The sequence below is a fragment of the Furipterus horrens genome, unplaced genomic scaffold (genome assembly GCF_987537825.1).
Source record: "Furipterus horrens unplaced genomic scaffold, mFurHor1.1.pri manual_scaffold_4, whole genome shotgun sequence".
Classification (NCBI taxonomy): Eukaryota; Metazoa; Chordata; class Mammalia; order Chiroptera; family Furipteridae; genus Furipterus; species Furipterus horrens.
The window spans coordinates 56,745,184-56,856,201 of NW_028327174.1; the positions used below are offsets into that span (position 1 = coordinate 56,745,184).

The following is a 111,018-nucleotide window of genomic DNA, read 5'->3' on the forward strand; positions in this document are numbered from 1 at the left end:
TAAGCCTCCCTCCAGAGAGACAGAGCTTTGGATATGAATCTGACCTCCTTTACTTGCTGCAAGTAAATAAAACTACCTTGTAACAACCATGCGGCCCAAGCAGCAAACCTCTTGAATTTGGTTACAAATCTGGTGACTCAGATGGGACTTTCTCTTCATTTTTCAATTACACTCGACCCCAGTGATTAGACAACATTTAACCTACTAAGTGGTCATCCTGATAAATCTCATACCCATCTGATACCATTCATAGTTATTAGAATATTATGGACAATATTTCCTATGCTGTACTTTACATCCCCATGATGATTCTGTAACTACCAATTTGTACTTCTAAATCCGTCACCTTTTTCACCCATGCCCCCAAACACCCTCCCATGTGGCAACCATCCAAATATTCTCTGCATCTATCAGTCCGTTTTGGTTCTGCTTGCTTATTTACTTTGATTTTTAGATTCAATGGCTGACAGATATGTATTTATTGCCATTTTATTTTTCATATTTTTAATTTTTTTCTTCTCCTTAAAAAGATCCTTTAACATTTCATGTAATACTAGTTTGGTGGTAACGATCTCCTTTACCTTTTTCTTGTCTGGCAAGCTCTTTATCTGTCCTTCAATTCTAAATTATAGCTTTGCTGGCTAGAGTATTCTTGGTTATAGGTCCTTGCTTTTCATTAGTTTGAGAACTTCTTGTCAGTCCATTCTTGCCTGCAAAGTTTCTTTTAAGAAATCACTTGACAGTCTTATGGGAGCTACCCTGTAGGTAATTAACTGATCTTCTCTTGCTGCATTTAAGATTCTCTCTTTGTTTTTAACCTTTTGTGTTTTAATTATGGTGGGTCTTGGTATGTACCTTTTAGGATTTATCTTGTTTGGGACTCTCTGCACTTCCTGGATTTGTATGTCTATTTCCTTCACCAGGTTAGGAAAGTTTTCTATCGTTATTTTTTCAAATAGGTTTTCAATTTCTTGCTCTCTCTCTTCTCCTTCTGGCACCCCCATGATGTGAATGTTGGTATGCTTGAAGTTGTCCCAGGGGCTCCTTACACCATCTTCACATTTTGGGATTCTTTTTTCTTTTTGCTGTTCTGATTGGGTGTTTTTGCTTCATTTTGTCCCAAATCGCTGATTTAATTCTCAGCATTATCTACTCTACTGTTGATTCCCTGTAAATTATTCTTCATTTCAGTTAGTGTATTCATCATTTCTTCTCTTTTTCTTTTTTATATTTTAAAAAATTGATTTGAGAGAGAGAGGAACATCAATTTGTTGTTCCATTCACCTATGCATTTATTAGTTGATTTTTGTATGTGCCTTGACCAGGAATTGAACCCACAACCTTGACACATTGGGACAATGCTATAACCAACTGAGCAACCTAGCCAGGGCCAATGTAGCCTTCATTTTGTACTGGTTATTTTTATGGTTTCTATGTCTTTTCTCATGCTGTTGAAGTTTTCACTAAGTTCCTTGAACATCCTTATAACCATTGTTTTAAACTCTATCTGGTAGTTTCCTTGCCTCCATTTTATTTAGTTCTTTTCCTGGAGATTTTTTCTGTCCTTTCATTTGGGACCTGCTTCTTTGTCTTCACATTTTGGCTGCTTCCCTATGTTTATTTCTATGTGTTGTGCAGAGCTGCTACACCTCCCAGACTTGGTAGAGTGGTCTTGTGTAGTAGGTGTCATGTAGGGCCCAGTGGTGCAGCCTCCCCAGCCACCTGAGCTAGATGCTCCAGGTGTGCCCTTGTGTGGGCTGTGTGCACAGTCCTGTTGTAGTTGAACCTTGATTACTGTTGGCATTACTGGGAGGGACTGACTCCCAGGTCAGTCCTCTGTGAGGACCAGCTACAACTGCTGCGCAGGAGTTGACCCTACAGAGCAGGACTTGCTTCAGTGGAACTTCGGTGCTCACTGAGTCTACCCCTTGAGCCTGTCACTTGTGGAAGTGGTAGGGTTGTAATCTGGTGTGTTCTGAAGCTGTCCACAAGGTGCACTGGCTCTGGGGGCTCCTAGGAGATGTAAAGTCAGCCATCACCTATGCCCTGCCTGCGGCTACCCAACATGAGCTACAGAGTAATCTGTGGATGGCTGCTACTTGTGTTGGGTTTGGAGGTCACCAGAAGACGCCAAGCAGTGAACCAAGGCAAGCTGCCACTAGTGTCAGGCCTGGAGCCACTTAATAAGAGATAGGGGGTACACAGAAACCTGATGCTGCTTGTTTGAGAGATTTCAGGAGAGTCTGAAGCACAAAGCAAGTTGTATGGAAAAGCCACTGGAAACAGCTTGGATGGGCTTGCAAGTTGGGTGAGATGGGGTCTCAAAGAATCACCAGAGTGGGGTAGACAGTGTGAGCCAGGTTGATGGAAACTCAGATTTCACATCTGCCTGTTGGCTCTGTGTACATGTGTGTTGGGGGAGGTCTCAGAAAAGGAACAATGGCCTTTGCCAGAGCTTTTTTTCTGGCAGAAAGCTGCCCACTCCCCATCTCTCACCCTGATGCAAGAAAATTCAGTTCCTCCCCATATGTCCCTGGTGCCTTTCAAGCTGCTGTCCCAGTGTGGAGCTCAGAGGGAATAAATCTGAGTAAGTTTGTACCCAGGCCCTTTAAGAAGAATGCTTGGGACTCCAGAAACCCTCTGTCTTGATCAGCCACAACCCCTGCTGGTTTTTACAGTAAGAAGTTATAGGACTTGTTTTCTTGGCACTAGAACTCTGGGCTGTAAGGTTTCTCTCTCACATCAATGTTTCTCTCTCTCTCTCTCTCAAATTAATAAATATATTTTCAGGTAAGGATTAAAAACGTTTACGTGAAATGAAGGAAGTCAGATGCAAAATACTACATAGTTTATCATTCCACTTACACGAAATGCCAGGATAAAAAACATATAAAGAAAGAAAGCAAATCAGGGTGTACCTGACTAGAAATGCAAGTGGGGATCTACTGAAAATGGGCATGAGGGAACTTTTGGGTATAATGGAAATGATTTACAACTGAATTATTGTGATGGTTGCACAACTATAACTTAAATAAAGATCATAAAATGCTACAGATATTGTGATGAATTTCATGGTATATAAATTATATCTCAATGTTACTGCTAAAAAATTTTGCCTATTTAAAAGTGAAATAAAAGGAGAATTGCTAAGACTGAATCTTAAGCAAGTCTATAGTGTCTACAGAGTCACAACTCATAGAGAGATATAAGTGATTAGTATAAAAGTCAGGATAATGGTTATTTCTAGGGGAGAACAAGGGTTGACTCTAGAACACAGTACATGTGTAAACTTCTATGGAATGGCTGGTAAAGTTCTGTTTCTTTACTTGAATGATGTTTACAAGGACTTTCACTTTAGAATAATTCATGAAACATTTGTCTTATGGAGCTCTTAATGTGTATGTGTGTATAAATATTTTATTTCTTTATTTTTAGAGAGAGGGGAAGGGAGGAAGAAAGAGAGGGAGAGGAATACTGGTGCAAGAGATGCCAATCAGTTGTCTTTTGCACACCCCCAGCTGGGGACCTGGCCTGCAACCCAGGAATGTGCCCTGACTGGGAACCAAATTTGTGACCTTCTGGTTCACAGGCTAGCACTCAATCCATTGAGCCACACCGGACAGGGCTAAATTTATATTTTATTTCATAACAAATTAGAGGAAACTTTAAAGAGGCTGCTAAACACAAAATTGTTATGTAAAAACCAATCAAATTTCTATATATCATTAAAAGTTATAAAATGAAAAGTCTAAAAAAATGCTATTTACAATGGCATAAAAATGTAAAGAGCCTAGTAAATCTAACAAAATATTGCAAGATCTCTGGACAGAAAACAATAAAACTTTGTTTGTAGCCATTAACAACACCTACATAAAAGAAAAGAGACAGTATTCATTCCTTCTTTAATTTTTCAGTTAGACTTCCAGCCAAGATGGAGGCATAGGCAGACATACTTCATCTCTTTCCACAACCATAAGAAGAGTTATATCAACCTCAAAACTAAAAACAATCAGAACTACCAGAAAATTAAACTACATGGAAGTCCAACAAAGATATAAAGAAGTAATACTCATCCAGACAGCACCACAACATGGTGAAATGAGATGCCCTGCACTGATGAATACATAAGGCTCTGCCCCTTACAATGTAACAGGTGAAACAGCTCTACCTAAGACATAGAGGCAAACACAGGAGGCTATAAAATTGAGGAAACAGAGAATTATGGCCCAAAAGAGGGAGCAGATCAAAGTTCCAGTGGAAGAACTAAGTGATGAGGAGATAGCCAACCTAACAGATGAAGAGTTCAAAACATTGGTGATAACAATGCTCACAGACTTGACAGACGTGCTTGAGTATGGCAAATGCACAAGGGAAGAAGTAAAGGCTATGATAAGTGAAATGAAGGAAAATCCACACGAAACCAATGGGGAAGGGAAGGAAGCCAAGATTCAAATCAATGATTTGGAACATAAGGAAGAAATAAACATTTAACCAGTACAGAATGAAGAAACAAGAATTGAAAAAAATGAGGAGAGGATTAGGAACCTCTGGGACAACTTTAAATGTGCCAACATCTGAATCATAGGGGTGCCAGAAGGAGAACAGGGAGAGCAAGAAATTGAAAATTTATTTGAAATAATAATGAAGGAAAACTTCCCTAATTTGACAAAGGAAATGGACATACAAGTCCAGGAAGCACAGAGAGCCCCAAACAAGCTAGATCCAAAGAGGACCACACCAAGACACATCATAATTAAAATGCCAAAGGTTCAAGATAAAGAGAGAACCTTAAAAGCAGCAAGAGAAAAGAAGAGAGTTACCTACAATGGAGTACCTATAATACTATCAGCAGATTTCTCAAAGGAAACTTTGCAGGCAAGAAGGGACTGGGAAGAAGTATTCAAAGTGATGAAAAGCAAGGACCTACGACCAAGATTACTCTACCCAGCAAAGCTATCATATAGAATGGAAGGGCAGATTAAATACTTCCCAGACAAGGTAAAGCTAAAAGAGTTCATCATCACCAAGCTATTATTATATGAAATGTTAAAGGGACTTACTTAAGAAAAAGAAGAAGATCACAACTATGAACAATAAAATGGCAACAAACTTACAACTATCAACAACTGAATCTAAAAAATAAAAACAAAACAAACTAAATAAGCAACCAGAAAAGGAACAGGATCATAGGTAGGGGGATCAGTGGGAGGGTTATCAGCTGAGAGGAGGAAGAGGGAGAAATGGGGAAATGGTGCAGGGATTAAGAAGCATAATTGGTTGGTACAAAATAGGGAGATGTTAAGAATAGCATAGGTAATGGAGAAGCCAAAGAACTTACATGACCCATGGACATGAACTAAGGGGGTTGGGATTGCTGGAGGGAAGTGGTGTACTGGGTGGAGGCGGGCAAAGGGGAAAAATTGAGACAACTGTAATAGCATAATCAATAAAATATACTAAAAAAAACCTTTCACTTATTAAGACCAATTTATTTAATTTCCAAAGGTATAGTGTTTTATGAGGCTCTTGTTGTTATTGATTTATAACAATTGTGTTGATTAGAGAATTTGGCTTTCTGTAATGCTAATCATTTGCCCATGTGCATGGATTGGAAGAGTAAACGCTGAAAATACGTTTGTTCTCCTCAAATTGGTCTGAAGGTTAAAATGAAATCCCAGTCAAATCTTAAATTATTTTTGGTTGATTCTGACAAACTGATTCCTGGGAGAACTTACCTACCAGGCATCAAGACTTAAAGCGATAGTGATTAAAACAGTGTAATGTTGGTGCAGAGAAAGGTAAGTGGATTAATAGAACAGTATAAAGAACCCAGAAACAGACTCACACATATATGGATACTCGATATAATATGACAGAGGAGCACTGCAGATAGACTTTACAATAATTGGTACTGAAACAACTAAAAGTCCATACGGAACAAAAATTGAATTCTCTGCCTCATTACTGTATTCACAAAAATCAAATCCAGAAGTATTGTAAATCTAAAAGTTCAAGGCAAAACTCTGAATCTTTGGAAAGATAGTAAGAGGGAATCTTTTATGATTTCTAAATCAAACACATTACCTATAAAGAACAAGTTAAGTTTTTCTACATTAAAATTAAGAACTTTGACTCATCAGAAACTATAATAAAGAGAGTAAAAAGAAAAGCCTTACACTTGACAGATGTTTGCAAGGACAGGCATCCATAGTATATAATAAACTCCTATTAATCAAATTGAAAATATAGACAATCCAAAAGAAAGTTGGATAAAAGAGCCCTGGCTAGAGTGGCTCAGTGGATTGAACACCAGTCTGCAAAGAGAAGGGTTACCGATTTGATTCCCAGTCAGGACACATCCCTGGGTTTTGGACCAGGTCCCCAGTTGGAGGCATGCAAGAGGCAACCATACATTAATGTTTCTCTCCCTCTCTTTCTCTCTCCCTTCCCCTCTCTCTAAAAATAAATAAATGAAATCTTTCTTTTTAAAAAGAAAGTTGGACAGATCTTAATATGCATTTCATGAAATGAGAGAATACAAATAAACTATAAATTTTGAAAAGATGCTTAACCAATGAGTAAGGAGCAAATTGAAAATTAAAATTGAAATGAGGTATTATTACTCAGCAAACAGATCAGCACAAGTGAAAAATGGTTTTACTATACAAAGTGCTAGCAAGAGTGAGAAACAGTTGGAACTTTGATACACCGCTGATGGGAGTGTAAATTGGTGCCACAGTCTGGCACTACATAATAAAGTTGAAAATGTCTTTACCTATGACCCAGCAATTTCACTCATGTGTATATACCATAAGAAATTCTTGCAGAGATATGTACAATAATATTCACAGAAGCATAGTTCAAAAGAGCCAAAAACTTGACACAACCCAGTTCCTACCAGCAGTAGAATGTATGCAGGGGATGTGATCAAGAACAATATACATGGTAAACTGTAAGAAAAATAAAGGGGAGACTTCCGGCCAAGATGGAGGCCTAGACTGACACGCTCCGTCTCCCTCCACAACTAAGAAGGAATACAGCTGCCACAAAACCAGCAATAACCAGAAGTTCCAGAAAATAAATGGAAGTCCAACGTATGAAGTTGTAAAGAAGTGGTGCTCATCGGACAGGTAGGAGGGGCAAAGCTGGGGAGAAGAGGTCAAGTTGTGCTGTCCATGGCAGCAGTAGCGACAGCAGCAGGACAGCGGTAAGCACAGACACCCATATTTAAGGGGAGGCAAGAAGCGCCTGGGGAGCACCCCCAGCTGCAGACCAGACCCGTCAGCTTGTGATTCCAAAACTAGGGAAGGCAGACCTCCATTGCCTTGGACTGTGAGGCCCAGTGGGGGTGGGGATGGAGGAGGAGGCTCTCGGTCTCTCAGCAGAGAGTGAACGGCAGGAATCCATCTTGGACCCCCACCTCCGCAGAAAACCCTACAGCGTGGTGAGACGGGTCACCTGGTTGTGACGAGTGCACAGGGCTCCGCACTCTATAGCGTAGGAGGTGTGACAGCCCTGCCCAGGAAGCAAAGCTAAACACAAAACTGTTCAAGATGGCACAGATCATGATAGAGATCCCAGTGACGCAGCTGACCAGATAGCAAATATCTAATCTAACAAAGCAGCAGATAGGAAATCTTTCTGAGGCACAGTTCAGAGCTTTGGTTATACGAATGCTTACAGACCTAACAGCAAATCTTAAACAAGACAGGGAAGGAATGAAGGCTAGTCCTGCTGAAATGAACAAAAACACATATGAAACTAGTGGTGAGGGCAAGAAAACCAGGGATCAAATTAAGAAATCGGAACATAGGGAAGGAACAAACAGTCAACCAGTACAGAAACAGGGAATGAGAAGTGCGTAAAATGAGGAGAGGCTTAGAAACTTATTGGACAGCTATAAGCAGGCCAACATCCGAATCATAGGGTTGCCAGAAGGTGAAGAAGAAGAACTAGAAATAGAAAAATTATGTGAAAAAATAATGAAGCAGAACTTCCCTAACTTGGGGAAGCAAATAGACTTACAGGTCGAAAAAGCACAGAGAGTTAAAAAAAAACAAAAACAAAAACAAAAACTGGACCCAGGGAGAACCATACCAAGACACATTATAATCAAAATGCCAAAAATTAAGAATAAAGAGAGAATCTTAAAAACAGCAGGAGAGAAGAAGAGAATTACATACAAAGGGGTCCCAATAAGACTGTCAGCTGATTTCTCAAAAGAAACTCTGCAGGCAAGAAGGGACTGGCAAGAAATATTCAAAGTAGTGAAAAGCAAAAACCTACAACCACGATTACTCTATCCAGCAAAACTGTCATTCAGAACAGAAGGGCAGAGAAAGTGCTTCCAGGACAAAGTAAAACTGATGGAGTTCATTGGATCAAACCACTGTTATATGAAATGTTAAAGGGGCTTGTTTAGGAGAAGGAGGATCAAAACTATGAACATTAAGATGAAAACTGTATCACAACAACCAACAACAGAAGCTAGGGAACCGAAACAAAGACAAACTAAGTATGCAACGAGAATGTGAACAGAATTATAGGCATGGGGAACATTATGGGGGGAGGTCAGCAGGGAGGAGGAAGGGGGGAAAGGGAAGGAGATGGTACAGGAATTAAGGAGCATAGTAGGAGGGAGTGGAGTAGATAGGAAGATGTTAAGAACTATATGCACAACCAATGGTCATGGACTAAGGGAGGGGTACAACTGGAGGGAGGGATGTCACTGGGTGGTGGGGAATAAAGGGAAAAGAAATTGGGACAACTGTAACAGCATAATCAATAAAGCATATTAAAAAAAAGAAAAGGAGTAATTAAAACTCTAGACAGTAGTTACTTGGGGGCAGAAAAGGGGTGTAATAGGGAGAGTCCTTTAAGTACTTTAAAGCAATGCTTCTCAAACTTTTTGGTCCCTGGACTCCTTTATATTCTTAAAAACTGGGTACTCCAAAGTGCATTAGTTTCTGAGTCATATCTATTAATATTTACTGTATTAGAAATTGAAACTGAGAATTTTAAAATATATATATTTCTGTCACTTTAAATAATAATAGTAAAACCACACTTTTAACATTTTATTTTAACAAATAACTGTTTTCCAAAACAAAAAAATAATGGTGAGAATGATACCCGTAACCTGGCCAGTGCCCAGAGTTCGAGAGGAGCAAAGGGGGAGGGCTGCAGGGGCAGTGCCATGTTGCCTGGGTAATCAGGCTAATGCTAAATATGACAGATCCCCCCCACCCCTGGGCAAAATGCGGCAGGAGGAAGTCATTGTGTTGAACATGCACAAGGCTAGTGAGGGTAATTGACTAAGGGAAAAGCCCTCCTACTCACTTCCAGTCTGGTGAAGACCTGTGAGTCTAGCCTGGGAAAAGATGGGATATGTTGAGGGGACCGGGCCCTCCTGAAGCCTGTGGAAGTTTGAGCACCCAGCCTGGTCCACAGGGGTAGCTTCTGTAAAATGAGGGAAGGGAGAGGTGCTCTCTCTCAGATGGACTTTGCAGACACGTGGGCTGGTGTTTTGTGGGTCTGGTGGACCCTGGAAGTCACATGTGGGTCCCCAGGAAGGAGCCTAAAGCCGGACTGCAACAACAAGCCAAGATGCTTGAATGATCCTGCAGCAGCCACCCGCAGTTCCCAAAGGATGGTACTTTTTAAAAGATTTTCTTTATTTTTAGAGAGAGGGGAAGGGAGAGAGAAAGAGAGGGAAACACCAATCAGTTGCCTCTTGCACGCCCCAACTGGGGATCCAGCCTGAAACCCAGGCATGTGCCCTAAGAATCAAACTGGCAACCTTTTGTTCCACAGACGGGTGCTCAATCCACCTAGCCACAGCATCCAGGACAGGGTTGTATTTTTTAAGTGGGAGACGGAACCCTAGGCACAGCCTTGGACTAGTCTGGCACAGGGTGGCTGGGTTTTCCTCTGGGTTTTCTGGAGGGGATGGGCTTTGAGGCAGGAGCCTGCAATCCTCCCAGATGGTGCAATTTTTGAATAAAAGACCTCTTTCCTTTTCTCACCAAACCACTGCCTCTGGAATTTGCCTATATGGGTGGTGGCTGACAGTTAAACCCCACTTTTGTTCAGTAATAGATTTGGCTCTCAACATGGGGCCCTGTGGACCTTGGTAAGTCCGGGAAGGCTTGGGCTCAGGTCTCAGGTGCTTGTGGCAGGCCTCCAAGAGTGGGACTGTGGGGATTTCCTAGTCTCAGGGAATTCCCCTGCACTCCCCCTTCAAGGCACTGACCACCTGAACCACCCGGCTGGTGGAAGGAAAACGGTCTGAGAAAGGAGACAGATTCTAAGAGTGGGTGAGGATCACCTGAGTTTTAGGGGGCCACTGTTCAGGGACCACTATTTGTGGTACCGGTTGGCAGAGGATAAGACACTAAAACTTGCTTGTGAGCATTCGTTTGGAATAATGGAGTCAGGGATTCAAGTTTTGTTTATGTTCCCAATCTGCCCAGGCTCTCATTGTGGTTATAGATGTGGGTCTGTATGTCTGGGCCATCAGGGACTGTTCTGTTCTGGCTCCTGAAGGAAGCCTACTGGGTTGAATTTTAGCAGATTGGTTCATGTACAGCCATTATCCAGTGTCTAAGGGGGAATTATTTTTATTGTAATATTGTATGGCCCATATATATTTTAGACTGTGGGGATGGTTCCCTAAATTACTATACTATCACGCAATTATAATTGTTTTGCCGAGAGGTAGGCAAATGGAACAAAACCCCTTACGTTAAGGCACTTATCTTGTTGTATAATAAGGTTTCAGCAGAAACAGGAAACCACTTGATGATGCAGAGAGGGGAAGTGGCCTCAAATCCCCTCTCAGATAGTAGGACATAGGAAGAAAAGGGAAATGAGGAAATAAGTCTCCCTAATGCCCTGAACCCAGGGGTCACAAGATTAGTAGCAGGGAGACCTTCTCCATCACCACCCCCACTGCTAGATACCCTTCAAATAGGGCCCAGAGAGCCAACGGCCCACCCCTGTATGATGAAGGAGTGGTTTCCCCCTCAAAGGCCCCTCAGGGTACCCAGTTTGACCAGGGAGTATCCCTATTCAGAGCTGGACAATTCCCTTTGAGGCAATACCCTATCGGTGGAGTAAATAAGGAAGGCCATCCTCCTGGCTACTACTGGACCTATACTCAGCTTTCCACTTCAGAGTTATTGAATTGGAGGAATTCTAACCCTTCATATAGGAAAGATCCTTAGAAAATGACAGACCTATCATGTCCATTTTTGCCACTCATCATCCAAACTGGGCAGATGTACATGATCTCCTTAACATCCTGCTAATGGTGGATGAAAGGAGGCTAGTTATAAATTAGGCTAATGAAGACACTCAACACCACCACCCAGACAATCCCAATCTGACCACCAACCACCAGGGCAATTTCATTGACAGAGCCCAACTGGGACCCAAATAGTGGGGACCTAGCTCTCCTAGACCATTACAAAATGTGCATATTGGAAGGGCTTAAGAAAGGGGTGTCTAAGCAAAAGAGCCTGAATATGATATAGGCCCCTCAATAACAACAACAACAACAACAAAAAAATGAAGATCCTTCTGAATTTTTAGAAAAGATCAATCAGGCCTATCAAAAGCACACTATTGCTGGCCCACAAGCACCAGAAAATGTCTGGATGGTAAACATGACTTTTATTGGGCAAAGTGTCCCAAATGTCAGAAGGAAACTCCAGTGTTTAGACAGGGTATTAGCAACGAATTCCTCCCAGTTAGTGGACACAGCCTTTAAAGTTTACAATGCCTGGGAAGCAAGGAAGTTAAAACAGACCATAGTGTTCTTAGAAACAAAGTGGGGAAACCAGAAGGAGAGATGGAAGCTGAAAGGAAAAGGGAAAGGCCCATTAGACACCAAAGGAGGGCAATCAGAGAAGGAAATACCCAAAATTCAAAAGGAGAAATAAAGAAGATAAAAACCCTTGCCGGAAATGCTAAAAAGGAAAAAGGAGTCTGATGATGAATGAGGAGGCCCAGGGGCTCCCTTAGACATCTCCTGACCTATTCCTATTTCCCCACAGGAGCCCTGGGTACAATTGACAGTGGGGAACAAGCTAATTGGTTTCCTTGTAGATACAGGAGCTACATACTCAGTGCTAAATACAAAATTACCCAAGAAAAGTTCAGATGCAATAATGGTTACCGGAATGACCGCATAATTTCAGGTATTCCTTCAAACTCTAGAAGGTCAGCTTGAGGATTAAAAGCTTATGCATAGTTTTCTCTACATGCTAGAATACCCCATTTCATTGCTGGACTGAGATTTACTTTGTAAATTGCAAGCACAGCCCTGGCTGGTGTGGCTCAGTGGATTGAGTGCCCGTCTACAAACCAAAGGGTTGCCAGTTTGACTCCCAGTCACGGCACATGCATGGGTTGTGGGCCAGTTGGGGGTGTGTGAGAGGCTACTACACATTGATGTTTCTCTCCCTCTCTTTCTCCCTCCCTTCCCCTCTCTCTAAAGATAAATAAGTAAAATCTTCTTAAAAATTGCAAGCACAAATTACTTTTTCTCCTGAAAAGTAGCAATTATGTGTAGACTTCCTGCTGGAACCTGCTCTCCAGCTCCAGATGCTCCCGACTTGCCCAGAAGGTCCTGGAGGTGAACTTGTTCCTCTCGAGATCCATGAGCAGTTCAATCAAACCATACAAGCTGATAGAACCCCAGGTAAACCAGTTAACATCTAACTCATAAAAATTAACCTAAAAGAAGAGGCATGGATCCCATGGAAGAAAAACTATCCCCATAAAAATGAAGATTTGGAGGGGAGTCAGCCAATATTACAGAAATTCTTAAAATTGTGACTAATTCAGTCATGCCAGTCTCCCTATAACACTCCCATTTTGCCAGTCAAAAAGCCTCACTCTGATGAATATCGATTTGTACAGGATCTTAGAGCCATAAATGACATTGTTCAGGACACTTATTCTGCAGTGCCCAATCCTTATACTTTGCTGACTATGGTGTCTGGGGACAGCAAACAGTTTTCAGTCCTAGACTTGAAGGAAGCCTTTTTTCTGCAACCCAATAGATGAATAGGCTCAACTACTATTCACCTGTGAACAGCAGGACCCAAAAACTAAAGCCATGCTCCAATGCTGTTGGACCACGTTGCCACAAGGATGTAAGAACTCCCCGACTATATATGGGAAAGTATTAGCAAAAGACTTAAGAGATCATCAATTGTAAATCATGAGTCCTTTTACAATATGTAGATAACTTACTGATAGCTAGAAATACGTACAAGGACTGTTTGCTCAACACCATCACAGTCTTGAATCATTTAGCAAAAAGAGGATAAAAAGTATCGCCTCAAGAGGCCCAGATCTGCAAACAGGAGGTGGGGTACCTGGGATTCCAACTGAAACAGGGCACTAGGAGCTTGATGGAAGACAGAAAACAAGCCATTGCTACAATAAAAATCCCAAGGAACCAGAGGCATCTTTGTGGGTTCTTAGGGATTACAGGGTTCTGCTGAATTTGGATTCCAAGCTGTGGATTTATAGCAAAACTGCTGTATAATTCCTCAAAAGGATTAGACTCTGAACTTTTTGAATGGACAAGAGATTGTCAGGTAGCATTTTTTCATTAAATCATTTTTTATTGTTATTCTATTACAGTTGTCTCAATTTTCCCCCCTGAGGTCTCCTCCTCCCATTCCACCCCTCGCTCCCACAGTCAATCTCCACCTTGTCCATGTCCGTGGACATGTTCATATGTGTTCTTTGTCTAGTCCCTTCCCCTTCTTTCCACCATTATCCCCCTCCCTCCCTCCCCTCTGGTCACTTTCAGTCTGTTCCTTGCCTGTGGTTCTATTTTGTTTGTCAGTTTACTTTGTTCATTAGATTCCTCCTATAGGTGAGGTCATATGGTATCTGCCTCTCACCAACTGGCTTATTTCACTTAGTATAATATTCTCCAATTCCATCCATGTTGTCACAAAAGGTAGGAGTTCCTTCTTCCTTTCTGCTGTATAGTATTCCATTGTATAAACATACCACAGTTTTTTGATCCATTAATTTATTTATGAGCATTTAAGCTGTTTCCAACACTTGGCTATTGTAAATAGCACCACTATGAACATAGGGGTGCATAAGTTCGGTTGAATTGGTGATTCGGGATTCTTAGGGTATATTCCCGGCAATGGAATTGTGGGGTCAAAAGGCAGTTCCATTTTTAGTTTTTAAAGGAGATTCCATACTGTTTTCCACAGTGGCTGCACCAGTCTGCATTCTCACCCACAGTGCACTGAGGTCACCTTTTCTCCACAGCCTGCCAGCACTTGTTGTTTGTTGATTTTTTAAAAAGATTTTATTTACTGCCCTGGATGTTGTAGCTCAGAGGACTGAGTGCTTGTCTGCAAACCCAAAGGTCGCCAGTTTGAGTCCCAGTCAGGGCACATGCCTGGTCCCCAGCGGGGGCATGCAAGAGGCAACAGATCAATGTATCTCTCGTATTTTGGTTTTTCTCCCTCTCTTTATCCCTTCCTTCCCTTTTCTCTAAAAAAGTAAATAAATAAATATTTTTTTAAAAGATTTTATTTACTATTTAGAGGGAGGGGTAGGGAGGGAGAGAAACATCGATGTGAGAGAGAAACATCAATCAGTTGCCTCCAGTATGCTCCCTGACCAGGGATTGAACCTGAAACCTAGGTATGTGTCCTGACAAGGGGTCAAACCCACAACATTTTGGTGAATGGGACAATGCTCCAACCAACTGAGCCACCTGGACAGGGCCCACATAATGTTTCTGAGATTCATCCATGTCATAGCATGTATTAGTAGCTCTTTCATTTTTGGTGTTGAATAATATTCCATTGTATGGATATACTAATTTTGTTTATACATTCATCAGTTGATGGACACTTAAATTGTTTCCAGTTTTGAACTGTTGTGAGTAATGCTGCTATGAACATTCATTTTCAAGTCTTTGTATAGGCATATGTTTGCATTTCTACTGGCTAGATACCTAAGAAAAGAATTGATGGTTTGTATGGTAGGTTTATGTTTAATTTTTTTTAAAACCGTTCAAAGTGATTGTACCATTCTACATTCTCACCAGAAAGGTACGACAGTTCCTGTTTCCCTATTTGGTTGCCAACATTAGGTATTGTGTTTTTTTTTCACTGTAATCATTCTAGTGGGTATGTAGTCATAGCTCATTGTGGTTTGAATTTACATTTTCTTAATGACAAATGATGTTAAACATCACTTTATGTGCTTATTATTTTATTGTTTTTAGTGAAATATCTATTCAAATCTTTTGCCCATTTTTAAATTGAGTTATCTTATTGAGTTGGAAAGGTTTTTATAGGTTTTGTGTTACCAGTCAATATGCTCTCCCAGGCTTTCTTTTTATTTTCTTAATGGTGACTTTTGAAATACAAAAGTTTAAAAATTTTATATACTCTGCAACAGTGGAAAATTGTAATGGTGGGAAATTGTAACCCACCTCACTATTTTTGACATTGTTTCTGTAAGTACTGACTCTGACTAATATGTAGCCTGTAGATAAACAACATGTTTGTATAAGAATCCTAGGCACTAGTTTCAAAAGATACAGACTCTGACCTTCAAGCATACCATTTCCAGGAGGTTTGCTGACCAAGCATGGAGCCAGGATGATGTAAAGCCAGAATGACTAAACCAGGATGATGCACACTTGACCATCACTTGCCGTATTGGAATGGACTGTGCTCGTCTGCACATAGAGAACCTTTCAACGCCCTCCATTTATCTCTTTGTTCTGTTCCCCTCTTGCTCCTTAAAAAAATATCTGCCTCCACTGAGAGGTGGAGATGAGGTTTGAGACATGAGTGTCCCATTTTCCCAGGAGATGGGTTTTATGACTTGAGTCTCTTATCTTCCAGGTTGCTGGCATCTGAAAATAAACCATTCTTCTTTATATCAGCACCTGCCTCTTGAGTACTGCATTCAGTTACAGTCTAATGTGCTAATTTTTTTATTTTTAGTTGTCATGCTTTGGTGTCATATCTAAGAATTCTTTCTCTATCCCATGGCCATGAAAAATTTTTTTCCCTATGCCTTATCCTAGATGTTTTATAATGTTAGCTTTTACATTTAGGTCTGTGATCCACTTTGAGTTCATTTTTGAGTGTGGTAAAGGTCTAAATTAATCTTTTTGCTTAGGGATGTTCAGTTGTTCCAGTACCATTTGTTGATAAGACTATCCTTTCCCCCAGTGAATTGCTTTGTCACCGTTGTCAAAAATCAATGAACCATAAATGGAAGGATTTATTTCTGGACTTCAAAATCTGTTTCTTTGATCTATATGTCTAGCTTTACCTTAATACCATACTCTTGGATTATTGTGGCTTTATACTAAATTTTGAAATGAAATTGGGTACGGCTTCTGATTTTCTTCTTATTTTTCAAAATTATTTTGTCTACTATGGGTCCTTTGTATTTCCATATAAATTTTATAGTAAACTCATTAATTTTTACAAAAAACCCTGCCGGGATTTTAATATGGGTTGCACTTTATCTGTAGACCAATCTGGGGAGAACTCTCATCTTTAAAATATTTAGTGTTGCCCTGACTGGTGTGACTTAGTGAATTGGGCATTGTCCCACAAACCAAAAGGTGGGTTTGATTCCTGGTCAGGGCACATGACTGGGTTGCGGACAAAGTCCCCTGTTGGGGATGCGCAAGAGTTGACTAATTGATGTTTCTATTGCATATGGATGTTTCCCTCCCTCCCTTTCTTTCTCCCTTTTTTTTTCTTTTCTCTGAAAATAAATAAATAAAATTAAAAAGGAAGTAATTGGCTTTTTACAAAATTAGCCTTTAGAGGGAATAAGAACACAAGCCACAAACTGGGAGATAAATTTGCAAAAGACTTACCTGATAAAGGACCATTGTCTAAAATGTACAAAGAACTCTTAAAACTCTACAATAAGAAAACAAACAACCAATTAAAGCTGGGGAAAAGACCTGGACAGACCTCTCATCAAAGAAGACATAAAGATGGTAGATAAGCATATGAAAAGATGCTCCACATCATATGTCAGTTAGGGAATTGCAAATTAAAACAACAAAATTCCACTACATACCTTTTAGAATGACCCAAATCCAGAACACTAACAATACCAAGTGCCAGAAGGGATGTAGAACAACAGGAACTCTCATTCATTGCTCATGGGAAAGCAAAATGGAACAGCTGCTTTGAAAAACAGTTTGTCAGTCTCTTATGACACTAAGTACACTCGTACCTTACTGTCCAGCAATCATTAAAGTAAGTCACAAGGCAAATCCAGATTCAAAGGGTGGAGATGTAAATTCTGCCTCTTCATGGAACTACAAAATATTGTGGCCATATTTTTCAACGATACTATAAATTTGCTGTTGGAAAGATTTTTGATTATAGATTTAAATCCTTTAATGGCTGTAGGACTATTAAGGTTTTAAAAATGTATTAGAGGGGACCTAAAAAACCCCAGAATTATCTTCTGGAGGGCGGGCCCCTTGTAGTACAGGCTTTCCCCGCTAGGAGAGTGTTCTAGAAACTCATCTGTATCAGTGTACCAGCTGGTGTTGTTGTGAGAGGCTACATTTGGTTTCAGTGAGGTGTTTCTTTTTCTTAAGACTCTTTCAATGGCACTTGCCCATTTCATGATGATGGGTGATTTATGAGCGCACCTGCCCACATTGCACTGAGTGTTCAGCAGTTTTGACCAAAAACGGCATGACTCTCGTGCTCCACCTTCCCTATTCACCTGATCTTGAACCAAGAGACATTTTTTTTTCTTCCTTGTATGAAAAAAGGTCTCAAAGGGAAACATTTTGCCAATGGGGAAAAAGTGAAACAAAAAAAATGTTAGAAGCACTAAAAGGCATCAAAATTGACAAGTTCAAAAATGTTTTGAGCGGTGGAAAAAAGTCTCAATAGGTGTATTGCTTCAAATAGGGAGTACTTTGAAGGTGACCACAGTTTAAACATGTAAGAATAAATACACAATTTTTAATAAATAAATTCCGGTTTTGGGGGTCCCTCCTCGTATTCCTGAGTTGGTTTTTGTTGTTGTTGTTGTTCTTTTAAAGATTTTATTTGTTTATTTTTAGAGAGAGGAGAAGGGAGGGAGAAAGAGGGGGAGAGAAACATCGTCATATGAGATCGGTTGCCTCTTGCACACCCCCAACCAGGAACCTGTTCCACAACCCATGCATGTGCCCTTGACCAGGAATTGAACCAGCGACCTTTTGGTTTGCGGGATCATGCCCAACACACTGAGCCATACCAGTTAGGGCAGCTCACAATCCAAATAAGGTTCACATACTCCATTCGGTGTTATGGCTTTTTAAATTTAATCTATGGATAGTCCTGCCATCATTTTTTATTCTCTTGCAGTTTATTTGTTGAAAAAACTCAATGTTTGTCCCCTTGTTTTGCATATTTGCTTTTGCTGATTGCATCCCCAGGGTGTCTTTTAATGTGTTCCTCAGTTCCCTTGAAACAGGCTGAGCCTCTCCTGGATAAAATTGGAATTTCCTTTGGTTGCACCTGAAACCCTACACCCAATGAGTGGCCAGGTAGAGCAATGCCAGTAACCATAAAGTAGTGCCTTATCAGGCAGAGTTCCTGACCCTAAGGCATGCACACAGTTAAGGCCCAGAAGGACAGCTGTGTGACCTTATCCTTACTATAATAGTAAAAACACACACACCTGGCTGGAGATTTAACATGCTAATGAGACATGCCACTTGTGAAGAAGCATGTAGTCCCACCACACAAGTGCCAGTGAGTCCCTGCCTCTACTTTGACATCATACCTAGATGTTATCTTTCTTGCCTCAACTTCTTTAAAACTGTTCCCCAGTTTTTGTTTGGGAAACGCCAACCACATTTTCTCCCTTTGGATGCTGTTTCCCTCGTGTCTGTGAGATTTCTTTTTCTTCTTTCTAATTTTTTTGAGGACCTTTTTCATTGCTTTTAGAGAGAGAGGAAGTGGGGGGACATTGATGCAAAAGAGAAATGTTGATTGCCTCTTGTACGCACCCAGATCGGGGACCGGACCCACAACCTAGGTATGTGCCCTGACCTGAGACCTTTTGGTTTACAGGACGACAGTCCAGCCAACTGAGCCACACTGGCCAGGACAATCCCTTGGATCCCACAGATCTTTTTTTCACTTGTGAAATTTTATTTTATTATATTTTTAATTTTTTAAATATTTTATTGTATTTTTTCCTATGAGTTTTAATATAACAATATTCTCATTATCAATCAATTATAAATGTTTTCTAATTACATTATGATATCTAATTGTTTCACTAACAAATGACAAGAGAGAACATGGATGATCACACAGGATATTTACAAAGCCAAACCAGGTCTAAAAGTGATGTACATCACTTCATCCACAATTGGGCAAAACTCAGTTACATAGTACCATCTAACCACAGCAGAAAATAGGAAATGTAGTTTAGTTGTATGATCAGGAGGAAAATGAAATCAATTTGGTGAACACATGATGTGGCCTTAACCAGAGTCTACCATTTTAGTCACCAAATATTTTATTTTTACTCATACATGTATTACACACTCTAGTCCTTGCATCAAGTTGAAACCAAAATCTCAGAATAATTTGAAGTTCTCTTCCTCAGTTCTAGATGTGGCTCCTCTCTGCACCACTCCCCACACATAACCAATACATGGTAGAACAGGTACAGTATAGCTTCAGTAAACACACCCGCAGAAAAGAAAAGAATGGAAAACCATCTGCAGTCAATGGTTCTTAGTGATACTGGCATTGTACAGGGCAGGCATAGTGAAGTTTCCTGCTGTGCTGTGGAAAAGTTCTCTGAGTAGACTGTGGTTCTGCTATTTGAGTAGACATTGTTGTCTGTTTTCTCCATGACCCATTGATCCGCTTGAGCTGTGGGTGAGGACTTACTTATTCCCTATCCTCCATGATCACATCTCAAGTGGGCTTTGAAGACTGTGCCCTACTCGGGGCTGTTCAAGTTTTAGAGCCCACTTCCAATATAGGCTGGCAACAGTAGGTTTACACTTATTGATTAAATAATACAATAATAAAGAAAGAAAGAATTACATAAGAATAAACTGTATTTTACATACTCACAACTGTGAACCTCTTTTGCCCCACCCTGTATGTAGAAAATTGGAAATCATATGGTGATTTCACATTTTGACTATAAAAGACAGTTTTTTGTTTCTTTTCAATGCAATGCTTCAGAAACGTAGAGATTTTTGAGAGTGATGAAAGTGTTCAATGCTTTGATTATAATGATGATTTCATGGGGATATACATATGTTAAAATGCAGATGTTAAACATTAAATATGTGCAGTTTATTGTGAGTCAGTTATACCTACAAAAAATGTAAAAACATGTGCATACACACAACAAAAACTTGGCTTCTGGCCTATACACTTTGAGTCAGTTCCAGTTTTCTGCTCACAACCATATTCAGAGTTTTTTCCTAGTAATAATTCTTAAATCTGCTGTAGTTCTTTGCTTCCTCATTCCCATGCTGCTCTTTCTTAACTTAAAAGACAACACATTCTCCCCTGGTTGGGTAGCTCAGTTTATTGCAGTGTCCTCTGAAACACCAAGGTTGTGGGATCGATCCATGGTCAGGAGACATACAAGAAACAACCAATGAAGGCACAAATAAGGGGAATGTTGAGGCTACATATGCAAGATGGAACACTCTGAAGCAGTGTATAAAGTAAGCAAAGGATTTTAATGATTGCTTGGAGTTGGGCAGAGACTCTGAGCTGGTCTCTAACAAAGCTCCGACGTGGACTGTGGTTTAAAGACTGGGTTTATATACGGATTGTATCCCTTTGTTTCTTCTTTGGCGGGAAACAGCCTTAGGAAGTGGGGGTCAGGCAGGACTGCAGGAATGTCTTGGCAGTAACAGGAACAGAAATTGGCAAGGCTATAAGGTTATCTTTAGCTTGCAGCTGCAGCTTTTTAGATAGGTCAAATTCTTTGTAAACCAATTAATTTTGTAAAAAGGCTAGGCACTTTGTAAGACATAAATTTACAGGAGTTATAAACAAGTTACAAGCAAATGGAAGGAGATAGGGGCTAAGCTGGGGTCTTGTAGCTTGTAAATCACTGAGTGGCAGTAACATTCTTCTTTTAAGGCTTTTTAGCAGGCCTTTGCTACTTCTTACAAAGAACATCTGAAGCCCCTACATATTTACATGTTTAGCAGACTTCTGCAACTTTTTACAGGGAATATTTGGTGCCCCTACAGGAACAACAAATTGACGTTTCTCTCTCTTTCTCCTTTCCTCTCTCTAAAATCAATTAAAAATTTTTTTAATTGTTAAAAAAAAAAAGAGGACACCTTTTTAACGTTTTTGCTGCAAGGCTGGACATTAAGGAGCCCTTTCGGTCAAGGCTTTCTCACTTTTCCCTTTTCTTTCTCCCTCCCTTCCCCTCTCTCTAAAAATAAATAAATAAAATATTTTTAAAAATTCTGTGCACAAACCTGCACATGTATGTTTTACAGGAGCTTAACTTATAATTACAAAAATCTTTGAAGTAAACAAGATGTCCTTCAGTAGATGAATGGGAAAATAAACTGTGGTACATCCAGACAATGTAATATTATTGAGCCATAAAAAAAAGAGCTATCAAGCCATGAAAAGACATGAGGAACTGTAAATGCGTATTACTAAGTGAAAGAAGCCCAGTCTGAAAAGGCAACATAATGTGTGATTCCAACTATATGATATTGTGGAAGAGGCAAAACTATGAAAATAATTTTAAAAATTAGTGTTTTCCTGGATTTGGGGGGAGGAAGGGATGATCAGACAAGTCACTAAGAATATTTAGGGAAGTAAATCTGTTCTGTATGATACTATTAATAGTATATACATGTCATTATATATTTATTAGAATTTGTAGAATGTACAACACCGAGAGTGAACCCTAGTGTAAGCTATGGACTTTGGTTGATAATGATGTGTCACTGTAGGTTCATTGTTTATAATTAAAGTACCACTCTGGTGTGAAATGTTGATGGCAGAGGAGGCTGTGCATGTGTGAGAACAGGGGTTGTGTAGGGACTCTCTGTACTTCCTTTTTTTAAAAAAAGATTTTATTTATTTATTTTTAGAGAGAGAGGAAGGGAGGGAGAAAGAGAGGAAAGAAGCGTCTGTGTGTGGTTGCCTCCCATGTGCCCTAGCTGGGACCTGGCCCACAACCCAGGTATGTGACATGACTGGGAATTGAACCAGCAACCTTTTGGTTCATGGGCTAGCATTCAATCCACTGAGCCACACCAACCAGGGCAGGAACTCTCTGTGTTTTATGCTCAATTTTTCTGTGAACCTAAAACTGCTGTAAAAAAATAAAGTCTACTTGATAGAAAAAAAACGCAGTGTAGTTTTCAGAATACCAGCTTCAGCACCACAGCAGTATATAGAATCGTGGATTTGAAGCTGAATGACGTAGTTGTAACTATGCAGAAACCTTATTTTATTTAATCTGTTCTTTTATTTTTATTTTGTCTCCTTTGACTCAAACTGGCCTCATCCAGCACCCTGACTCACTCACCTCCCTCTTCTTTGCTTAAACATTAAGTCCTCAGGACAATGAGGATCTGATCAGCATTTAGTAGTCTTAGAAACAAGGTCCTAAGTCTACTGACTATTGAGACAGACTTTTCTTTTTCTGCTTTACCAAAAAAATTTTATTGAATTAAAAAAAAAATTTTTTTATTCATTTATTTTCAGAGAGAGGGGAAGGGAGGGATAAAGAGGGAGAGAAAAATTGATCGGTTGCCTCTTGCACAACCCCAACTGGTGACCTGGCCTGCCACCCAGGTATGTGCCCTGACCAGGAATCAAACAAACTGGTGACCTTTTGGTTCTCAAGTTGACACTCAATCCACTGAGCCATACCAGCCAGGGCAAGAGAAAGTTTTCAATCAAACTAAACATAATATCTTGGCCTCAGTTGCATGTTAGCTCTAGACCCAGGAAAGTGGAACAATCCCACAGAACAAATCCTCGTGAAATTGTAACTGAAAAAACAGAGGTTCAGCTGCCTGCTGTAACATAAGCTAAACTTCTGAGGCAGATGCTGGTGCAAAAGAAAAGAGGTTTTATTCAGGTGCCATGTAACCTGGGAGAATGGTGGACTCCTGTCTCAAAGACTATCTCCTTTTCCTGCTCAAGACCCTGTTCTTACAGAGATAGGGAGGGGAGGGTGCTTTTTTTTGTATCCAATTACCTTGTAAGCTTTTGGTGCACTCACAGCCCTATCCGTTCATCTTTCTAGCTTTGGTGCCCTCAGTATAAAAACCTGCCCCTGCTGCCATCTTGGCAAATGAAGAAAACTCCCTGCACTTTGTCTACAATAACAAAATTGGATAGAACAACTCCATGGCTGACACCAAGACCAAATGCAATGATCAAGTACTCCTTACCCTGGTGTCACGCTGTATTTGTCCTGAGAAATCGTCCACAGAACAGTCTAAGTTTTTACACCAGGTTTACTGAGGGAAGAGACAGAAAGCAGTCAGAAACAGAAGGGAAACTCCAAGTCCACTTTCAGGGCCTGTAGGGGTGTAGGGGGGTGGGGGCAAAGGAAGGGGGAAGCAGAAAGCGGGGCATGGGAAAGAAGGGGGGGGGCAGCTGTCTATTGCCCTGAAGAACCCATAGCAATGGCATCCTACTCATGTAGCTACAGGCACCGGCTCCAGTTTCCAGACATACATATAGGTTAGGATGAGTTTATAGATCAACACATTCAACAGGTTATTTACATCTCTCTACTTTTCCCCAGTCAATATGTCATGCTAGGTCCATCAACATTTCTTCTGGGAATGAGCAAAGTTCATTTTAATTTCTTATGGGGGAAGCTGGGATCTATGTTAGTTTGCATATGGCTTATTTGCATATGTCAAAAGGCCAGCGCAGGGGTCCAGCTGCCATCATGTTTTGACAATGAACAAATGGGAAGTGTAGGCCGAAGATGCCCAGAGGAACTGGGCTGGAGGGAGGAGCCTTTGTGCTTGGAGCTTGCACAGCCACAGTAGAAGCTGTGGTAGAAGCCTCACTCCCTCTCGTTGATTGTACCACCTGGACCACTATGTTCTGCCACCTACCACCAACCAATCAGTAGAGACCACCACTCTAATTCTATTAGTTACCATGATTAATAATTTTCTTCCCCGTCCCTTGGAAGCCATCGGGGAGCCAGGTCTTTGCGCATGAGCTACCTGTGACTCTGGGCTTGGCCTGTTTCCTTAATAAACCCATACTTTCTTGGCTGCAAATTTCTGTTTGTGACCTATGGGACTTTGGTGCATGCAGGCATATAGACCCCTTCAGTCTGGTAACATAGTTTGATAATCAGCACACTCTTCTTGCAAACAACACAAAGAAACTAGAAAAATTTAATTTTATTTATCAGCCTCCCAATGTATATATTACTGTTTTGGTGTGTGTTAATTCTATCTTAATAGTTAAATTTTAGAAGATATTAAATTAGTATTTCTTTTTACTGTCAATGATTATGTAGGATTTTTACCTATTCTCCACATCATTATTTGAAGGAAATATGTTTCTATAGCTGCTTTTAATTTTTATTGTGGCAAAATTTACATGCAGTAAAAAGCACAGACCTTATGTAGTGTAGGGCAATGAGTTTTGACAAATGCATATACCATATAACCCTACTCTGGATGCTTTTAAGATATGCTATTATTCCTTAATGTTATTCAGTTTCACTGTAATATGTCTATGTGTAGGCTTCTTGTCATCTATTCTGCTTGAATCTTGTTGGGCTTCTTGATTCTTCATTAGTTCTGGAAAGTGTTTGCTTCATGCTCTCTTAATTTTTCCAGAACTCCAATTAGTTAAATTTCTCACTTCACCCTCCATGTCTTATTTTATCTTTCATGTTCTTCTCTTTGTTGCTCAGTACTTAATTCTGGATAATCTCTTTTAATTTATTTCAAGTTTATTAATCCTATCTTCAATTAAATCTAAACTGCTCTTTGAGATTTTTTAAAAGATTTTATTTATTTATTTATTTATTTATTTTTAGAGAGGGGAAGGGAGGGAGAAAGAAAGGGAGAGAAATACTTATGGCAGAGAAATACTGATTGGTTGATTCTCACATGCTTCCTGAGTGGGAACCAAAACTCAGGCATGTGTCCAAACCTAGAATTGAACCAGTGATCTTTCACTTTGCTGGACAACACCCAACCAACTGAGCTACACTGGTCAGGGCTCTTTGGGTCTTTAAAAGAAAATTTAAGTGGAAATTTTCAAATACAATTGAGAGGAAAGCATAATGAATCTCAATGTACTCATAAACCTGTTTCATCTATTATAAAATATGGTCAATTTTGTTTCATCTATACCCATACTACTTCTCCCAGACTCCCACAGAATTATTTTAATGCAAATGCGAGATATCATACCACACCATTGGTAAATACATAAGTATGTATCTCAAAGATATAAGGGATAGTTTTTAACATAACAAGTAATAATACTATTATTACATCTAGAAACTTTAACATAACAATATTATTATATCTAGCAAAATGAACTATTAGATTTGTGCGAGGAAGAAAGGCGGAAGATTGTAAACCAGTTCAAAGCCTCTACTGAGGAGGTCCAAGCAGGCAGGCTGAGTCTGGAGTGACTGCCACCCCAAGCAGAAACAGAGCAGGGGGTGTTTAAGGGGTGGGAAGTTGGTGGGACTTCTGAAAGTCAAGATGGAGCTAGTGATAGGGAAGTAGTCTCTGAGAACAGGGAAGTTGCTAAAATGTTGTCAGAAAAAAATGATATTTTTGTTAAACAGGATAACTGCAGGGCATAGGCAGTTACTGGGAATAGCAGATTTATTGGGGGCTTGCTAAAATTTGATCTGAATTCCTGGAGCCCAGCTCTTATGCCTAAGATTCCTGCCTTTGTTTTATTGTTTCTGGGGAGTTGGGTCAAAGGTCCATTTTCTGAAAGTGATTTGAGCTGAAGTTAGGATGTAGAACTGACCCTATATTTCTTCTTGAGGTATCGGTTGATATGGAAGGGTATGGAGTAGGAGTATGTCACCGACAGCTTGATTTGTGGCAGCCTGCATTGTCCTGCAGATAAAATTTATTAAAAGGCATAGGAGCCCTAGCTGGTGTGGTTCAGTGGATAGAGTGCTGGCCTTCAAACTGAAAGGTCACAGGTTCAATTCCCAGTCAGGGTAAACACCTGGGTTGTGGGCCAGGTCTCCAACTGGGGGCATGCAGGAAGCAACTGATCTATGTATCTCTTACACATCAATGTTTCTCTCCCTCTCTTTCACCCTCCCTTCCCCTCTCTTTAAAAATAAATAAATAAAATCTTGAGACTTGTGGCCAAGATGGAGGCCTAGACTGACACAATCAATCTCCCTCCACAACTAAGAAGGAATATAACTACTGAAAAACCAGAAATAACCAGAAGTTCCAGTAAATAAATGGAAGTCCAACGTATGAGGTTATAAAGAAGTGGTGCTCATCTGGACAGGTAGGAGGGGTGAAGCCAAGGTAGAGATGTCAAGCTGTGCTGGCGGTGGCAGCAGCGGCAATGGCGGCAGGATGGCGGTAAGCTCAGACACCCATATTTAAGGGGAGGCAAGAAGAGTCTGGGAAGCAACCCCGGCTACAGACCAGACCCGTCAGCTTGTGATTCCAATGCCTCTGGGGAAGGCAGACCCCCATTGCCTTGGACTATGAGGCCTGGAGGGGGTGGGGATGGAGGAGGAGGCTCCCGGTCTCTCAGCAGAGAGTGAATGGCAGGAATCCATCTTGGACCCCCACCCCCACAGAAAACCCCACAGCGTGGTGAGATGGGTCACCCTGTTGTGACGAGTGCATGGGGCTCCGCCCTCTATAGCATAGGAGGTGTGGCAGCCCTGCCCAGGAAGCAAAGCTAAACACAAAACTGTCAGGATGGCACAGATCATGATAGAGGTCCTGGTGACGCAGCTGACCAGACAGCAAATATCTAATCTAATGAAGCAGCAGATAGGAAATCTTTCTGAGGCACAGTTCAGAGCTTTGGTTATACAAATGCTTACAGACCTAACAGCAAATCTTAAACAAGACGGGGAAGGAATGAAGGCTAGTCCTGCTGAAATGAACAAAAACACATATGAAACTAGTGGTGAGGGCAAGAAAACCAGGGATCAAATCAACAAATCGGAACATAGGGAAGGAACAAACAGTCAGCCAGTGCAGAAAGAGGAAACGAAAAGTGAGGAAAATGAGGAGAGGCTCAGAAACCTATGGGACAGCTATAAGCGGGCCAACAACCGAATCATAGGGTTGCCAGAAGGTGAAGAAGAAGAACTAGAAATAGAAAAATTATGTGAAAAAATAATGAAGCAGAACTTCCCTAACTTGGGGAAGCAAATAGACTTACAGGTCCAAGAAGCACAGAGAGTTCCAAAGAAACTGGACCCAGGGAGAATCACACCAAGACACATTATAATCAAAATGTCAAAAATTAAGGATAAAGAGAGAATCTTAAAAGCAGCAAGAGAGAAGAAGAGAATTACATACAAAGGTGTTCCAATAAGACTGTCAGCTGATTTCTCAAAAGAAACTCTGCAGGCAAGAAGGGACTGGCAAGAAATATTCAAAGTAATAAAAAGCAAAAACCTACAACCACGATTACTCTATCCAGCAAAACTGTCATTCAGAATAGAAGGGCAGAGAAAATGCTTCCAGGACAAAGTAAAACTGAAGGAGTTCATCAGATCCAAATCACTGTTATATGAAATGTTAAAGGGACTTGTTTTGGAGAAGGGGGATCAAAACTATGAACATTAAAATGAAAACTGTATCACAACAACCAACAACAGAAGCTAGGGAACCAAAACAAAGGCAAACTAAGTATGCAACGAGAGTGTGAACAGAATTATAGGCATGGGGAACATTATGGGGGGAGGTCAGGAGGGAGGGGGAAGAAGGGAAAGGGAGGGAGATGGTACAGGAATTAAGAAGCACAGTAGGAGGGAGTGGAGTAGATAGAAAGATGTTGAGAAGAACTATATGCACAACCAATCTGCATGGACTAAGAGGGGGAGAACAACTGGAGGGTGGGGTCACTGGGTGGAGGGGAACAAAGGGAAAAGAAATTGGGGCAACTGTAACAGCATAATTAATAAAGTACATATTTTTAAAAACTCAAAAAAATGAATAAATAAAATCTTTAAAAAAAGAAGACCTATGAGACAGGGACCTACTAAGAAAAAAAAGCAGATTATTTTTATTAGGGTTATAAAAGGTATTAATATGGCTCAGGGGGCGGGGATAAATAGTAGAAGTTCTCAAGCCAGGAGAGGTCACTGGCAGCATTTATTTCTGCACATTTTATGATGTCAGTGTTTTCTTTTAAAACTTTTAAATCTTCTACAACCTGCCCACTAGTGTTGACATGAAACAACACGTCTCATTTAACAGAGCACATGTTCCACCTGTCTCAGCAGCTGAGGAGAGGCAAGGCAATCTTTGTAAAAATACCAGCAGAGGGAGGTAGGCCTGGAAGTAGGCTGTCCTGCCCTAGAATTCACCCTACTCCTGCCCTGCTCTTTTCAGGGCAGGGGCTGGAGAAAAGCGGCTGAGGTTACAGGCTCAGGCCTTATGTGGTGGTTGAAAAGTGGCCTGAGTTTAGAAGTGTCACCTTTTCTTCCCTCTGCATTGGAGAGGCAGGCACCCAGCTGTTTCTGCAATCAGTAATGAGTTTGAGTAGTGAGTTCATTACCCTATTGTTCCCAGGACCTGGTAGCTCCTAGGTCTAGAAGTTACAGTGTTTCAAAGACTTATCTCTTTATTCTTTCTTTCCCTGCTTTCTTTCACTTCTTTAATTCTTTCTTTTTCTGCTCCCTCAGGATCCTTCACTTTCTTAATTCCTTTCTTTCTCCTTCCTTCCCTTCACTTTCTTCAATTTACACAGCCCAGCTCCGACTTACATGAACCCTCTGCAACTTACATAGTCCTTTGTGCAGAATAATATTCTGAATGAGGGAGATAAGTTTCCTTTAAAGTTAATCAGGCATCTGATTAATACTTTGCTTTTTAAACAGATATAGGAAAAAACTTTATGCAGTTGGCAAATATACACAGTGCTCAGAAGTGAGCTGTTTCATTATCTTGTAACTCACAGCCTCGGTTCCCATGCCCTCCCCCCGCCCGCCTGCAGCTGCTTGGAAGATTGCGGTATTTTGGTCTCAGAGATCCCCATGATAGTAGGGTGTGTCAAGCGGAAGCCGAATTTGGCCTTGGTCGGCCCCGTCAGGCTTGCAACTACAAGATAACTAAACTAGATTCAATAGTTTCTTTTTTCTTCCTTCTATGAAGCAACCCCCTCCTTCCCTAGGAGTCCAGAGTCAGAGCCACTCGCAGCACGGCTCCCTCCCTGGTTGCTAATTCCCTCAATAAACTTCTTTTTTCCTTCTTGCTGCGTCTTGATGGCTTTCTGAGCGACTCCATTCTTACAGTAACCTTGACAACTGCAAGTAGGCTGAAGAAGAAGGGGAGGGATCAGGTTTGGGCGATCTTCTGCTGCCCAAGTACCAGATGTTTCCTTTTGTGTATTGAGGGAAGGGTGAGAATTTTCCCTCTTCTTACCCTTGTTCCTAATTAACATGGGGGCAGAGAGGCCAAGCCCATTTGAAGCTGAAGTTGAGTGTAATGCTTGGGTCAGGCAGGTAACGAATGGCATCACCTCCTGCTAGGGGATAGTGATCAAAAGCATGGTATTAGAGGATTAGATGGCTGCTTGGCTAGAAAACAAACACAGCAATTTGTAAAGCAGATAGGAATTGGGGGGAGGGTAGAGATATAAGTGGGGCAGTCAGAGAAAGGGGAAAGACTTATGAGTGAGGCAATTTGAATGAAAAGGCCTAATTAGGAGAACAGGATCTGGAACAGCCAGGACTTTCCACTACAGGCTAAAATCTTGCTTCTGCTCTTGAGAACTAATCCTAAGTGGGGAATGTACTGCAGAGATGGGACAGTAGGGTTGCTTTTACAGCGTGGCTCTTGTGTGGACTTCTACTTGTGACTGGTGGGAAACCTGGCATTCTGTCCTGGCCCACGTCCCAGCTTATCCTCTCATGGGTGTCTTTCTTTGCAGCGAGCGCCCTAGTGGCTTTTGATTTTTGAACTGGTGCCCATGGGTTGCAGCAATTTCTTAAAAGAGAGAGAGCAAGACATTCAACTGACAAATGTAACATTGCCCCTTCTTATAGCTCCTGCAGGGGTTTTCAGATGCAGATTAAGTAGCTAGAAGCCACCTGGGGTGGAGAGATACTGAAATAATGGAGGGAAGAGAGTGGGGAGTGGTAGGTGTTTGAGACAGAGTGAGGAGAAAAATGCCATGCGATCTCTGAGGAGAGGGAAGGAGTATCTGGGCTTTAAGCTTGGCTAGAATATCTCATCCAGGTATTGGCATTGGACAGCGAGGGAGGACTAGAAATGAGTGGGCAAAAACATATTCCTCTAATGAACATGGAAGGAGGGCAGTAGTGGATGGTTGCGAGACTATGCCATCAACCCCAGCAGTCGAGACTGAGGAACTGGTAAGTGGCCCGGTGTATTCAGGGAGGGCAAAGTAAGTGGCCCTCATACCAATAAGGAAATAAATTGGCTTACCTGCTATTGACAGAATGACCCGAGTTTCCATCCTGTTGGTTATGGTGAGGCCATATGCGGTTCCTGGGCAACGTCAGTCTTTTGCCACTAATCTCAGAAGCAGTCTCCTGCTGCTAACCCCAGAAGGTCTGGAAGTTCAAAAGTAGGGGTCTGATCTGGGTGGATAACTGATATCCCCTTGCTTTGAGAGGCCTAGGGGCCAGTCAGACTTCCAATGGCCCTCTAGTTTGCACAGTGGCCACAGCCCTGGAGGGGCTCAGGGACTTGGGCACTGTTTAGCCCAGTGCCTAGGCTTCCCACGCTTAAAACAGATCCTTGGAGTTCTTCCTTTTTGCCTAGGGAATTCTCAGGTTTCTTTTAAAGCCGAAGTGAGTAGCTTACAAGCTTAGCTTCCTCCCTTTGTTTTTCCTGCTGGGCTCATGCCTCATTTCTGTTATGAAAGACTGTAAAGGCCAGGTAACTAATTCAGTTTGGCCCATTTGAGGTTCTGCCTCTAATTTTTGGAGTTTACAGAGCACGTCTGGGGTCGTTTAAGAAATAAAATGCAGTGCATGTTCTCCCGGCTGAGGGTGCGCCCAACTCTGCAGACTCGTGAATAAACACCTTGCTTTGCTGCTCAAAAAAAAAAAGAAAAAAAAGAAATAAAATGCATGTGTAGGAGTATGGATCCCTGGGGGGAATTGGGGTTTAAGTTGGTAAAGCGCTGCAGGGCTTCCTGCAATTTGGCTAAGAAGGCAGCTGGGTTTTCATCTGCTCCTTGTGAAATTTCTTTCAGTTTGTCATAGTTGACCGCCTTATGGACAGCTGCCTGGAGTCCCACAGTCAAGCAGATTATCATATGAATGCGGGCTAGTCGGCCAGGCTTTCCCTCCTGATAATCCCAATGAGGCTCTTCCTGGGGGGCTGCAGTAGCCCCGAGGAGACCATTATTAGGGTCTTGTCTGTTAAGAGTATCAGCATGAGCCTGGGCTGCCAACCAAACCCGTTCCTTCTCAGGAGTCAGACACGTAGAGAGGATGACATGAAGGTCGTGCCAGGAGAGGTCATAGGAGACAGTGAGATACTGGAATTCCTTAATGAAATGGTTTGGGTCAGTAGTATAGAAACTAAAGTTTTGTTCTACTTGGGAGAGGTCAGAGAGGGTCCCTGGGGCCCAGCAACCTGTCTAAGAGGGAGGACACCATGAGGCTGACAGGGGGACTGGTGCCAAGAGGACTTAGTTCTTCAGGGCAATGGAGGAGGTGAGGAATTGTCTTGTGATGTAGCTTGAAAGTAGGGGAGAGACTAATGGAATCAGAGTGGTTGGACTTGGGGAGAGCAAAGGAGGATTTAGTAAATGGAACAGGATTGAAAGAGGGAGGGGCACCTGCATAGGTCAAATAAGACTTGAATATAGGGAATGTCACTCCACTTGCCCAGGTGGTGACAATAGTTGTCAAGATCAGTTAATATAAGAGGGTTATGTGTCCCATTTTCAGGTCAAATGGGCCCACTGTCTAATTTATATTAAGGTCATGCAGTATTACAGAAGAATATTAATTTTTTTAGGTTTGAGGTCCATTTCAAGGCCTAAGTCCTTGAGGCTTTTCAGGAGACACTCCAAGGAGTGTTTCATGGGAGTTTGGATTCTCCCAGACCCACATTGACAAGGACAATAAATATAAGAAGTGTGAGGATTAAGACCTATCTCTTGGCTTGAGGGTCTCCCAGGGGCCATCCCACCCTGGGAGCTATCAGAGCCACTACATGGGGAGAGAAGCGTCCCCCGCTTTCTTCTTGCCCGCTGGGGTCCAGAACCCAGCTGCACCTCTCACCCAGCGCTGGGATTTCAAAGTGTTGTCCAGTGACAACAGAAAGAGAGAGAGAATGTAACAGAACCTCTGGGCTGCTCCGATTGAAACAGAACCCACGGGCTGCTTAGTTAGGGGCCCGACTGCCCGCCGCCAGAATTACAACTCTCAGTACTAGAGTTTAGTGAAAAGAAAAAAAGAACTGTTTATTCAGCAGTTAAATAGATTTAGATTATTTGAGGATTTCTGCTGTTGAGTCTTATGTTCTTTAAAACACCCACAAACACATAGTTCTGCCTCCCTCTACCAAACCAGGCCAGCGTTAGAAAAGTCGGAAACACCGTTTCCCCACTTCCTAGGCACAGTTCAGCTTTACCGGTAGCTGCCAATCACTCAAATCTGGTTGGGGAGGCCCTTTCTGTGCTGTGGTGCCCTCCAGCTCTCAGTGCAGGACCGCCTGGATTCTCAGCCTCCTTGTAAACTGCCTTCTTCCTGCAACCCACTTGGATCTCCTCTCCTTCTCAAAACTGCATGGTGAGAGCCTCTTAAAGCGGCCTGGAGAGCCTTCTCAAAACCGCATGGACAACTCAGCTTCTTTAATCTGCATGAAGAAGGCCCCTTCAGCAAGCTGCATGGAGGGATAGCGAGAGAGAGCGAGAGAGAGCGAGAGAGCGAGAGAGCGAGAGAGCGAGAGAGCGAGAGAGCGAGAGAGAGAGAGAGAGAGAGAGAGAGAGAGAGAGAGAGAGAGAGAGAGGGCATGAGCCAGAGAGAGCGAGAGAGAGCTAAAATGTCCACAGCTGCTTATATATCCCTGACTGCGTCCTCTGATGCAGTGGGTGTTGCAAGCAGTTCTGACCATTCACAGAACCCTACGCAGGCTCTATAGGCTCCTTCCATACCATCCCACAGTTCAAGACTCCTCCCATCTTCTTGAGCCTTGGAAGTATCAAAGCCATTTTGCATAACAAAGACACTAGCAACTAGTCCCAGGCATGCTCTGGCTCTCGCTCTCTCGCTCTCTCTCGCTCTCTCTTGCTCTCGCTATCCCTCCATGCAGCTTGCTGAAGGGGCCTTCTCCATGCAGATTAAAGAAGCTGAGTTGTCCATGCGGTTTTGAGAAGGCTCTCCAGGCCGCTTTAAGAGGCTCTCACCATGCAGTTTTGAGAAGGAGAGGAGATCCAAGTGGGTTGCAGGAAGAAGGCAGTTTACAAGGAGGCTGAGAATCCAGGCGGTCCTGCACTGAGAGCTGGAGGGCACCACAGCACAGAAAGGGCCTCCCCAATCAGATTTGAGTGATTGGCAGCTACTGGTAAAGCTGAACTGTGCCTAGGAGGTAGGGAAATGGTGTTTCCGACTTTTCTAAGGGTGGCCTGGCTTGGTAGGGGGAAGCAGAACTATGTGTTTGTGGGTGTTTTAAAGAACATAAGACTCAACAGCAGAAATCCTCAAATATCTAAATCTATTTAACTGTTAAATAAACAGTTCTTTTTCTTTTCACTAAACTCTAGTACTGAGAGTTGTAATTCTGGCGGCGGGCAGTCGGGCCCCTAACTAAGTAGCCTGTGGGTTCTGTTTCAATCGGAGCAGCTCAGAAGTTCTGTTACACTAGTAAACCATGGGAACAAAGGATAGAACACTGAATTAATGGATATAGTCCTACCCTCATGGATCTTACAGTTTGGTGGAGACCATAAATAAACCAGGTGGTGGTAAGTGCTATAGGTGCTCCACTGATGACATGTCAGTCCTAGTCCTCTCTGTCCCATTGTATAACAGTAATCCAATTTCCCTTTGGTAATACAACAAGGATATCTTAATATAATATAATATTTAGCCAATGTCAAAATTTCCCTATTGACTCATAAAATATTTTATTTTTCAATTACAGTTAACATTCAATATTATTTTATATCAGTTTCAGGTCTATAGCATAGAGGTTAGACAAAGATAATTTACAAAGTGATACCCCAATAATTCAAGTACCCATCTGACACTATATAGTTATTATAATATTATTGACTATATTCCCTGTGCTGAACTTTACATCCCATGACTATTTTGTAACTACCAATTTATGTTTCTTAATCACTTTACCATTTTTTATCTAGTCCCCCAATCCTCCCTCTATCAACCATCAGTCTGTTTTCTATATCTGTGACTGTTTTTATTTTGTTTGTTTATTTTATTTCGATTCCATGTGTAAGTGAAATCTTATGGTATTTGTCTTTGTCTGACTTATTTCACTCAGCTTAATACTTTCTAGGTAGGTCCATCCATGTTGTCGCAAATAGTAAGATTTCATTCTTTTTATGGTGAGTAATATTTCACTGTATAAATGTACCACAACTTTTTTATCCACTTGTTTATTTGTGGGCACATGGGTTGCTTCTATATCTTGGCTATTGAAATAACACTGCAATAAATATAGGGGTGCATATATCTCTTTAGATTGGTGTTTTGAGTTTTTTCATATATATATTCAGAAGTGGAATTTCTGGGTTCATAAAAGCCTTTTTGTAGATGGTTTTATTCAGAACCTATACATTGCATTTGGCTGATGTGTTTCTTAGATCTCTTTTAATCTTTAACAATTCTCATTTCCCCTTTTTTCTTGCAATGTATTTGTTGAAGAAATTGGGACATTAATCCTATTTTATTACTGATTACATCAGAATGTGATTCTGATGATGTCATTTAACATATTCTCCTATTTCTCATATTTCCTGTAAACTGGTAGTTATATTTAAAGTCCTGTACTTTTGGCAAGAATCCTTCACAGATAATGCTCTGTATTTCCTATGGTATCCCATTAAGAACATAATGTCTGGTTGTTCCTCTTTTTATGGTGTTAAGTTTTATCAGTGTATGTACATAGTGTCAGCTTAATTAATCTACAAGCATCTTAAGTAATGTTTCTGACAGTCATTGCTGGCTACTGCCTAGACCAGTTATTTCATTAGGATTGTAAAATGATGATAGTGTGTCATTCCTTCTGCACTTACTAATGGGATTCTTTTATGAAGGATAATTGCTTCTTAAACTATTTAGTTTATCCATTCGGTTTTTAATTTAAAACTTCATATTTTTATTATTCCAACCTCTATTTTAAATATGTTAGGTCATTTTTATAGTTTTCTGTTGTATTTTCAAATTTCTCTTATTTCTTTAAGTATAGTAAGCATAATTATTTTATAATGTGTCAGATAAATACAATATCTAAAGTCTTTGAAGCTCAGTTTCTGCTATTGTTTCTTCTGGTTCCCATAGGATCTTATCCTTTTTGTGTTTAGCCATTTTTATCATGACCTACTATCTTTCCTTGGAAAGTAATTTGTAGTTCTTCGGTGCTTATGATGAAGGTACTTTTTTCCAGAGTGAATTTGTGTTTGCTTTTGCCAAGTGCCTAGGGATTATACTCTCCTCCTTGGAACCACTTAAATCTAAATTTGCAGCTTGACTTTTATTTACCCATCCAAATGTTGTGAAACTGGACTGCAAATTTCTTTTAAAGTTTCCTTGTGGTCACAAATTTCCCAGTTCCATTTGGCACCAAGTCAAGTTGCCTTGTAGTTCCCTGGAGATGGAGAGCTGGGGGCAGCTTTACTACAGGGAGGATCTTCTCTCAGACTCACCACCTTGAGTGGGCCTTCTTCTGTCCCTTCCTTTGGAAAATAAAAACGAAAACAAACAAACAAACAAACAAAACCCCACAACAACAAAGCTTAATTCTGCAATTGTAAATGCCCTTCAAACAAAGGAGACTGCAGTGTTTCAAATACCTCTCTAGGTTTCTGACTTCATTTAGATTTAGGCCTGTTAATTCTTTGTCACCTTGTTAGCTATACCATGCTTTTAAGCTTTTCCAAAACAACTTTTACTTTCATTTGAATTTTGTCTTCTCTGCTACTCCTTAGCTTTCTACATACTTATCATTAATACAGCCCCAAACTCTCCTCTGGTTATACAAGTCTCTTCTCAATCGACTCAAATACCTTAGGTATTCTATCAATTTTATTTTCTTTTTTAAAGATTTTATTTATTTATTTTTAGAGAGAGGGGAAGGGGAGAGAAACATCAGTGTGTGGTTGCCACTCACGTGTCACCACCTGGGGACCTGGCCCACAGCCCAGGCATGTGCCCTGACCAGAAATCGAACCAGCGACCCTCTGGTTTACAAGCTGGTGCTCAATCCACTAAGCCACACCAGCCAAGGCTTCAATTTTATTTCTTGAGGAAATCACTCCCAAATCCTCTGAACTTCTCTGAGTTTGACAAATTGATCTATAATCCTGCCCTATAACTTGGAATCTCCCTTGATCATTGCTCTTGGGATCCTTTTGTGTGTGTGTGTGTGTGCTGGATCTTCTGTTTCTTGGATTCCACATCATTCTCTTTTTTACTTGTCTTTATTGATTTGTCTTGGTATAATAAATCCTTTCCTATCTTTCTGAAAAACAATGCCTGGAGTATCAATATCTGGAGACCTTACATATCTGAAATTGTCTTTATTCTGGACTTAAAATTAAATCAGTTTGGCCAAATATAGATTTTAGGTTAGAATTTCTTTTTTCTAAATTCTGAAGGCATTTCTTCACTATCTTCTACCTTACAGTGTTGATGTATTGATAAGTCTAATGCTGTTCTGATTTTTGACCTTTGTATGCAATTTGTGCTTTTTATCTCGGAACTTTTGGAATTGTTTCTGTGTTCAGTGTTCTTATAATCCATAATGATGTGTCTTGGCGTGGCCCTGATTTGTTTTGCCTGGTGCTTATTATGCTCTTTTAATTTAGATACTCAACTCTGGTTGGTGGACTGAATGAGCCAGCCTGTGAACCAAGAGGTCACTGGTTCGGTTCTTGGTCAGAGCATACACCTGAGTTGTGGGCAGGGTCCCCGGGTTGGGGGCACATGAGAGAGGCAACCAATCCATGTTTCTCTCCCTCTCTTTCTCATTCCTTTCTGCTCTCTCTAAGAATAAAATAAATTCTTTTTTTTAAGTGTGTTTTATTGATTATGTTATTACAGTAGTTCCAATTTTTTTCCCCTTTGCTCCCCTCTGCCCAGTACCCTCCTTCCTTCCAGCAATCGCATTTGCCTTAGTTCAAGCCCATGGGTCGTGCATATAAGTTCTTTGGCTTCACCTTTTCCTATATTATTCTTAACATCCCCCTATTTTGTACCAACCAATTTTGCTTCTTAGTCCCTGCAACATTTTCCTGTTCCTCCACCCCCCCCAGCTGATAACCCTCCAAATGATCCCCATACCTATGATTCTGTTCCTATTCTGGTTTGCTTAGTTGGATTTTGTTTTTATTTTTTAGATTCGGTTGTTGATAGTTGTGAGTTTGTTGTCATTTTAGTGTTCATAGTTTTGATCTTTTTCTTAAGTAAGTCCCTTTGACATTTCATATAATAACGGCTTGGTGATGATGAACTCCTTTAGCTTCACCTTGTCTGGGAAGCACTTCATCTGCCCTTCCATTCCAAATGATAGCTTTGCTGGAACGAGTAATCTTGGTTGTAAGTTGCTTTTCATCACATCGAATACTGCTTGCCAGTCCCTTCCTGCCTGCAAAGGTCCTCTGAGAAATCAGCTGATAGTCCTATAGGCACCCACTGTAGGCAAATCTCCGCCTCTCTCTTGCTGCCCCCCAGGACTCTGTCTTTATCTTTCACCTTTGGCATCTCAGTCATGATGTGTCCGGGTGTGGTCCCCTCTGGGTCCAGCTCGCTCGGGACCCTCCATGCTTCTGGACCTGTATGTCCATTTCCTTCAGAAAATTTGGGAAGTTTTCCTCATTTTTTTCAATTCTTGCTTCCTCAAGTGAAAGTTAAAAATGAATTATAATACATATGGAACATAAAGTGAAAATGAAAAAAAAATAGTGAGGACATTAAAAAGCTTATTGGAAAGACTGTATGATGGGTTGGCATGTAAACCAAGGGTTTAATTGTAGGATTCTTTCATCTGTTTCCTTAAGAGAACCTGATGACAGTATCTTTGGGATTTGGGGGTGGGGGGCAGACTGGGTGCTGTCAGATTTTCCAGAAAGGTTTTCCAAAGGTATAATCAAGCTCTTGTTTACCTTTATTAGGGAATCAAGTTACCAGGTTTGCTAAACCAGTTACCATTCGTGTACTTGCTTTTTGTCTTCGAAAATGTTGCTGCTATTGTCTTTCCCTCTTTCTTTTGATACAGCCTGGAGGATAATTTGTGCATTCGTTCCCCTTCCCCCAGTCTTTAACGGAAGCCCCCATTGTTTCTTTATAATGTTATCAGAGGACAACATATTATACATAGAATCGTGTAGAAAGGTTTTGACACAATTACCAGGTGATCTTAAAGTTGTATGCCTATGAAAAGAGAAATGCTTTTATGTAATAGCTTGTTTTGCAACAAGTATTAAGTATTTTTCAGAGGTATTGCGTGCACCCACCCATTGGGGTCAATCCCCCGCCTGGCGGGGGCCAGATACAATGCACGAAACGACTAAAAAGTAGTAAGAAGAGATGTGGGTGACAGCTGTGCGAGAACAGAATAAAACTGCTTCCAAGGGCCCAGGGCAAAGACCGCGCCTCTCAGGAACTGGGAAAGGATGGGAGGTAGTCTGATCTCGTCGGTGATTGGTTGGAGTCCAGGACCAATCACGCGTAGCGAGTGGTTTTGCTAATCGTTAAGATCTACCTCCCCGTGGGCTTTGGAGCCACGTTTACAAATGGGACCAGGATACTTGAGAGGGACAGAAAATCTAACCAATGAAACTGTGAGATGTTAATAGACGTGGTGAGGCCGCTGCCAGGTTTAGGGCGGAAGGAGTTCTGGATAAGAAGGGGAGCGAAAGATGGCCGCAGAACTGCTGCTGTTCAGGCTGTTGGGGCTTCTGTTTTTGGGGCTTCTGTTACCTGCAAGTCTGACTGGCGGTGTCGGGAGCCTGAACCTGGAGGAGCTGAGTGAGATGCGTTATGGGATCGAGATCCTTCCGTTGCCTGTCATGGGAGGGCAGGTGAGGAGGCGTAGAGCGGGCGAGGGTCCTGGGCAAGGGAAAGGAGAAAAGTAGAAGAAAGGCAGCTGTGGAATCTGCTGTGGGAGCCTAAGGAGAATCGGGATGAATAGGTAGGAGTTTTCCGAAGTCTCCCGAGGATCGCAGACTGAGTCCCATTCCCTTAGGGCCAAGGAATGGAAGGGCGGGGTTTTCCTCTGTCAGCTTTGGTCCTAGTTCCTGATCGAAACACCCTCAGACTTCGTCCCCGTGGAGAAGTGATAGTGCCCTCTCCACTCACGCGCCAAACACAGCTGAAGGACTTATGGCTCATTCTGTCTTGTCTGGGCTTTTCCCCAGGATTTGAAGAGGGATCTCATTGTTCTTCCTGACCCAGCCTCTCTTTGCCTCCCTGTCCTCTGACTCTCCCTCCCTTCTTTCCCAGAGCCAAGCTTCGGACGTGGTGATTGTCTCCTCTAAGTACAAGCAGCGCTATGAATGTCGCCTGCCAGCTGGAGCCATTCACTTCCAGCGTGAAAGGGAGGAGGAGACACCTGCTTACCAAGGGCCTGGGATCCCTGATTTGTTGAGCCCAATGAAAGATGCTCCTTGCCTGCTGAAGGTGAAGGGAACTGGGATGGGTGAAATGAGGGCTTGGTAACTAACTGTCTGTCTGAGAGCCAGGCTGTCAGTTAGTAAGGTGGGATGGGGAGGATCTGTCAGAGTTAAGAAGGCCATTGGAGGAGTAGACATGTGGTACAGACGGGAAAGAAGCAAAGAATCTTGCAACCACTGATGACACTTTGCTGAATGCAGAGGAGAGTTAGGATAGATTTCAGAGTAAGGGTTAAGCCAAGATTGAGGTGACTAAAGGTGGTCAGTATGGGGTAAGAGGGGCACTCCCCTAGAGATGCCTTCCTGGGAGATACACACTGCCCCTATCACTCTGCCCCAATATCCTATTTTGTTTTCAATATGGCACTTTTCATGATCTGAAGTCTTCTCATTAACTGAATCATCCATTTGTTTATTTTTGGTCTGAGTCCCAGTGCTAGAATAAGTCCATGAGATCAGAGAATTTATCTTGTTCATAGCTGTATCCCCAGTGACTAGAGTAGCACAAGAAGTGATGTAGTAGTTCATTTTATATTTTATGTTTCCCTGGTCTGAACACTTCAAGAATACCATGATTTCTTACCTTTATGGAGACCAAAAAAGAATTTAAAAATCTTTTAAAAGGGAGGCATAGAAAACTCACATGTGGAAAACAGACTTTAGCGGTATCTAAGTTAGAGTAAAACAGCCCTCTCCCCTCTCTGAGAATCAGGTGAATTGAGTGTGGAAGCAGAGGGAGATGAGAAGTAGATGAGAAGTTATGTGTCCTAGAGCCAGGAGAGATTCTGCTTCTAAGAAGAGACATCTTCACTCCATCTCCATGAATTTTCTTTTTTTCTTCTTATTGTCAGACCAAGGACTGGTGGACATATGAATTCTGTTATGGACGCTACATCCAGCAGTACCACATGGAAGGTGACTCACGCCTACATTTTTCCTAAGCCCTCAGCAACCTGTCATGGAAGGTGACCTGCCTCCCCAGTCCCCTTCTCTTCTAGTCCTCTTAGAAGGGAATAATTGTGATTCATTGTGGTTTCTTTTGCAGATTCAGAGATCAAAGGTGAAGTCCTCTATCTTGGCTACTACCAATCGGCCTTCGACTGGGATGATGAAACAGCCAAGGTGACAGGAGTGTGGGATTGGGAGAGAAAGGGTTGCTGACTGCAGACCAAGAGTCCTGACAGGAAGGGAGGGTCAGGATTAGCTGCATGTTTCTTGGGACCTGATGGCCTTTCTTCCCCCTTGCTCTCTTTCTTATGCCCCATCTCTCCTGCCTGTTGTCTGCCCTCCTTCCCCCCAGGCCTCCAAGCAGCATCGCCTGAAACGCTACCATAGCCAGACCTATGGCAATGGATCAAAGTGCGACCTCAATGGAAGGCCACGGGAGGCTGAAGTTCGGGTGAGTCTTGAAAGAGGGAAGTTGGTACTTCCTTGGTGACAATTCAGATCCTAATGGAAGAGGGCAAGGTTAAAGTCAAGTGGGTCTCTCTCAGACCCTAAATGCTAAGTTTAACCCTTTGAGTGCCAACATCGCTGTGAGCTATGCTGACAAATTTTCCCAAAAGTGCCAGTGTCGCTCCCAGCGACTCTTTTTTTGATGGCTATAAATGTAAGTAACAATGGAATAATTCGTATTTTATGTTTTGTTCTCTTTTTTTGTACCTCAGGTTATATACTGATATAATTTTTTCTCATGTTGATCCAAATTTCTAATTACGCATGGCACTCAAATGGTTAAGACTCGTATTTCCAGCTACCAGCTCTATGTAATTGCCTAGAGATTCAGAAACACTTCTAGTCAACATTTCTCAAATCCCCTCCAAATCCCAAGTGTCACTGTTGACTGTTCTTTCTCCTTCTCTGTCTTCCTTTCTTCATTTAACAACTCTTCAGTGAGGTTATGCTGGTGTAGGTAGTGGGCTCTGCTCTAGGGATACAGTGGTGGGCAAACATGCAGCCCCTGCCCTCAAGAAATGCATAGTTTAGAGAGGAAGACAGATGTTGACAAAAGAATCACAGAAATGAGCCTGATTACAAACAGAGTGATACGAGGGAAAGGAATTTAGTTCTCTCAGAGTAAATACCAAAGCCCATTCATTCTATTCCAGATTTCTCTCACAACTCTCCTCTTCTTCCTACGCTTGATACCTCCATCTCTCACCTGCCTTACTGCCAACAGCATCCTAACAAATGTTCTAGATCTAGTGGTCCTTAGTGAGTTCAGGCAGGCAGGCAGATGTGTCATGGGAAAAGTTCCGTAGGCGATTTTAATGTGTATTCATTAACACACCTGCGGAGAGCCACATGATACAAGAATTACGTTTCTGTAATACAGATTTGCACAAGCAATTGTGTGCTGATAAATGTTGAACAGCCAGATTACCAGGGTGTAGGGTAAAGGAGGTGAAGAGGGGAGCGCTGATTTATAATGCTTACCAGTATTCTTTGTTTAAATATTCCCACCATGGCTAAATTCATGCTATCACCATAATGCCAACTGTCTTGCAACATTCCTGAAAATTTCCCAGGGGGCTCTTATGAACTGCAGTGAGCTCAACCAAACACACCACTATAAACATGTGTCACTTCTCTGCCCAGGCTGGAAAACCTTCAATGATTCTGCTTTATTTAAAGGGTGAATTCCAAATAGTTCAACCAAGACCAACGTGGTAGCAGTAAAAGGGGTGGAACACAGTCGGGCTCTGAATGTATTTTGAAGGTAGAGCCAATAAGATTTGTTGATAGATTGGATGTGGGGTGCAGTCAAATATGACTCCAGGGTTTTTAGCTTAAGCAACTGGAAGAATGAAATTGTCACTTAGTAAAGTGGGAAGAAGCACATTTGGAGGAGAAAACTAGGTTGGTGGTGTGCATATGAAGGCCAAGATGCCTATTAGACATCCCAGTGATAATATCCAGTAGAACTCTGATATTCTGAAGTTCAGGGATGAGGCCTGGCCTGGAGATAAAAATACTCATTGTGTTTCTGTCCCACTGGCCTTTTTCTCTGTCCTTGAACCAGTGGATCTCATTATTCCCTCTGCTTAGAGCTATCTTCCCACACATATGTGAATGCCTGCCTTCATCGTCTCATTCAAATTACATACCACTGTGACACTTCCACAGGGAGACTGACATAGGCACATAGACACACGTGTGCGCACACACATGCTCACCCTTCTACCCCCATCCTGGTAAACACCTTCAGTGTTTTATACTCATCAAAGCATGTATCATTTCCTAAAATTATCTTCTTTGTTTGAGTTTAATCTCTCTCTCTGTCTATTAGTCCCACTAGAATAAGCTCCAGGGAGGCAGAGACAATGTCTGTCTTATGTTCTGATGTATCTTCGTGTGTGAATCAGTGTCTAGCACCGAGTAGGTGCCCAGAAATTATTCATTGAATGAAAGGAATGAATGATAAGCCAATTCAAATGTCACCTATTCTATGTGACCTTTCTTGACTAACACAGAAAGTTAGTTGTGTTCCTTCAGTGCTTCATATACATACATCCACATAGAAGTGTATCCATGTCTTAGTCTGTTTGGGCTGCTATAACAAAATACCACAGGCTGGGTGGCATAAAAACAACAGAAATTTATTTCTCACAGTTCTGGAAGCTGGAATTTGGAGATCAGGGTGCTAGCATGGTCAGGTGAGGGTCCTCTTCCAGCTCACAGACTTCTTGTATTCTCATGCGGTAGAAAGGGTTAGTGGGCTCTGGGGGGATTCTTATAAGAACACTAATGCCATTCATGAGGGCTCTGTTCTCATGATCTAATCACCTCCTCAAGGCCCCACCTCCTAATATCACTTCGGGCGTTAGGATTTCAACATAGGAAGTCCTAATGTTTGTGGAGGGACACAAACATTCAGACCATGGCGGCTCAGAAGCATCCACATATGTAATCCAGTGTAGCACTTCATGTATTCTCATTATTTCTTTATTTCTTTGTAACTTCAGTAGGCCAAGAACTGAGGGCAAAGACTGCATTTTTCTAATTTCTGTTGAACATAATGCCCCATGACAAGCACTATAATAGAAACTGGGAATAAAATGATGACTGAGAGACAAGTCCTGCTCTCTGGAGGTAGATATTAAATAAACAGCCATGACAAGCAGGATAAATACTCTGACAGGTGAAGTACATATCATAGGGGAACATAAAATGAAGGAACTAACTGAGTCTAGGTAAAGGAGAGGCCTCTGGAAGAAAATAACCTTGGGATTGATGATTGAAGGATGAGGAGACGAGAGGATGGCCTATCCCAGGACTTGAGAGCTATTCACAGCAACTGGAGAGCATTGTGGGAAGGGGGTATGTGGGGTTGTGGGAGGGGAGCAGGGCAGTTGTTTAGAGAAGAGAAGTCACAGGTCATGAAACTAGCTATGTTGAGGAGTTTGGACAATCTGAGAAATGGGCGGAGCCAATGAAGTATGTTAAGCATGATAATGACATACTCAGTTTTGGTTTTGAAGGCTCACTCTGGCTGGGGTACAGAAAATGGTTGGGAAACCAGTTAGGAGGTAGTTGTAGCAATCCAGGTGAGAAAACAAGGTGGCCTCAGGGTAAAGAAATGTGAATTTTTGGAGAGATTTGGGGCATGAAATTAACAGAGTAAAACTCCCAGGTTGCTGGCTTGAGTAATTGGTTAGATGGTGGTTCCTGTTACTGAGATGGATATAATGGGAAGAGGAGTATGTTTGGTGAAGGAAAATGATTTTGGTTTTGAACAGGATTGATGTTAGTGCCTGCAGGCATCCAAATAGAGACATCTGAGGAGGCTGTTGCATCTCTCATTTGGAACTCAGGAGAGTGATCTCTATTGAACTTGGAGGGCTGGGAGTCATCAACATACTGGTTATGACTGGAGTCATGGTATAGATGAACCCACCCACCCCCATAAAGAGACAGTATATAGTGAGGAAAGTGGGACATAACTTGGAGCTGTCATAGAAAGTGGGGGCAGAATAGGGCTCTGCCAAGAAGAGTGGGTCAGAAAGGAGACTGGTGACATGGAACCCAGAAAGAACATGTCTCAAGGAGAGACTGGTCCATGATGCTGGCTACATCTGAACTTTCAAGGAAAAGGAGAATTAAAAACTGCATGATCATGATCATGGGAGTTATTCTTTTATTGAAAGCAAAGCATGCACATAGAAAAAAAATATTTGGAAGGTAGGCATGAGAACCAAATGAAAATTGCTAAGTCCTCTACTCCTTATCATCCCTGACCAGTCCTTTTGTTGGACTTAGTAACATAGGTCATTGGTGGCTGTTGCTAGAGCGGTTCAGTGGGGTGGTGAAGATGAGGTGTTGACAAAAGGGGGAAAGTCTGGGTGCGAAGGAGAGGGAAAGGTGAGCCCTGGTGAGAGGAGCTGTGGGGAGGCTGCTACTTTGTTGTTTTGTGTTTTAAGATGGGGGTATGTTTTTATTTTTATTTTTTACAGAATAGTGGTTAGACATTTTATAACTTACAAAGTGATCCCCCTGATAAGTCTAGTACCCACCTGGCACCACACATAGTTATTGCAATATTATAGACTGTGTTCCCTATGCTATACTTTATATGCCTGGAACCATTTTGTAACTGCCAATTTGTACTTCTATTTTTTTTTTAGCAGAATTTTATGGTTTTATTAACATGAATACAATGTGCACACAATCTGTCTATTCATTTTCTTCTCTGTGCAGCCTGGCATTGGGATTGGTGACTCTGATGGCCAGCTGGGCCACTGTGTCCACAATGGCTTTGCGGCTCTTTGAGGAGATACTGTGAGCAGTCTCAGTACAGTGAGATTTGTTGCACATCAGCAGCACTTCAAGCTCCTTGACATTATGGACCAGGAACTTCCAAAAGCCACTGGGCAGCATATGCTTTGTTTTCTTGTTGCTCCCATAACCAATGTTAGGCATCAAGATCTGGCTCTTGAATCTTCTGTGCACCCTATTGTCATTGCCTCTGGGTTTCCATCAGTTATACTTAATTTTGACATATTGGTCTGACTGGTGCCAGATGAACTTCTTGGCCCTCTTTCTGCTAATCTTGTGTTTCACGAGGGGTCTGAGGGCAGCCATGGTGCTGAGGAGGAGATGGCTGCCACCCACCACTTTGTTCTTCTTAATCCTTTCACCTTTTTCCCCTATCCCTACAAACCCCTCCCATCTGGCCACCATTAGTTTGTTCCTCTGCATCTATGAATCTGTTTTTATTTTGTTTGTTTGTTTTAGATTCCACATATTAGTGGTATCTGTCTTTGTCTGACCTAGGTCACTTAGCACAATACCCTCTAGATCCATCCATGTGGTCGCCAATGGTAGGATTTCATTCTTTTTATGGCTGATTAATAGTCCATTGTATATATGTACCACATCTTCTTTATGCATTCATCTGTCCGTAAACACTTAGGTTTCTCCTGTATCTTGGCTATTGTAAATAACACTGCAATGAACATAGGAGTGTATGTATCTTTTTGAGTTAGTGTTTTTTATTTATTTGGATATATAACCAGAAATGGAGTTGCTGGGTCATCAGGTAGTTCTGTTTTTAGTTTTTGAGGAACCTCTATGCTGTTTTCCATAGTGGCTGTACCAATTTGCAGTCAAGATAGGAGCATGTCTAAATGCTGTTGGGTGCACCTAGTAGAAAGAAGGAGAGATTGAGGTACCGGAGAAAGAAGCAGAGAACGTGAGCAGGACTGGTATGCGGAACACAGGATAGTACTTACCCTGAGGAGGGGAGCTCTTGGGTTGTAACTAGAATGAAAGGTGGTATATTTGCTGGGGAGTCTGGAGGTTTTAGTGACACAAAGTTGGGGGCGTTCCTGCCTAGTTGCTTCTCCTTTTTAGTTCTCATATTCTGACAGACCACTTAAGTTCCTTGCTTGTGTGAGTGAGTAAATCCCTGACTCCAGGGCAGGCATGGTGAAGTTCTAGCTTCCTGATGCCTCAGTAGGAACAGTGTGCATAGGGTTTGGGAAAAGTACAGTTTTCCTGGGGTTTGGGAACATTGGTTAGTCTTCTGGAACTAAATAAATTTGGATCCCTATTTCAGTTCTTATGTTATGTAAAATTTCAGAGAGATCTAGGACTTCTTTTCCTTTTTAATTTTTCATTATTAAACATTTCAAACATAAAGAAAATGTCATAGAGACCCATAAATCCACTGCCAAGCTAAACAGATATTAACATTTCACCACATTTGCTTCAGATCTCTAGTTTTTTTAAATAAAGGAATAAAACACTAATGATAAAGTTAAAACCCAGCCTCTCATTTCTTCCCTCTCCCTCCACTCCAGGAACAACCACAACCATCTCCCTCCTTGCTTTGTACTTGTATTACTGTTACACATATCATAGACAATATGTATTGTTTTGTGTTTTAAATTTATACATCAGTGTTAGAAACTTGCTTTTTCACTAATCAGGGTTTTTGCCATTCTGTGGGATAACAGAGAAATAACAATTCAGTTATTGTAATAACTGCATTGTTTCATTGTCTATTTAACCTTTCCTCTATTGAGAAATAGCTGGCTTTCAAACTAATGCTCTCACACACAGCCTTGTCATGCAGGTTTTATTGTGAATGTTTTAAGAGTTTCCCTGGGGAAATGCTTAGAAGTAGAGTCACTGGGTTACAGGGAGTACATATTTTATTGGTGAATCTGGTGCACTGCCCATTTTTTTCATTGTCTTTTTTTTCCATATAGGCATTATTATTTTTTAAGTTACGGTGAAATGTACATAACATAAAAGTTACCATTTTAACAGTTTTTAAGTGTACATTTCAGTGGTATTAAGTGTGTTAGCAATGTTGTAAAATCATTACCAATACTTCCAGAACTTTTCATCATCCCAAACAGAAACTCTGTTCTCATTCATCAGTAACTTTCCATGTCCCTCTTCTCCCAGTGTCTGTTCTACTTCCTTTCTCTATGAACTTGCCTGCTCTAGATACCTCATGTAAGGGAAAATTATTCAATGTTAGACCTCTTGTGTCTGACTTATTTCCCTTAGCATAATGTTTTCAAGGTTTGTCTGTTTGTAGCATATGTCAGAATTTTATTCCTTTTTATGGCATATTCCTTTCATGAAATATTTAATAATATTTCACTGTGTATATATGAGGCCTGTCCATAAAGTATCCAGTCATGTAATATGAAAAATAGAGATATTTATTGAAGAAGATACAAGATACAAGAAACATTGTACGTAGGGCAATGATGCCTCAGTCCCCTTCAAAGCAGGCACCTTGGGACCTCACACAGTTCTCCCAGTCACCATCAGCTGCCCTGTCTTATTTTCCTGAATCTCATCGATGGTCTGAAATGTCTTCCCTTGCAAAATTAATTTTAGTTTTGGGAAAGCCAGAAGTCGCAGGGTGCCAAATCTGGGCTATAGAGGGGCTGAGACACGTGGGTGGTTTGATGTTTTGCGAAAAAACTGCGTGAGACGTGATGCACAAGCAGGCATGTTGTCATGATGAAGCTGCCAATCACCAGTTGCCCATAGCTGCGGCCTTCTGAATCATCCAAATAGTTTCCATGGAGGAATGTTCAAGCTTAACACAAAATGTGATGCTGATTCATTGCTCTACTCAGTCATTTTGAATGTGACAGCCACACGGTACACATGCTCATTTGTGGCATCTGCCACCACTGACTAGTACAGTGAAGTTGTCATTGTTCATGTGCACATTCTAGTCCACTCTCCTTGGCTGCCAGGTTACTACATCCATGTTGCGCAAACCATTCATTGTATTAACTATGGTTGGACTTTTTCTGGACAGACCTCATATACCACATTTTGTTTGCCTTTTCATTTATTGATGAATAAGTAGCCACTCTGGTGTTTTCACCTTTTGGTTATTGTGAATAATGCTGCAATGAACACTGTGTACAAGTATCTGTTTGAGTCCTTGTTTTCTATTCTTTTGGGTAAAAGAATGGAGTGGAGCATACCTCATGGTGATTATAGGTTTAGCTTTTTGAGGAATTGCCAAACTTTTCTACCATGCCTGCACTATTTTACATTATTATGCATTTACATAGTAATGCACAAGGATTCCAACTTCTCCACACGCCCTCCAACACTTGTTATTTTTCTTTCTTGTTTTAAATAGTGACCATCCTAATGGGTATGAAGTGGAATCTTATTGTAGTTTTGATTTGTATTTCCCTAATGACTAAGGATGCTGAGCATCTTTTCATGTGCTTATTGGCCATTTGCATATCTTCTGTGGTGAAATATCTACTCAAATCCTTTGCTCATTTTTGGATGGGGATATTTATTTTCTGTTGTTGAGTTGTAGGAGTTCTTTATGCATTCTGGACATTAGTCTGTTATCAGGTATATGATTTGCAAATATTTTTTTCTGTTCTCATTCTGTGGGTTGCTTTTTCATTCTCTTGATAGTATTCTCTATGCACAAAAGTTTTCAGTTATCATGAAGTCTAATTTGTTTTTTTCTTTTATTGCCTGTGCTTTTGGTGTCATACTTAAAATAATTGTAAGATTTTTTTAGGTTTACTATGTATGAAACATTAATAAATAATAATTTCATAGGCTATCGTTTAGTTGTCTACATTTTCAAATATATTAGTCATAAAATTATAGTTTTCTTACTTTTTCATAATCTGTTTGTGAAGATAGATCCTCTTTTTAGTTCCTAATATTGACTGCCTTTTCTCTTTGTTTTTGATCTGTCTTGCTAGAGATTTGTCTTATTTTATTACTCCAAAAGCCACCTTTTGACTTTGTTCATCCTCCCTATTGTTCATTTACTATTTCATTAATTTATCTTTTAATTTTTTGAATAGTTGCTGCATTTTCATAACTCAAATATAGAAATGCTTTTTAAAAGTATGCAGGGCTCTGGCTGGTGTGGCTCAGTGGATTGGGCACTGTCCCAAGAAACTGAAAGGTCGCTGATTCGATTCCCAGTCAGGACACATGCCTGGGTTGCAGGCCAGGTGCCCCCTTAGAGAGACATGCAAGAGGGCAACTCAGGGTCTGTCTCCCTTTTTCTCCCTCCCTTCCTCTCTCTCTAAAAATAAATAAATAAAATCTTTTTCAAAATAAAAGTAAAAATAAATAAAAAAGTATGCAGAAAAAAATCTTTAACACACCTTTCCTTCATCAACCTGTTCCCATCCCCATAAAAAAGGTAATCATCAACAGTTGTTGAATCTTTAATAAATAAAAACATTTCTAGGTTATTATTATCTATGTTATAATATACTCTAAAACCAATAAGGATTGATTGCATTTTGAGGTTCTTGCTGAAAAATTAAACTAACCAAATAAAAATTCTTTTTTTGTGTGAAAAAAAAAAAAAAGGTAATCATTGTTAGCTTTTTTTTATATACTCATACTTTTTAATGAATATATTTTTGAGCGCTTTCCAAGCAATATATTAAAAGCCTCCTCATTTTTTTTTTTTTAAGAGAAAGAGAGGTAAGGAGGGAGAAAAGAAAACATTTTGTTGTTCTCCTATTTATGTATTCATTGGTTGCTTCTTGTATGTGCTCTGACCAGGGATCGAACCTGCAACTTTAGCATATAAGGACAATGCTCTAACCAAGTAAGGTACCCGATTAGGGCACCTCCTCATTTTTTTTTATAGTTGCTATTATTCCCTTATAAGCCTGTCCCATCATTTGTCTAAACAATTCCCTGTTGATGGACGTTTAGGTTGATTTAACTTTTTTAAATTCCTAAAAGTAGATTTGTGTCATTTTTATATGTACCGTTAATTTACACTGCAACGTAAGAGAATGTCAGTTTCCCTGCAGCTATGCCAACCTAGTGTATTTTGGATTTTGGCCAATCACAAGATAAACATCAGATAGAGAATGATTTCCCAGTATGATTTTAACCTGCATTTCTCTTAGGAAGAGATATATAATCTTATTCTTATTTAAGAGCTGTTGGTCTCTTTTTCCTCTTTTCTTTCAACCATCTAAATTCTTTGCTCATATTCCTAATGGGTTGTTGATCTTTTTTCTTCTCAGTTTATAAGAGCTCTTTGTATAATAGACAGATTATCACTTTGTGTCAATAGGAGTTACAACTATTCTTCTAACTTCTAGTGTGGGATGCTTCTCTCACATTCTCCTTTCCTACTCACCCACTTCACTCTGAGGACCCTGAGGCTACATCCCTCAAGTTTTGATACGTGGTGTTTCTGTTTTCATTATGATTTGTACTTTGCTTCAGAACTTATTTAGAATTATGCTTATTATGTTTCTAAACATGCTTTATTTCTCATTTTTATATGATTGCTATTGATTTCTAATTTTATATCATTGTTTCAATGATTCTTTTCGTGATTGTTGAAACTTTAGTTTTTAAGATTTTAAATTTATTTATAGAGAGAGAGGAAGGGAGGGAGAAAAAGAGGGAGAGAAACATCAGTCTGAGAAATATATCCATCTGTTGTCTTTTGCACATGCCCCAACTGGGGACCTGTCCTGCAACCAAAGCATGTCCCCTGACTGGGAATCCAATCAGGAATCTAATCGGTGACCTTTTGGTTTCTCAGGACAGCGCCCAACCCCCTGAGTCACACCAGTAAGGGCTTGTTGAAACTTTCTTTGTGGTGAACTTTAGAAAAGGGTCTGGATGTGCTTGAAAGCATGTATTCTCTCTAATTACTTGTTTGAAGTTTGTTTCAAACTTTTTACTAATTTTTATCCAGTTGCCCAATCAATTTTGAAAGGGATGTCTTAAAATTTTCACTATAATGGTTTTACTATAATGGTAGATTTAGCAGTTCTGTTAATTTTTTTCTTTATGTATTTTGAGACTTAGGTGCATATAATTTCAGAATTGTGATATCTTCATGGTAAACTAGTCCTCTTATACCTTGATGTTGTGACCATTTTTTTCTAATCACATTTACAAAAATTATTGTGAAATATACTGCAACACATATAACTGTATAAATCATAACTGTATGGTGTAAGGAATAATAAAGGAAATACCTGTCTAATCACTTAAGGTTATGGAAGAATACTGACAGAACCTTAAAAGCAACTCTGTGCCCCTGTACACCACAATACCCTCTCACCCTTTACCACAGAGATAACTGCTGTCTTGACTTTATGAGGATAATTTCTTTGCTTCTCTTTAGAGTCTCACCATCTATGTATGCGTCCCATTTAATTCAGCCTTTTTCTGAAGTTTATACAAATGGTATCATACTGTGTGAAAACATCCAGAGTACATATACAGAAGTCTTCTGGGCCTTGTTTCTTTTGCTCAATACCCTGTTTATGAGATTCGTCCATGTTGATGGCTATAACTGCAGTGCATTCACTGGGGCTGTGAACAACATTCTTTTAGGTCCCCTCTAATATAATGTACAAGAATTTCATTAGAATTCCACCTGGGAATATAGTTGCTGGGTAAAGAGGATACGAAGGTGAGCCCATGTTCCACTTTATTTGGCAATACAGAATATTTCCAGTTTTCTCATTTAATACTATCAATATTTGATAGTTTCACACGTCTAAATTTTCCTAATTTATTGAGTATGTATTGATATCTCACTATGATTTGCATTCCACTGATTCCTAATAATTGATCATCTTTTCAAGTATTTACTGATTAATATGAAACTGATTTAAACTAATGTACTTAATTCATATCATATTAAGCCAAACTTTTACTTGAAATTAAATGATTTATGTTAAGCCAATTTTGCATTCCTAAGATGAACCCCATTTGGTCATATGTATTATTCTTGACCATCTCTTTTAAATATATCTTGCTGGATTTAGTTTGCACTTTTTCAAAAGACTCTTGTATACAGGCATACCTCAGAGATAATGCAGGTTCAGTTCCAGAATACCACAATAAAGCGAATATCACAATAAAACAAATATCACAATAAAATGAGTCACATAAATTTTTGGTTTCCCAGTGCTTATAAAAGTTATGTTTATACTATATTATAACCCAGTGATTTCACCCAGTGTGCTGCAGGAAGCACACTGGTGTGACGAAAGAATTTTTAAAATATGCAGTACCTGACTATGCAGTCAGGGGCACTGACCTCTTTTCCCTTAGCTTGTTAAGTAAAAAAATGACAACAACCAACACATAACAATAGCCGTTTCGTGTGAATGAATCAAAATTATACCTATTTGTTTTGTCAGGTCGGCAAAAAAGATATTTTTTTTGGTGTGCCACAGAATTTTAGTAATTAGTTTATGTTTACCATGAGCTGAAAAAGGTTGAAAATTGCTGTTGCAGTCTAAGTGTGCAACATAATTATCTCTAAAAAACCAAAACACATACCTTAATTAAAAACACAGTCTTGTGCTCTGGCTGCTGTGGCTCAATGGACTGAGCGCTGCCCTGCAAACTGAAGGGTCGCTGGTTCAATTCCCAGCCAGGGCATGTGCCTGGGTTGTGGGCCAGGCCCCCAGTTGGGGGCGTGCAAGAGGCAACCAGTCTGTTTCACACATTGATGTTTCTCTCCCTCTCTTTAAAAATAAATAAATGAAATATACTTTTTTAAGGTTGAAAAGAATACTGTGTTGCTAAAGTAATCTAACCATCATCTGAACCTTCAGCTAGTCATAATATTTTTGCTGGTGGAGGGTCTTACCTTCAATTTGTAAAAAACACAATATCTGTGACATGCAATAAAGCGAAGTGCAATAAAATGAGGTCTGTCTGTATAGCTCCGGAGACATACTGAGCTGTAGTTTTTCCTTCTAGTACTGGTAACAGGTTTTGCTAGCTTCAAAAAATAACCTAAAAAATATTCTCACTTTTTATTTACTCTGAAAAGTGTGTAAATTGCAATTTTTTATTCCTTGAATATTTGCTAGAATTCATCTGTAACATCATCTTGGTCTAGGTTTTCTTTGAGTGAAGATTTTAAACTACTGATTTATTTATTTAGTAGTTTTAGGAATATTTAAGATTTTCTACTTCTAATTGGGTCAGTTTAAGTTATATTTTTTAGGAATTTGTCTAGTTCATCTGAGTTTTCAAATTTACTGTTATGAAGCTATACACGCTGTCCTTCTGTTATCTTTAATTTCTGTAGCATCTAAAATTAGGTCCCTCTTTTCATTCAACATTGGCTGTTTTTGTCTTACTCTTGTCATTGATCAGTCTCACCACAGGTTAGTCAGTTTTCTTTCCTTCTCTCCTTCCTTCCTCCCTTCCTTCCTTTTTTAAAGATTTTATTTATTAATTTTTATAGAGAGGGGAAGGGAGGGAGAAAGAGAGGGAGAGAAACATCAATTGGTTGCCTCTTGCATGCACTTCAACTGGGGACTGGGACCAGGAACCAGGTTATAACCCAAGCGTGTGCCCTGACTGGGAATTGAACCAGTAACCTTTCACTTTGCAGGACAAAGTGAAATGCCTACCCAACTGAGGCACACCAGTCAAGGTCCTTTCTTCCTTTCTCCCTCCCTACCTCCTTCCTTCCTTTTATTTCCTTTCATTTCTTTCATGGGCTAAGTCAGCTTTATTAGTCTTTCAGAGAACCAATTTTTGATTCTGCCAAGCTTCTCTACTGTATTTGCTTTCTATTTTATTAATTTTCACTCAGTCTTTATTATCCTTCCTTCCACTTTTGGGGGGATTTATTTTGCTCTTCTTTTTTCAACTTCTGGAAATAAATGCTTAGCTCACTCATTTCCAGCTTTTCCTCTTTTATAATACATCTATTATAAATTTCTTTCCAAGTACTACTTTAAATATTTCTCACAAGTTTTTAATGGTTATTTCAAACTTCTTTACCTAATTTGTAAATGGATAATACTTTCCCATGATTCAAAACCCAAAAAGTATAAAAAGGTGTACAGTGGGAATTCCCCCTCCCAAACTTACCTTCCATCGGCTTAGTTCCCATGGAGCCCTCACCCTCTCACCCCTGCCCCCAGTAACCCTGCTCTCGGTTTATTGTGTGTCCTTCCAGCCTCCCTTTGTGCGTTTATAGGCAATTATAACCGGAGATCCTTATTTCTTTTTCCCTTTCTCTTACACACAATATACAGGATATTAAACACATGTTAAAAAGAAAAAATAAATAAAATAAAATAAACACATGTTCTGCACCTTGTTTTTATATGTCTTGACAATAATTCTTAGACATCTTTCAATGGCAGTACATCTAGAGCTTTATTCCTTGTTTTTACATCTGTGCAATATTCCATTTTATGAATTTTCCATCATTTTGTCACCATTTCTGTACTGATCGAAATTTCCTCCCCAACTTTTTTCTTTTCCTCTCCCAATTTTTTGTTACCACTAAAGATAATTACATTATACATGTGTACATGTGTAAATACACATATCTTAAACATATACTTTCGTGGTGCAGGTTTTATATATTTACAAAATATCTAAATATTTTTTATTATGGAAAATTAAAAATATATGAAATCAGAGATAATTGTACTATAACCCCCTGTGTATCATCTAGCTTCAACAAATATGGCTAGTCTCATTTCAAATACACCCTTGCCCACCTTCCTCCACTACCTCCTTCACTCCTACATTATTTGGAAGCAAAGTACAGATATTATTTCATCCATAAATATTTCTATATTTATCCCTTAAAGATTAGTTCTTTTAAAAACACTAAAAAATTAACAGTAATTCCTTATTGTCATCAAATATTCAATATTTTCAAGTTGTCTGGTTATCTAATATAACTATGGAATTTTTATGGTTATATCATTTATTTGAGTCCTTTCAAATTTGTTTGACTTTTATGTGTGAAAAAAACAGGAAAAAATTCCTGTTCTAGATGGGAAAGACAGACAATGAGGAAGATAAAGAATCATATGCCATTTAAATTATCTTCCTCATAAATTTAAGTTTTAGACATTATAAACTGACCTTTATCTTAGTAATTTATTTACCTGAAGTCTCTTGTGTGATAATAAGATAGCTATAACAACTTCCACTGAATTATTTATTTACTCTATTTTTTCATACTTTTACTTTTATCCTTTCTACATTTCTATGTTTTAAATGTGTTCTCGAAACAGCATGTAGCCCTGGCTGGTGTAACTCAGTGGACTGAGCGCCGGCCTGCATACCAAAAAAGTTGTTGGTTCGATTCCCAGTCAGGGCACATGCCTGGCTTGTGGGCCAGGTCCCCGGTTGGGAGCATGTGAGAGGCAACCAACTGATGTATCTCCCACTCACATCAATGTTTCTCCCTGCTCTTTCTCCCTCCCTTCCCCTCTCTCCATAAATAAATAAGATCTTAAAAATAAAATAAACAGCATATAGTTATATTTTTAAAAATTTAACCATTTATTATGCTTTTTTTATTTCACTTGTTCTGTTTCTTTTTTTGTTCTTTCTTGATTTTACTTTGTTTTATTTTATCTTAATCTCTCATCTGAGTAGGAAGTTATTCATTGTGTTTCTTTCATTTATTTTTTAAATAACAGTCTTATCAAGATAAAATTTATATACCATAAAATTCAGTGGCTTTTTAGTATATTCATAGAGTTATACAACCATCACCACAATTAATTTAAGAACATGGTCATCACTCTCAAAAAAATTCCCTACCCATTAGCAGCTGCTCTCCACTCCACACCCTCAGGCCCCCTACCCTCCACCCTAGACATCCTCTAATCTTTCTGTCTATAGATTTACCTGTCCTAAACATTTCATATAAATGGAATCATACAGTGTGTGACCTTTTATGTCTGGCTTCTTTCACTTACCATGTTTTCAAAGATCATCCATGTGTAGCATGTACCAGTACTTCATTACATTTTTTGCCAAATATATAATGTTCCACATTCTATTTATCCATTCCTCAGTTGGTGAACATTTGGGTTGTTTGCACTTTTTGGCTGTCATTAACAATGCTGCTTTTAACATTTGTGAACAAGTTTTTGTGTGGACGTGTGTTTGCATTTCTCTTGGTATATGCCAAGGAATTGAATTGCTAGGTCATATGGTAGTTCTATGTTTAACTTTTTGAGGAACTGCCATAGTTTCCCAAAGCAGTAGCACCGTCTTACAATCCCACCGGTAGTATACGAGGGTTTCAGTTTCTCCACATCCTCATTAACACTTACTTTTATCTTTTGGACTATAGTCTTCCCAGTGAATATGAAGTGGCATCTCATTGTGGTTTTGATGTGCATTTCTCTGATGGTTAATGATGTGGAGCATCTTTTCATGTGCTTATTAGCAGTTTATCTATCTTTGGAGAAGTGTCTATTCAGAATTGTTGCCCTTTTTAAAATTTCATTATTTGTCTTTTTATTATTGAGTTGTAAAATTTATTTATATTCTGGATACAAGTCCCTTATCATGTATGTGATTTGAAAATATTTTCTTCCATACTCTGGGTTGTCATTTTACATTCTTGATGATGTTCTTTGCAGCACAAAAGCTTTGAATTTTGATGGATTCCAATTTACCTATTTTTCTTTTGTTATTTGTACTTTTTATGTCATATCTAATCAACTATTGCCTCATCTAAGGCCTTGAAGACTTACACCTGTGTTTTTCTTTAAGAGTTTTATAGTTATACATTTAGGTCTTTGATCCATTCAGAGTTAATTTTTGTATATAGTATGAAGTAGGACTCGAACCTCATTCTTTTTTTTTTAGGATTTTATTTAGTTTTTAAGAGGGGGAAGGGAGAAAGGAAGAGAGGAAGAGAAACAGCAATGTAAGAGAGATACAATGATTGGTTGCCTCTCATACATTCCCAACTGGGGACCAAACCTGCAACTCAGGCGTGTTCCGTGACTGGGAATAGAACTGGCAACCTTTAGGTTCTTGGGCTGGCACTTGATTCACTGAGCCACACCAGTCAGGGCAAACCTCATTCTTTTGTATGTAGATATCCAGTTGACCTAGCATCGCTTGTTGAAAAAACTATTCCCATTGAATTACCTTGTTGCAAATCAAACGATGATAAAAGTTAAGGTTAATTTCTGGACTCTTGATTCTATTTTATTGATTCATATATCTATATTTATGTCAGTACCATACTATCTTAATTATTGTAGCTTTATAGCAAGTTTTGAAATTTGAAAGTTCAAGTCTCCAATTTTGTTCTTTTTCAAGATGGTTTTGGCTATTTGAATTTTCATATGAATTTTATGATCAGTTTGTTAAATTCTGCAAATAAGGCAACTGGAATTTTGATGGAGAGTCCATTGAATCTGAAGATCAATTCAGGGAGTATTGCCATCTTAACAATATTAAGTCTTGTAATTTGTGAACTTGGATGTCTTTCCAGTAATTTAAGTCTTTAATTTCTTTCAGCAGTGTTTTGTAGTTTTCAGAGTATAACTTTTATACTTATTTTGCTACATTTATTCCCAGTTCTATTCTTTCTGATGCTATTGCAAGTGGAATTATTTTCTTAATTTTATTTTTGGATTGTTCATTGCAGATATATAGGAATACAATTGATTCCTGTATCCTGCAACTTTAAGAAGCTCATTTATCAGTTCTAATAGCTTTTTTAGTGGATTCCTTAGGATTTTCTATATACAAGGTCAGGTCATCTGTAAGTAAAAATAGTTTTTTCTTTTCCCAATCTAGTTGCTTTGCATTTCATTTCATTGCCTAATTGCCCTGGTCATAACCTCCAGTACAATGTTGAATACAAGTGGCATGAGCAGACATCCTTGTATTCTTCCTGATGTTCGGGGGAACCTGTTCAGTTTTTCACCATGAAGTATGATGTTAGTTGTGGATTTTTTATAGATGCCTTTTATCAGGTTAATGAAGTTCCCCTCTATTTCTAGTTTGTTGTTTTGATCATGAAGAGGTGCTGAATTTTGTCAAATGCTTTTTCTGTGTCCAGTGAAATGATCATGTGGTTTTTGTCCTTTATTCTATTGGTAAGGTGTTTTAATTACATTAATTGATTTTAAGTATATTTTATTGATTATGTTGTTACAGTAGTCCCAATTGTTTTTCCCTTTGCCCAGTACCCCCCTCCCCCAGCAATCCCACTCCCCTTAGTTCATGTCCATGGGTCATGCATATAAGTTCTTTGGTCTCACCTTTTCCTATATTTTTCTTAACTTCCCCCTGTCTATTTTGTACCAGCAAATTATGCTTCTTAATCCCTACACCATTTCCCCATTTCTCCCCCTTCCCCCTCCCAGCTGATAACCCTCCAAATGATCCCCATACCTATGATTCTGTTCCTATTCTGGTTTGCTTAGCTGGCTTTTGGTTTTATTTTTTAGGTTCAGTTGTTGATACTTGTGAGTTTGTTGTCATTTTATTGTTCTTAGTTGTGATATTCTTTTTCTTAAATAAGTGCCTTTAACAATTCGTATAATAATGACTTGGTGATAATGAACTTCTTCAGCTTTACCTTGTCTGGGAAGCACTTAATCTGCCCTTCCATTCTATCTGATAGCTTTGCTGGATAGAGTAATCTTGGTTGTAGGTCCTTGCTTTTCATCACAGTGAATACTTTTTGCCAGTCCCTTCTTACCTGTGAAGTTTCTTTTGAGAAATCAGCTGATAGTCTTATAGGCACTCCTTTGTAGGTAACTCTCTGCTTTTCTCTTGCTGTTTTTAACATTATCTCTTTATCTTGAACCTTTGGCATTTTAATTATGATGTGTCTTGGTGTGGTCCTCTTTGGGTCTAGCTTGTTTTGGACTCTGTGCTTGCTGTCTATTTTCTTCACCAAATTTTGGAAGTTTTTCTTTATTATTTTTTCACATAAGCTTTCAATTTATTGCTATTCCTCTTCTTCTTATGGCACCCCTATGATTTGTATGTTGGCATGTTTAAAGTTGTCCCAGAGGTTCCTAAGCCTCTCCTCATTTTTCTCAATTCTTGTTTTCTCATTTTGTACTGGTTGACTTTTTTTCTTCCTTATATTCCAAATCATTGACTTGAACCTTGGTTTCCTTCCATTCACCATTGGTTTTGGGTGGATTTTCTTTTGTTTCATTTAGCATAGCCTTCACTTCTTTCCGTGTGTGTTTGCCATACTTAAGCATATCTGTCAAGCCTGTGAGCATCTTTATCACCAGTGTTTTGAACTCTATGTCTGTTAGGTTGGCTATCTCCTCTTTGCTTAGTTCGCCCACTGGAAACTTGATCCATTCCCTCTTTGGGGCCATACTTCTCTGTCTCCTCTTCTTGACAGGCTTCTGTGTTTGTTTGCCTCTGTGTCTTAGGTAGAGCTGTTGCACCTGTTATGTTGTAAGGGGCTGAGCCTTAGGTACTTGTCAGTACAGGGCGACCCGTTTCACCACATTGTGGTGCTGTATGTGGGGGAAGTTTCTGAGAGGGAACAATGTGGCTTGCTCAGCACTCACCCCTTTTCCAGGCACTTTTCCCGCTTCCCGTATGGACTGGCACCCCCCCTCTAGCTCTTGCTCTGGCCGTTGTTCCCAGAGTGGGCGTGTCTGCAGACGTTCTAGGACCATGGGGGCCCTTTAAATAAGCAGACTCTGTTGAGAGACTGGCACTTTATGCCTCCACTCCAACCCGCACTGGTTTGCATAGTCAGAAGCAATGAAGCTTTATTTTCCCCGGTGTTGGGATTGTGAGCCTCGCAGTCTGGTCTGGTGCTGGGAGCACTCCCCAGGTGTCCCTCCCAACTTTTTAAAACGTGTGACTACACTTTCCACTGGCCTGCTGCTGCCTCCACTGTTGCTGCCGCCACACTGCTTCCTGTCTGCCCCAGCTCCACCCCTCCTGCCTGTCTGGATGAGTATTTCTTCTTTATATCTTTGTTTGTTAGACTTCCATGGAGTTTGATTTTCTGGAACTTCTGGTTGTCTCTAGTTTTGAGGTAGTTGTATTCCTTCTTAGTTGCGGAGGGAGATGCAGCGTGCCTGTCTAGGCCACAAGTCACATTAATTGATTTTTAAAATGTTATCCTAACTTTGTACTTCTGGAATAAATCTTACTTGATCATGGTATGTAATCCTTTTTACATGTTGCTGAATTCATTTAATTAGTGTTATTTGAGGATTTGAAGTGTCTATCTTAGAGATTTTAGCTTGTGGCTTCCATTTCTTGTGATATCTTTGTCTGGATTTGGTGTCAGGGTTATAGTAGCCATATAGAATGAATTGGGAAGTATTCTCTTCTCTTCTGTTTTTTGGAAGATTTTGAGAAGCATTGCTTTTTATTACTTTTTAAATATTTGGTAGACTTTACCAGTAGACCCATCTGGCCCATGCTTTTCTTTGTAGATGGTTTTGGGATTACTAATTCATCTCTTTACCTGTTGTAGGTCTATTTAGATTGTTTATTTCTTGAGTCAGTTTTGGTAGTTTGTGTTTTTCTAGAAATTTGTCCATTTTGTTTGTTATCTGATTTTTTTCCCCTGGCTAGTGTGGTTCAGGGGATTGAGTGCCTGCCTGCAAACTGAAAGGTCGCCAATTCAATTGCCAGTTAGAGCACATGCCTGGGTTGTAAGCCAGGTGCATGCAAGAGGTAGCCAATTGATGTATCTCTCGGCACATCAGTTTCTCTCTCCCTCCCTTCCCCTCTCTCTAAAAATAAATAAATAAAACCTTTAAAAAATAAGTTATCTGATTTTTTGGTATATAGACATTCATAGTATTCCTTCACAATCCTTTCTATTTCTGTAAGATAGGTAGTAATTTCCCCTCTTTCATTCCCAATTGTACTAATGTGAGTCTTTTCTTTTTTTCTTAGTAAGTCTAGCTAAAGTTTTGTCACTTTTATTGGTCTTTTAAAAATCAACTTTTAGTTTTATTGATTTTCTCTATTGCTTTTCAATTTTCTATTTCATTTATTTCTGTCCCAATCTCTATTATTTCCTTCTCTCTGCTTTCCTTGAGTTTAGCTCATTTATCTTTTTTAGTTTCTTTTCATTTTTTTAGATACTTTTTAAAAAAGATTTATTTTTAGAGAGAGGGGAAGGAGGGAGAAAGAGAGGAGAGAAACATCCATGTGAGAGAAATGTCCTTTGGTTGCCTCTCATGTGCACCCTGTCAGGGGACCGAACCCGCAACCCAGACATGTGCCTTGACCCAAAATCAAACTGTTGACCTTTAGCTTTGCAGGACGATGCCCAACCCACTGAGCCACACTGATCAAGGCTATATTATTGATTTCTAATATCATTGTTATCAGAAAATATACTTTCTATGATTTAAATTCTTAGTTCTTTGGATGTTTTTTATAAGGATTACCTTGAAGTATTTTTCTATGAAATCCAGCATCTGTGCCCTTTCACAGGCATTTTCTGTTGCGTGCTTTGTTCCTATGTAAGGGTCCCGCTTCACTGTTTCCTTAGGCATCTCATAATTTTTTGTTGAAAACTGGACATTTGAGGTAATATGGCAATTCTGGATACTAATTCCTAAGAACTGAAGGTAATTATTGGTGGTAATTACTATTTATTTTCCTCTCTGTCCTGGCAGTTCCTCTGTGACGAGGGTGCTGGCATTTCTGGGGACTACATTGACCGTGTGGATGAGCCCTTGTCCTGCTCCTATGTGCTGACCGTTAGGACTCCTCGCCTCTGCCCCCACCCTCTCCTCCGGCCCCCACCCAGTGCTGCTCCCCAAGCCATTCTCTGTCACCCTGCCCTGCAGCCTGAGGAGTACATGGCCTACATTCAGAGGCAAGCTGGTGAGTGATTAAAAGAGCAAGGAGAGGAAGGAGAGACATGGGGAGGGTTCAAGTAGAAGACAGATAAAGTATTGAAGAACCCAGAGGAATGTGTCCCTGTCCTGCTTGCATGCTGTTTTTCAGTAGACTCAAAGCAGTATGGAGATAAAATGATAGAGGAGCTGCAAGACCTGGACCCTCAAATATGGAGTGAGACCAAACCTGGAGTGGTACCCATAAAGAGAGCAGGTAGGACCTTGCTTCACCTGTTCCATGAACCTTATCACCATTTCTTCTTTTCTCCAGTCTTACTATCCTGGACTGACGTTTGGGTGTGGGGTGAAAAAGTACTGTGGGCCTGCCCTGACAGGTGTGGCTCAGTTGGTTGGCCATTGTCCTGCAAACAAAACGTTGCTGGTTTGATTCCTGATCAGGGCACATGCCTGGGCTACAGGTTCATTCCCTGATAGGGGTGCATACAAGAGGCAACCGATCGATGCTTCTCTCCCTCTCTTTCTCCCTCCCTTCCCCTCTCTATAAAAATAAATACATAAAATATATTTTTAAAAAAGGTACTATGGGCCCTTCACCTTGGTAATTGAGGAGGGGAATGTCCTCATTCTATTTGTTCCCTTCCATTTCTCCTCTCCTTTCTGATTCCTCCCTATTCTTTGTGCCCCAGCTGCAAGCCCAAACAAGGATGATAGTAAGGAATCCGATTTCTGGAAGATGATTCATGAGCCAAGGGACCAGGTCCAAGGAAGGGAAGAGGCACAGGCTGAGGTGAGAGCCAGCCTCCTAGCTATTTCTCTGATGGGGCTGCACCTGGACTTTGGGATGGAGGGCCACTCAAGCTAAGGTCACTGAGATGATCTGTCTAGGGATGCAAGCATATACCCAGAGCCAGTCATTGCTTTAAGAATATGGTAGGCATAAACAAGCTTGCATACTTGACTCTGCCCTCTTCTCATCAGGAGCAGGAACCAAACCTGGAGCCAGCAGATCCAGCTCCAGGCTCTCCAGACGGTGAGTGAACCCTCCATGTCTCCTTTACTGCTTGAATATATATTTGGATGGGCAGGGGTTGGGGTGGGAGTAGAAATTTAACTAGGAGGGAAGTTGGGCAGCCAGGCTAGCAGGGAATTCATTTTTACAGGAGTTGGTACTCTTTGTAGACAATTGTCTTTAATGGAGGTAGCAGACACAGTGGTTCCACTATTTGCTGACTTTGTAATCTTGGATGATTTCACTTAACCTCAGTTTCCTCATCCATAACATGTGGGTGATCACCCCTACTTTAGAAGGTTGTTGTGAGATTAAATGAGAATGAATCTCTAGTTCACAGTGGAATGTCTGGAACTGAATAGACAGTAAATGGAGAACAGGATCCAGGGAAGAGGAGACCTTGGCCCCAAACTTTCTTCCGGAGTCCTAAAAATTGGGGTGATTTCCAGAAGGGCCTCAGCAGTGCATGAAAGAGCAGGGGCCTTAGCAACTTGTAAGCATCCTTCTCTCTCTCACCTGAGTCCACCTCAGGCCAGTGCTTTCTGGAGGGCTGTGTTAGCCCCTATCTCTGACCAGAAGATAACTCCCAGAGACAAGGACCATGTCCTTCCTTGGTCTCCCAACTACTCTCCTTAGAAAGTCAAAATAGAATTTAGGACACAATGGGTTCATTCCTATTTTTCCATGTCAGATTTTCAGAGCAACGTGCACGTCAAAGTCATTCGGAGTCCTGCAGACTTGATTCGATTGATAGAGGAGCTGAAAGGTGGAACAAAAAAGGTATGGGCCCTGCTCAAGGCGGGTAGAACCCACCTCTCTGCTGGCAGCCTTTGGAGAATCACCCTGACCTAGGCCTGCGTGGGGCCCAGCAGAGCTGCCTCCCTGCCTTTACTCTCCTTCACTGCCCTGCTGCCACACCCCAGCCACTCTTCGTCTGCCCCCCACCATGTGTGTCTACTGAAACCCCAACCGTCTACCTTTTCTTTTGATCCCCATTCGCCCAGGGGAAGCCAAATGCAGGCCAAGAGCAGCCTGCAGACGATGCTGGAGAAGCCCCTGAAAGGGAACCAGAGGTGAAGGCAAAGGGTGACACAGAACATCACAATGAGGTGGAAGAAGAAGAGGACGATGAGGATGAAGATGAAGATGAGGATGAGCGGCAGCTACTGGGAGAATTTGAGAAGGAACTGGAAGGGATACTGCTCCCATCAGACCGAGAGCGGCTCCGTTCCGAGGTGAAGGCTGGCATGGAGCGGGAGCTGGAGAGCATTATCCAGGAGGTGAGTGCTGCTCTCCCCTCCTGTTGCTTCTGCAGCTGTCTGTTCCTGCAGGCAAGGGGCTGAAAGAACACAAAGGTCAGCACCTAGCACAGCATGGGGCCTGGGACAGGACTGTCTGTAATGGTAGTTGTTTATTTAATTAAAAAGGGGGACAGTGGGGAAGAGGGGTTAGAGAGAAGAATGAACTTAGACATGACTCTCCTGTAGTACATGGACCACTGACCTTCATTGCCCCTTGACTTTCCATTCTCACCTTGGGCATTCCAGACAGAGAAGGAGCTGGACCCAGATGGGCTGAAGAAGGAGTCAGAGCGTGATCGAGCTATGCTGGCCCTGACATCCACTCTCAACAAACTCATCAAAAGGCTGGAGGAAAAGCAGAATCCAGAGCTGGTGAAGAAGCACAGGAAAAGGACGGTTGTCCCCAGAAAGCCTCCCCCCTCCCTCCGACCAACAGGTGAGAGTTGTCATCTGGGAAGTCAAGTCCCTTGTCTTTGTCCCTCAGCTCGTATGGGCAGGAGGACGACATGCGCTTTCCCTTCTGAGTGTGCTCTCTCTTGTCCCTCTTTCTGAAACACTGTTCCCACTCTTGCCTTCTTCTCACACCCTCCATCTCTTTGCCTAGTTACCTCCTATTCATCCCTTTGGAAAACAGCGTCTAGAGCCTCTCTATCTCGTTTTCTGACTGGCTCCCATATGCCTGTGCTTAGTACTTTGGCCGGCATGTAGTGGGTGATAGGTAGATCTTAATTGAGTGACTGTGAGCTTGTGTGCTGAAGACCACACATCTGTGCAGGTGCAGCTATTCAACAGTTAGGACTTTGCACCAGAAGAAGCCCCAGCTGGTAAGGTGTGAATAGGTAGCCAGCTGCTCAGAAGTCAATTGCCTGGACAGACTTGAAGTTATACCTTCTTCTGGCTCCCCCTTGTGTCCATTCGATGGGGTTCTGTGAGTGTGGAGATCAGATAATTCCAAGTGGGATGTTCACATTTCAGACTTTCCAACCTACTTTCTCTGTAAACACTGAAGTGTCTTTTGAGCACCAACATGCGGAGTGCCAAACTACAGCTTTCCTACCAGCTTCTTTTTTTTCAAATTATAAGTTTACTTAGAAAGTTCCAGAGGTAGTAGAAGTGAGCCAACTGGGCTGCATAGGCTCAGGAAACAAGTTACAGAAGCAAAAGAAGGGCCCTTGGAGCTTAGGAGAGAGAGAGGCAAAAGTAACGCTCCTGGGGGAAGAAGAGGTGGAGGGGAAAAGTGTGGGTGTGCTCCAAGAGGGAGAGCGTGCCCCTGCTTCTTAAAACAAAAGTTCTTTGTAGGCCCAGGAGGCCTGATTTTTGCTTCAGAAAACAGTTCTTTTCCTGTAGGTCATGGGCATAATTATTGGGTCCATAGGGAAGAAGGGAGACTGCAATTGGTGGAGGGAGCTTTATAGGCTGGAATGGGGTGGAGGGGACTAATTTATTTGGGGCCCTGGCTCATATACATGTTTGAGGTGGAATTACTGCCAAAACCAATTGATGGCTTAGGGAGAAGTGACCCCCGCAGCCCCTAACGCTGGAGTCACGGCTCTGCTTTGTGTCTCCCTGTGTGTCCCCCCTCTAAGAGGAGGATCCTGAGCGCAGAGTCCGGGTCCGGGTCACCAAGCTCCATCACAGAGGCCCCAATCAGGATCTGACAGTCCTCGAGATGAAACGGGAAAACCCACAGCTGAAACAAATCGAGGGGCTGGTGAAAGAGCTGCTGGAGAGGGAGGGACTCACAGCCGAAGGTGGGCCCTGGAGGGCGGGGCTGGATTCAGAGCTGTTAGAAGGGCTTGCTTCTGGAGGCAGAGGGGCTGGGTCAAGGTGGACTGGACCTGGGGGGCAAAGGACCTGCACTGAAGCTTCCCCCTGCCTCTCTTCTCACTGCCCATCCTGCTTCTTTCCAGGGAAAATTGAGATCAAAATTGTCCGACCAGGAGCTGAGGGGACCGAGGAGGATGCACGCTGGCTGACTGATGAGGACACAAAAAACCTTAAGGAGATTTTCTTCAATATCTTGGTGAGAAGCCTCCTACCCCCAAGTCTTGGACCTCCATCCTGCCCCTCCTCCAGTGTGCTGTGATGTTGAGAGGGTGGTTGAGTGACACAGGTGCATCCCAGCCTTGCCAAGTTTCTAACCTTCAGCTTCCTCATCTGTAAGAGACGCTGGTGGTCCTGGCAGCTGAGTGCCTGGGCCCTTGGCAAGAGCCCTGTATGGTGTGTGCGTGCCCCGTCCCTTCCTTCCCCATATGGCTGGTTCCTGGATCCTCAGTGCCCAGTGCTTCCCTAGGCTCACCAGCCAGCACTCCAGCTCACCCCATGCCCCTCTCACCAGGTACAGGGAGCTGAAGAGGCACAGAAGGAGCGGCAGCGACAAAAGGAGCTGGAGAGCAATTACCGCCGGGTGTGGGGCTCTGGAGGTGGGGAGGGCACAGGGGACCTGGATGAGTTTGACTTCTGAGACCACTACTACCATCAGTTTGCAAGGAGTCCAGAATCTTCCTAGACTGGCCTTGTTGCCCACATCCATCTCCCACCCCCTGGGACCCTGAAGGCAAAACAGCGGAGTATAGCTGAGCTGTGGACTTTTGGGGCCCCAGCCAGGGGTGCAGAGGGGCTGTGGGGTAGTGCTGCTGCTACTGCTGAGAGCTGCCCTGAAGGCCACCCAAGGCCTGTGAGTTTTGCTCTCCCAGGCTTCTCCCCACATCCCCTCCGTCTTATGTCCCCTAACTTGTTGGTCCCTGTTCCCTCCCTACCTAAAGATCTTCGGAGCAAGAAGTGTGTGCTGTGCAGCAGGCACTAAGACACAGGCCCCTGCCCTGCTGCTGATGGGAGTCATCCCCATCCCCCCACCCCTTGGATTGGCTTGGGATCTCCTGCTCCTTTTCCTTGAGGCGCCTTCCTCAGTTGCTGAGGAAATGGGAAGAAGTTGCCCACCACCTCTGACACAATCCAGTGAGAATGGTGGGGTACAGATGCGCCATTCATGTTCTTAAACAATCAGGTTTCTAAATAAAGGACTGGACCATCACTCCATCAATCTTTTTTTCTTTTGAGGGAGTTAGGGTGGGGGCTCAAGTAGGGAGGAGGTTGGGTGCCCTCTTCAGGGTGGACCGCATGATCTCTTCCTGCTCTGTGCTCCACTCCTGCCAGGTGGTATCAGTGGGAGCCTGGGTTACAGGAAGAGGCCAGGGCAGCTAAGCAAGCCAGCCCACTGGCCTGGCAAGGACTGAAACACCTACAATCCTGTCATCCTTCCTTTTCCTCAGCTGTCCATTTCTGTTCATTCTCCTCTCCCCCTTTATATCCTGAAAGCCGAAATGCACACCGGTGTTAGCCCACCGTGCACCCCCCCCCCCCAACTTCTGCTTGAGCTCTGTCTCTGCAGCGTGCTGCAGATCCCATTGGCCAGCCACACCCCATACCCTCCTGGCTACACTGCTCAACATCTCCCAAAAAAGACCTCTACCCTGGGCTGTGCCTAGAGAGACGGCTGTTGCCCGCACAGGCTAGTTTCCTAGTATACTGAGGGCAGGTGGGCCTGGAGAGGTGTCTCCATCTCTTCCTCATTGCCAAGTGCAGGTATGGATTCCCCCAACCCCTCCTTTCTCATCTTTCTCCCTGAGTGTACAGCCTTCCTGCTGAAGACTCCACTGACTCACAGGGTAAGACAACAGCTAGAGGGCATGGAACTCCCATGTCTGCAAAGGTGGAAAGTGAGATTCATTATTGTTGGAGGGTGTGTGAAGCTGACCCGCTTTTTGCTGACTATGTACTTTTTGTGCATGTTACGCTTAAGTTGTTTTATTTAGAAATGTAATGGGTAGACGTATAAAACCCTGCTTACCAAGATCTGTTTATGTATCTTGAAGAGAGGGATGCTTCACCTGTGCAAGATCTGAGACCTGGCTTCAAGAGCGCTGCAGTCAGAATTCTGGGTTCAAATCCTCACCCCTCTTACAATCAGTGGAGCCTTGAACAAAATATTTAACTTTTCAAGTGCTCTTTCCTCATGGGTAAATTATGGGTAATTATACTGTCCTCAGAGGGTGGTCACGAGAATTGAATGAGACAGCATGTGTCATGCCCTTAGCCCAGTCCCTGGCCCCCAGTAAGTGCAGAGGAGTTCTGAGGACACAGGTGGTACCTGGAGGCAAGAGCCTCAGAAGGAATCCCAAAAGTTGATCAGAGGTTACAATAGAAACTTTTAGACTCGGAGGGGAGGGAAAAGTTGGGACAGGAGGGTTATCTTTGATGCAGATAGTCATCATCAAAAAAACAGTTCTGGAATCCTCGCCAGATTTAACCATTTGTGTGATACTTCTAATAATAAATTCATTTTTACTCTCCTTTGGCTTTTGGTGAAAATTCCATGGAGGAGGTTGATCTGCCCCAGCTGTGCTAAGGCAAACAAAAGGAGGAGAGCAGGGGGTGTGGCAGATGGCAACCAGGTTGGGTGGGGAGGGAGAGGGTAGATAGTAGCAGGAAGCTAGGTAAGGACACCCAAGGCAAGCTGGGAAGGTAGCAGCTCTCCTTCAGCCCCGCAGGGAGTTCCATTCTAGAGTCCTATCCTGCCATCACCTGGAGGGCTTGATCCACTACTACCCTTTACATCTCCAACCAGGCCAAAGATGCAGGCCATGAAAAAAAGAATCCTATGGATTACTCACTTTTGGGATTTGTTAGGGGGGTTGCTGATACCCTACTTTTCACTGGCTTGTGGACTTCCCCCTGGCCTGTGGTTCCCTGTGCTAATTTCATTCTCTCCGGGATCCCTGTCTCTTCCCCATACTCTCTCTTGATCTTCTGAGGAAGACAATAAGTTTTTGCCACCAAGAAGGAAAGGAGATGAAGTGGAATAATCCAGGCTCTCTGAGCTGCAAAGGGGAATGGCCCAGTCTTCTAGTTAAGTCCTCTTTGCTACTTGCCCCTCTTCTTCTCACTTTGCCTCCCCAGACCACATACCTACATCTGCATCTGCTGCTGCACCGCACAGCTGAATCCACCTTCTCTTCAATCAGGCTGCTCTGCAAAACCAGGGCCTCCATGTGAATGAAACCTGGGCCCATTGTTGCAACAACACCTAGTTAGTTTGGTGGTTCACCTGCAGCTGAACGTCCATCGGGGGGACTGAGGGCTGGCACCAACTCTACTGGAATACAAGGGGCCATTGACTAGTTCATCAAGGTGGACGACAACATGTGGGTGGCTGTGCCCAGCCTGCCCTGACTGCTGTCCCAGCACCACCCTGCCCAGCCCTCCTCCGGGGCAAACACTTTTGGCTGCACATGAGGAATGAACAGCAGGACTGGCTACGGGCTGAAACAGGAGGTGCTGCAGCTGTTGCAGGCAGCACTGGCCACAGGATGCTGTGGCCTGAGTGTCCTTGCAGATGACATGGAAATATCTGCATTGGCTAGGCATGGAGTTCATGGACATCAAGGATGTCTGAGGCCAGGAGATCTTACACCTCTTCCCTCTTAGCCAAGAGAAGGACCCCTACTAGTACTAGGTCAGATGCGCAAGGTGAGCAGGCTAACCTGGAACAGTCTTACAGGGGCTGGCCCTGGAGCCCTTACAAGGTGCCCATCAGATACCACCCAGATAACCTGCTCAAGGCAACAAGGCTACAAAGCAGAGGGCCTAGTTTCAAAATCAGATCTGACTCCAAAGTTCCTGCTCTTAACCCGAACTATCCCATCTTCTCACTTCTCCAAGCAGCCCCTCTCCTTCTCCTCTCTAAACTTCACACCCTAACTCCTGCCCAGAACTGGGCACATCTTGGAAATCAATGACTTCTCTGGTCCCTGGATCTCACTGTTGCTCTCTGACTTGCCTGCCTCCTTCTACTACATGAACCCAGAACTGCTGTACACAATGGAGTATCTGACCTACCACCTCAATGCCCTTGAAAATCTTGGATACCCTGCCATCAGTCACAGCAGAACACACTCTAGGGGTGGCCTGTTCCCACCTCCAATTCCCCACCTTGACCAAGGCCATTCCCTGACCCACCTCTTCAAGAAGAGATCAGCAACTCGCCCCTAGACAAAATCACTTCCTCTTTAATTGCTGTTGAAGATTCACACCACCTGTCTCAGAGGAGATGGGGACATTCCCCCCTGCCTCCTCCCCTCTCCAATTACCTGGTCCTTTACAAAATATTTTATCCAGAAAAGAAAAAAAAAAAAAAAAAAAAAGACCGGAAACCACTGACACAGACGACCCAAAGGCTGGGCTGATTGAGGGAGGCAGGGCTGGGCCAGGTAAGTCCACTCCACCATCCCCTTTCTGGGGATGGGGCAGGGGGTCTGGAAACCCTCCCAGCCACCTCACATCTTCTTACCCTGACTGGGAGGGATCATGGGGTTGAGGGATGGGTCTGGGGCATCTCCAGTGGGAGGGAGGGGCTGGATAGGAAAAATAGTGGGGGAGGGGTCCCATTGTAGGGGTGTCCCCTACCCCAGATCACCACGGGCGCTGCACAGTCACAGTTACGCAGTCACGGTCACAGACACAACCCAAGAGCACCCCCGCCCTACCCCACCCTCTTCCCACCCTTGGCTTCCCCTACCCTGAAACACCCTCCCCAAGCCCCTGCCCACCCCTGCCCCCTTGTTGGGGAACAAAGCAATAAATTACAAGGCCCCTCCCCAGTCCCCTTAGCCCGCTCCTTCTCCATCCCGTCGTCTCCCTCTTAAGATAGTAGTGAGGAGAGACCCAGGCTCTTGGCTCCCCCAGCCCTTTAGCTTCCATCCATGGGTGGGTTTGGGGGGATGTCTTGATATCCACTCCTCATGGTCCCTTTCACAGAAAGGGTTGGGGACCCCCCTACCCCTCATGGGCAGCAGGGGTCCTGCCCCTCGCTGCCCTTCCCCCTTCACTGGGCAGTGAGATTAGCATGAAAGGGTGGGGTCCCGGTTTTGGCCCCAAGTCCTGGAGCTAGCCTTCCCACATGTTAAGCCCTCCCTCTGGCTTGGCGTGGCCCCAGGAGCCAGCCTGGGTTTGTGCTCCTGCCAAGCGATTGTTGAGCACAGGCAGGACCGAATCTCCTCCCCACCCCCGTCCGCCCCCCTTAGGTGGTGCGAGTGGGCATAGTTGGCCCAGGAGCAGGTAAGCGCGGGGTCCCCCTCCTCACACACCAAGCCAGTCGACCCAGAGCAATCCCAGTGTGAAAACAGTGGCGAGGGGGCGTGTTGAGCTAGGGTCTCCATGCCTTGTTGGGAGAGGGAGGTGAGTTTGTGTCTCCTGGGAGGCGTGGGGGCTGTGCCCTCTTGGGGGGAAGAAGTGCTCCCATGGGGTGGGGTGCGGATTGGAGAGGTGAGTGGGTGCATCTGTTCAGCGGTCCACCCGCTGTGGTTGTGCCCGGCCCGTGAAAGAGTGGGGGCGTCTCTCCCGCTGAGCAACTATACCAGCGCGACAGGGGCATCGGCGCGGCCCATGCTGGCAGCGCTGCTCCGGCGGCGGGGGCTGGGCGTAGCGGTAATGCTGGGAGTGGTGGCCGCGCTGGGGGTGGTGGCTGTGCTGCCTCCCTCTCCCGGGCAGCCATGCTGGAGAAGGATGTCGGCGCACAGCTGGCTTCCAGCCTGGCGGGCGTAGAACAGTGCGGTGCGGCCCTGTGAGTCCCGGGCGGCCACGTCGGCTCCGTACTGTAGGGTGGAAACGGCAACATCACTGTGCAGCCCCCGGGAGGCCACCTGCATGCCACTCCCCAAGATTTCCAGGCCCACTTCCAGGGTCCCTTTGAAAATACCAGGCTCGCCCTGCCTGGCTGTTCCGAGATGGAGTCCTCAAAAACCCCTTTACTCACTCCCTTCTCACGTACCCACAGCAACAGCTGCGTGATGACAACGTGGGCGAGCTCGGCTGCCAGGTGAAGTGGGGAGCGAAGCTGCGGGTCCTCTACGCAGGTATCGAGCGGCCCGTGTCGCGCATGGGCCAGAAGCAGGAGGACTGCGGCCACGTCCTGGGCCTGCACCGCAGCCCACAGCTGGCGGCCCAGCGGCTCCTCCGGGGTGCCCAGCGGCGCCAGGAACACCAGTTGCTCATACTTTGCGCGAATCCATGACTCCCGCTCCTCCCTGCAAGACCAGGGATCAATGGGAAGGACTCTCGGGATACCCACTAAAGACCTCTACCCAGGAGACCCTCTCGGGAACCCTCCCCCCACACCAACCTGTTCCCTCACACATACCTCGAGGAGTCCCGCGTGGGTTTGGCTCGGCCCCGCGTGTCGCTCTCCCACACGCGGTTGGCCATATCGTTGCCAATGGCAGTCAGCACCAGGGTCAGCTCCCGCGGCCAGTCGTCCAAGTCCAGGGAGCGAACGCGGGACAGGTGTGTGCCCAGGTTCCGGTGAATGCCAGAACACTCGATGCAGATGAGTGCGCCCAGGTTCAAGCTGGCCCACGTGGGGTCTGGGGACAGAGTGAGAGGTCAGTATGGGCACAAAGCAGGTATTGGCACCCCGGAATTCGCCAACTCCAGCGAACCACACTCCCACCCGGGCCCCTCCACTGTCCCCTTGCGCTCACTGGGGGCCCCGCAGTCCACACAGATAGAGTTCCCCTTGGCGTTCCGGATCGCCTGGATAGCCACGGCTTCACTTTGGCTGTCTGTGCGTAGCTGCAGAAAGGGCTGGGGTTATTATTGACTCTCCCTGGGAGCCCTTCTCCAGACTCCTTAGACATAGCTCTACTCCCGCCCCCCCACCCCGGCCCTGCAACCCCTGTCACCCCAATTACCTTGACCTTGCTGCTCTCACAGCACTGCAAGCTGGCTAGGATCTGACTTTCGATTGCCTGGACCCAGGCATCCCGCTCCTCAAAACTGGCTGCCTCAAAGTGCCACGTCTGGCCAGTGCTGGACACGATCAAGAACTCGAAGTTTTCCTCTGGGTTGGGGGATGGGATGGGGTCATGAGGGATGGAGTTCAAACAGGGGCTGCCTTCCCCAAACCTTCCTCCCTGATGTCCATCCCAAGCCCCTGGGAGTGGGGCAGAGGGGCTGGGAAAGCAGAGGGTTGGGGAGAGCAGGAAGCCCGAGCACATGCAGGGGAAGGCAGGGGCACCCCCATCCCTCTGCACCCCAGCTGAGCGCCCCTCCCAGCTCCCCGCTTGTTACCTGCTTTATAAATATTTCTTAAACTACCAAAGGATTTTAGTTTCCACATTTTGCGCTTGGCTGGTTTCCCGAAGCGAAGGAGACAGAGATAGAATAGAGAGCAGAACAGAGAAAGAGACCAAGAAAGAAGGAGAAAGAGAGGCAAATAGAGAGATGGAGAGAGTGACAGAGTGCCAGAGACAAAGCAGGACAGACAGATGGGGAGAGAAAGCAGAACTAAAGTCAGTGGCCCCAGAGCAGAGTAGAGCAGAAGCCAAGAGCCATGAGAGCAGGCAGATCTGGAACCTGGGTCTGAGCACCCAGCAGAGAGCAGGGGCAGTGGGGACCGGTTATCATGACCAATGAGGAGACAGGTCTCTGGGAAGGGAAGGAATGGTCAGGATCTGAGTAAACATGAGGAAAGGGTATAGAAGGTGGGTCACAGGCCTGGGATGAGGGGGCCTGGAGTTCAGAAGTCTCGAGGGTCTGGGGGCTTCACTGGGTTCAGGAATGGGGATCACTGTGGTCAAGAGCTGTCAGGGGAGCTTGGCGATCATAAGAAGTTACTGGGAACAGGGGCTGGGTGGTCACAGAGTCCAGGAGCTGAGGAGTCAATGGGGAACACTGAGGTCAGGGGCTGAGTCCCTGGGGGACCATGGGAGCTTCTGGGTGCTGGAGCTGGGGTGATAAGCAGAGTGAGGGCAGGAACAGGAACTAGAAGGTCATTAGGAGAGTAAGCAGGGCCTACAGACTTATAAAGGTCATTGAACACAGGGGTTGGGGGCTGCTGGGGTGAGAGGCATTGACTGGGCAATGGGAGGAAGGCCAAGGGCTGAGGGGCGTCCATCCATTTTTTTCACTAAATTATGTGCAAAGTGGTAGTGATAGTCAAGCACTCAGCTCAGGCACTTTTCCTCCTCCTACAGGAACTAGGCCAGGGATCTGGAGTTTGGGGTGAGGGTCCAGAGTGGGAGTGCAGCTGCCCACCAGGGCCTCACCTTCAGCCTGCCCAGCCGAGCCTTCAGTCTTGGATGGTGTTGTCAATTTTTTCCTCCTCTGCTTCTTCACCATAGGAGAAGGAGGAGGTTCCCGACTCAGAAGGCTCAGGTCTCCAGATGGTGTACAGTCTTAGGAAGAAGGACACAGTTGTCTCAGTTGCCCCTGCCACAGATTTCCTGATTTCACATAGCCCGTCTCCTCCCCTGAACTAGTTTTGGCATCTTAGTGTCCCCCTTGATTATTCCTGAGGAGGCAGGCAGATAAGTGGTTTAGATCCTGTAACTCAGATCCTGGCTCTGCCACTTACTGGCCTTAAGACCTGGAGCAAGTCACTTAATCTTCTGAGCCTCAGTTTCTTCATCCCTAAAATGGGGATAATAATCTTGACCTGACATGGTTGTTGGGAGGATTACTTGTTACAATGTTACTTGCTATTTTAAATAAATAAAGAAATATATATATATATATGTATATATATATATTTCCAAACTTTTCAAACACTGGATGCTGTCTGCAAGCTGGACAATGTTCTCAGTTTGTTTAAGCCTTAAAGCAATCCTCTCAGGTAGAAACTATTATCTCCATTTTATAAAGGAGGAAACTGAGGCATGGATATGTCAAGTAACTTGCCCAAGTGGCAAGCCAGGATTCAAGTTCAGGCAGTTGAGTTCCAGAACCCACTTGTCTTAAACATTAGGATAAACACGGTAACACTGAGCATGGTGCCTGGCGCCCAGTAGGTGCACAATGTATCCACTTGTGCACTGGATTTCAGCCTCCAAGCTTCACCTCCAATTTTACTCCCCACCCACATCTCACAGCATCCCATTTGGATTTGAAAGACAATGGATGAAGGGTGGGTCCTCACTGACCAGTGCTGAGGGCTCGCGCCAAATTCCGGTCTGGCTTCAGCAGGTGCTTGGATGTCTGGTCTGGTGGTGGCTGCAGGGAACTGGGGCTGGGGCTTGGGCTTGGGGTGGGAGTAGGGGCTTCTGTTGAAAGGGGAATATGATAAAACCTCAGTGAGCCACTCAGTCTCTGGCTCTCATGCCTTAGTGGTACTTCTTTATCACCCACTTTCTCATTTACCCAGTCCCAGCTTCTACTTCCCTACTACTCCTCCTTTCCCCCTCGCCCTGGTGGCCCCTCTCCTGTCCCTTTGTCATGTGCCCCACTCACCAGGGCCTTCACCCATCTGGACAGTGCTCATGTCCTTGACCAGCCCGTTGATGCTGGCTGAGGGGCCAAAGGCAGAGATGGCCCGTGGGGGCCGCTTGCCGGGGACTTTGACTGTTGTTCGTAGCAAGTCCATCTCCTTGCCATGGGTACTATGAATGTAGTCCTGGGGGGGACACAGAGGTTGAGAGTATAGGGAAGGTTGGGGTGCTTGGTGGTGCTGGGAAACAACCAATAGTAGGGAATAGTGAGGGACTGGAGAGGGGGCTCTGGGAACTGACTGGGTTGGGATGAGCTTCTAGGGGATGAGCCAAATGGACTTGGCCAGCACTGTCTCCTCCAGAAAGCATTCCCTGAATGGCAGGCCAGGTGAAGGTCCTTTCTCCATGTTCTCCCACTAGACTGAAAGTTCCTGGAGAGATAGAGTTACCTTCTCATCCCCAGCATAGTCACATGAGAGGTGCCTAACCTTTAAAATGCTTGCTAAACTTAAGAGAATGAGATGAGCTTCCCAGAAATAATGTTAGTGTTTGTCAGAGGCCCAGACTCATAGAGGTGGAAGGGTGTCTAAGCCAGTGTAGCCTAGCACACGTCTCTGCCACTCACATTAATGCTGGGGTGGTAAAGTAGGAAACCATTACTGGACAGGGTCACATATTTCTTCTTCCATTCTTTGTTCAAGGAGTTGCCACTTCGCTTTAGTAGGAAGCTCTGTAGTGTGGAAAAAGATGTGGATGAAAAGCCATGTCAGACCAGCTACCGCCAGCCTGCACTCAGCCCCTGGCCTGCCCACCTGTTTAATGGGGATGGCTCGCCCACTCCCTGTTGTCTCTGCCCGACTGTCCAAGCTCCGCTTCTCAGAGTCACTGCCCCGACGATTCTGGAATGGTTATTGGCATCAGTTTAGAAGATGGATGGAGGGACACACTGATTGAAGTCAGGGAAGACCAATAAAAAAGGGCCCAACAGCGGGGTCTAGGGACCAGAGAAGATGGGCAGGGGACAGGGGATGGGGGTCAGCATATACAATACCGCAAAAAGGCTGGTCCTGCGCTTGGCTGCCCGGTGCAGAGACCCTGGGGTGCTCAATCCAGCTACTGCAGCTGCCTCAGCTCGGAGCTCACGGTGACCAACATTGGGTGAGGATGGGAGGGAAGAAGAGTAGTCGCTAGTGTGGCCTCCGTTACTAGCCTGGAGAAGTAAAAACAGCTGAGATGCTCCTACCCCACCAAGCTGCAGTTACATCTGCTTATGAGGAATCTGAGAATTGTTTTTACCTCGTCACCATTTATCTGCATTAACATTAATAATAAAATTCCTCACTAGCATTGTCACAGTGCTGTAGATTTTACAAAGTTGACTTCACAAAAAATGCCACATAATTTTTCTGACAGCCTTGGGAGGTTTAGGGGACTTGCTCAAGGACATTGCAAACAGTATTTGAAACCTTTGTCACTTTTCAGTCTAATGCAATTTCTACAAATTGCCTCCCTTCACAACCTCCTTGAGTACTCTGTACCTGTCCTTGGATCACCAGCCACTCCTCTGATTCTTACTAGTCCCTCTGTGGACCCTGAAACACCAACTCACCTGCCCAGCTACGGGAGTGGAAGCAGCTGAGTGGCTTGGGGAGCTGGGCAGGGACTTGCAGGCAGCCAGAAGCTGTTGCTGTTTGCGCAAGGTCACCACCTTCTGGGCCACTTAAGGGGGGAGGGGAAAGAGGTGTGAGCAGGACAGATACCCAAGAACACTCTTCGGTGCCCAGCTTTGAGAAATCCCCAAGAGATAACATAGGCCCCTACTCATTTGTCACTGTGGCCTTCATGCCACATGTAACCTTGCCAGCTTCTCCAGCCCAGAAAGACCTTGTGGCCATTAAGCAAAAATCCCCTGACCTCTCTGACCTCTCCCCCCTCCCACACAGGCTACTGACCTATGTCACTCAGAGAGAGGCCTGTATACACACCTTCTAAGAATATCCTAGACCTTAAGCTCTGTTTCCCACATGTGCTGGGATCACCACTCACCCTCCTGGAAGACCCGGTCCACATTGAGCCCATAGGTTGCACAAGTCTCATAGTAGCTGCAGCGTTTCATATCCGCGCACAGAGCTCTGGCACGAGCATCACCCACGACCCGAGGGGAGGAAGCACTGATTCTGTCTGAGGCAACAGGAAAGAAGCAGAACTGGGACCCTCTCCCCATTTTCCCTGCTTTCCTTTCTCTTGGGCTCCGGTCCCAGGCTGGGCCCACTAGGGACAGGGTCTGAGAGAATGTCTGTCTTGAGAACATGTGGAATGGACTGTATAAGCCTTTTGTGAGTACTGGACCCAGCTCACATGGCCGTCTGCATTATGAGTAGGCTGGGTGCACTCTGTGTGTCTTTAAAAAAAAACAAAAAACAGAAACAAAACACTCCAGAGTTGAGTGGAGCTTCCTGACAGGGTCTAAAATGGCTGAGACTCACAAGTGACAATCACCCTGTCCTGCAAATCCAACAAGCCCTGAACTGAGTAGGAGAACACCTGGCATGTGAACCAGAAAAAGGTTGAATATCCGTGGATAACAGGTGGACTGCTCACTGTGCCGCGGGAAACCTGGAGGCAAGCGACAGGTGGAAGCAGGCACCTGCTGAATAGGTATCAGACAGAAAGTCCTGCCAGTTCAACACAGGTGGGTAGTGGAAGAAGCTTTCCCTGGCCCTGGTGGAGAATGTAGGCACCTCCGAATCACTTCTTTGAGAACTAAAGGTTTTCTGCCCTCTGTGTTTTCTCCATCATTTCATTTGTTTTCTCTTTGTTTTGAAAATGTTCGTTTGAAAGGTGTCAGCCAAACACAGCGAGAGGGATGGAAAAGGCTTACTATCCACACTAGGGTCTGAGATTTTGTTTCCCATGGTGGTGTCATCAGGAAATGGCAGTGTAAGAACACAAGGTAGGTGACATCTTAGAGATGGCAGGCTGCTACTCTATCTATCCCTTCCTGGAGAGCCTCCTTTTCTCTGCTCAGGTCTTGGGAAGTTTGTGTTGGTTTAATGACTCTCTTATCAGGAGACCAGGCTTCCTCCGGAAGATAACTGGACTCCACCTGGCCATTTCCACACCTTACCAAATTCTCTCATATGTTGGGCAATACCCCAGTAGCTATCAGTAGTGCCTTCCCAGCCCCTCCTTACCTTGTGTCCCCACCAGTGCCAGCGCCAGTCCTCCTCGTCCCTCACCCCGAAGGGAACTCAGCTGTCCATGGAGACGGCTCACAGCCTGGAAACTATTCTCATCCTCCAGGCTGAAGACCAAGATCACAGCATCTGCCCAGCCTGAGAACTTGTGGGGGGTGAGGGAACAAACAGACAATCAAACAAGTCCACTTCTCTGGATGATATTTCCAGTTAGACCTGAGAAACCAGAGTCCTCTCCCTTGGCCAGTGCTGACCCCAGCCAGCCTGCTTACCCCATACCTCACCCCTCACCTTGATATCAGGTACCCCAGCTTCCTCTCGGATCAACACCAGGTGAGTCTGTCCATCCACCAACATCTCTTTCTTGTGCTGCTCACCTGTCCAGAAGGGTTGGAAGGGGTAGGTTGAGGTCACAGGTCACCAGACCACCCCATGATTCCTCTACTTTAGCTGTCATGGCTTCATCCTTCCCTCTGGTCTCCACACCTTCCTAGTCATTGATCACACTTCCTAGTCATTGATCTGGATCCCTGACCCCAATCTTTAGTTTACTGTGGTTTCTGAAAACTCACTCTCTGTCTTCTCCAGCACCTGGTATGAACCAGTCAGGAATCGATGGATGAGTGATGACTTCCCACTCCTGGCATCGCCCAGTACACCCTGAGGACAAGGTTGTAGAGCAGATTGTGGGAATTAAGAGGAGGCGGGATGCTTGAATCTGGAGAACTTAAAGAGACTGGCAGTGTGAAATCACCCACGGAGGGCCCTACAGGGCCTGGACAACAGTCAGGAGACAGCATTTGGGAGGATCAGGCCAGAAGTGTAGCAAGAAATATTCCCAAGCTCAAAGCAATGGATCAGCTGAAGAATGTCAGCAACTCAGTACCATTTGTGTGTGTGTGTGTGTGTGTGTAAGTGCTGTTTAGAACCCATACTGGATGTGTGTATGGGGCTAGAGAGGCATGACACAGCCCTAGGCACTGGTTGAAAAGTTTAACCCAATTTTAGTCAGTAGAACATGAAAGGCCATAGGAGAGATGTCAGAAATGAGAAGAAGCCTGGAAGGCTACCATGGATAAAGAGGGAAAAGGAGACTAAAGAAGAAAAAATTATGAGGATGTATCAAGTCTCAGGAAGGTGCTATGAAGGCAGAATCTCAGGAGAACTAAAAACTATTTCTGATTCTCACAGAGAGAGGGAAATGAGGAGATAAAGGTAAGAAAGTTGAGGGTGCAGTGGGTAGAAGGTCAGCCTTTCTGCAGACAAGGGGGCTGGGTTACCTACCAGGCGCAGTTCAGGAATGGAGCGACTCAAGGTCCATTCCTGGCTATTGACCACAGCCTCTGTAATGGGAAAGGAGCCATAAGAGGGGACACTCTGGCCCAGGAGGACTCCCAACCCTCAGCCACCCCTCCTCCTTTTGCAGCTTTCCTTAACCCTCAGGACCCTGCCAGGGCTTGGGAGCTGTGTGGAAAGACTAGGTTTGAGAGTGGTCCTCAGTCCTCCCATGCTAGCCAGCTCTCCCCACATCTGTTGCTGCCGCTCAGTGGTTGCTTAGCAACAGAGTCAGCAAGCCGAAAATACTTCAGCTGGCATCTCCCTTAAAAGACATCCCCAAACGTAAATCCCTGCCCCAGACCTGGGACCAGGGCTCTGACAGCGATGGATTCTTCTCTCTGAAAGGAGAATATAAGAGGGTCTCCTACCCAAAGGTCTGTCTGATTACCAGGAGTGAACCGGGGGAAGAGGGCCTGGGACATAGAAGGGAGTGAGTCTTCCTCAATCATCATTTCACAGGTGAGGGATATGCCTTCTCTTTTTCAAGGTCGGTGGCTTGAAGGCCTGGCTCCTCCACACAGCCCAAGGAATGGTGCTTGGATTTTCTATGCCTCCCTCTTCCATAACCTTCCCCACAAGCATCTCCCAAAAGAACTATGGGGAAGAGCTTCAATTCCTGGAGAAGAGAAGCCACTGGTCTGGAGGAGTAGGAGGAGGATGGATGCTCCTTCCGTCCGGGGGGGTCCAGCCCCCGCGCTTGACACGGGCCGGACGTTCCCGGGGTGCCGCAGCTGCGGCGGGAACTCTAGGATCCGGAGCCATCTGCTCCCACCCGCTCCAGAGCCAAACCCCGGGGCCGCCCCCGCTCCCGGACCTGTCTCTCCTCCAGGAGCGTGAGCCGAACCATGAGTCCCTCACTTCTCCCCCCACCCCACCCCCCCAAAAAAGAAAGAAAAAATAAATCAAGACACCCTCTCCCCCCAGAAAGAAACACTGCCTTCTCCGTACCCCCTCCCAAGTCTGCAGAGGGTAAGAATTGCCTTTGTAGCAGCTCCGCCCCCTTGAGTCACTCCTGGTCAGCCCCCTGGGGGAGTTCAGTTAGGCTCCCGGGGCCTGGGTGGGCAGTGGGGGAAGTGAAGCTTCCTATCCGCCCCCTCTCGCTTGACATTCAAGTATTCAGCTCGATCCAGTCCCCACGCAGTCCCTTACTGCCCAATCCGCCTTTGCTGCATGAAAATTAACAGAGACCCTCCTTGTTGCCTACTAGCCTGTTCTCAGCCCAGGGGAAGACCTGTCCCTGGCGAGGAGCTGCCTGCAAGGTCACTCTCATGCCACCTGCCCCAAGTGCTCAGGAGAAACCGAGGCTCCTTCATCCCCTTCCTCTTCAGTGTACCTCCGGACAAGGCAAAGTCTTGTTTCTATGCTCCCAAGATTCCAGCTAAGGCTAGAAGGGGGTCTGGGGCTTCTATAGGAGCAATTTCCTACTCTCTGACCAAGGGCATTATTTTCCCAGAAAGCTCTGAGGCCTTCTGAGTCCCTCTGAAATCAAATCATTTCTCAGGTGGCACAATGTAGCTATTCACCCCTGTCAGGACCTCTTATTCTTTACCCCTGTCCTTGGCGGAGAATTCAACCTAGTTCCTCTGCCCACCCAAAAGATAAGCTTTTCCTAGTTCAGTGCTGCATATGGCTCCCCCTACCCAAGCTGAGCATTCCAGGTGCCCGCCCTGCCGGGTTCTCAGACCCTGGTCCTACTCACTAGGGGAGGTGCGGAGCTCTGTGCCCAGCAGCTCCCTGGACCCGCTGCCAGAAGACAGGCCTGGGGGTACAGGAGGGGGCCCGGAACCAGGAGGCCCCCCTGTGCTCTTGGTGAAGATGCCGCTGATAAACTTGAGCATCTTGCGATCGCGAGTGGAAGCTCGGCCCCCCTCCCGGCCCCGTTTCAGCCCCGGAGCCGGAGGCTCCAGAGTGATTGGAGGTACAGGCCCGGTTGGCTGCGCGGAGGTGGCGGTGACAATAGTGGCTGGAGCCGGGGTTGCTGGGATGGTTAGTGGAGGAGGAGAGCCGGCAGGTGGTCCTGGGTGCAAGTCACTGTTGTCCAAGGTCTTACTCTTGCCTTTCCTAGGGGACAGCTTCCCTCGGGCTCCGGGCCCAGCTCCGACCCCACCAGGGGTCGTGGCTGCAGCTCCCCCTGCCCCGGCAGCGGCAGCAGCAGCAGCAGCGGTAGAAGCTCCAGTTCCGACGCTGCTCTTTGACCCCTTGACCTTAGGCTTGCCCTCGCTTTCGGGCCAGGACAGGCGGCTACCCGCACCCTTGCCCCCGCCGGCTTTGGCGCCACTCGTGGTCACGGTCTTGTAAGGCTTGGGAGCCGGTGGAGGAGGCGCCACCTTAAGCCTCCGGGTGCCGGTACCGGGGTGCGGGGAGGACGAGCCTGGAACGCCGCCTCCCGCCCGGCCTTCAGGTTCTGGACCACCCCAGCTCGGGCTGCTGAGCAGGGGGCGCCGGGAGGAGGTGGGGGCAGCTCCGGGCTTGGAGTCAGGGCTCAGCCCCCCGGAAAGCGGGGGCCCCGGAGGGGCGGCCCAGAGGGAGAGGCGGCGGCCGGGAGCGGGGGAGACGGGGCGGGCCGGACTGGCGGGAGCCGGGGACAGGGCGGGGGTCTCCGCGCCCTCGGCGCCCCCAGCGCCCGCGCTGCTTGTGCTGATCCACAGCGCATCCTGCCGGTGAAAGAGACGCTCGTGCCGCTTCTTGCCCGGCTCCTCCGCGCCTCGGGGGCTGCCAGGATCCCCAGTCTCCGCACCTCTGGTCCCGAGGGCGCCTGCTGCGGCCGCAGACGGAGAAGGCGGCGGCGGAGGCACCGACTCGAGCTTGACCAGGGTCAGCGAGATGAGGTAGGTCGTTGTCCGGCGCTGAAGCGCGCCCGCGCCCCGGCTCATGGGGCCCCGAGAACCCCGAGCTGGGGAGGGGAGAGGACTCCCCTGGACTGCCTCAGGGGGGCCCGGCCATGGGGCCGCCCTGCTTGCTGCCCCCAGCCCCCGGACCCCGCTGAGCCCCCGGCCCGGCTCCGCTGTCGCCGCCGCCTCCGCCGCCTCCTCTTGCGCCCCCCTCCCATCACACGGGGCGCCCCCTCCCCATGCTCCCCGCCCTGCGCCCCCACCCCGTCGGAGCCCCGGGACCTTGGTGCTGCTCCAAGGAGGCGCGCCGGACCGTGGACCCCGGCCTGGGTGGGGGCGCTGAGGTGGGCGGGGGAGGGCGGGGAAGACAGTAGTGGAGGCAAATAGGGGACAGGGAGGAAGAGGGGGTAGAAAAAGAGGACCTGAGGCTGGGGGAGAAGGGGAACCGGTGCGGGGGCGGCAGAGGTGGGGAACGGGGACTAAAGGGACAGAAGCCAAGGATGGGGATAGGAGAGGGGGTCTTTAGGAGGGTGGGAAGCTAATGGGGCTGGTCGTGCGGGGGATTCGCAGGGGCAAGGGGAGGATGCTGGGGATGGAGATACAGACGCCGGCGGGGGAGGAAGGAGGGAAGCCGAAAGGGGTGGGAACCCACGGGTATAGGGTCTAGGAGGGGAGGGGCCTGAGATCCGGACGAAGGGTGGGAGGGGGCTCGCTGGGGCTCGGCTCGGTCCGGATGCGCGCTGTGTCCGGGCGCTCCCCTCACATTGAGGAGGAGGCAGCCCCCCTCTTTTCCCCCCACCTTCTCTCTACCAGCTCTGCTGTCTGCGAAGGCGGTGCAAAATCCAGGACTGGATTTCCTTCCCAAACCCTGGGCTGGATTTCCTGGAACTTGGGCTCACCTACTCCAACAATCTAGCCCCCTCCCCTAGCACAGCACAGTAAGGGAGCGCGACTGTTGGGTGTGGCATTTAAGGACTAGGGTAAAAAATCAGTCTATGAGTGAACTGTCCGCCGCGAAAATGGAGCAAATTCGGGGTCCCTGCTAATTCTGGAGAAGCTGAAGTTGGAAAGTGGAGAACCCTGAAATCCCTTTCCCAGGACCCTGCATGTCTCCCCCAGATATTTGCATGTGTTCCTTTCCCCATAACCCAGCCCCCTCACCCACCTCCACCCCCTCTCAGGCAATACATCGATAAGGCCATGCTTTGAACCCAACTGTCCCAAAGTGAACTTGAAAAGTGTTCCCTGGGGATGGGGACAAACATGGAACTTAGAATAAGAAGGGGTGGGGTGCCTCACGCGGGGAGAGATCTGGGGGCTTGGAGGAGCCAAGGCCAAAAAGTGAATCAAAGGCTCCATCCAGCTCGAGGTGGAAGGAGAAGGAATATACCTACAGACTGACACCCCCCCATACAAAAACGCACGGTCTCCATAGCAACCGTAGCTCCAAGAGTGCCTCAGGAACAGCAGCAATAAGCAGAGAGGAGGGATCGATGTTTGTGGTGGTGTGGGGGGGGGGTTCGCCATGGGATTTGGGGTTCATGGAGGTACCACCCTCACATCTGGTTACCCTCACGTTGGGTATTTAGCGCCCCCAAATGTAAGGGGCCCTGCAGTTGAGGCAGCGGGAGCCAGCTTCTTTTGGGTTCCTATTCAGTCTCCTGAAATTTTCATGGTGGGGCTCATTTAGAAGGTTAAAGAGGAAAACATCTGCTCTGTATCTCCCACCCCTCTAGGGACCCTGGAGTTCAAGGCTCACTGTCCTCAACCTTGGGAAGAAGGATTAAGGGGTTAGGACTCTCGGGAACAGAGGCCAAGACCCAGCAGGGGTGGGACAGGAGTCTAGCGAGGCCTCCCCACACCCCTGGACTCGGGGAGTCTCAGCGTTCCCCTAATTTGGCATCCCATCCTCCTGACGCAGCTGAGACTATAATAGTGCAGTCGTGGGCGGCTCTTGTAGGAAAGAGCCGGCATTGCGCTCGGCCTGGTAGGGGTTGAGGGTGGGGGGTGGTACCAAGATGCTGGGTGCCCTTTGTTTTCCCCAAAACCTGTACCCAGTCCCTCTGCAGGACTGTCCCAAGGTCAGTAGCCTCTTGCCTGGTGCCCCAACCCCACCCCTGCCCCCACAGCACCAAGATGACGCCAGCCCCAGGACCCAAGACCCTTCAGTATTTTCTGAAGGAATGATGGAGATTTGTTGATTCTGGCTTAATTTTTCTTCCTTCCATTGGTGGCCGCAGTTTTTCTTTATATTCAAAGGGAGCAGAATCCTGACTCGGGGAAAGAGTGAAACAATTCACTCACGAATAGTGCAGGCTTCTCAGAAATTTCAGCCTTCACCCTTCCTCCCTCCCTCCTTCTCCAGAACTAAGCAGAGCCCTCTACCTGGTCTAAACATCTATTCCAATCGCCCCCTCCCCACCCTTTTTTGTGGGAATGGGGCTTGGAGTTCTTCCCTAAAAGGCCCCAGGGGCCACCCCCGCTAGGTCTGCCTTTCCTACAATTAATGCTGTAGGGAAGGTGTCAGCTGTAGTTCTTGGCAAAAGGTAGGGGACAGGAGGCACTAACCTCAGAAGGGCAATGAAAAGGGTATCATCAGATGCTCCCTTAGGAATTGGAACCAAACTGTTCCCTCTGCAAATTATGCTCTGGTGGCCCTTACCATCAGAGAGATCTGGCAGGAGGTATCCTTGATGGAAAGAATGGCTTCTTCACTGCCCCCATCTGCCACCGCCAAGTAGGCGGCTAAGAATGGAGAGGCTGAAGGAGACCAGCATGTGATGGAGGATGTGTTTCTCCCAGACACCTTTTCATGAGCAAAAGAGCCCACTTTTGTTAGTTCTTTGCCACCACAGAGGTAATGAGATGAGAACAGACAGAGAGACATCTATTTCTATCAGCTCCTTGGTGGTGGTGCCTGGTGGATGGATGAGCTGTTCCTGCCCAGGCCCCACCACAGGATTGAATGCTGGGGTGGGCAGGAGGATGTGGTGGATGGTGTTGCCATGGCAGCACTTCCTTCCTGTATTGTCATCATTTGCTCTAATGGCACTAAGGAGGTAGAGCCGAAGGTGTGTTGGGGGAAGACAGGAACAGGAGCATGGGGAAGAGAGGGAACTGAGAAGAGTCCTGGGGACTTCTCTGCACTTTGTGCAGAGCATGCTGTGTGAATGTTAATGTGTGCCTGGATTCCCTGTGTGGTGATTTTAATGTGCATACGTATTTGTGTGTGTGTTTTCTCTCTACAGCTGGAGAACAAGAGGTCACTGATCCCTCATGGGTCCTGGGAATGAACACATTATCCAGTCCCAGAACCTCTTGCCCTAGACCGCTTCCTGCCCCAGACTTCCCAAGCAGGGTCCAGGTCTACCATGGGCCTGTACATAGCCTGTCTTCCCCCTGCTCACCAACTTCTCCATTTCCAAGAAAGTCAGTTCAGCAGTGACCTGTATTTTGATCCCAGGGAAAAAGAAAGAATGACGTCTCCCATGTCTTTTTCCATCCTTTCCAAATGTATTCTTCCCCTGAATCCCAGCTCCGTCTTGGAAGCTACTAGGAAGTGGCTGATTGGGAAATGATGTATGACCCAGCAAACCCTTCCGTGGCCCTGCTGGTCCCTGATACACCCAAGTTGGGAGCTCACCCTTCTCTTACCTCTTACACTGTTCAGTGAGGCCTGGATGCTGTCCCGAAGTTCCGAGTCGCCCACCTTCTCTGCCAGTTTCCTGAGGCGGTTTAGAGCCTGCTTGGCTACCTCATGTCGTTTGACTTCTGCTCTCACTGCAGCTACAGCCAACTGCCTTTGGGCATGCATGTTACCCAGTTCTGTCTTGTCAGGCTAACAGCAACCTCTGGCCCCAAAGCCCATGGCCCCGCAGCCCCCGAGCCCCAGAAGGCCCCTTCTGCTGTGCCCCAGAACTCTCCGCCTCTGCCCGCCCTTCCGTCTGTCGGCCTCACTTCCTGACTGGTGAGTTTCAAACCCACAGCCTGGGACAGCACTACCTCCAGCACCAGTCACCCCCTCTAGCGTTGGCCATGAGCTCTGCCAGCCAGCCTCTGTCTGCTAAGATTCCCCAGCCAGGTGGATGTAGAGACTTGAACAAGCATCAAGCAATCTAGGGTCACCTGTGGGGGGTGGCTAATTAAGATGGGTGTTGGTGTCAGGAGAATGTGACAAGCCAGGATCCAGGTGCAATCCCAAACTCTTGGTGACATACGTATTTGTGTTTAGTCTCAAACTATCACAGGAATCCATACACACTCGGCCTATCACTCTTGATAGCCCTGCATTCCAGTTTACAGTTGTAATCACCACCCACTCTATACACATCTGAAGAGCTTGCATACTTATATTTTACAGTGTAACCCTTCCTGGTCAGCTATCCCATTGCAACTACCTCTTGATCAAAAGGGCCAAGCAGTTATGGGGAGAACAGGTTATGGAAGAGGACAGTAACCTATATGCAGCCCAAACCACCATGCTCCATGTTCAATAACTTTCATGATAATTAACTTGTCTATAACACAATAGTTTACAACACGCCTTCATATATATATCATATTCATGACAGGCCCAAGGGGTAGGATTATTATCCCTAGTCTGCAGCAAAGAAAACTGAAGAGAGGCCAGTAAAAAGTGGAACAAAGATATGGCTCTGGGTCTTCTAATTATAATTCTGATACCCTTTTACTACACCACCCAACTAAGATGCTTGTCAACCAGTCCCCTTTATTCTTAAAGCTATTATCTTGCCCTTGATTTAGGACCTGAAAGAAAAGAGGGTGGCTGAGAAATTAAAGGACAGAATGAAAATTCAGGGAGGATGGGGGTGGGGGTGGACGGTGGATAGTTTGATCTAATTACTTTGTTTCAAGACTCAGACCTTTCTGGCCCTGCCATATGTCTCTTCTTCTGCATATCTTCCTAATATTAAATTATGAAAGAGAGGAGATTATAACTATGTGAATATTTCTGTAGTTGGAGATAAGGGAAATGAGGTTGAGATAACCCACAGGCACCTGTAAAAGTCTGAACAATAACAAACACTGAGTGTTTATTATGTGTCAGGTACTGTCCCAAGCATTCTACTTATATTTACTTATTCAATTCTTACGACAGCCCAAGAGGTAGGTGCCTTGTTATTTATCCCCATTTTACAGATGAGGAAACAGGCACAAAAAGCTTAATTAACTGTCCATAGGTTACACGGCTAGTGATTGGCAAAGTTGGAACCCATGCATTATGACCAGCAATAGACTATACTGTGAATGCATCATAGAATCCAAGTACACACAAACAAATTGTTCTGTGGGGCTGAAGGGAAGTTTTTCATTTGTGTTCGTACTAAGACTGCCTCTTTTCCTTTCCCTGTTCCCATAAAAATGGCAGTGTGTCAAAGCACTTATTCAATACTGAACATATGTTGATCAAACAATCACTGTGCTTGCCCCAGAGTGAAAATGCGGAGACTCTTCCTTACTCTTGGGTTTATTCATATTCCTGACTCCTCCCTTCGTCATTTTTTTTGCAACCCCTGGGCCAGGAATGTGCTCTGAAGACACAGGGCACACCCATGTCTGTACCTGTGGCTTTCTCACATACAGGAATACCCTGGCCAAGGCTACTGTTTTTCACATTTAATTTCTAGCATATTCACACCCGTTAGGGGACAGGGGTGAGTGGCAGGGCAGGGGATATGGAACAGGACTTGTTCTAGTGGCCATGCTTGCAAGTGTGTAAAGGTTCGTTGGCTGTTGCTGTGCCCAACACGGGGCCTCTATGGCTGGGCTCAATATTTTGCTCCCCTGGGTGTTCCTAAGTGTGATGAAATAATAACAAACAATGGCGTCATCATGAGGTCACTGCAGGACAAGAGGAAATGGCGAAGTCACACCTTTCTTCACCGTAGTTTTCCTCCAGAGCCTCCTCCCTCGGATTAGCCCTCTCCCAACTGCGACTACTGAAAGTTTAGCTTTCAATCCAGGATTTCGAAGTCAGGCTCGGATCCCAACGAGAACCCAAGCCCAGCCCCCAGTTTTAAGTTTCATCCTATAAAGAACCTAAAGGAGGGGCCGGGAGGCGGGTCGGTAACGCAATGCAGATTGATTGGCATTCAGTCCCTCGACGTCCTGTATTAGCCCGGAGTTTCGCCAATCCAGAGGCAGGGGTGGGACGGTGCAGGCGCAGAGAATTGGGTTTGGCTGAACTAGATTTAAAGAGACAGAAGCTGTCGGGGTCCAAGAAGACAGTTTCTAAGACCCCCTCCCTAAATCCTTGGGACCACTTCGGTCCCCAAAGCTTGGGAGATGGTTTGCGGCGGTTTTGCCTGCTCCAAGAATGCGCTGTGCGCGCTCAACGTGGTCTACATGGTGAGGTTATGGAGCTGGGGGAAGCTTCAGGGCGGAAAGGAGAGTGGGGAGATTCTCCAGGGGACTTCCGGTGGGGCGAGGGGTGTACTGGGTGTTCCGGGAAGATTCCCAGGAACTTCCGGCGAAGAGGGAATTCCTGGGGACTTCCGTGGGAAGAGGGGAGACTTCCGGTGACCAGAGGGTTTGGGGGTGGGGGAAATGAACTGGGGGCTCTGGGCTCAAAAGGTCCACCCCTCCTTTCTGTGAACTTATGTTTTTCCTGAAATAGGAAAGTGATGGATGAAGCTAAAGGTTCGGTTTTATATTCATAGATTACTAACCCCGTCATGCCCCCCACTCCCATCCCAGCTGTTCTGATCTCCGATGGGAGGAGTGCCCAGTGATGTCCCAGGTCCGCATAACACCTCCTCTCCTTTTTGTCCCTGGTGCTTTGGAAGGCCATTGGCTTTCCAGCACGCTAGAATTCTGGAATGTATCCTGCTGTTTCCCATAGCTGGTAGGCTTGTTGCTCATCGGAGTGGCTGCTTGGGGTAAGGGCCTGGGTCTGGTATCCAGCATCCATATCATCGGAGGAGTCATTGCTGTGGGAGTCTTCCTTCTTCTCATCGCGGTGGCAGGACTGGTGGGTGCCGTTAACCACCACCAAGTACTGCTGTTCTTTGTATCCTGACCTGATGTGATGGGGCACTAGGGCTCTTGGGAGGGCTGAGTGGACTATGAAGAAATTAGATCTCAGGGATGTTGGGGACATGTCTCTTTGCCCTGCTCTATGAAAACAGAGCTGATGACTTTTTCAGTTTACATGTGCATTTTATAAACAGGTGAGATCAGATGGTTATAGGTGAAACATAAAGGAATCTGGAACTTTTTTCCCCATAACTCTTCTCAGTATATGATCATCCTTGGCTTGGTCTTCGTTTTCCAGTTTGTCATCTCTTGCTCATGTCTGGCTATTAACCGGAGCAAACAGGTAAGGGGATGCCCTTTCATGTATTTGTGTTTTCCTCTAACTTCCACCTTTGAGTCTGGCCCCAAAGATCATTCTTAGGTCTACTTACAGGCTCTTGAGCCATTTGCTTCCTCAGATGTCTGGCTCATTTTCCATGAGGGTAATCTAGAACCTAAGGTGGGTGTTTATCATTGAGTCTGTATAATTGTGACACAATGCCCAACCCCTCAGGATGTTGACTCCCTTTGCTGGAATAGGGAAGTTGAGGCACCTGAAGTGAGATCAAAATGTAAGTAGATTCTTAAGGTTAGCAGCATCAAATAATTTCCCTCTGCCTATATATCCTCCAGACAGATGTCATCAATGCTTCTTGGTGGGTCATGAGCAACAACACCCGGGATGAACTGGAAAGAAGTTTTGATTGTTGTGGCTTATTCAACCTCACAACCCTATATCAACAAGATTATGCTTTCTGCACTGCAGTGAGTTGGTGGGGAAAGGGGCTTGGGTAGGAAAACTGGGTAAGAAAGTCACCAAATAGGCAGATGTGAATTTGAATATGATTGCCCTTTTCTAGCAGCTGTCTCTTATTGGGTGAATGGATACAGAGGCTAGAGAATTAGCCAAGTGGGATTTCAGTATATAGGATACTGATCAAAACCAGTAGTTTCTAGGCCCATTCACCACAGGTATCAGGACAGGGCAGCTTGGCAACTCTGCATCCCACACACACACACACACACACACACACACACACACACACACACACACACACATACACATACATACATATACATTTTATCCTAGACCTGCAAGATCCAGAGGCCCACATGCCAGATGTGTGGAGAAAAGTTTCTTAAGCATTCAGATGAAGCCCTGAAAATCCTGGGGGGTGTTGGACTCTTCTTTAGCTTTACAGAGGTAATGTTCTCCAGTTCACTCATATACACCCTCTCTCTACATGTTAGTACCAGAGATTCAGAATTGGTGCTTATCTCTTTCTCTTTGCTTCTATAGATCCTCGGTGTCTGGCTTGCAATGAGATTTCGGAATCAGAAGGATCCTCGAGCCAACCCCAGTGCCTTTCTATGAGCCTTTGGATCCTTCTCACTTCTCTCCTGTTCTCCCTAAGCTGTTTCTTACCCTCTTAGGGAAAACCCAGGGTCAACAGCCTTTTTTGTTTGAGGAAAAGGAAAGGCCCTTTGACATCCCCTAAAGGTGATTCAATAGCCAGGCTCTCTGCCTTGACATCTTTTAGTGGGAACAAGTTTATAATAAAGAAAAACTTCCTCTCCTTGAGTGGATATGGGAAGCTCCTGGGAGTGCATGAGATGGTATGGGGGTTGGAGTCCTTCCTGGCTGTCTCCCCTCTTCTCTCTTCCACATGCTGAAATACCACAAAACATCCTGGCCTGGCTCCAAGGGAAAACCAGGGACAGAGCCAGAAGAAAACCACCAAGAACTCTTTTCTTGTAATAAGCAGGAGCCAGTGTGGGGGAAGTTCAGTGACTATAAAAAATAAAAACCATTTAAGCTTCATACTCAAAGAGGCAAATTAAATGCCTTGTCTTCTCTTGCCAGTTGACGGACTCTACTAACTGTAGGTTCTGTGACCCAAGGAGAATCTAAGATTCTACAGGGAATTCCATCTTTCAAACGGTTTTTCCAAATCCCCAAATAACAAAGCCAATCAAAGGAAGAAACGTTTTTAAAAAAGACCGTATTTCTTTGTTTTGTTTCTTCCCGTATAAAAAAGGATCCCAATATCAAGGTAAGGAAGAGGAGAACAAAGGACATATTCCTTGGTGTAAGGAAATAGGAGGGCAGGAGGATGAGCCTCAAAAGGAGTGAAGGGAGGGGAAAGTCTGTCATTAAGCTAACCAGTAAGATATTCTCAGTAAAAAGTTGGAGGCCTCCACAGCCTCAAAAATAAAAAGGCACAGAGCACCTTCTCAGTGGGGTCTCTCCACTCAAATGTTTAAAAAGGAAGGTAAATAACAACTCCTCTTCTCTTGGTTCTGTTGCAGCCACTCCACTGCTCATTCTGGGTTACCTTCTGCCTTTTGTAGATAACAGTGCTGCAGGGCTCGGAAGGCAGAGATTCGCTTACGTGGGTTAAAAGTCAGCAACTCCTAAGGGGAGGCAAAGGTCAGAAAACCATGAAAGAAAAAAAAACAAAAAGTGCTTTTGCTCACCCCAACAATACCTAAGATGGACTATTTTCTACATTCCTCTGTGCAGATAGCCCATCACAGTAGCAATAGACTAGCCCATCCACCAACCAAGTCTCAGGAACCATGATGGTTTGGGTCCCTTTTCTACTACATTTTTCACCCCAATCTCACCCCATGCCCACACCCAAATCCAGTACCAGCAGCAGCTGTGCTCCGGACTCCTCCATTTCAGGTATCACAGACTGCACTGGGCAGGGCCCTCTGGGGGAAAAGGCTCCTCGGGGCAGAGATACACCTCGGGGCCAATCATCCTCTGGGGGCAGCCCAATCAGGCTATGGGAAATAGGAGAACTCTGGTCAAGGTGGGATCCTGCTCCAGCCTCCACCCCCAGGGCTCAGTAGCAGCAAAAGACTCAGAATGAAAAACTGTTTCCCCTTGTCAGTCACTTACTCAAAGATTTTGCCTAATTGGTCAGCTTCAGAGTTTCCACAGAAGAGAGGCCTAAGGTGAGAAGGGACACAGCATTTTCAAAGACAGGGCAGCAGAATGGTTACTGCTTAATGGCTCAAAACAAAGGGTATGGAAACTAAAGGAATAATAAGTTCCTCATTTCAGGATATTTTAGAGCTTCGTGTTACACACAAGGTGGTCAGTAGTACTCAAGTGAAACCTGGCTGGGCAGCTCAGTTGGTTAGAGCGTTGTCCCAATATACCAAGGTTGTGGGTTCCATCCCCAGTTAGGGTACATATAAGAATCAACCAATGAATGCATAAATAAGTAAACAACAAATTGATGTTTCTTTCTCCCTCTAAACGCAATTAAAAAACAAATTTTTAAAAAATGGGATGGATATGGATGTGGTTTATAAGAGATGTGGGAAATTCAAAACTGTTCAGGATACTTGGGTCCCATACTTTCGACGAAACATCTCTGCAAAGATACAGCCAACACTCCACAAGTCCACAGGTGTTGCATATGTGGACTGCAGAAGAACTTCTGGAGCACGGTACCAGAGTGTAACAACCTAACGGGAATAAGAAAAGTAGATGAGGGCCCTATGGGTTACCATAAAGCACAACTGCTTCACCGACGTTCTGAAACACATTGCTATGGGCAATCACTCTCCTACCACAAACAAGAACCCATTTTGGCTACCATCTTTCTACTGACCACAGGTGTAAGTGCCATCTGGTAGCTGTAGATTCTGGCCAGGCCAAAGTCTGCCAGCTTGACTGTCCCACCACTTGTCACCAGAATGTTCTCTGGCTTCAGGTCTCGGTGAACAATGCAGTTGGCATGAAGGAAATCCAAGCCTCTTAGAAACTGGCGCATCAGATCCTGGTTTAGAAGGAGGAGTACAGAGGAACTGGAAATAAGGCACCATACCTGAAATCACAGCAGCTTCTACTGTAGAAGTATGTACTCTCATTGTCTGCTCATTCCACTCACCTTGATGGTCTCCACTGGCAAGCCTGGTGGGGGTGCCTTGTCCAGATATGTCCTTAGGTCTTGGTCCACATGCTCAAACACCAGGGTCACTTTGGTCTCCCGGTCAGTTCGGGCAGTGGCACAAACATCCATCAGCCTGGCCAGAACAAATGTTCACTCACTCACTCATCAATCCCTCTAACCCCAACATGGCCTTCCCTATTTCTTTAGGGTCCCCACTTCTTTCCTGACCGCCACTCCTCACCTATAGGTATCTTTTCCCCTTTACTGCCCACTCCCAACCCTCCACCTTCTTACCGGACAACATTGGGATGCTCAAAAGCTTCCAGCCGCCTCAGTAAGGCCACCTCACGAACTGTGCTGATGGGAAGGCCCCCTCCAGCACCTCCTCCATTGGGGACTCTCACGCTCTTCAGGGCCACAAAGTGGCCACTGTGGGGATCACGGGCCTTGTACACCGTCCCATAGGCACCAACACCAATCTCAGCCACTGGCTCATAACGAGGGGTAGCCATTCTCAGATCAGAGGAGACCCTGCAATCACAGAGACTCCTACCACCGAAATCCCCTTCCAGAGATCGGATGGTATGAGCCTACAGCAACAAAGTAACTCCCGCAGAAAGCATCACAAAGACAACACCGCCAGCATCCCTTCCCTCCCCAATCTTCCATGAGGCCAGCTCCTCATGTAACACAATGACTCTAGCCCCAACCCCTTCAGCCACGTGAGACCCTAGAATAAAAAATGCTTTTCCTTTGGGACCGTCGCGCCCGGCACAAGATCCCACACGACACACCCTCCGCATCGAAGACCCTACACCCCAGCCCCTAAAACTACACCTCCCTACAACCACAAAGGACCAGATTACACCCTGTCCCACTTCCCGCGCAGGAAGCCACGGTAAACGAGAATGGTCTCCATTCCTACGAAGGGTCTGCACTTACTTCACCCCGTGCCGGGAGCTGCGGGGTCGGCCCGTTATCGGGGCACCGTCTCCTGAGGCGCCATACACACGAGGTCAGTTCGAAGCAGCTGGACGCTACGGGCCCAGCCGCAGACACAGGCCGCAAGCTACAGCGGCCCCCTTACCCCCACCCTCACCATGTGACCAGCTGCCAAAGAAGCGCGCGGAAACCCCGGGCGGGGGCGGAGTGACGGCAGGGGGCGGGGAGGCAATCGCCGGACGTTCGGGGCACGTGACCAGCCACTCATGCGCAGAGGGGCCGGGAGTGGCTTTGCCCGGTTGCGGGGCGGTGAGGAGAAGGGGGACGAGGGGCGATGGAAGCCACGTGATCTGTTGCTATCCCACGTGACCTCTGACTTTGCTTGGTGGAGCAGAGGTGTGGTTACGCGGCAGAGCACGTGACTAGCTGCCACTACCCAGGCCCGGGGTGGGGCTGAGGTTGGGGGAGGCTGGCGGTCGGGGGGAAGAGAGGAGGTGGAGTGCAAGGCGGTGCCATGGCAACCTGGGCCACCCAGATCCCAACTCCCGCTGCGGGCCTTCGCCAGTCTCACTCCTAGTCTCTTACTCTATGTTGGGGGCTGGGAGGGTGTCGGGGCACATGAGGTGGTGCTGTCGCCTTTCTGCTCTACCGCCATCTGCAAATTTATTCGTGTCTTTGTTTCACTCACTCATTCTACAGATTTTTAGAGTGCTTGCTTCCCCTGTGTACGTGGGTCTGTTTGTTTTTTGTGTCTCGGTCACTAGCCCTTTGAAGTAGTGGTAAGGCTATCTGTAAAGGTGCAGCCACAGTGCGGTCGTATAAAATAGGGAGTCGACAATGCCCATCTGAGGGCAAAACTAGGATTAAAGAATTGATGGAAGGCAGATTAACTTAATCCACGAGGAGGAGAGGCAATGTAATGCCCTCCCCTCTTCCCAATTTCCACCCCTCCCTGGGAGTGTTAAAGCAGAGACCACTCTATGCCTTCAGGCAGAGAAGTTTTCAATGATTGGGAGACAGGAATACTTGACCTTTAAGGTTCTTTTCAGCACCGCGTTATATGTGTGTATGTGTATGATATATATGTCATGTATAGACAGATGAATATATTATAGGTGTGAGCATGTGCAAGGAAGTTACCACAACCACTATCCCAGACCAGCACATTACATAAGAATGACTTGTGCCCTTCTGCAAATCTTGTGACTCATTATTTGGGTTTTTTTGTGCTTCTTTTCTTCCAGTGCAAGTTTTCTTAGCTCTTGCCCCTGCCCCTAACACAAACCTTTCCCAAATGACCTTTGCTCACACCTTATAAAAGTATACAACAGGCAGGTTTCTTGCTGGCTTCCCCTGTCTTACTGGCTCCAACTTTATCTCCCAACCCTTTGGAGGGATGGGACTAAGGGAAGGTAGGGATCAGTGTCTCATCTGTGACAACCTGTTGGGACAATTTGAAACCATTTTGTTACCCCATTTGTCACTTTTTTCACCCTAACTTCTATATTCTTTAATCATCTGGCTGAGGATATGAGTTCAGGTTTGAGATGAATATAAAGCATGCTCCAAGGCAAAACAAAAGGCATGTCAGTAGAGATTCTCCCTCTTTTGCATTCTTGAGTCCTTGCTGGTGAGGGCAGCTGGGTCTAGTAAGAAAAACCTCAGGCCCTGGCCAGGTAGCTCAGTTGGTTAGAGCCTTGGCTGATACACCAAGGTTGTGGGTTCCATTCCAGGTCAGAGCACATACAAGAATCAACCAATAAATGCATAAATAAGTGGAACAACAAATTGATGTTTCTTTCTCTCTCTCTGCCCTCTCCCTCTCTAAAATCAATCAATAAAAATTTTTTTAAATAAAAATAGAAAATAACCTCAAGGTCTGAGCCTAAGGGGTTTGTAAGGTGAATGTTTCACTGGCTTTCTTATTAAAACTGGTTGGCTTGTAAACTTTCTGGAAGGCTATGTCTGTGTCAAACTTTCTACACCAGCAGAGTCCACCTCAGCCTCACCTTCCACATTAGCCCATCACAGCTCACTGTCTTTAGAAGTCATCCTGGAAAGAAGGTGAAGGGATTAAGCAAAAAATCTTGTGTATGTGTGTGTGTGTGTGCACACACACACAGATAGACAGAAGGAAAGGGGTGGGAGTAGGTGGAGGTGGGCAAAGCGGGAATAAATGGGGACAGAAAGAGACTGCTTTGGGTGATGGGCACACTGTGCAGTATGCAGATGTTTAGTTGTAGACTTTAAACCTGTATGGTTTTGTGAACCAATGTCACCCCAATAAATTCAATAAAAAGTCATTCTTCATGTTGACTTAGGTTCCAGCCCCCTTTTCTGACTCATTCATTCATCCACCCATACAATGCATTTAAATGCTTCATAAGAGCATTACTCTCCTTAATTACTTTCTTTTGAGGAGCCTTAGTTTGGCAGTCTGTCCCTGGTTCCATACCCTCCCTTCTGTTAATTACTCTTTTACTAATTAATTTTTTCCCAGTGTGTGTGACCCAATGGGCTTCCTGGAATTCCTTTTCCCTTAAGGTTGGAAAAGGGAGGAGAGGGAGGTTGTAAGTGTAAATCAGAGATAGTAAGGGGGTAGAAATGGTTCTTAGGATCAAGGTCCCCACAAAAGCAAAGCGCTGTCTGTAGGGGGGCCGATATTCACTTCGGCTAGTGGTGGTGAGGGCAGGAGAACGCCAGAAAAGACACTCTCATCCCTTTAGCACTCCCTTCCTTGCTCATTCACCTACCTCACACATTACAACCACACACTTCGTTTCTCATGCAGTCCTATTCCATCCCATACACTCTCATCTCTTCCACAATTCCGCACCATGCACACTTTTCAGTCCTTTGTGTTTATTGCTGGAGGCCTCCTCTTGTTCACTTACCTCCCTCATATCGTAAACTCTTGCACAGCTTTTTTTTCTGCACATTCCCATTTTGCACAAGCCTCTCTCTGATGCACCTGCTTGAGCACTCACCTTCCATCCTCACCCGTTCACACACCTATTCTCCTACCAGTGTGCACGCTTCCCTTCCTTGGACACTCCCCTCCCTCCATCCTCCCCAGGGCTCGCACTCTCGCCCCCGCCTCTAGGGACACCTGCTCGTGCAGGGCAGGGCTGGGATGCGCAGCCGCGGCCACTTCTCCTCCTCGCCCCCCTTCTCTGCCCCGCCCCTCCCTTCATCCCTCACCGGCTCCCGGCTCCCGGCTCCCGCCCTGCCCGCCCCGCCTGCCAGCCGCTCCGGGGGGGTCTCCGCCGCCACCGCCGCCGCCGCCGCCACCGCCGCCGCCGCCGGAAGGAGCCGCCATTTGCCACCGCCGAGCGCACGGGCCCAGCCAAGCAGGAGACGGGAGCCGGAGCGGGACTGGGGCCAAGAGGACCGCGATGGGGGGCGGCCCCGCCGCAGGAAGACCCGGGCGCGTAATCCCGGGGGCCCGACCCGCTCCGGACCCAGACCCGCGGGGCGCGGTACCCTGAGCCCCCTCCCCGCCCACTGCCCCAGCCATGGCTGCCAGTCCTGCCGCCCCCGGGCCGCCAGCCCTCCCGGCCCCTCAAGCTCCGAAGCCCCGGCGGTGGCAGCAGTGAACGGCGCTCGCAGGCCCCGGAGACCCCGGCGGGGCTCGGCTCTCCAGCGCGCGCCCCCTTTCAGGCCTTGTCTTCTCCCTTCCCCCAGCCGTCCGAGAGCCCCCTTGCGCGCCGCCCCCCGTCCCCCGGCGCCCGGACGATGCTCAAGTCTCGGCTCCGCATGTTTCTGAACGAGCTGAAGCTGCTGGTGCTGACGGGCGGGGGGCGGCCCCGGTCCGAGCCGCAGCCCCGGGGGGGCGGGGGAGGCGGCTGCGGCTGGGCGCCCTTCGCCGGTTGCTCGACCCCGGACGGCGACGGCGACGAAGAGGAGTACTACGGGTCGGAGCCGCGGGTCCGGGGCCTGGCCGGAGACAAGGAGCCGCGGGCTGGACCCCCACCGCCGCCCGCGCCGCCGCCGCCACCGCCCCCGGGCGCGTTGGACTCCCTGTCGCTCAGCAGCAGCCTGGACAGCGGGCTCCGAACCCCCCAGTGCCGAATCTGCTTCCAGGGCCCTGAGCAGGTCAGGCATGGGCACACGCGGGGTGGGGCGGGGTGGGGGAGCGCACCCGGGGCGCCCGCGGAGACCGCGAGCAGGGGGCGGGACCTGAGGAGGCTGGGCGGGACCCAGGACCCGAATGGGAATAGGGTGAGGGTTGGGGAGCTGGGTGGAGATTCCCCGATCGTATGTGTGGGGTGGAGGGGGATCAGGACTCCTCAGAAAGGGGTGGGGCTTTCTCCTAGCGGGGCTCAAAATCCCTCTCACACATTAACAGGGCAGCCTTTTCACCCTGCTTCCCCTCACCCCAGGGTCTTTGTAGCCTGGGGAGGTGAGCAGAAAAGAGTGCTTCTGTTCCCACCTTGAAGGGAGGAGCCCAGCCGGCACCCTTGCCTCCTTCAGTATTTCTCTCTGTGGGGCACTTTTCGGCACTCCCCATTCTGCAACTTTTCGTCTCATTTCAAAGAGTACTCTTTGTTTAAATGTCATGGGCAAAGTTGTCTCGGGATAGTGCTGGGATGTCTCTATGTCGTGAGAAATTATTCCTTGATTAAAAGAAAACACACTTTACTAAAACCCCCAGGATTCCTCCACCCTTTTGCTACCTGGATACTGAGGGTGCAACCCATCCCAGTGAGCACTACGTCTGTGAAATACTTTACAGTGATGGGGGCGGGGTAAGGCATGACTCTGAAGCTCTAACCCTAACACTCCAGATCCTAAGGGGTAGCCTTCCATTTGGGAAGCCCTAAACACCACCCTCTCCAAATTCTAGGAAAAGGGAAGACCCAGTTTCCCATCCCCAACCCAATCCCTTTTCATGCCTCCTCTATCTGGTTAGGGAAGTTTACCTTGAGCTCTCATTTTTGTCCTTTGTGCTGCAGCCTTACTTAGCCTCTTGCTCTGTTTTGGGTGAAAGGACTGAGCTTTTGTAAGGTGGAAGAATGACCTGGAGAGGAGGATTGGGGTCCGGGTGGTGAAAGCTGACAGGGACTCTCGTCACTCTTCCTCCAGGGGGAGCTCCTGAGTCCCTGCCGCTGCGACGGCTCAGTGCGCTGCACGCACCAGCCCTGCCTCATCCGCTGGATCAGCGAGAGGGGCTCCTGGAGCTGCGAGCTCTGCTACTTCAAGTATCAGGTCCTGGCGATCAGTACCAAGAATCCACTGCAGGTAAGGTGCAAGGAGAGGACTCTCAGACTGGGGCCAGAGCCTTTCAGCAATCAGAATCAGGAACCCTCCTGGGAGCCTATTTCACCAACATATTTACCTTTCACCACCATGACTACAATTTCCTGTCTGTAAATCCTCTCTTTCTCCACAAAGACACTGTTGGTTGCCAACTAAAATTCCAGGCGCTGTTCTAGGCACCGGGACAACAAAAAAAGGAAAAAATGATAATGTCAATGATGATGGTAGCAAATGTGTAGTGTTTTCTTTATGTCAAGCTCTTGGTGTGTATTAACTCTTAGTCTTAGTAATCCTACTAGTTATGTACCATTATTATTCTCAGTTTAAAGACTGATGCACAAAGAGATTCAGCCAGGAAGTTAGAATTTGGAATTCAAACCTAGATGGTCTGGCTTCAGAGAACTGGCCTGATCCTACCTTTGTAAACTAAGACAAATGAATGGTCTCAAACAACGTAAGCAGTGCCACACTCTAGGTTTGATCAGGTCACAGAGGAGACAAGATGTTAATCCTGCTGGAAGGGTTTCAGAAAGGCTCCTGGAGCACCCTTCTCTTCAGGGCCACCGATCCATCTCCTGGCCCTCCATTTCTTTCTGTGACTTTTTGGAGCCCTTTCTCCCATACAGTGGCAGGCCATCTCCCTGACAGTCATTGAGAAGGTTCAGATTGCGGCCATAGTTCTGGGCTCTCTCTTCCTCGTCGCCAGCATCTCCTGGCTCATCTGGTCCTCACTCAGCCCTTCAGCCAAGTGGCAACGACAGGATCTGCTCTTTCAGATCTGCTACGGCATGTATGGCTTCATGGATGTCGTCTGCATAGGTGAGGGCACCTCTCTCCCCTTTACCTGAGGAGCAGCTTCCTCCAACTCATCACTTAACTTTCCCTACCCATCCCCTCAGCCTTATGGCCACATTTTCTACCACTGAGCGCCTTTAGGGCTATCTTGGTGCCCCCTTCTTCCCAGCTTCTCTAGGCCCTTTGCAACCCATCTTCTCCCTCTGGAAAATGCTTGCTTGGCCTTGGCCAGGTAGCTCAGTTGGTTAGAGTGTCATCCTGATATCTCAAAGTTGCATATCCCCAGTCAGGCACAAACAGGAATCAATCAATGAATGCATGAATAAGTGGAACAACAAATTGGTCTCTCTCTCTCTCTCTCTCTCTCTCTCTCTCTCTCTCTTTCTCCCCCCACCTCTCACCCCTCTCCCTTCCTCTCTCTCTCTTTCTAAAAAAAAAGAAAAGAAAAAAATCTTGCTTAAGCACCTCTGGCCTAGGTTGGGGCAGCAGTTGACCCTGGATGTCTTATCCCTCTTGCTCAGGCCTCATCATACACGAAGGCTCTTCTGTCTACCGCATCTTCAAGCGCTGGCAGGCAGTGAACCAGCAGTGGAAGGTCCTGAATTATGACAAGACCAAGGACATAGGAGGAGATGCAGGGGGAGGAACGGCAGGGAAGCCTGGCCCCAGGACCTCACGGACGGGCCCCCCCTCTGGGGCCACCAGCCGTCCCCCGGCTGCCCAGCGCATGCGGACGCTCTTGCCTCAGCGCTGTGGTTACACAATCCTGCACCTCCTTGGACAGCTGCGGCCATCAGACGCGCGTTCCAGTTCCCATTCCGGCCGAGAGGTTGTCATGAGGGTCACCACAGTTTGAAACGGACTTCAGGAGTGGGAATCTTGAGTCAGTACATGGCCAGAGATGAGCTATCATGGCTGCTGGAGGTACTACCTGGACCAGATATTTGGTGCACACTGCCCCCACTACTGAGGATCGCTGTGGGCAGCCTCAAGCTGGAGACATTGTCTGACTTCTACTGCCTACTGGGTAGAGACACTTGGATGACATTCCAGCCCCCACTGACAGCTCCTCACACTTATCCTGGGGCAGCGAGTGGGCAAGTGGGTGGAGCAGCTTTTCTTCCCTAGAGAACCGTCTTTACCTCAGCTCCTAGGGCCTCCAGCCCCTCAGCTCTACCACAATGACTTGGTGAGGGGGAAACCAATGCCAGAAGAAAGGGGCTATAGAACCCCCCATTCCCCACCCCATGGCCACAGGGCAGCTGGCAATAAGACTAGTATACGTTGACCTCCCGTTCCCTGCATGAGGGCGGGGGGTGGGGGGTGACTTCCCCAGCTCTGCCCCCCATTGCATGGGGGGAGGGCATAAAGAATCATTTATATGCACGAGGAGACTCCTTTCTCATCTGGGGCTTTTCTGGAGGGTTGGGATGTGTGGGGAGGTTTCTCTGCAGAAGTTCCAAATCCCAAATGCAGCAGTGGGTTCTGAGTTGGAGGTTTCACTCCCACTTGCTGGTGAGTGAGTAATTCATGTTGGCTGCTAGATGGCAGTGCTCAGAGGTATGTAAAAGGTGGACCTACCACCTCCAAGTTGTGTGATTTAGAAAAAATCTCTGCACTGTGGTTTTCCTCTCTGCCTCATAGGATTGGAATGAGGATAAAGAAGGGACAGGTTGAGTGCCATTGCAAAGAAAATCAGTGATGGCATAAAAAGATTTCTACACTAGATGATGGTCCATTTATTTCAAATAGCTGGTTAACAAAATTTCAAAATGTGTTTTTCATCTGGAGTTGCCCAGAGCCTTGGAAATGTGTGTTGAGTGTCATAATAGATATGTAAATATGAAGGAAAATAGACATTGCAAATGTGAAGGATGGTGGTTATTTGTAAGAATGAGAGCTCCTCTGACCCCCTAAACATGGGGGCAGGGGAAGGCTGGAGCACTCCTTCTTGCTCTGGGGATCTTTTGGATTCTATTAGTCCTTCTCAGGTAATGTGCTCACCCAGAGAAGTGGTTTGAAGTGAATTTAGACTCATTTGGATTGCAAGCAAGAGAATCCTTGCACTTTAAGATCCTCCTATGGCAGTTTAGGGTCATAGGTCTGACCCTGGTATGTGCCAAGCTAGTGGCAGTAACTGGAAGGTATTTTGCTTGGAGGCAGCAGTGTAGAGGGCAGCTGTCTATAGAGAAGAAGTTTGGGAAGGACTGATTAAAATGCAGGTCAGCTTAAAGCCTCATCTCTTTCTCCTGAGGCCTTGGAGCTGTGTGTTATATGCATGATGGTGAAAGGCTCATCAGCAATTAAATTAATTACTTCACACTTTGTTTAAGTCAGATCCAGAAGCCTTTCCTATTATTAGTCCTCCTTTCAAGGGAGATTCTGCTTTATCTCTTCTCTGGGGATGTTTTGGGGGAAATGCTTATCTACTAAAGATCCCATATCCTTGCCTGGGTAATGGTCAACTCCTGCCCCTCTCCAAAAGGGGTCTTGGCTGCTGTCCATGGTGCTAGCACCCAGACTCACCTGGGAGTGTAGAAACCAAAGTTGGACTCAAATTTGAGTCACCTGGAAATGTGAAAGTGTATCACTTCCAGAGATCAAAATGGAGAGGGAACTGAGGCTGAGCACTGCACCCCCCCCCCCCCTGCCAACTTCTCTAGTGGAAAATTGTTTCCCCAGAGAGATAATCCTCCACATTCCCACTTGGGCAGACAGAAGAGCCAGACTTTACTGATTTACTATTCACAGAATAGATAGTGGGGATCAGAAAGGAGATAGCAAATCAAGGTGGCTACTAGTGCCTGTCCTGGCAGACAGAGTTCAGGTAGGTATGACACAGTTGACGTTTCCTGTGTCAAGCCTGGGCTGTCCCCCATGTTGGTCCCACATGGAAGTTTAAACAAACCCAAGAACGTAGGCACACAAATTCACTGTCTCCATTTCCACTCTGGGTCCTAAAATCAGGCCAAGTGAGACTGTACATTCTTCCTTTCATCACCATTGGCTATCTTGGTATTGGGGTTAGGGCCAGCAATCAGTACAGTCCCCTATCCTTCCCTTTTCTAACTTAAAGAGATTCTTGTTCAGGAAATGGGTCATAGAAACTGTTGCTGTCCTCAAGTGAGCAGTCTAACTTGCCCAATGAGTTCAGGGGAAAGGGTCTGAGAGGAAGTAGGGTTTTATTCTCTCAAAGCTCAAATCTACTAAAAATCAGGTCACTTAGGTTCGGGTTGAGCTTGGTGATAGGGGGATGGGAGTGGAGACTGAGTATAGTAGAGAAGGAGTTGAGAGGGGACAGTAAAAGCACAAACCTTGGTCTCTGCACAGGGCCTTGGGTACAGCCTTTCCCTTTGTAGATCTTACATAGAGACTTCACAAGTTTTGTGGCTAATGGAGTTTCTGTGGTCAGGGATCCATGTCTAGGGCAGGAGGCTGAAGTCGTGGGGAGGAGGAGGAAGTGTGAAGTGAAATAGCCATCTACGTCTAGCTAATTGGAATCGGGTGTGGGGGGAGCAGGAGGAAGGGGGGCAAGTCCTAACATGGAGAGGGTAATCTGGGCTGCAGAGGGAACTGTGGGAGTGCTGAGAGATTTATTTGTGTGGAGGATGAGTTAATCTGTATACATCACAAGGGGAGGACTGTGCCTAACTTCTGGGGGGGGGGGGCAGAGAGCGCTGACTCAGGGAAATCGGCTCCCTCCACCCAGCCCCCTTCTGCTGTGGTGCCTCAGGGCTTCTGGCCACCCCCATACTGATTTTTCATTCTGCCTGAATTCACTTCTCTGCCTGTATCCCTGTCGTTCTCCAAAGGAAATGACCTTGGAGCAACTTTTCCAGAGAGGGCAGAGTGACCATTCTAGGATGTCCTTCAGTCCAGGTTCCACAAACCCTTCTACCAAAGAGTAAGCTGCCTCTGCCCATCTCTGCAAATCCCTAGCTTCCAACCCATTTTTACAGCCTAGCCCTTGTGGTTACTTTTCACTACCACCCCCTTAATGTCTCCCAGGAAGCCAGACTTGGCTGTTTCCACTCCAGACAGAAACATGTCTGGGTTTGCAATGCAAACCCCTCTTCCAGGTGTCTAGACCTCCCATGTTATGGGGTCACTCCCAGGGTTTGAGAAACCAAGGTCGGGGATTTAGGTGAGGATCTTCTTTCCAGGATCTTGTTATCAGGTCTTGTAGGGAGTAGGAGAGAAATAAGTTAAAAGTCAAGGAGGCAGCGTTCAGTTTTGTTTTGTTTTTTAATTTCAAAACTATGAGTATTTCACATTTTCAATATATAAAAGGAAGGCATACACAGGGACAAGTCCTGAGATGTCTCTGCCTGGGAACTAAGTGGTGGGGCAAGCCAATTTAATAGTGACCAGGGAGGCAAAGATAGTTTATTTTTATTTATTTATTTAGGATAGTTTTTTTAAAAAAATCATAAACCAAGCAAGGGCAGACTCACTTTCCTAGGGGCAAGGTGAGGAAGGAAGGGGGTAGACAGAGCTTGGTAAGCTGCCCAGCCCTTTGGCTACATGGTCCAGATTCAATCTGAGAATTTGTGTGATGTCACCTGGGGATAGACCCTGGCAGGGGGTATAAAAGCTGAATAAGGCCTAATTTTCCTCACAAAGAGCTCACATACAAGGAGAGAGGACCAACCAGGTGCAGACCAGATGCACAATTACTTAGCTCATGTCATGCTAAGAGCTTAGCCAGCAGCATCAATGAACACTGTGAAAGCCCCAAAAGGGCAGTGGTGGAATTCTTCATCAGGTCACGCAGCATTATTAGTTAAAATCTGAGTTACCGCTTGAAGGATGCATATGATATGACCAGGAGAAGGGCTGAGCAGACAGAGGGACTGTGGTTTTCTCTAGGCCTGCTGCATCAGGCCAGATGTGTACTTCACACGTTGGTCAGGGTTGCCTCAAACACTTTGCTATGGTCATTCTGACCAGTTTGATCAGATAGGCCTCAGGGGAAATACACATCTCTTGCTCTTGTGCCTAATAAATTCCTATGGTAAGAGAAAGTGAAATGATAACAGTCTCCTCCCACAGGACTATCTGTCCACAAACTGTAGGTTAATGCTCCTCTCGGGTACCAGCACAGTCCGAGTCATGGGTCTGACTGGAGCAGCGCCTGGCTCGGGCTGTACCTCAAAGTGGGTCAGGATCTGAAAAGGGAGGAAAAAGGCCATCACTCTTAGAGCGGTCTACAGTGGTGGGCTTTTTCGGTCACAGGCATTATGAGTGTTAGGATGGTCAAGGTTGGAATGACACCTGTGGCTGGAAGTGGTTAACCAGGATAAACAATTATAGTAGGCAAAAAGATAGTCCAAAGACCCTTACTCACTTTCTAGGTCTATTATAATGGGATTGACATATTTCAGAGAATTAGGTCTACCAAGTCTTAAATGTTTTCCTGTGCTTGTCAGGAGACGAGCTCATAGCTTTAGAGTGTTAGGTCTCTCTCATTTGGAGAAGATAGGTCTAGATCACTCACCTGTGCCAAAGCCATTTGCAGCTCAAGCTCTGCCAGGCGTCTCCCCATGCAGCTGCGCTTGCCAAAGCCAAAGGGAAGAGACGCAAATGGGTGGGGGGATGGGCCTTCCCCTAGCCAGCGAGCTGGACGAAAAGTATTTGGCTCTGGGAACTGAGCAGGGTCCCTTGAAGTGGCATAGTGACACAGAGTGACCAGCGTCTGGTGTGGGAGAAACACAAACTTGTAAATTTAGGCCCAGGAATGCAAGGAGGGACATGGAGAAGAGGCTATGTGGACTGGGATGAAGGCAGGCTCTGGTGGGTGATGGGGAAATTTTCTGGGGCTGCTTTTGGAAGGATTTCTCCACTGCCCCATTATAGACCAGAGAGAAGCATTCAGGCCAAGCGGAGGGTTTGAAGGACTTATTAGAGAGTTGTCTTGAGTACAGGACAGTGGCCACGACAGTGAGGGATGGCTTAGCAAAAACAGTACCATAGGCTCTACTCACATTTTGGGGGATAATATAATCACCTACACGAATGTCTTTGTCTGGAACACGGGAATTTCCAGGCACTACAGGGTACAATCTGGGTGATGGAGCACAAGGAGAGACAGGAAGGTGAGGCTGGGGGCCATTAGCCTCCCTCTCATGTTGGCAACTTCCAAACCCATTCTTGGCCAGAAGTAGAGTACCCTTTTCTCCTGTCCTCACCCTGCTCTCATCTACTGTCTTCTTACTCAGCTCTTCCCCAGCATTTTCTCTAGCTCCTCTCCTTCCCCCTCACCTTAGCACTTCCTTGAGGACAGCCTTCAGTAGGGGCAGCTGGGACAGAGCAGTGGCTGAGGAGTGGGCATTGGACCCCTGGCCCAAGGCAGCTGTGATCTCAGAGTGGAGTGCTGTCTGGACTTCGGGGTGTCGAGAGAGTTCATATAAAGCCCAGGAGAGCGTGTTGGAGACCTGAGAGGGAAGGTGAGAGCATCAGAGGTATTAAGAGAGAGAAGCAGTATAGGGAGCAGAATATGAAGCTGTCTGGAGCCCAGGAGGTGATAACTCAAGCTGGTCTGGAGGGCCATAGTGAATCCTTCACAGCAGGACTGTCACTGGAGAGGCCAAGCTCTGAAAATGGGCCTGCAACATGGAGGGAGAACTTTACCGTGTCCACTCCCGCTAGTAGCAGCTCCGTCACATTCCCCAGAATGGATGGGGCAGGCAACTCTTTCTGGAACAGGAAGTAGGTCAGGTGTGCCTCAGATCCCATTTCCTCCTCAGGCCTTCCCTGGCTCCTCATGGCTGCCTCGGCCTCTCGCTGTTCCACGTGCTTCTGGGCTGCATGGAGAGATGCCCAAATGCCTCACTATCCCTGTACAGCTCTAGGTTCCCCTGTCCCCACTTCATTTCTGTGCCTTACCAAATGCAAACATCTGGTCCCAGTCTTGGCAGAGGCGGCCCCAGGGTCCCGGCACGAGGCGGTGCAGCCATTTGGGCATCGCCATGGTCAGCAGAGTGGAGACAAACACAGATCCCACGGCGCGAATGAAGGTCTCTGTGTCTGGAGGTACTTCGTCTTCCAGGCAGCCCAAGCGCGAACCCAGCAACACCGCAGCTATGCCTGATCGGGAGGGGGCGCTGTCAGGGCACGGAGACAACACCCTGTCATCCCTCGCGGGTGCTTCCTAAGCTTGTCCCGAACTGTCTTGGGACTCACCTTCTAATCCAAACTTGTAAAACTCTCCGGCTACATCACGAACCAGGGAGGGTGGCCCAGTGCCGCGTCCCCTTTGGCATCGCAGTCGCTGTACAAGGTCAAGGACCACGTTGTCCAGGGTCCTGGCATAGCGGGCGGCCGCTTGAGGCCGCAAGAGGAGCGGGGCAAGGAGGCTTCGGAGCCTTTGCCATTCTTCGCCTTCCCTGGTGGGGTGCAGAGAGAGAGCGCATCAGGGCAGATGCGGGTGTGTGGAGACTGCTCAACGCGGCTGGCCGCGGTTGAGGAGCGTGTTCGGCTCTGGTGGTTAGATGAGGGGATTGCGTCTGCTTCCTGGGGTACAGAAAGCTGCCCCTGCGTGCGCCCGCTTTTCATCCTCCTTCCTCTTTACTCATTTCCTTCCCAAGAGGGGCCTGAGTTCCTGGGTAACCTGACTCACAGAGTCTTGCATTCCATCTGGGTCTTGGTACCCTAGCCCCTTTTGCCAGTACCCAGGATTCTGTCCTCAAAAGATAACGGTAAGGACGTGGGGCGAGGACTGGGCTCTACCTGAGCCTAGGCGAAGCAGACTGAGGTGGAAACCCCTATTTTCCAGAGTCAGGATGAAATCGTCGCCCTCACACCCGCCTGTCTCTAGGCCTGCCACAGGAGAGGGACGCAGCAGAGCTTCTGGGCTTTGGGGCCAGAGAGACTCACGCGGTGAGCAGTCCGCAAGCTCGCTGGCGCCGGCGCCGGTGCTCAGCCCAGGGCGAGAAGCTGCAGCGCTCCGGCCGGGGCCCCTCCTGTCGCAGCAGTTGCTCGATGAGTGTAGGGGCCGCCACATACACCGTGCGCACCTTCCCGAAGCTGGCCAACCACACAGGACCAAAGCGCGCGGCGCCCTGAACCTGGGAGAATGGGCGCGGCGGACACTGGAGATATGGGCAAGGGACTCCCAGCTTGGCCCGTGCCAATGCCGAGGGCGTTGGCTGGACTTCGGAAGGGGAGCTTCTGCTCTTTTGAGAGCTCCTAGCTAGTTTATGGTCCTAATGCTGCAAATCCCTCTTCCTCTTTTCCCCACTTCCCATCTCTAGGAAGTTTGAGTGTGATGGGCAAAACAAAAGAACTTTGCTTAAGACATTCAGGACCTCTCTTCGGTTACCTGGGCCGAGCCAGACGGAAAATCCCTAAAGGTTCCTCATGTGGACTGTCCATTTCAGGACGAGACTCCACTGAATGTATAGGAGCGCAGGTAGCTTTAAGCCCAACGCTCCGGATGCAGGGGGAAGGTACTGTGCATTTCTGCCGCCCGCACACTTGTCCTGGACCTACCTGGCTCCCCGACTTCTGCACCGAGAGAAGGCGCTTTTTGAGTGAACGCCTCTGCTGGGTGGCGGGGTGGACTCTGTGCCGCTCTAGCTAACGCCCCAAATCTCAACTTGTCTTTTCTGTAATTCATGGGCATTCGTTCTCACTGGCCTTCCCTCCTACTTTCCACACTGGTCTGTTTCCCCAGCATTCAGTCCCAGGAACAGAGTCCCCCTCTACCTGCAGCTCGTGTAGCCGCGACAGTCCCCCCTTGCAGAAAAGTTCGGCAAGGAAACCCGGCGTGGAGGGGCCTGGGATGTCCGCCAAGCCCCAGGGCGCTGAGTTGGAACCTCTGGAGCCCAGTGAGGCGCCCGGCTCAGAAGCACAGCGGGCGCGATGCAACACTCTAGAGGCGAGCTTGAGGGCCTGGGTCATGATCTGGTTCAGAAATACAGTACTTCTGAGCATCTTGCATGCGCCCCTATTTAACCCTTGGGCGAGGTAGTGGTGACGCCCCTTCTCCAAGTTACTCAGCCAATCCTCTTTCCAGAGTGGTCCGTGCTGGGATTAGCACCTAGGAAGAGTAGGAGGGGCTGAGGCTGCCTACGCAGCTTCCTTGAGTCTCATGCTGCAACGACCCTCTTGGGAAGGGAGGCCTGCCTCAGTTTGTCCTCCTGCAGCCCTAGTCTAGAAGCCTGAAGATCTCTTCCTGGGAAATGCTATTTAGTGAGGTTTAGGTGACCAAGATAAAACAGTCCCTGATATTCCCACCACTTCCCCTTGGAGACAGGCCCTTAGCCCATTCTCAGGAATTCCCCATCCTGCAGCTCCTCCGGGAAGGGAAGCAAGCAGGGAAGAGGCACAGCTGTAGCTGACCCCATATCTTGGCTCACCAGGCTGCACCTTTTGTGTGCGGACAGGAATTTCTGCATTACCACATCTCACCTACCCCATGCCTGACACTGGGCAGATGGTAGTTGAGTTAATGGGGTAAAATGGTTCCCAGAACCTCCATCTTTG

General features: G+C 45.7%; 6 protein-coding genes and 1 pseudogene across 17 annotated transcripts; 3 read left to right on the plus strand and 4 right to left on the minus strand.

Annotated features, from left to right (window-relative positions):
• Positions 1-39,275: 39,275 nt before the first annotated feature.
• Positions 39,276-67,997, plus strand: OS9 (OS9 endoplasmic reticulum lectin). 4 transcript variants are annotated; one of them, XM_090273506.1, is made up of 15 exons: positions 39,276-39,479; positions 39,901-40,077; positions 40,922-40,985; positions 41,116-41,192; positions 41,371-41,469; positions 62,468-62,678; positions 62,802-62,906; positions 63,340-63,440; positions 63,632-63,683; positions 64,354-64,442; positions 64,667-64,942; positions 65,210-65,399; positions 66,550-66,714; positions 66,874-66,986; positions 67,302-67,997. In XM_090273506.1, the coding sequence occupies exons 1-15, from the start codon at positions 39,318-39,320 to the stop codon at positions 67,425-67,427; spliced, it is 2,007 nt and encodes a 668-aa protein (XP_090129632.1). In that variant the 5' UTR covers positions 39,276-39,317; the 3' UTR covers positions 67,428-67,997. The 4 variants fall into 4 exon arrangements, with proteins under 4 accessions (XP_090129632.1, XP_090129633.1, XP_090129634.1 ...); XM_090273507.1 differs by having other exon boundaries at positions 62,805-62,906; XM_090273508.1 differs by lacking the exon at positions 66,550-66,714.
• Positions 45,744-46,151, minus strand: LOC150012023 (large ribosomal subunit protein eL32 pseudogene; annotated as a pseudogene).
• A 3,579-nt stretch (positions 67,998-71,576) lies between the features above and the next one.
• Positions 71,577-87,466, minus strand: AGAP2 (ArfGAP with GTPase domain, ankyrin repeat and PH domain 2). 3 transcript variants are annotated; one of them, XM_090273511.1, is made up of 19 exons: positions 82,459-83,738; positions 80,706-80,764; positions 79,994-80,081; positions 79,713-79,798; positions 79,419-79,566; positions 78,271-78,405; positions 77,834-77,943; positions 77,276-77,434; positions 77,037-77,123; positions 76,850-76,954; positions 76,247-76,409; positions 75,940-76,059; positions 75,067-75,195; positions 74,090-74,149; positions 73,711-73,859; positions 73,501-73,591; positions 73,161-73,383; positions 72,792-73,047; positions 71,577-72,615 (listed from the first exon to the last, which is right to left on the minus strand). In XM_090273511.1, exons 1-19 carry the CDS (start codon positions 83,630-83,632, stop codon positions 72,373-72,375), a joined length of 3,585 nt encoding a protein of 1,194 aa, XP_090129637.1. In that variant the 5' UTR covers positions 83,633-83,738; the 3' UTR covers positions 71,577-72,372. The 3 variants fall into 3 exon arrangements, with proteins under 3 accessions (XP_090129637.1, XP_090129639.1, XP_090129638.1); XM_090273513.1 differs by lacking the exons at positions 74,090-74,149; positions 82,459-83,738 and adding an exon at positions 87,245-87,466; XM_090273512.1 differs by lacking the exon at positions 74,090-74,149.
• A 2,257-nt stretch (positions 87,467-89,723) lies between these two features.
• On the plus strand, positions 89,724-92,468 carry TSPAN31 (tetraspanin 31). 6 transcript variants are annotated; one of them, XM_090273516.1, is made up of 8 exons: positions 89,726-89,959; positions 90,308-90,350; positions 90,453-90,620; positions 90,849-90,929; positions 91,020-91,085; positions 91,259-91,390; positions 91,716-91,829; positions 91,926-92,468. In XM_090273516.1, the coding sequence occupies exons 1-8, from the start codon at positions 89,928-89,930 to the stop codon at positions 91,998-92,000; spliced, it is 711 nt and encodes a 236-aa protein (XP_090129642.1). In that variant the 5' UTR covers positions 89,726-89,927; the 3' UTR covers positions 92,001-92,468. The 6 variants fall into 6 exon arrangements, with proteins under 6 accessions (XP_090129648.1, XP_090129643.1, XP_090129642.1 ...); XM_090273517.1 differs by lacking the exon at positions 90,308-90,350 and having other exon boundaries at positions 89,725-89,959; XM_090273518.1 differs by lacking the exons at positions 89,726-89,959; positions 90,308-90,350 and adding an exon at positions 90,222-90,250.
• A 141-nt stretch (positions 92,469-92,609) lies between these two features.
• CDK4 (cyclin dependent kinase 4) lies at positions 92,610-95,695 on the minus strand. 2 transcript variants are annotated; one of them, XM_090273514.1, is made up of 8 exons: positions 95,479-95,695; positions 94,831-95,067; positions 94,534-94,669; positions 94,255-94,422; positions 93,999-94,108; positions 93,534-93,584; positions 93,280-93,415; positions 92,610-93,040 (listed from the first exon to the last, which is right to left on the minus strand). In XM_090273514.1, exons 2-8 carry the CDS (start codon positions 95,046-95,048, stop codon positions 92,948-92,950), a joined length of 912 nt encoding a protein of 303 aa, XP_090129640.1. In that variant the 5' UTR covers positions 95,049-95,067; positions 95,479-95,695; the 3' UTR covers positions 92,610-92,947. The 2 variants fall into 2 exon arrangements, with proteins under 2 accessions (XP_090129640.1, XP_090129641.1); XM_090273515.1 differs by having other exon boundaries at positions 94,831-95,126.
• A 2,951-nt stretch (positions 95,696-98,646) lies between these two features.
• Positions 98,647-103,281, plus strand: MARCHF9 (membrane associated ring-CH-type finger 9). The gene is made up of 4 exons (XM_090275629.1): positions 98,647-99,573; positions 100,564-100,719; positions 101,364-101,556; positions 102,054-103,281. Exons 1-4 carry the CDS (start codon positions 99,214-99,216, stop codon positions 102,386-102,388), a joined length of 1,044 nt encoding a protein of 347 aa, XP_090131755.1. The 5' UTR covers positions 98,647-99,213; the 3' UTR covers positions 102,389-103,281.
• Positions 103,282-105,798: 2,517 nt separating this feature from the next.
• On the minus strand, positions 105,799-110,466 carry CYP27B1 (cytochrome P450 family 27 subfamily B member 1). Its single transcript, XM_090275630.1, has 9 exons — positions 110,239-110,466; positions 109,408-109,598; positions 108,715-108,917; positions 108,418-108,618; positions 108,163-108,335; positions 107,794-107,966; positions 107,517-107,595; positions 107,030-107,227; positions 105,799-106,700 (listed from the first exon to the last, which is right to left on the minus strand). The coding sequence occupies exons 1-9, from the start codon at positions 110,464-110,466 to the stop codon at positions 106,587-106,589; spliced, it is 1,560 nt and encodes a 519-aa protein (XP_090131756.1). The 3' UTR covers positions 105,799-106,586.
• Between the last annotated feature and the right edge of the window lie 552 nt (positions 110,467-111,018).

What these genes read in the sequence shown, in the direction of transcription:
- OS9 (XM_090273506.1), top strand. Translation starts at nt 39,318, where the DNA reads ATGGCCGCAGAACTGCTGCTGTTCAGGCTGTTGGGGCTTCTGTTTTTG. An exon ending in GGTACCCATAAAGAGAGCAG is followed by an intron (nt 62,907 to 63,339) that starts GTAGGACCTTGC and finishes TTTGTGCCCCAG; the next exon opens with CTGCAAGCCCAAACAAGGAT. An exon ending in AGCTCCAGGCTCTCCAGACG is followed by an intron (nt 63,684 to 64,353) that starts GTGAGTGAACCC and finishes TTTCCATGTCAG; the next exon opens with ATTTTCAGAGCAACGTGCAC.
- AGAP2 (XM_090273511.1), bottom strand. Translation starts at nt 83,632, where the DNA reads ATGAGCCGGGGCGCGGGCGCGCTTCAGCGCCGGACAACGACCTACCTC. An exon ending in CCAGATGGGTGAAGGCCCTG is followed by an intron (nt 76,060 to 76,246) that starts GTGAGTGGGGCA and finishes CCCTTTCAACAG; the next exon opens with AAGCCCCTACTCCCACCCCA. An exon ending in GGCGCGAGCCCTCAGCACTG is followed by an intron (nt 75,196 to 75,939) that starts GTCAGTGAGGAC and finishes CTTCTTCCTAAG; the next exon opens with ACTGTACACCATCTGGAGAC.
- TSPAN31 (XM_090273516.1), top strand. Translation starts at nt 89,928, where the DNA reads ATGCGCTGTGCGCGCTCAACGTGGTCTACATG. An exon ending in ATTATGCTTTCTGCACTGCA is followed by an intron (nt 91,391 to 91,715) that starts GTGAGTTGGTGG and finishes ATTTTATCCTAG; the next exon opens with ACCTGCAAGATCCAGAGGCC. An exon ending in TCTTCTTTAGCTTTACAGAG is followed by an intron (nt 91,830 to 91,925) that starts GTAATGTTCTCC and finishes TTGCTTCTATAG; the next exon opens with ATCCTCGGTGTCTGGCTTGC.
- CDK4 (XM_090273514.1), bottom strand. Translation starts at nt 95,048, where the DNA reads ATGGCTACCCCTCGTTATGAGCCAGTGGCTGAGATTGGTGTTGGTGCC. An exon ending in AGATGGCACTTACACCTGTG is followed by an intron (nt 94,109 to 94,254) that starts GTCAGTAGAAAG and finishes TATTCCCGTTAG; the next exon opens with GTTGTTACACTCTGGTACCG. An exon ending in GCAGAGATGTTTCGTCGAAA is followed by an intron (nt 93,585 to 93,998) that starts GTATGGGACCCA and finishes TTCTCACCTTAG; the next exon opens with GCCTCTCTTCTGTGGAAACT.
- MARCHF9 (XM_090275629.1), top strand. Translation starts at nt 99,214, where the DNA reads ATGCTCAAGTCTCGGCTCCGCATGTTTCTGAACGAGCTGAAGCTGCTG. An exon ending in GCTTCCAGGGCCCTGAGCAG is followed by an intron (nt 99,574 to 100,563) that starts GTCAGGCATGGG and finishes CTCTTCCTCCAG; the next exon opens with GGGGAGCTCCTGAGTCCCTG. An exon ending in CATGGATGTCGTCTGCATAG is followed by an intron (nt 101,557 to 102,053) that starts GTGAGGGCACCT and finishes CCTCTTGCTCAG; the next exon opens with GCCTCATCATACACGAAGGC.
- CYP27B1 (XM_090275630.1), bottom strand. Translation starts at nt 110,466, where the DNA reads ATGCTCAGAAGTACTGTATTTCTGAACCAGATCATGACCCAGGCCCTC. An exon ending in CGCGGCTACACGAGCTGCAG is followed by an intron (nt 109,599 to 110,238) that starts GTAGAGGGGGAC and finishes CCATTCTCCCAG; the next exon opens with GTTCAGGGCGCCGCGCGCTT. An exon ending in TACTAGCGGGAGTGGACACG is followed by an intron (nt 107,967 to 108,162) that starts GTAAAGTTCTCC and finishes CTTCCCTCTCAG; the next exon opens with GTCTCCAACACGCTCTCCTG.